At 44.6% G+C, this 143072-nt stretch overlaps 4 protein-coding genes across 6 annotated transcripts in view; 2 read left to right on the forward strand and 2 right to left on the reverse strand.

Moving 5' to 3' along the window:
• The first annotated feature begins 18484 nt into the window (after window positions 1-18484).
• Window positions 18485-52367, forward strand: HVCN1 (hydrogen voltage gated channel 1). The gene is made up of 8 exons (XM_021698697.2): window positions 18485-18509; window positions 18906-18985; window positions 23850-23889; window positions 42555-42833; window positions 47246-47350; window positions 48843-49074; window positions 51033-51145; window positions 51490-52367. Exons 3-8 carry the CDS (start codon window positions 23869-23871, stop codon window positions 51553-51555), a joined length of 816 nt encoding a protein of 271 aa, XP_021554372.1. The 5' UTR covers window positions 18485-18509; window positions 18906-18985; window positions 23850-23868; the 3' UTR covers window positions 51556-52367.
• TCTN1 (tectonic family member 1) lies at window positions 51865-81160 on the reverse strand. 2 transcript variants are annotated; one of them, XM_021698696.2, is made up of 15 exons: window positions 80864-81160; window positions 76567-76687; window positions 70580-70710; window positions 68901-69052; window positions 66499-66586; window positions 64854-64963; window positions 63332-63358; window positions 58832-58966; window positions 58182-58307; window positions 57474-57559; window positions 56802-56942; window positions 55432-55594; window positions 53366-53491; window positions 52803-52947; window positions 51865-51945 (listed from the first exon to the last, which is right to left on the reverse strand). In XM_021698696.2, exons 1-14 carry the CDS (start codon window positions 81081-81083, stop codon window positions 52804-52806), a joined length of 1770 nt encoding a protein of 589 aa, XP_021554371.1. In that variant the 5' UTR covers window positions 81084-81160; the 3' UTR covers window positions 51865-51945; window position 52803. The 2 variants fall into 2 exon arrangements, with proteins under 2 accessions (XP_021554371.1, XP_021554368.1); XM_021698693.2 differs by lacking the exons at window positions 70580-70710; window positions 80864-81160 and having other exon boundaries at window positions 76567-76619.
• A 23600-nt stretch (window positions 81161-104760) lies between these two features.
• Window positions 104761-143072, forward strand: part of PPTC7 (protein phosphatase targeting COQ7) — a 42649-nt gene continuing 4337 nt past the window's right edge. For both annotated transcript variants that reach the window (XM_021698487.1, XR_006541211.1), the window contains exons 1-5: window positions 104761-105243; window positions 131317-131496; window positions 136987-137185; window positions 140322-140445; window positions 142056-142185. In XM_021698487.1, coding sequence (XP_021554162.1) covers window positions 105021-105243; window positions 131317-131496; window positions 136987-137185; window positions 140322-140445; window positions 142056-142185 — 856 coding nt within the window. In that variant the 5' untranslated portion in view covers window positions 104761-105020. The remainder of the gene's footprint in view (window positions 105244-131316; window positions 131497-136986; window positions 137186-140321; window positions 140446-142055; window positions 142186-143072) is intronic.
• On the reverse strand, window positions 123265-123702 carry LOC110588206 (small ubiquitin-related modifier 2-like). Its single transcript, XM_021698489.2, has 2 exons — window positions 123549-123702; window positions 123265-123491 (listed from the first exon to the last, which is right to left on the reverse strand). The coding sequence occupies exons 1-2, from the start codon at window positions 123700-123702 to the stop codon at window positions 123415-123417; spliced, it is 231 nt and encodes a 76-aa protein (XP_021554164.1). The 3' UTR covers window positions 123265-123414.

The following is a 143072-nucleotide window of genomic DNA, read 5'->3' on the forward strand; positions in this document are numbered from 1 at the left end:
CGCTTAACCAACTGAGCCACCCAGGCGCCCCTCTTTTTTTATTTTTTTAAAATTTTTTTTAATTTTATTTTTCAGAGAACGAGCGAGAGAGAAACAGTATGAGAGGGGAGAGGGTCAGAGGGAGAAGCAGGCTCCCCGCTGAGCCGGGAGCCCGATGTGGGACTTGATCCCAGGATCCTGGGATCATGACCTGAGCCGAAGGCAGACGCTTAACCATCTGAGCCACCCAGGTGCCCTAAAATCTTTTTTTAAACATACTTTTTATATTTGATTTAACATTTTAGTTGTTTTAATCAGAAGGGTCTGTCTCTCAGGATCTTTCTCCATACTTTGGAGAGATAGTTGATCTAATTAAGCTGAATCCTTGGCATTGTTTTTACTGCTGTTTTACGAATTCAAACATACCACCACTTAAATCCAGAGATTTTAGAATCCAGATGCCTGTCAGATTTCTTTTTAATAGTTTCATCCTTTGATCCTGGATCTTACTTTAAATGGGAATTATTTTTTACTTTATACTTAAATTGTTTGAAGTTACCACCTGCAAATCCTTTTAAGGTCAGAGTGTGATATAGAAAATAGTTTACTGGGTTGGTGTATTGCTACAGTTATTTTAAAAACTCCTGTTGATTTGTTGTGCAGTTTTCCTCCTGTAAGAATTTATTCAACCACTTGGCTTCCACACCAGGAAGTGAAGCTGCTGTCATGGAGAGATTAATTATCAGGACTGATGGAGGCCAGACAGCAGGCCAGACACCGAAGCTCCTCACCCCGCAGTTCCACAGTTCAGCTCTGGGGTTACTGACATGGGTCCGTGAGCTCCCTGAAATTGTATGCAGTGTATTACCTATGAGTGCATGTGTGAATCTTTCTAAGGAAAGGATTTATAGTTTCATCGAGTTTGCATAATTAGAGAGTGTAAGTGGTGGTTTAAAATGAGTGAGTGGGGGGCGCCTGGGTGGCTCAGTTGGTTAAGCGACTGCCTTCGGCTCAGGTCATGATCCTGGAGTCCCGGGATCCCTGCTCAGTAGGGGGTCTGCTTCTCCCTCTGACCCTCCCCTCTCTCATGCTCTCTCTCTCTCATTCTCTCTCTCAAATAAATAAATAAATAAAATCTTTTTTAAAATAAATAAATAAATAAAATGAGTGAGTGGGTTTGGGTCCTACCTCAAACTTCATTTGACTTGAAAGTGGCTAATTCTCATAATTACCATAATTCTAGAGACTTTCTAAAATACAAAGATAAATTCTTAGGCCTAGAATTTAATTCTCTCTCTCTCCCCTCCACTCTCTGGTCTCATGTTTTAAAATGATATTTATGCACTCTTCCCAGTAATTACCTCACTCATGGTTCCTTTGCCAAGAGTAACAGAGATCGGAATTTTCTGAGTTGTTAAATTTCTCAACAATATAGATGGGTGAGATTCAGTTTTAGCTTTCTATTCCTTTAAGAATCATTTGTTAGAAGAGGAACGCAAATTCAGTATTATAAGGTTTTCTGCAAAGTATGCTGCTCCAGCTAGTTCCTACATAAACAGAGAGGTACCCATTTTTGTAATGAGTTTGTGGATCCGTATGGCCTGGGGCTGGTTACACTAGCTCCCAAGTCTACAGAGGCCCACCTGGGTAGCAGTTCCTCCTTCCGAGAGCCATGCTGGGCAGTGGTTAGAGCCCAGCTCTGCAGCCTTGGGCCAGGGTGGGGATCGTCACTGCCTCTTCTGGTTGTGTGGCCTTGGGTGAGTCATTTAGCCCCTCAGTGCTTCCTTTGGATAAAACGGATGATAACATCTACATCAGTGAATGCTGTGAGATTAAACTTAAAAGCTAATACATGGAAAGAACTGAGACCCAGACCCATTATAGCTATGCAATGAATATGAGGCATTATTATTATTATTGTGACTATTTCCTGCTGCCAAATCTAGGTAGCATTAAATTAATGGTGTAAAACAGTTAAAGTAAAAACAAAAAAACCAGGGGCGCCTGGGTGGTTCAGTCAGTTAAGCATCCAACGCTTGATTTCAGCTCAGGTCATGATCTTGGGGTCGTGGGATCAAGCCCCGCATTGGGCTCTGCACTCAGCACAGAGTCTGCTTGTCCCTCTCCCTCTCTCCTCCCCCTGCTCTTGGGTACATACCCTTTCTCTCTCTCTCTCTCTCTAAAATAAATAAAACAAATCTTTAAGAAAAAGGCTTTAGATAGATTAAAAAAAGAGAGATATACCTAAGCTGCTTTCATACTTGAAGGGGAATTTAAAAATCATGAAAATAAAAACTAAAAAAACTTCATTCCCTCACCATCAAGTACTTGGTAACCAAAAGCAGAATTTGTCTGTGAAAAGCACTGTTACAAAATTCTACTCTACGAAGATCCACAGGCTTTCTGTAAGGAACACCAAGCTAACTAGGAAACTGAAAGAAAAGTCATTTTATACAGTCTCAACAAATGAGTTATAAATTAGTATCTTTAGCATTTTTAATCTTCTAAATTTATTGTGGGGGGTAAAATATATGTAAATAATTTTCCAAAGCCGCAGATACCGTGTTAAAGTAAATCTTCCCTTCACCGCAGCCCCCCAGATGACTCTGTTCCCCCACATGACTCTCCCCAGATAAATCTGTTCCTGTTTTTTGTGCACCTTTCAGAGATAGGCCATGCATGCACCAGCATGTATGAGTACACACCCTACTGCATCTTTTTTTTAACATAAAAGGTACTGAAACATTGTTTTCATTACTTAACTACATATTGTAGACATCCCATATTAGCATATTATAGAACTAATTCTTTCATCTCCACCCCTGATTCTAATTTTTCAAAAAGCTTATTTAAAAAACCTTCCTTTGTTGAAAGTAGAGAATTGTGAAGTCAGGAGTACAATAGAAAAATGGGGGGGTGGTGCTTATGATCCAACACGGGGACCCATTTTATGCCACCAGAACTGTCAGTATTTACCCAGAAATATTTGTTCTTGTAACAAGCCAGGTTCCCAGCTCTGGTTCCTCAAGTGTCGGTTGAAGAGTACCTACTGAATTGTTGCCAAAAGAGGGAAATGAGCTCAATGGGCGCCCATACAGCTTTGTGATTGTGCCACAAGGAAGCGGCAGGGGCCACACCCCTGATGCAAAAAGCGAGGGCTGGACCTCAATGGGCCTGGCGGGCCTGCCAGGGGAAGCTGCTGGCTCAGGGTAGCTTTTCTACTCCAGTGTTCATGGAACCTGGGTGCTCGGGCTACGGTGGGTGTTTTTCACTGTCTCTTTGTAGTAGCTAGTGGTCATGCATGTGATTAAAAAGTTGTTTTCAAGGGTAGGAAAGGAAAGGATAGGCACTGGGGGGTCTCCTGAGCCTTAGTTTTCTTCCCCAGAGACAAGGAATCCCTAATTCTGTACGCTTATAAGGATAAGTTGATCTTTTTTTCCTTACACACTGATTTTTTGCACACTTCTACTTCTTGCTTTACGTAAGTCTACTAACCTATACTCAGTAGTAAATCTTGGAGATCCTCCTATATTGTGTGTACATACTGCTGCCTTATTCTTTTTAGAAACTGCCCAGTATTCCTTTACATAGCTTCACTGTTATTAGCTGCGTATGGATGGACTTTTAGGTTATTGGCTATTATAAATCATGCTGGAATAAAGATTGTTGCCCATACTGAGGTGTACACATGTTCAATTCAGGTGCTAGGTGTTGAATAATTTCCATGAAGTCAAATTGTGAATCAAAAGGGAGGTCGATTCTTTTTTTTTTTTAACTCTTCATTCTGGAAAAATGTCACATATCCACCCCAGCAGACAGAAGGGTACTGAAGCCCCTGCAGCTACCACTCAGCCCCAGCTCAGAGCCGAGCTTCTGTCCTCTCCTTCCCTCCCCAACACGATCGTTGTGGAAGATGCCCGAGCTATCACTGTACCTATAGATACTTCAGTCTGTTACCTCTAAAAGGTGATTTTTACCGTTAGCATACCTAATATCCAGTCAGCAAAATACTGAAATCCGTGAGTTCATAATGGCACAAAAATATTAGGGATTGCACAATGTCCATACTCTGATTCTCTCATGCCTTCTTCATTTGTTACCTAGAATACATCTCTGCAGAGAAACTTCCCTTCACCTGCTACTTGATTACCCTGAATTACATAATATTAGTAGTCATATTGTTAACTAATACTCATATTATTGGGGTGCCTGGGTGGTTCAGTCAGTTGAGTGTTCATCTCTTGATTTTAGCTCAGGTCATAATCTCAGGGTCCCAGGATCAAGCTCCATGTGCCCGAGTGTCTGGCTCTGTGCTTCGCAGGGAATCTGCTTCCCCTCTCCCTCTCCCTCTGCCCCTCCCCTGCTCTCACACTCTCTCTCTCTCAAATAAATAAATAAATTTCTAAAAACCACAAAATAGTGGCTCCTGGGTGGCCCAGTCAGTTAGGCATCTGCCTTTGGCTCAGGTCATGGTCCTGGGGTCCTGGGATTGAGCCCTGCATCGGGCTCCCTGCTCAGTGGGGAGCCTGCTTCTCCCTCTCCCTCTGCTGCTCCCCCTGCTTGTGCTCTCTCTGTCAAATAAATAAAATCTTAAAAAAAGAAATAAAAATCTTAATTAAAAACCACAAAATAATATTCATATCATTATTCTGAAACCATTATACATACTATAGGATGAAGGAAATTATTAAGTTACTATTGCTAGGAACTAAGATTTTCACTAAGAGAAGAGATAAAACAATGTAATATCAAAGAAGTAAAAATTGTATAGTCCTAGGAAATAGCATAATTTATTAAAGACTTATTTATAATTTTAGAGAGAGAGGGGAGGGGCTAAGGGAGAGGGGAAGCAGACTCCCTGCTGAGCGCAGAGCCAGCACACACAGGGCTTCATCCCAGGACCCTGAGATCATGACCTGAGCTGAAATCAAGAGTTGGACACTCAACCGACTAAGGCATCCAGTCATCCCAATGATATATTATTAACAATAATATATTATTAACTATATTATTAACAATATGACTACTAATTTTTTTTTTTTTTACAGTTCTTTTTGTCCTTAGATTTCATTTCTAGTCCTTCTGGGATGCACCAATTACTGTTTTCAAGTCACCTGAGATGATTCTTTTTAAGTTATGTTTATTTAATTTTGCTTTTGTACTTAAGGATAAAATAATTACGTGGCCCCAAAGTCAAGTACACAAAGCAAGGTATGTTCCAAGAAGTCTAGCTTCTACCCCTGTCCACCCTGTCCTTACCTCACCCTCACCCTGTTTATCCCCCTAAGTGTGCATGCATGTGTGTGTGCATATGTGCATGTTTAATAAAAGTAAAGACATCTGTGTATTCCTAGGCCCCCTGTTTCTTGAAAAATGGGAGGCCATCACACACTTGATTGCACCTTGCATTTTTCTTTAACAGTTTCTCTTGGAGCCCATTCAGTGGCAGTATTTGAGTTCCTCTTGCCCTTTTCCAGCTCTATGATCCTCCAGGGTGGGATGTATTACTTTATTCAACCAGTTAGTTCTCTGCCAGTGGACACTGGGGCAGTTCCCAGCCCGTGCTTTCATGGTAGTGTGGTCGTAAGCAACTGGCACATTCATCTTTCCAAGTTGCTGGCCCAGTGTCTTTGGATAGGTCCACAGAAGAGGTATTGCTGGCTCCAAGGGTAAATCTGTATGCTTTCTGTTAAGTTTGATATATTAATTTGCCAGCCTACCTTCCAACAACAGTGTTTGAGAGTAGACTGGTTCACTCAAAATGCACATTTGCAAGACTCGTACCCAATTTGGTGTCCCTGTGTGTTACCAGTGTCCTGGCTTGACCCTTGAAGCCCTCCCTGGTTAGTAGCTGGTCACAGGAGCCCGGGCTCACTGACCAGGCACAGACATGGAAGGGATGGGACTATGCTGAGTTAGAACCAGGAACCGGGGCCATTTTGATGCCAAGTGTCCCTTGGTCTTTCATTTCTTCTGTATTCTTCTAGGTCATTTCTTTGCATTTATGAGGACATATCTGTATTTGTGAATGTGTACATGTCTAGACGTGTCCGACATCAAGTTTCAATAACCCATCAGTAAGTGCCTTTTGATTACAGGTCAACACACCCTCAGTTCCTTCCTTCAAAGACAGATATTTATTGAAAGGCTGATAAGTCCTAAGTGGACATTAGAGGTGTCAGAACAATCTCTTCACCCTTCCTGGGCTACAGGGTTATTTCCACGAGGGTGAAACTGGAAATGATTAGAAAACAACAGAGCCTCCCCACAGGTGATGCAGATGGGAATTTCAGGCTGAGGAAGGGATGCATCCCTGGGCTCAAGTATCCCTTTTTCTCTCAGATCTACTTTGGGAGACTGTTGCTCACAGTTAAATATTCCCCAACTTTTCTTTCTTTTTAAAGATTTATTTATTTGACACAGAGAGACAGCTAGAGAGGGAACACAAGCAGGGGGAGTGGGAGAGGGAGAAGCAGGCTTCCCGCTGAGCAGGGAGCCCGATGCAGGGCTCGATCCCAGGACCCTGGGTTCATGACCTGAGCCAAAGTCAGACGCTTAACGACTGAGCCACCCAGGCGCCCCCCCAACTTTTCAAAAAGATGTTATTTATTTACTTATTGGAGGGGAGGGGCAGACGGAGAGAATCTCAAGTAGACTGAACATTGAGCGTGGAACTCAACGCAGGGCTCCATCTCACAACCCTGAGATCATGACCTGAGCCAAAATCAAGAGTTGGACACTTGGGCACCTGGGTGGCTCAGTTGGTTAAGCGACTGCCTTCGGCTCGGGTCATGATCCTGGAGTCCCTGGATCGAATCCTTCATCGGGCTCCCTGCTCGGCAGGGAGTCTGCTTCGTCCTCTGACCCTATCCCCTCTCATGTGCTCTCTGTCTCTCTCATTCTCTCTGTCTCAAATAAATAAATAAAATCTTTAAAAAAAAAAAAAAAAGAGTTGGACACTTAACTGACTGAGGCACCCAGGTACCCCAATAGTCCCCAACTGTTTAGACAGTATGGTTGCCTCTCTAACTTGCTCCCCATTCTCTCCTGGTATATGGAGGGGAAAGTTGAGTGGAATTAACCCACTACTCCTTGGCAGAGACATTGGTTTAGCACTGGTCAGCCCAGCCCGAGCCACCTAGCACCCAGTGTTCCCCTGGTCAGAGTGTGTTCAGAGATGGAAAGACAATCCAGATTGACCTAATCAAAACAGAAGGAAGCCCAGGACCATCCTTTGACTGGGGAGTGGGGGCAGCACCAAGAAGGCCCCACTCCTCTAGAAGTGAGGGTATGCCAATGTTAAGCCTACAACTGCTACATTTTGCAACAAGGGATGAAAACTAGCCTGGGGAGAAAACCAACCCAAGGGAACTAGCAGGGCCAAGAGAATAGCAAACAGCCAAAGTCTTGATCAGACTGTACCTGAAACCTATCCTACTACTGGACTAGTTCAGTAAAGAGACAAATTTCCTTTATTATATAGGTCAGTTTGAATGAGTTTTCTGTTACTTGTAGCCAAAATGGGCTTCTTATGTTTTCCATCAACTTAGTGATAGGAAAAAAAGCAGCTTCTCAATAAAATGGTTTAAAATTACTATCAAATATCAACAGTTGTATCACTCAAGTACCTATATCTTTGTGTTTCCCAGGAAAAATCTTCACAGATCACCTTTGTGATCCAGCCCAGCCCACACCTTCTGGTGGCAGATGGGGTGGAATTGTATGGGAGGTCATTTTAATATGCTCCTTTCCCCGCTGCTTCCTTCTCCGAGAGCAGAGGAGTGAATTCCCCCACGCTGACAGGCACTGAGCACCTTCCAGTGCTTTTGTAAACAACCTACAACCCAAGAAGGGTGTAGAGGAGCATGGGCCAGATAGACAGGGCCTCCTGTGTTTTAATCCCAAGAGCAAGGGTCCTGAGCTTTGTGATTTAAGAAATAAGCACTTTATTCCTTAACCTGGTGGTAAAGACACGTTTGTATAGTATTCTGCATAATTATTTGAACGTCTGTGATATTTCCTAACAGAGATGAGATTGTGTCAAAATTGCTGTCAGTACAGTGTGGGGAGCAGGTCTGAGGAAGACAAGAGTGCAAGAGTGGACTTGGAGAGACTGTTACAAGCAAGAGACAGTGGTGACATGGCCCAGGGTAGTCGTGGTGAAGATAAGAGAGGGTGTACCCCCACGACATTGGGAGGCAGAATTGTAGGGCTTCACGTGAGTCATCAGGTGGGGGGTAGGGAATAATCAAGATCCTTTTTTTTTTTTAAGATTTTATTTATTTATTTGACAGAGAGAGAGCACGCGAGCACAAGCAGGGGGTGTGGCAGAGAGAGAGGGAGAAGCAGACTCCCCACTGAGTGGGGAGCCCAACGTGGGGCTCGATCCCAGGACCCAGGGATCACGACCTGAGCTGAAGGCAGACGCTGAACTGCTTACCCGACAGAGCCACCCAGGGGCCCCTCAAGATCCTTTTCTAAAATGAAAAGCCATGTGCCTAACAAGAAGTTCTATTTCCACTGGAAAGACAGCAGGCATTAAAGCACAGTGCTGACTAGTGGGGACTCTGGGACAGACAGAACTGGCTTCAGATTCACCAGCAGTGACGTGAGGCAAGTCAGTCAGCCTCTCTGAGCCTCCGTTTCTCTCCTTAAACATGTCCAGCGGTTGCGAGGATTGCATAAGGGCGTGTGCACAGAAGGCATTTCCTCGCACAGTGCCAGGCGCCCGTGAAACAACCAGTCAGTGGAAGGGCTCCGTCTGGTTGTTACTGAAAATCTAGATTTCTTAACACCCAAGTTGGCGTTAGGATCTTGGTTGGATCCCAGGTCACCTGGTTCAGCCACTGGTTCTCAGACTGGGTGCCATGGGACTCCCCTGCAGTGCTTGACAGAAATACAGCGTTCCGGCCTCGCCTCCAGAGATTCTGATTTGGAAGTTGGGGCCCAGGAATGTGTGGTTTCATCGAGTTCAGTCCCAGAGTGATGCAGACACTGGGGTCCTCGGACCACACTTGTAGAGACCCTGCTCCAGGCCCTATTATAATAAAACACACCGATACTCCCCCAGCACCCCAGCACCACCACCACTGCCCAGGTGGTGGTAAAAAGAGGCCTGACATCCCTGCCTCTGTTAGTTACTCTTCTGGGGGCAGTGACAGGAACACCAATCAAACTGGCTGCAGCAGAAAGGGAATTTATTGGCCTGTGCAACTCACATGTGCAGGCTAGCTCTGCTCCTGTCTGCATTGGCCTGACCCCCAGGCAAGCCTTCTCCACATGCTGCCCCCCAGGCCCAGGCTCACCCATCCTGGCAAATGGCAGTCCCAGCGGAGGAATTGTCAGCAAAGGGGCCCAGCCAGAGCCTCCCATGGAGCCCCACTGGCCTGGTTGGGTCAGCTACTCTCGAACCGCTTGGGTTGAAATTAGGGGACAGCTGACGTCACCAGAAGAAGGGGGACAGGTGCTGAGCAGGAAGAAACTGAAGATGGCCACCACACTCCAAAGGGGAGCTCCGATGATAAATATCCCTACAAACAGCTCTCGCAGGCGTGAGCGCCCAATGGCCAGGGATGGTCAGGCTGTGGCCAGAGAGCACTTTGTAAGGTGCTGCCCCGAGAAAGGAAGCTTTCTTCCAAACAGTTCTCAAGCCTCCCGACCTCGGCTCCCAGAATGTCCTTCTTCCTCCTTTTCCTAACCCAGGACACGCAGCTTCACGATCGCTGTCCCTGAGAAGCCTCCTCCCTCAGCTGCCCTGTGGCTTTGCCCTCTGCGTGCCTGTAACCGTAGCTCCCGGAGGCAGGGTGGGCTCAAGTCCTGCCCTGCCCCTTCCTAGCTGGGTGTCCTTGGACAAGGGACTTCCTTCTCTGAGCTCTGTTTCTCTCATCTGTCTGGTACCTGGCCATTTCCTGAAGCGCTCTCTGCACTTCCTCAACCATCAGAGACTTTTTCTGCGGGGCACACGATGCCCTAAATAAAAGGTACGTTTCTCATGGTCCCTGGCAGCGGGGTGTCCCAGGACTAAGGGCTCCCCATGGGGTGGGAGCCGCAGTGTCAGAGGCTGTCTGAAGGGATGGCTGGCATGCATCTGTCGTCTCTTGCTGGCGCACACCCTCAGTCCTGCTGCCTGAGATGCACGCACTGCCGCCTTTGACCCGGAGGGAAGGCCCTGGGAGTGGCAGAGCGGTGACCCGAAGCCACTCAATAGAACAGAGCCACCGTACCTGCCCCACAAGTCAGGCCTCCAGCCTTTGGCATGAGAAGTAACTTCTGGTTTGTTTGAGCCATGATAATTTGGGGCGCTCTCTTACAGCAGAACGTCACCCGAACTCAGAGTCCCTGCCTCCCAGGGGTTGTTGTGGAGATTAAATGAGAGGATGTGGTTAAGAGGCCCGGCACGGGGCCTGATGCACAGTAGGCACTCCCTCGAGCGGGTGGCTGTTCTGTCCTCCCAGTTACTCTAACCGTCCACTTCGTTGTGCTCACGTACATGAGCGGGTTGTTGGCCGTCTGCCTCCCGCCTTGGGGCGGGCACCTTCACGCCAGGGGCTTTGTCTTCTCTCTCTCTCTCCCTCAGCTCTGGCCTGGTTCCTTGGATGCCAACAACAGAAACCAGCTCCGGCTGATTATTGGCAGACCGCGAGGCTCCCACAGGCTGGCAGGGGAGGCCGAGACCCAGGCTTGGCACAGACAGGCACCCCCGGCCACAGAGCGGCTGCACTGCAGATCCCACCCTGATGGGAGCAGATGCCAACTGTTTGAGGTCTCCCCGCGTCTCTCCCCCTAGGCCCCCTTTGGGCCACATGCCCACCTCTCAAAAGAGGGGACACCTTGGTGAACACTTCCACCGGACCGGACCCAACAGGACTAAGTTCAGTCCCCAAACGGAAAGTGAAATGGCCACTGAGCAGTAAACGTCCCAAGTATGGACGGGGTCTGGATGCTCCTGGAAGTGAGGAACAAAGACCCTGACCCAAACACGAGTAAATTGTATCGCCTCTCAAAAACGGACGTCTAGGGCGCCTGGGTGGCTCAGTTGGTTAAGCGACTGCCTTCGGCTCAGGTCATGATCCTGGAGTCCCGGGATCGAGTCCCGCATCGGGCTCCCTGCTCGGCGGGGAGTCTGCTTCTCCCTCTCCCACTCCCCGTTTGTGTTCCCTCTCTCGCTGTGTCTTTCTCTGTCAAATGAATAAATAAAATCTTTAAAAAAAAAAAAAAAAAAAACGGACGTCTGCACGTGGCTGCTCAGGGTGAGTGGATGGGTGGATGGTCAGCCGCAGCATCCCTGGGGCCCAGGTACTTTCCAGCCCGGGCTCCGCCCTCCGGCTGCGAGCAGGAGCTCCAGACCTGAGGAGGAGGAAGAGAGGAAGGTCCCTCCTGGAAAGAGGACAATTCCCAGAGGCCCCAGCACACATTCCCCCAGGTCTCACTGGCCAGAGCACTGCGTCACACGCCCTTTCTGGAAACATAATGGCAAGGACAGATGGAATCACCAAAATGGGTTTGGACTAACCTCCTGAGTGGAAAGAAGTTGGGGGTCAATCCCAGGTCTCCCTCTGTGCCGATGTGGGACCCATCTGGTCGAACCTGCTCCAGCTGGCCAGGAAGGCTGAACCACATTGTTGAGTATTTTCCATGAGTAACCAGCAGGTGGGACAAGGCAGTGCTGCTCAATCCTTTAGTTTGAGGTTCTGCTCACCAGCGTGAGCGTCAGAATATACTTCCAGGGTCCTGTGCCTTCGTCTTTCCAACGTTAAGCCTCACCCTTGTCAACAGGCAGGGAAGATTCCAGAAGCCTGGAGAACTTGGCTCACAAACATTAGCACCCCTGCTCCTGGGCAGGCAGGTAAGGAGTCCATCGAGAGCCCCGCCATGGAGCAGGCTTCCTGATCCAGCTCGGCTGCTCACCAGCTGCATGGCCTTGTACTTAACCTTCAGAGACTCTGTCTTCTCCATGGAGTGGGGACAAGATGCTCAGCACACCTTAGCCCGACATTCTTCTATTCTAGGGACCATCTAGGCTAGGGGCTCTGTGTGGGCCCTGCCAGACCTCCCACTGTTGTCCCCTCTCTCGGCTCCCTTTCGTGAGCAGCCACTGTTCCCGGTGGTTCCTGTGTCTCTTCTCCATGTCCCTCCTTCTCTGCACTGTCCCTCCCTGTCGGCCCACTCTCCTCAGCTTCTGACACGCTCACACTTCTGTCTGCCTGGACCACTGGCCTCCTGGCCTCCAGGACCCACACGCCTTTGGCTTTTCCTTCTTCATCCAGTTACCCTTTGTGGTCCCTCTGCAGGCTCCTCCTCACCTGCTCAACCTCTAGCTCAGCATTGGGCCCTTTGTCCACACCCCGGGGTCAGCCTGGCTCTGGGTTTTCAGCACCAGCTCTGTGCTGATGACCACCTCAAAGAAAAACCCCATGTGTTTCTCCACGTTCCATACTTTTGTTTCAACAAACGTGTGGGTTTTCCACACCCAGGAGTTCCAACACTAACTGCCTGGAGTTAGTGCAGACCCCACAGGTTAAGTGCTGTCCCACAAGATCCTGCAACCCCACCCCCCCACCACTTCAGACACCATTTGAAAGTCCAGGTTTTCACCTGGGCCTCTTATAAATCAGAGGTTCCCATGACCCCTCCTCGGGTTTGATAACTTGCTAGGATGGCTCACAGAACTCAGGAAAACGGTTTACTTGTAATTAAGGATTTATTCTAGGACCCAACACACAGACAGATGGAAGTGATGCACAGGGCAAGGTATTAGGGGGTGGTGTGCAGAGCTTCCAGGCCCTCTCCAAGCATATCATCTTCCCAGCACCTCCACCTGTTCACCTGTCAGGAAACTCAACTCTTCCGCTTAGAGTTTTGACTGGAGACTCCACTGTGCACGCAGAGTTGATTCAATCCCTGGCCACTGGTGACTCATGCAGCCTCCAGCCCCTCTCCCCTCCCCCAGAGGCTGGGCGGGGGTGGGAGGAAGGCGGGGTAGAGATGGGACTGAAAGTTCCAGCCCCTGGCAGCCAGCCCCCCATTCCTGGGGGGCTTTCCAAAAGTCGCCTCATTCACATACACTCAGGTGTGTTGGAAAGGGGCTTGTTATGAATAACAACAGATGCTCCTTTCATCTTTATCACTCTGGAGGCTTTTCAGGAGCTGGGGACAAAAAACAACTATAAGTTGCTCCTAGTACTCTTACCACTTAGGAAATTACAAGGGTTTTAGGCGCTCTGGTCAGGAGCCATGGACGAAGACCAAAATATCTATTTCTTCTATCACAACATCACACCCCAAACCCCTCTGCCAAGTTCCAGACTCAAATCCTACTGTCCACATGACCCCTCCACTTCGACAGTTCAAAAATGATCACAAACAGCTGGGATGTCCCCTCCCAGACTTTTCCGTCCCAGCGAACACTCGGGCGTTGCACACTCAGGCGCCTCCCCCTCCACGTCCAGTCCACGCGTGGTCCGGGTCAGTCCCATATCCGGTATCTGTTTTACCTCCCGAATCTGTGCCCATTTTTCCGTTCCTCCTCCCAGCACACTAGTCCCAGCCATTATCTGGCCTGCACTCCCACTTCTGCCTTCCCCGAGATCTACTCCCGAGCCAGCCACCAGAACTACCTCAGGAAAAGCGAACTGTATCAATGGATGAAAGAATAAGCGAACTATGGCACCACCACACAACGGAATATTCAGCCATAACAGGAATGAAGTACTGATCCATGCCACAACATGAAGGAACCTCAAAAACATGCTGAGTGAAAGAAGCCAGTCGCAAAAGGCCACATACTGTATGACTCTGTATATAGAAATGTCCAGAACAGACAAATCCATAGAGACAGAAAGCAGGTCAGTGGGACCTTTGGGCTGGAGGGGAGTGGGGATGGAGACCAACTCTTTAATGGGCACCAGGTGTCCTTCTGAGATGACAGAAAAGTTCTGGAACTGAGTAAGTGGTGAGTGCTGTCCAACATTGTGAATGTACCGAATGCCACTGACTGTGTACTTTATAATGGTTATATTATGTGTATTTTACCACAATAATTTAAAAATCAAACTGTGTCCCTCCCCTGCTTAAAATTCCCATGGCTTCTTGCACTTCACCTGAACTCCAGTGCTTCCTGTTGGCCCCTGCTCTCCTCTCTGACCTACTTCTCACCACTCTCTGCCCCTCCTACCATGTTGGGATAATTCTGGCCTCCTTTTGGTTTCTCACCAAGCCAGGCTCTTTCCCACCTCGGGCCCTTTGCACAGACTGTTCCCACTGCTTAGAAGGCTTTCCCCTCCCTTCATGATTGGCTCTACCTCAGTTTTGAGTGTTAATTTAAATGCCACAGAGAGGCCTTCCCCAACCATCCTAGCTCAGTGGGACCTCCTCTCTCCCCACCACTGTTAATTCTCTGCCATAACCCCCTGGTTATTTCTTTCATAATACCACCACTGGGTCTTTGTGTGCCTCCCTACAGAGAGTAAGTTCCATGAGAGGAGGTGGGCTCTGTCTGTCTCATTCACCTCTGTGTTCTCAGTGCCCAGCACATAGTTGGCACTCAGACGCTATTTGCTCAATTAATGAAAGATCACCCAGCTAGCAAGGGAAGGGATGGAGGCAGGATTTAAACCCAGGTCTCTTTGGTGCCAACTCTTCTGTTCTTTCTACTCCTCCATGTGATTCTGAACTATGTATGAAGCAGAAACTTGAACCAAGTATCAGAGAAGGGGGTCAGAGTTAGCCATGACCTCTAATGTAGCTACATGATCACATACAGGTATGCCAGCCTTGTGTGGCTGTCACCTCCTCTAGATTAATCACATCTGCTGGCGAAGCAGCCTCTGGACCCAGACGGCATCCAAAGAGGGCCCCAGCTGAAATCTCATGGACTTCTCCTTTCTGTTTCCTCGCATTCTCCTCAAGCCAGGACCTCACATCGCCCTAGAAAGGGAAGCAGTCAACTGTAGCAGCTGAAAACACTGGCTTGGAGGAACCAAGACCAGCAGAGGCAGCCCCCTCTCTTCCACTGGGTCAAGCCAGAATGAGCCCATGCCCTGGCCCAGTGCCCGCTCTCCTGGGGCACAAGCAGACCAGATCCAAGGGCTGTGCTCTGGCCTTCCTCAGAATGCTCCATGAACATCAAAAGGCGGACACCAAAAAGCTCCTGGGACAGTGACAGACTCGTCCCTGACCAAGCTGGGCTTACTGCTTGATAAGAAAGGTGCAGTGGGGGCAGGAAATCCCTTGTGCAAGAGGACTGTGTTGGCATTTCTCAAACCAGAGAACAAGTCCTTCCTCTAAAGCAGGAGTTTCTACTCCTTTTTTGTAACATGGGTCCCTCTTCTCCGGGGGAATGTTTTTAAATGTATAATATAGAATGCCTTGCATTACAAAAGACCCATTATCTTGAAATGCCGTTGTTGAATTATTTTTTAAATTGTCATAAATATATGAGAACTAACAGCTGGTTTAGTAACTACAGTAATTTTGAAGCAGGGGTGAGTATAAGCTATATTTTAAGGTATCTGCAATAACTGTCTTGTGATTTGAAGACATCTGTGATCTCGACTGATGACAAAGCCGTGGGTCCTGCTAATATGGGCTGTTACCTGCATTCATCATGGAAGGAAATGCTCAGTTTCAGTTAATGAAAATAAAGTAATTTTTCCCATCCTAAATGACCAGCCTTAGACTCTCTGGACCATAGAGAAACATGCCCGAGCCTTGCCTCCCCAACTCACAGGGGAGCTCTCTAAGGACGGAGCTGCTCCTTCATCTTCTATTAAGTGTCTGGAAAGGGCCTGCCTACCACATGGCAGGCATCCAACATGACCCTTTGAGTCTCTTGGATCTTCTAGGCAGATAATCACATAGATCGCAGATGAGAGATTTTCTCTTTTCAGTCTTGGTCCTTCTCGCTTCCTTTCTTGTCTCACCGAATTAGCTGGGCTCTTCTGTACACTGTTGAATAGAAGCAGTGACGGTGGGCACCCTTATCTTATTACGCTCCATATTGACTTACTAATTTATTCAGTAGAGATATAAAGCACCTACTATGTGCCAGATGTGACAAAATTGAGATCTTTTCCTGTCCAACTGAGAAGACTGAGCAGTAGAGGCATTCTGTGGACAGAAATACTGAGAACATCACTAAATTCTCCCTACTTGCTAACCTGCTCTCTTAGGATCCTGATTCCTCAAAAGTATGGAAATAGGTCCCTGCTGGTGGTCCCAGTCTCCAGGGCACCGGTAAGGTTGGCAGGTGTGGGCTGTCCCAGGACCACGGCAGGGCAGGGCAAGGAGGCAGCACATGGGAAGGATGATGACAGATGCCTCCAGCAGGGGTCTGCCAGAAGATCAGGCCAGGGACGTGGTTTGAGCCTTGCCCTCTTAGGGCCTGTTGAGGCTACCACCTGTCTGCACTAAGCTGGTAACTACAGGCAGGAGCAATTGTTAAAGCCAACGGAAAGAGGGTTGCAGCTTTGGGGTGGGCAATTAGGGGAGGAGATACCTGATACCTGTTCTCTCCACCTCTTCCCACTCCTGAGGGAGTGGATGCAGAGACCAGACCAGTGCACACATCCTCTCCACTCTGTCCAGCTGACACTGGTAGGGGAGGGACATTTTTAATCAAATATAAGATTGACATTTAAAATGGACCAGACTAGGGGTGCCTGGGTGGCGAAGTCGGATAAGGGTCCAACTCTTAGTTTTGGCTCGGGTCATGATCTCAGGGTTGTGAGACTGAGAGTCTGCTTGAGATTCTCTTGCCCTCTGCTCTCCCCCCCCCCACCCTCAAATAAATAAATATTTTTTAAAAAATAAAATGGATCAGACTATGGCTTAAGGACTGGAATAAGAATGTTGCAATAACAAAATGTGACCGAGAAGTCAGATGAGACTGAGATGTTATTTTTTTTTTTTTAAAGAGAGGGAGACTGAGCGTGGGGGTTGGGGAGAGGGAGAGAGAGAATCCTCAAGCAGACTCCCTGCTGAGCGCAGAGCCAGACACACACGGGGCTTGATCCCAGAACCGTGAGATCGTGACCTGAGCCAAAATCAAAAGTCCAATGCACAACCAACTGAGCCACCCAGGCTTCCCCAGACTGAGATGTTTTTAAGAAAGCCTACTGCCCTACAGGAGGTGTGTGGGGGGGCAGGATTGGGAAAAGCAGACTTGGTGGAAGCCAATGGAAACGTTACCGCTGTGATAGGCAGACAATAGGCCCCAGAGATGTCCCCATCCTACCCCCCAGGACCTGTGAATATGCTACCATACCTGGCGAAAGGGACTTTGCAGGTGTGATGAAGTCAAGGCTGTAGAGAGGGGGAGAGGAGCCTCGGTTATCCAGGTGGGCCCAGGGTCATCGCAAGGGTCTTTTCAGGAGGGAGGGAGAAGAGTCAGTTCTAGAGGAGATGAAAGCAGAGGTGAGAGGGAAGCCACCAGCAGCTGAGGAACGCAGGCCGCCTCTGGCAGCTCCAAAAGGCAAGGATCCCCCTGGAGCCTCCAGAAGGAACAAAGCCCTGTCAACACCTCGATTTTAGCCCTATTAAGACCATTTAGACTATTGACCTCCAGAGCCCTAAGATAACAAATTTGTGTTTTAAGCCACTGGGTTTTCGGTAACCTGTTAGAGCAGCAATAGGGAACTAAGACAGCCCCCAGGATGGAGACTCCTCCCGCCCCCCAACTAAACCAGAAGCAGGGAGATGTGTAGGAGAGGGCCTCCACCCTGAGGTTTGGGACAAACGGTCTTTTTAGGAAGACAGAGGCTAACGGAAACGGATTCCCGGACAGTGCCAGAAATGAAGCGTGAGCAGAGTGCTGGGGAAGCCCCCGGAGGAGAGGGACGGTGAAGCTGGGCCTGGAAGGTAAGGAGGAGTCAGCCCGAGCAAGGGGGCTCAGCCTCCAGGCGGGAAGGCTTGTTCCTCTAGCGCAGAGACCTCCTCCCCGCATTCCGGGGTGGCCTGCGGGCTTCAAGGTTGGCCATCCCTTTACGACATTCTGCCCGCTCTCCAACCTCTGCCGGGCAGATACAGTGCAGGGGACAAGCAAAGCCACTCAGAGCCACCCCTAAGTGAACAGGACGGGGTGCCGCCGGACATCAGGCCCAGCTTCCCGGAGCGTGTGTGTGGTGGGGAGGGGAGTGGATCCGCCCCCACTCCGTCCCGCAGGAGGAAGGAAGTGGTTCCCTCCTCCCACCCCTTCCCTCAGGCTAGCCCGGGACAGGATTCTCGTGATTCGCGATTGGCTCCCACGGGCGGGACCTTTGTCCATCTGCGGGAGCGCAGGAGGCCCAGGCCAGGCCCCGGGTCTGCGGAGCGGGAGGGGGCGGGGGAGGCGGCCAGCCAGAGACCAACAGGGACACAGACAGGCCAGGGCAAGGGCGCTGAGACAGGCAAGAGCCCGGGACCGCGGCGCGGGCAGGGTTAGAGGGCGGCCCGGGGGGCGGGGCGGGGGGAGGGGCGGGCGGGGAGGAAGGAGCGGGCGGGGCGGGCGCCGAGCTCGCAGTTGCTGCGGTGGCCGCCGGCGGGAGGGGCGCAGGGTAAGTGCTCCCCGGCTGTTAGCGCGCCGCCCCTATCCCGACCCCTCCGGGGAACGGACCCTCACCCCCGCCTCGGACCTTCCCCCGCCGCCCCCCGTTGCCCTCTGTTCCAGCGTCTAACAGCGCCGGCCAGCGCGGGCAGACGGGGCCCCCCCCCCCCCCCGGGGACCCCCTGCCCTGTCCAGGGCGTACTAGAGTCAGGTGGAGGGGCAGGACAGGAGACGCCGTGCCACAGGTCTTGGAGGGAAGCCCCTCTTGGCCTCAGTTACCTCCCCTTGAAAACGGGAGCGTTGAGAAGCATTTGTATGGCGGGCTTAACCTGGAGACAGGTGCCTTCATCACCCGCTGAGCGCAGCAACAGGTGAGGTAAATACCATCTTTGTCTCCCTCTTACAGGTGAAGAAACCAAATCTCGGGCCAAGCCACTTGCCTTGGGTCACCTAGCCAAAGGAGGCAGAGCCAGAACTTACACCCAGGTCTGTGTGAACCCCTAAAACCTTTTATTCATCATCCCTCCCCCCCCCCCCCCCCCCCCCCCCGGGAGACTGCAGGGGGAGAAGTGAGGATAAAGGTAGTACTGGGTATCCCAGGAGGAGGCTGAAATGAGCCATCCTCAAGGGCAGCAAATCCTTCACCTGGGGGGCCACGTCTGCCTTTGGCTCCGGTTATGGTCCTGGGCTCCTGGGATCGAGCCCTGTGTCCAGCTCCCTGCTCAGCGGAAGCCTGCTTCTCCCTCTCCTACTCCCCCTGCTTGTTTTCCCTCTCTCGCTGTGTCTCTGTCAAATAAATAAATAAAATCTTAAGAAAAAAAAAATCCTTCACCTGGGAATACTTTTAAACACTCAGGTCTTGGGGCGCCTAGGTGGCTCAGTCATTAAGCATCTGCCTTCAGCTCGGGTCATGATCCCAGGGTCCTGGGATGGAGCCCCGCATCGGGCTCCCTGCTCAGCGGGAAGCCTGCTTCTCCCTCTCCCACTCCCCCTGCTTGGGTTCCCTCTCTTGCTGTGTCTCTCTCTGTCAAATAGATAAATAAAATCTTAAAAAAAAAATAAAAATAAAAAAATAAACGTATCTTGGGGCAAGGTGTGCTGAGGAATGAGAATGGTGGGTTGGGGACAGGTGAAACTCCAGCACACACAGGTACAGCCAGCGCATGGGAACTTCCAGATCTCTAGGCAGCACCTCTGCTGGGTGCAGGGGCTTTTGCAGGCTTAGCCATAGGACTTCACCTCTCCATACCTCCGTTCCCTTAACTGTCCCATGGGGTTAAGCATGGTACTTATCTCACAGCATTGCTGAGATGAAGTGAGATGCTTGGTATAAAGGCTTAGCTCAGCTCCTGGCTCAAGGTTACTACGGAGCTCTGCCCCACCCACACCCCAGCTCCTTCCAGCCCCTCTGAAAGCACTCCTCTGTCCCAAACACCTTTAACCTCAGGTCAGTCAGGGCTATCTGAGATCTGCAGTATTTCCGGACAGCCCCACCAGCAGCTGGAAGCTTCTTGAGTAAGACCAAGCGTAGCAGCAGCAACTTCTCACACTCTTGAGTCCCTGGGGGAAAGACTAGTAGGAGCAGCGCTTTGAAAATCTTTGAGCTGAGGCTTGCACAATTCCAGAACCACTCTGCAGTCCCCAAGCCCTCCGTGATCACTGGTTTAAGCAAGAAGGAGGAAGCCCACACTCTTACAGCCCCAAAACCTGCTCCTCCTCTCATCCCCCACATCTAAGCCCACAGCAGCTTCTACTCCTCTGCATGTTCTGAATCTGGCCATTCCTCTGCATCGCCACCATCTTTTGCCTCCTCTTGGCCTCCCTGCCACCACCCTTGACCCCCAGATCTTCAGCATTGCCTCCCAAGCCCTCTGTGAGATCAGACTCTTGTCTCCTGCCACCATTCTCCCACTGCATGTTCCCTGTAGACACACTGACCTCCTCTTTCTTCCTTGGACTTGCTGAGGTTTGGTGGAGGGGAGTTGCCCTCCTAGGGCCTGTGTACGTGGTCTTCCTTCTCCAGAGAATGCTCTTCTTGGCCATCTTCTTGTGACTTACCTCTTTGCAATTCAGGGACCACTGTCCAAGTTGCCTTCTGGAGTCTTCCCTGACCACTACACCCACAGGACCCACACTCGCCTGCTCTCTTACTGCATTACTCTTCTCTTTCTTCCCATGCTTAGGCTCAGGGGATGTTACCTTACTTACGTTCCTTGTTTGTCTACCCAGCTAAAGTATCCATCTAGCAGGGTTCTGACCTTTTTCTTCGTTACTTCGGGTTCCCCCAGAACCCAGCACAGTGCCTGGCACGTAGTAAATGTTCCAATTATGTTTTACAGTTGCCAGTGGTGTGCACAACCATCAGGGTTCTACTTGTCATTGCTTAACAGCCTTCTTTCTGTATAGAAAAGATATATATATATATATATACACACACACACATAGACCTCAGAATTGTCATTCCTTCTAACAGCCCACTGCCTTCCTCAGCTGTTCTCTAAAGTGGGGCTTATGGGGTCTTTCCAGGTTCTAGCCATCATATCCAAATTAGCTTGTCCACATTGTACCTGTAATTTGCTACGAAATGATTTGAGATAATAGTTCCCAAACTGATGTGTTCAAGTCAAGAGTATGATTATTTTGAAGGCACTTGCCACCTAGCACCCGAAGGCTGTTGAAGAAAAACAATGCCTGGCGGTATGTGCAAGTTTCCCTACAGCCTCACAAGCACTGAGTTTTAACACTTTTGTCTAGTTTAATGGAAAGGTCATGTATGTATCTTTAAATTTTCTGTTGCTTGAATTAGTGAAGCTGGGTGTTTTTCTATAAATGTGCTTGTTCTATTTCCTGTCTTGTGGAAAGAAATCTCCAGGGCACCTTAATTGTTCCCTTCACCTTTGCTTGTGCTAAAGGTTCCACTTGAGACTGTCTCATGAGAGCAGGGTGAGGGCCCCCAGGGGCTAGAACAGGAACACACTGAGCTGAACTCTGCTGGTTGCAGAAGCTGTTCTGCCAGTCAACCATCAAGAAACCCTTTGAGAGTCCCTTGTGCCCGCAGCATGGTACTGAGGAGAGAAAGAACTTTTTTTTTAAGTCTTTGTGAATAATTTTCTCAAAATGATAATTTTTTCTTAAATTATAAAAGCACACAGTGTGTAGGGTTACTCATTGGAACATTGGGGCAGCAAAAGTTTGGGAAATAATCTAAATTCTGATCACTAGCGAGACTACACACATTCCTACAGGGAAACCTTGTGGAGTCATTCCAAGGAGTGCACCTGATCTAGCACGTACTGATCCAGAACAATTGGAAATACTGTATTAGTCTCTGATGGCTGCTATAACAAATTACCACAAATTGGATGGCTTAAATCAACATATATTTGTTACCTTACAGTGCTGGGGATCAGACATCCAAAATCCATCTCGGTGGGCCAACATCGAGGTGTTGGCAGGGCTGCATTCCTTTTGGAGGCTCTAGGGGAGAACCTGTTTCCTTTCCAACTTTTAGAGGCTGTCCACGTTCCTTGGATTGTAATCCCTTCCCTCCAACTTCCGCTTCTGTACTCACATATCCTTCTGTCTCTGATTCTCCTGCTCTACTCATAAAGACCCTTCTGATTACATTGGGCCCACCTGGATAATCCCCATCTTGGGATCCTTCATTGAATCTCATCTGCAAAGTCCCTTTTGCCATGTAAAGTGACATATTCACGGGTTCTGGGATTAGGACAGGTGCACCTTTAGAGGGAGGGGGGGTCATTATGGAGCCCACCACACCCTAAAGGGAAGTAAGCAAGGTTCAGAGCAGAGTGCGTGGACTCACGTTTGTTGAAGTTTAAACGAGAGAAAAGGAGTAAATATGGATGTGCTTGCGAAGGCATAGGATACCCCTGAAGGCCAAATAGGAAACTGCTAAGAGTGGCTGCTTCTGGGAAGAATGGGTAGAAAGGAGGCTTACTAGTCATAGTATATCTTTTTGAATTGTTTCAGTTTTTTAGTACATGCCTATGTCACCTACATTAAAAATAAATTTTAAGAAGTAACACTCGTTGTAAAAGGTCAGACCTTACAGAAGTGAAGGAAAATACCTACAAAAATCAGTCCCCCAGATCACTCCCTTTTTGTCCAGCAATAATCACTGTAAAGAGTTTGGCTATATCCTTACAGACTTATTTTTAAAAATGCATATGTAGGGGCACCTGGGTGGCTCAGTCGTTAAACATCTGCCTTCGGCTCAGGTCATGATCCCAGGGTCCTGGGATCGAGCCCCACATCCGGCTCCCTACTCCGCGGGAAGCCTGCTTCTCCCTCTCCTGCTCCCCCTGCTTGTGTTCCTGCTCTCACTGTCTCTCTCTCTCTGTCAAATAAATTAAAAAAAAAAAAAAATCTTTAAAAAAAATAAAAGTGCATATGTAATTTTTCACGTAGATGGGGGTCATACTGTGTATATTATGCTGCAGTGTGAATTTTTCTTTGTTTTACTGTATCGTTCACCTCCTTCCTCATCCACATACGAAGAAGATTTAACAACACTAGAGTTTCTCACTGCTCAGATATACCTAAACTGACTTAACCAGACCCTCATTGGTGGACATATAGATACTTTGCTGCTTTCCAGAGCATTCCCGATACTGTAATGTATGTCTATGTGTCTTTTTTTTTTTTAAGTTTAAACTGGAGTGAAATTCACATAACATGAAATTAACCATTTTACAACTCCATGAACATTTAGTGAATGTGGCATTTAGTGCATTCCTGATGTCACGTAACCACCACTTCTATCCAGTTCCAGAACATTTACATCAAACCAAAAAGAAACCCTGCGTCCATTAAGCAGTCACTCCCTACCCCTCAACTCCCAGTCCCTGGCAACCACCAATCGCTTTCTGTCTCTGTGGATCTGCATATTCTGGGTATTACATATCAGTGGAATCATGTAATATGTGAAGTTTTCATGTGGCTTCTTTGATTTAGTGTCATGTTTTAGGGGTTCATTCATGCTCTAGCACGGATCAGGACTTCGTTTCTTTTTATGGCTGGATGACATTCCCATTGTATGGATAGAACGGCTTTTATTTATCCATTCATCCCCTAACAGACACTTGAGCTATTTCCACCTTTTGGCTATGAGTATTTGTGTATATGTATTTGAGGGCCTGTTTCCAATTCTTTTGGATATATACCAAGGGTGTGCATCCTTCTGCATACACTTTGAGCTTTATGCTATTTTCAGACACTGTTAACATAAGCAAGTTAAAAATAATTGGTAACAAAGTGTTGCAAAGCACATACTAAGATAAATGATAGCAGGATGTCAGATTTAGACAAATGTTTTCTTATTTTTCAGATCCAGAGAGGACAGGAAAATGGCCACCTGGGATGAAAAGGTAAATTAATTCTGGTGGACCAGCAGCGTTAAAGGACCTCCCCAGGCTTGAAGACAATTCTGTTTGGTGTTTCAAACAGGATAAAGGGAAAACACATGTTTGGGCTGTTTCTGCCATACCGAAGCATTTAGTCACAAAGGTGAAAACTATAGCAGGAATTCAGAGACCTCAAGATAGCCTAATAATCTGAATCAGATCCTTCAAATCCCACCTCTGCATTTTAATAACCATGTGTCACGAGGCCCTGACCTTCACCTCGCTGAGACCTCCGTCTGCTTATCTGGAAAAGGGAGAGAAAATTATCCTTGTTCCTGAAGCCTTGTCAGGAAGAGTTGAGGAGACCGTGATCTCAAACTGCTAGGCTGATAGTCCCTAAGTGGCTTTTCCCTGCTGCCCATTTTACAGATAAAGACACTTGCTCAAGATCACACAGGTAGAAAGTGGCAGAAATAGGATCTCACCCCGGCCTGACTCCAGAGCAAATGCTTTGCCTTTTGTATCATGTGATCATCCCAAGCAACTATTAAACTCCGTCCTTGATATCTGCGGTGCAGGTTTGTTGGGCTTGGGGGGACATCTGTTGTGAAGGGTGAGGACAAGATGGAAAGGAAATGCTGGCTTCCATTTCTGCTGTTCCCTGGGAGGTTCCGGGGGCCTGGCAGGTAGAGCCGGAGGCTCAGGGTAGCAGCAGGGTGATCAGGGCAGGTCCAAGAAGCAGGGTCATGGGATGATAATGATGCCCCCTTTCTTTGTAAGAGTCACTTGGATTTTAGGGCTTTTTTTTTGTTTACAGTGTGGCGGGGAAAAATGGTCCATTCTAGATGCTACCAGTTCTGACTTCAGAAATGTTGAATCTGGGGAGAATGTTCATCTTTGAATTAAATAAAATATGGTGGCTGAGCAGTACCAATAATAACATGAACAACATCTATTGAGCGCCCACTCTGCGCCAGGCATGTGCTCAGGGCTTTCTGTGTATTTGGTTTTTTAGTCCTCACAACAACCCTGTGCATTAAAAGTACTATTATTTCTTTCCCCCTCTTACAGCTTGGGAAATTGAAGCACAGCAAGGTTTAGCAATTTGCCCAAGGTCACACAGCTGGTGAGAGGTTTGGACCCATGCTGCCTGGCTTCCATGCCCTAATTACTCACTACATGGTTGAGTAATTAGGATGATTGTATGCTTCTCAAACACAGTCTAAGCATGATTGTACGCTTCTCAAACACAGTGTATCCCAAAGACAGGGTAGGTCTCCAGGGGGAAGAGCTCACCCCTGGCAGGGAGGGAGCAGGGAATGGGGATCACAGGGGCAACAAGGACTCGTGGGGAGGATTCCTTCCCTCGGTCATTCATGCACCTAACAAATGTTTATCAGCACCAGTTGTGTCCTGGCACGGACCACAGCTGTCAGGCTGTAGCAGGAAAGCACGGGTCCCTGCCTGCCTGTGGCTTCCTCTGGCCGAGCGACAGACCCCTGTCAAGTCCCAAAACGGAATGTGTGAAGGTGCACATGGGCAGAGCCGTAAAGGAGAGGCCATGGTTCATGTGGGCCCCTCACTGGGGCCATTGAGATCAGAAGGGCCTCCAGACCCAACACCTGGAGGGCCGGAGCAGGGAACCAGGTACGGGGGAAGACGGAGAGGATGTCTTGGCAGAGGAAGCGGCCTATGCAGAGGCCAGAAGGCAGGTAGAAGTGAGGCCTGAAGGAGGCCAGGGTGGAGCAACGTGATGGGGGGCCAGGAGGTGCTAAGTCTGGAGAGACAAGGCCAGGCAGAGCCCAGGGGACACGGAAGGTTCTGGGGGTGGTGCTAAGAACAGTGGGCAGGCAGGGCAGTGACCGATCAGGCCTGAACTTGGAAAAGTTTCTCTGGTATCCTGTGGAAGTGGGTAGAAATACCAGCAAGGACATTGAGGGCTAGCGAGGAGGGGAGGCAGCAGGGGCTTGGCACTGGCACTGGTGGGGGTGGGGAGGGATTTGTGAGTGAGGTGCCCAGAATCTGGGGCGGCAATGGCAGTGGTGTGTATGTAGAATGTGGGACTGATGTTCAGAGGAGGAAGTCTCCTTTCCTTTGGAGGGTCATGGAAGGTTCTGCAGAAGAGGCAGCCTTTGAGCTGGGCCTTGGGATTTGAACTCATGGGGTCCAAGGAAAGGGCATTTCTAGAGGCGGGAACAGCATGGACAAAGGCCAGGAAGCAGGCTTATGTAGAGCTCCATAGAGCAGAGGGGAGGTGGGTGGGGGCGGTGATGGAGGAGGACCCCACTCTGCCCCACCCCGCCCCACCCCACCGTGGCCAGCTGAGGAGCCTGCACTTTCATCCGGGAGAAGCCTAGTGCTGGAGCGGGACTTCCTGCCAATCTGGGAAATGCTAGCCCACCACCTGCTCCGGCGGCTGAGCCGTGAGCCACGGTGAAAGCAGCTCAGGGCCAGCATTCAAATCCTGCCTCCGCCCCTTGTGGGCTGTGTGACCTCAGACCAGTTTCCGAACCTCCCTGAGCCTCTGTGTCCGCGGCCATGAGTGGGGTCGACAGTCCTCACCATGGACTTGTGACCCTTCCTGGTAAGGCATTGGACGCACAGGGCCTGCCACCCGAGAGGGAGCAACTCAGGAGTTCAGCGATTGTTATTAGTCAAAGGCAAATGGAAACAATTCCTACTTTCCTTCATTTGTAGTTCCCTATGAAAAGGGGAAAAAAGCCAAAATGTTCAATGCTGGTTATTCCGTGGTGAAGCCAGCTCATACCTAGTGAGCGGCTGGATCAACCCATACAGTTGTTCTGGACAAAAATTCAACAGTGTGTGTCCAGAACCATGAAAATGTTCATAATCAAACCTGGTCATCTCACTTAAAAGGAAATAACCCGTCAGAAGGAAACGAATTGCGAGCACCATATTTCGTAGCCCATCAGTCCCCACTCATAGTAGATGCGCCATTATTTTGTCCCACGGAGAAAATAATGCTGCCGTTTATTGTGATGTAATTTGACCGAACGCTGAAACCGGTCATTCGTGAGACATTCAGATTTCAGGAATGTTAAGCTCTGGGAAAATGTGGTCTTCGAATTGGTGGTAAAAGGTGCTAAAAATGAGGAGTAATCAATCAGTAGATGCAATAGTGAGAGCATTAACTTCTTGGTGAAGTTTCTTGGCCATGAAGAAGGCATAAATCTGATGCACGTAACTAGTGGGAAAAATAAGATACAAAATTGTCTGCCGTCTTTGATTAGAGAGAAAGAGACCTCAGGCGGAGGAGAAGTCTGGTGTGTTGGGATTATCGTGAATTTCTTTTCTTTTGCTCGGTTTTCGCAATGCTAAAAGAAATAGATCGAGGGTAAAGGTCTGCTCATTAGGGTGAATGACAGCAGGTAAAGCTGGAGACGGGGGTGGGGGTGGGTGGTTGTGCTGCGTATGGGTCTGAATGGAGCCAGGGAACTGGTGGGGTGGGGGGGAGGGGTTAAAGGCACAGAAACAGCAGAAGCACAGAATTGGGATGCGGAACAGAGGACACACTTTGGGGGGAGGGCACTGACAATTGGTGGGGGGCCACAGGAACCTTTTTGTCGTGACGCGGAGGCCAGTACAAGTTGCTGGCAAGCACTGGGGAATATTGGGTCAGGACCACCTGTAGCAACTGAGCCTCTATTGATTCGAAGGACCAGTTCCTTTTAGTAATTTACCCTTGTGGAGTTAATTGTGTTTTTAAAAAGTTGTTTTAATTGAATTGCTTTTAGGAGCTTTTGAATTATCCGGCTGCCCTGGTGTTTGAGGGGCAAATGATGGTGTTGTAGGAGAAACTGGCAGAGTTTTTCAGACCTGTCTTACCCACAGCCAGCTCTGCGGAGAGCCCTTCCCACCGCCCTGTGCCTCAGAGTTCCTCTTCTGTGAAATGGGAACAATGATACTCCCTCTCGGGTTGTGAGGCGGGGCCAGGCTACAGCAAAGACAGCCTGCTCGCTGGGTCATGAGGCCGAGCTGGGTTCTTAGCCGTTAGCTGACCTCTTCCCCCTCTCAGATGATCGTGTGTCACCAGCCGCATCTGGGGAACCTGGGAGCCAGCGGGCTTAGAGGTCGCAGTAGCCCTTCGCATATTTCTCCTGAGGCGTCTGGAGGCTTCAGGTTTATTTACAGTGCTGGTACTCCACTTTGGCTGCACATGGGCAATCCCAACACCCAGGCCACCCCCAGACCAACTGAATCATCATCTTGGGGCCTGGGACCCAGGCCTTGGGTATTTTAAAAGCTTGCAGGTGGTTCCAAAGTGCAGCCAGGGCTGAGAGGCACTGGTTAGACGGTGGCTGGGTAGGGTTGCTCTCTCCGTGGGCGAGAGGGGTGTCCTTACTTCTGTTCGCCCCATCTTCTCCCCCCACCCGGCCAAAGCATTGCTAAGACACTGGGGCTGGGAGTTGCCTGGATGACTCAGTCACACTGGTGATAGGTCTTCGTTTCTGGCTGAATAACTGGGTTTTTTTTCTTGCTATGTTTTTGTTTTCTTTATGCTTTCATAATAAAATAACGTGACTTATGCTTCCCAGTTAACATGGCTGATGTCACATACTTTGGACAGGGCTGTCTCCTCTCTGGCAGTCATCTCCCGACCCCAGGGAAATAGACTGGGTGCATCCTCCCCATACCTGTGTCTTTCAAACTCAACTCATTGGTGACTCCTGAAATCCATTAATGGGCTGCTATCGGTCGCTTCAGCAATGAAATAGAATAAAAATGGAAGCCACAAGAGGGCTCGCACTTAGAAACTTTGGTTGTAGAACACACGTATGTCAGTGTGTATGAAAAGGCAGGATTAAAGTGTGTTTTTCTCATGGAGTAACACTGGGCTGAGCTCCCTGCACAGCGCTGAGCTCCTCACAGCTGGGAGCCCGGTCCATCCAGGGTGGTGGTCAAAGGGGTCCTTGCAAGAGGAGGGGGCTCTGGGCCAGGCAGCCTGCCTCCGAATCAGAGCTCTGCTTCTCACTGGCCGTGAGCCCTGGGGCAGATTGTTTGGCCTCTCCTGTAAATGGGAATGTCTCAATCCCCTTCTCCTGAGGCCAAACAATGTGTTGCAACGTGTCACCTGAGGGCTTTGTAAGGAGCTCAGAAATGGCAGGTGCTGGGGCGGGGGTGGGGGGGGGGCGGGGGGGGGGCTAGTTAACACTACGGCTCCTGCTATGGGATGTTCTTTCCCCTCATCATCTCCAGCCAGCCTCGCCATCCTCTTGCCTCCCCGGGTTGGCAGACGACTCTCATGAAGACAGGAGGGATCCCGACCCTGCGGGAAAAGGAGAGAAATGTTGCCGCATCTCTGGGGCGAGCCTGGGCCCCCGGTCGGGCTCCTCAGCCCGTAAGCAGCAGTCCCGCACCAGCGATGGTTGTTTTTGTCAACCTCAGACTTCCTCCCCGCCCTAGAGAAGGAAAAGCTGTCACGCTTATTTAAAGACTTCCCTGATTTTAAAAATAGGCATTCCTCAGAACACACATCCCCGGGGGGGGTTGGGGGGGGAGGCGGCACTGGGGTAGGTCACCTTGCTGCTGGAAGTCGCCCTGTCTACCCCCCAGAGGAGAGGTTTGCTGGGTGTGGGTGTGTGTGTGGGGGGGTCATTCCACCATCCAGGCTGTGTTCAGCAGGCAATGGCAGGCTGCCGGGCAGGAAGGGCCCTGATGGTGGGTGACAGTCTCAAACACAGGACTCACTCAGTTCCTCCAGGAGCGAGTGGTGACCGTGTGGGTCCATGTCCACCGCGAAACCTGGGAGAGACGCCGTGCCTGCGGCTTCGGCCGGGGGCTGGTCACAGGGGCCCCTTCTGTCCAGCACTTGCAGAATTCCAGACTCCCCGAAGGAAAGCAAGTATTCAACATCAGCCCCATCCTGTACACAGTCTAGGCGCCGTGAGCTGTTCATATCAGGGAGTGGTGGAACTTTCCAGATGCCAACCAAGGGCCAAGCAGGCCTTTCAAAGGAGAGCAGCCTCAAGCCTGTTCCGCACAGGGAGTGACAGGATTAGGTTTTGGGAGGTGGAGGTGAGGCTGGGGCGGTGGCAGAGGAGAGGAGAAGTAGGTGGTACGGGGCTTCATGATGAGTAGGTCGTGGGCGGAGGGGGAGGGAAAGTGGGCGCTAGGGGACAGCTTCTCCGAGGAGGTTTTAAGTGCCCCGGCCTGGAAGACGAGAGACCCAGGCACAGGTCCGGGAGTGTCTGCTGATTGGAGGCATTTGCCTTGTTATAGGGCCTCAGTTTCCCCATCTGCCAAGGGAGGGCAGATTGCACCTCAGAACCTTGATTCTACCTCTCACAAAATCCTCTGCTGTTGCTTCGAAACATCAGCTTTTCTGCCATATTTTCCCCTCATTAGCGGACCATTATAGAAAGAACAAAGCTGGGAGACTTGAGTTCATATGCTGACTCTACCCCTTACGTATCTTTGTTTTTAGGTATTTGTTCTGTTCCATTGTTTGGTTTTCTGATCCAGGGATTCCAGTAATGTATATTGGCTCATTCTCCTTCCTGCCTGACCCCCAAATACTTCATTCACCATTCAATTCTCTGTAGGCAGGATCTCCCTCCAAAAATGGCTATTTCTTATGGTTAAATCTAATAGAATAAAATTTGAAAGTTTCTCCTCACGCTCCAACCCAACCCCACTCCCTTCCAGAGGGAACCATTTGGTTTGGGTTATTGATTTTGTCTGCTTTTTTTAAGATTTTATTTATTTTAGAGAACAGGGGGAGGGGCAGAGGGAGAGGGAGAGAGAACAAGACTCTCCAGCAGACTCCATGCCAAGCGCAGAGCCCGACATGGAGCTCGATCCCAGGACCCCGAGATCATGACCTGAGCTGAAACCAAGAGTCGGATGCCTAACTGACTGAGCCACCCAGGCACCGCGATTTTGTCTGTTGTTAACAAAGATGGCATTCTATGATGCAATCTGGTCCATGACATGCTGGTTTTCACTTAGAGTTCATATAGATCAAGGACACCCTTCTGTGCCCATGCCTACAGGTACACCGGCTGACTGCCTTCTGAATAGCTGCCTAGTGTTCTCTAGTGTGGGTCTGCACAGTGTATTTAATGATGGACTTTGAGGTCATTTCCAGGTTTGGGTTGTTGTAGCAGGGCTCTAGGGAGCATCCATGTGCTTATGTGTGAGTCCCTTGTCAGGCCAAATGATAGGGACACTTTAAATTTTGATAGAAACTGGTTAAGGCTGACCCCCTTCTTTGCTCCCATGCCTGGCACATTGGAGAGACTCAAACATTTTTTTCTTTTTTCTTTTTTTTTAAGATTTTATTGATTTATTTGACAGCGTGCGCACAAGCAGGGGGAGCGGCAGGCAGAGGGAGAAGCAGGCTCCCCGAGGAGCAGGGAGCCCCATGTGAGGCTTGATCCTAGGACCCCATGAGCATGACCTGAGCCGAATGCAGACACTTAACCAACTGAGCCACCCAGGCAGCCCCATACATTTTTTCAAAAGATGAAAGAAACTGTCCCATTGCTCTCCTAAGAAGAATATACCCATTTACAAGCCCCCTTCCTTAGCCTCTGTCATCCTGCCACACTATGTGACTTTGGTCAGTTGGTCTCTCCTCCCTGCACCTCAGTTTCCCTTCTGTGGAGTGGAGAGCCTGCCCTGCCTACCTCTCAGGACTGTTACAAGCATCAAGCGAGAGCAGAAGTGGGTGGAGGTGGCCTGTAAGCTGTGAGCAAAAGGAAGCAGTTTTTGCCAGGATTGGTGGCAGAAACAGGCTTTTCCCGGGGCGCCTGGGTGGCTCAGTTGGTTAAGCGTCTGCCTTCAGCTCAGGTCATGATCCCCGGGCCCTGGGATCGAGTCCTCCATTGGGCTCCCTGCTCAGCGGGAAGCCTGCTTTCTCCCTCTCCCACGCCCCCTGCTTGTGTTCCCTCTCTCACTGTGTCTCTCTCTGTCAAATAAATAAACAAAAATCTTAAAAAAAGAAAAGAAAAGAAATGGGCTTTTCCCAATGGTTTTGTGACCTCTGAAGGAGCCTGCTTTCTCCTCAGAGTACAGGATGGATGTGTGGCCCACAAAGAAAAGGAGGGAGCAGGCCACCCGTGGCCACCCGTCATAGGCTGACTTGGGCGCATACTCTCTGCCTTAGCTTCCTGGAGCTGCTTTAATGAATAACCACGAACCAGGTGGCTTAAAACAACAGAAATGTATTCTGTCAGTTCTGAAGGCTTGAAGTCTAAAATCAAGGTTTTGGCAGGGTTGGATCCTTCTGGAAGCTTTGAGGGAGCATCTGTTCTGTCCCTTTCTCCCAGCTTCTGGTGGTTGCTGGCAATCTTTGGCATCCTTGGCTTGTAGATGCACTCCAGTCTCTGCCTCCATCCGCACATGGTCCCCTCCTTATAAGGACATCAGTCATTGGATTTAGGGCCCACCCTAAATTCGGATGATCTCATCTCAAGACCTTTTAACTAGTTAACACCTGCAAAGACCCATATTCCAAGCAAGGTCATATTCTGAGGTTCCACGTGGACATGAATTTGGGGGCAGCCACAGTGCAACCCACGAAACTGCCCTAGAAGGCAGATCTCCAGCCCCTGGCTGCGTGGCTTTCTCTCAGCCATGTGCTCTGAAACATGGGCTCCAGGTCAAAGCAGCCCGGGAGCAGACCCTGGCACTGCCATTTTCCAAGTGCGTGACTTGGGACAAGCCACCTGCCTCACCAAGCGCCAAAATGATGGCCTCAACCTTAGGGGGTTGTTAGGAATAAAATTATTTCGTGCATTTAAGGAACTTTAGTGGTATGTTAATATAATAAAACAAATAACGAAATAAACAATCAGTAATAAGAGATGTCACTGCTCTTGTGTCTTCTTGGAGTTTGAGGCAGATGTTGAATGATAAGCAAATCAGGTCCCCAGAAGTAGGCTCTGGGAGGGAGCAGGCAAATGGGGACTTAAGGGACATCAGGAGTCTGCCAAATTTCTTTAGAAGTACCTTTTTCTGTGATTGTTGGATGACCACAAAATAGGGACTTTCCCCCTCCTACAGATGGCAGCTTCTGACCAAGCCTGTAAAAAGAGATGTTCACAAGAACATTTTTTCTCTCTCTCCGAGGTCTGTTTTTCCCATTTCTGCCCCCCTGTCTCCCAGGCAGTAATCCTTCTGGTATGATACCTGTCATGTGTAAAAGAGAAGCAGGCGATGCATTTACCTTTGAGGGGTAGCTCTTGCGCTTCACTGTTCACTCACTTATTAAATAGTTACCGACCCCCTCCGTGTGACTGAGGGAGGAGTCAGCACCTGCCCTCCCAGGATTCACAGACCAGAGCAGGAGACAGACGGTACCAAGATGCCCCAGCACTCCTTAGGAAGTGGCAAGACAGGGAAATAGGGGAAGGAGGCTCCCCCAGCAGGTGGCGGCTAAGGAAGGCCTCCCGGGGAGGTAGAATCTAGATGTCTGTAAGATCTGAAAGAGCAATAGCGTGCAAAAGGCAAAAGATCTACCAGCCAGTGGGTGCAGGTGTGCGGAGTCCTCGAGCAAGAGGGAGTGAGGTTTATTCTAGAACCATGAGGCACTGGGTGTGGCTGGGGTGTGGCAGAGGCAGGGGGCCTGGGGAGGAGACCAGGGCCTAGGGAGACCAAGAGAGCTTTGCCTTTGTCCTGAAGGCGGTGGTTGGCAGGGGCCGGGGTGGGAGGCTAAAGATCCTGGGGGAGGGGGCAGGTGAGAGCTGGGACACAGCCCCGTGGTCACTGCAGAAAGGGGACCCTGGCCCCTGCCGTGTGGAGAAAGGACCAGGCAGGAGGCCAGGCGAGGAAGGAGGCCAGCGCAGGCATCCAGGCAAGAGGTGCTGGCAGCAGGAGAGAGTAAGAGGGAGAAGAGAAGAGAAGGGGCAGCGGGAACAGCCATGTTTAGGAGGTTAGATTGACAAGCCTTGAGGGAGAGAGAGGAGCCCAAGATGACCTTTGGCTCTTGGCTTGGGCAGCAGGGTTGATGTGATGCTAAGGAAACGGAAGGAAGAGTGGATATGGGGAGGGGCGCCTGGGTGGCTCGGTCTGTTAAGCATCTGCCTTCGGCTCGGGTCATGATCCCAGGGTCCTGGGATCGAGCCCCACACCAGGCTCCTTGCTCAGCGGGGAGCCTGCTTCTCCCTCTGACATATAAATAAATAAAATCTTTAAAAAAAAAAAAAAAAAAGAGTGGATCTGGGGGAAAGATAAGAAATTGAGTTTGGGTCCTAGCCAAACTAATGACCTGGCAGGATAGCAGACTTCAGGCTAGAGACTGATTTGCACATGAGACTGATTTGCACATGTTCTCAGTGTTGAGAACACAGGTGTGCTGAGACCACCAAAGGGGGGAGAATTGCCCTGCATGAGCACAGGGTCAGGATTGGGGTGTAGGGGACTTCCAGTGGCGTGGGGGCAGGGACATGGAGGCTGAGGAGTGTGGCTGGAGATGGGAGAGAAATCAAGAGGCGAGATGGTCCAACGGAACCAAGTCAACAGTGAGTGGAAGCAGGACAGTCAGGGTGGGAACCCCATTGTGGGCTTTGAGACTGAAAGGTGATCCTGACAAGAGAGGGGTCAGGATGTAGTGGGACAGCGAAGGTTAATGCGGGGGACATGGAGATGGGGAGTGTCCAGCACCAGGGACTCTACTGGTCTCGATTCTGGGGGTTGCAAGTGACAGGAACAACTCCTCAATCTAGCTTAAGCCCCAGAGGGACCCTATCGGTTGATGGGACTGAAGAGTCAGGGGGCTGCAGAGGCAGGCAGCAGGCCGGTAAGCAGAGGAGTGGAAATGAGAGTTTGTGTTGCTGAAGAAGAACAGTGGGCACTTATGGGGGGGGGGCTGCTCCAGGCCAGGCACTGAGCGTGGTGCTCTGTGTAGCTACTGAGTCAGTCCTGCCACCCGCCCAGGCAGGGGGTGGAACCCGAGAGCCCAAAGTGGGTGGTGAGATTGCCGAGGCCCACAACATTTTCATGATCAACTATATCTTTGACCTTTTCTGAAACTTCTCTGCTCTTGGTATGTCCTATTCTTGACTTAAAACCAGAGTTGTTTTCTGCTCCGCTGGGTGCCGTAAATATTTTCATCCCAGATTACTGAAAGTTGCTTTTTACTGGTCGATAGTTTCAGAAAGAAAAATTTCCTCTCCTGCAAAATATAAATGTGGTTTTTGCAAAGCACCTGAAGGCTCCCACCATGCTGAAAACTAGCACTGGAAGTTTCCATCTGCCAGGTAAAGTGTTTTAGGGGGGAAAATTATGGCCAGGAGCTGCTCAGAGGGCTTCAGCATAGCTGCGGACCTGGCCCTTGGTCAACCCTGGGGGCCTAGCAGGGGAGGGGCCAGCCCGAGATAAGCTGCCGCCCAGCATGGGAGACAGGGAACCACTGCCTCAGCCAGCGGATGCTTGATGGGCTTTTGCTCTAGGTCAGTGTCCCATGAGACTCTGGGGACACAGGCCTTGCTTTCATGGAGTTTAACTGCTAGTGTGGAGAGAGGAGTAATAAATAAATGGCCACACACACAAAAAAATTCTGCTTAGAAACTGTAAAAAATAGGTTATAAAATTGAGAAGGGGTCTGATTTAGATTTTAGGGGTCAAGGAGGGCCTCTCTGAGTAAGGGTCAAGCCTGAGTAAAAGTGAGCCAAGCTCAGAGTTGGAAGAAGAGTAGTCCAGGTTGAGGGAAGAGCCTGTGTGAATCCTGGGCCCGGGGAGAATGCAGAGCTTGGAGGGACAGAAGGGCAAGCAGCGTGGCTGGAGTGTGGTGAGCGGGTCATGGGGAAGGAGAAAAGGCCAGATCCCACAGGGCCATGTACATCATAGGAAGGATCTTGGATTTTTATCCAAAAATCAGGGGGCAGTGGTATGATCAGGTGCTAAGATCAGGCATGAGGGCTTGTTAGGCCTGCTTGGGCTACTGGTTAGAGAATGCATGTAAGAACCGGGTCCAGGGAGAGAAATCCACAAGGAGGCTGTTGCAGTCTTTTTTTTAAATAAAGATTGTATTTATTTATTTGACGGGGGCCAAGGGGAGAGCGCACAAGCAGGGGGAGTGGGAGAGGGAGAAGCAGGCTTCCCGCGGAGCAGGGAGCCCGATGCGGGGCTCGATCCCAGGACCCTGGGATCATGACCTGAGCTGAAGGCAGATGCTTAACCGACTGAGCCACCCAGGCCCCCCGAGGCCGTTGCAGTCTTTGGAGTGATAGGATGAAGGCTTGTACTGGGGTGGTAGAAGAGGAAGAAATGAATAGCTTCTGTGGGGAGAGGAAAGCCAGACAGGCTCCAGGATCATGGATGCGGACAGAACCAGAAGGTTCACTCTCAGGAGGTTATGCAGTGGTCATAAGCTCTCCTTGGACCTCTTAGTATCTGAGGAAGTCTCAAATCGGGAGCTCCTAAGGCACTCGAACCATATGGAAGACGCGGTAGAGGAGGCCATCTGGAATCCAAACTATGGGATTCTTGGACGGAGCATTTGGAGCACCACCCTCTCCACACTCATCACCTCCAACCTCACCCTGCAGTCTTTGGAGTGGGGACTTTCCCAGGGCACTTATCAAAATGTTGGGGTTCAGGGAGGCTTCTGAGAGAGGTGGTATACTTTGTCCAAATTGGGAGGTTGGACATGTACAAGGCTTCATAGATGAAAGGACAGTGGACTGAGGGCAAAAGAGTTTGAGTTCTCTACTTCCAAGTGCACTGAGACATTGAGCAAGCCCTGGCTGCCCATCTCCTAAGTGCTCCCATCTCCGAAATAGTAGGGAGAACAGACCAGGTAATCTCTTTGGACTCTATAACCTTTCCTGAGCTTGTGAAACCTATTATGAAAAAGATCTGAGTATGCATCAAAGGTGTATTGTTGGAGAGAGATCATTTTATTTTACTTTGAAAAGTGTAAAAATATAAAAGAATACAAATACTGGGGCACCTGGGTGGCTCAGTCAGTTAAGTGCCTGACTCTTGATTTTGGCTCAGGTCATGATCTCAGGGTCCTGGGATCGAGCCCCATGTCGGGTTCTCTGCTCAATGGGGGGTCTGCTTCTCCCTCTCCTCTCTCTCCCTCTGCCCCCCTCCTCGTGCTCTCTAATAAATAAAATCTTAAAAAAAAAAAGAATGCAAATATTACCAAGTACTTATATAATCATCCTAAATTGACAGCTATTAACATTTTGTCCTATTTTCCTCAAATCTTTGTGTGATTTAAAAAGATGTTTTTCAGATAGCATTCAAGTGCTTTTTGACTCCTTCTGTTTTTAGCCCTTACTCCTCCCTAAGGGCAACCACCATCATGAATTTGGTGTCTCTCTTTCTGAGTCCATTCGTTTTTATGTTTGTCCTCCCTGGTGTTCATTGAGCTTCTTGGATCTACATGTTTATATTTTTCCATTAAATTGTAAAAGTTTTTAAGCCCATTATTTCTCTAAATTTTTCTGCCCCAATCTCTCTCTCATCGTTAGGTATCCTAGGTACATGTACATTAGACCACTTGATATTGTCCCTAAGGCTCTGGGTTTTTTCCCCTGCCTTTTTTCTCACCATGTTTCCACTTGATGAGTGCTCTGTCTTTAAGTTCACTGATCTTTTGTACTGCAGTATCTAATCAGCGTTGAGCCCATTTGGATTTTTTTTTTTTTTTTTTTTACAGTTTCCATTTCTCTATTAAGATTCTCTATTTGTTCTCTCATTAAGCTCATATTTTCTTTGAAATCCTTGAACATATTTATAAAAGCTATTTACAAGTCTTTGTTGGCCAATTCTATTATCTCTGTCCATTTTGGTAAGCTAGTGTTTCTACTGGTTATGGGCCAAGTTTTTCTGCTTTATCTGTCTAGTTATTTTTTATTGTATGCTATACTTTTATAAATGCTACACTGTTGAGTGTATTTTGTTGTCCTCCCTAGTAGAATTTGAGTTTTGTTCCAACAGGCAGTCAATTTACCTGGGGATCTGCTTGATCTTTTCAAGGTTGCTTCTTCTTTTTTTTTTAACATTTCTTTTTTTATTTTATTATGTTATGTTAATCACCATACATTACATCATTAGTTTTTGATGTAGTGTTCCATGATTCATTGTTTGTATATAACTCCCAGTGCTCCATTCAGTACATGCCCTCCTTAATACCCATCACCAGGCTAACCCATCCCCCCACCCCCCTCCCAAGTGTATTTGGGACAGGTCTAAGGTAGTTTTTTTTTTTTTTTTAAAGATTTTATTTATTTATTTGACAGAGAGAGACACAGTGAGAGAGGGAACACAAGCAGGGGAAGTGGGAGAGGGAGAAGCAGGCTTCCCGCTGAGCAGGGAGCCCGATGGGGGCTCGATCCCAGGACCCTGGGATCATGACCTGATCCAAAGGCAGACGCTTAACGACTGAGCCACCCAGGCGCCCCAGGTCTAAGGTAGTTCTTACTATAGGGCTAGATTATGCCTACTAATAAGGCATGACCTTTCTGGAATTTCGACTGAATGCTCAGGGTGTTCAACAAGACATCTCTACTCTGGATGTTTGGAACTCACACATCTCCTAACCCAGCCTTGTGTCATCTCCGGCTGTTTAGAATTCAGCCAAAGTTGGATTTTTGGAGTTCCTTCTCTGCAGAGCTTCCTTTTCTCAGGTACTTTGCCATGCAAATTCTGGAGGGAGAGAGGCTCAATAGCCTTGTTACCATAGTCCAGAAAGCACCTCTAGGCAGAAAGCCAGGGTGAGTGTGGGGGCTCACCTCGTCTGTTTCTCTTCTCTCAGGGACCACTGTAAATTTCATGCACTTTATCCAGTTCTATAGTTTTTTGTTTTGTTTTATGGCAAGAGGCCTAATCTGCTACCAGTTACTCTGTCATGACCAGAAGCAGAAATCCCCTTCTTTTGTATGTTTACACTTCCATTTTACACATTCCCAAAACAGCATGTAGTAATATTTTTGCATGTATTTTTAAATTTTTACTTAAGTGGTATTATATTCATATTCTTCTATATCTTCCTTTTAAACTCAACATATATATTTTTTTGAGAGAGAGAGAGAGGGTGGGGGGAGGGGAGAGGGAGAGAGAGAATATTAAGCAGGCTCTATGCCCAGCACAGACACCGAGGTGGGGCTCAATCTCACAACCCTAAGATCATGACCTGAGCCAAGATCAAGAGTCGGACACTTAACCAACTGAGCCACCCAGGTGCCCCTAAACTCAACATATTTAATTTTTCTAAAAGATTTATTTATTTATTTGAGAGAGAACGTGTGTGCATGTGCACAGGGAGGGGCAGAGGGATAGAATCTTTAAGTAGACTCCCCACTGAGTGCAAAGCCCAATGTGGGGCTCGATCTCATGACCCATCAGGTGCTCCCAACGTATTTGTAAAGACCTATCCACATTTATGTATTCATTTAGTCACTTAGATATTTGGGTGTTTTTGAGTGTGTATTAAGTACAAGACACTGGGTAGGCAATTTGCACAGGATGGAAAAAGTTCCACTCTCATGGAGCTTAGAGTCTGGGGGCGGGGATGTAGGCAGATAATAAACAGATAAACAATTCATATATAATGTCACCAATAAGTGCAATAAAGAAGAATGAGGGGCACTTGACTGACTCAGTCAGTAGAGCATGAGACTCTTGATCTCAGGGTTGTGAGTTCAAGCCCCATACTGGGTCTAGAGATTACTTTAAAATCTTAAAAGAAAAGAAAAATGAAGCAGAGTAAGTGGATGCAGTGTGACTGGGGAAGGGCGACCAGACCAGGTCTCAGCGGAGGTGATATTTGAGCAGAAGCCTGACCCAAGTGAAGGTGTGAACCATGCAGATGTCTGGGGGAAGCCATTTCCAGGAAGAAGGCATGAGGATGCTGAAAAAAAAAATAACATGTGAAAGTTTTTTTGTTTTTTTTGTTTTGTTTTGTTTTGTTTTAAAGATTTTATTTATTTGACAGAGAGGGACACAGAGAGGGAACACAAGCAGGGGGAGCAGGAGAGGGAGATGCAGGCTCTCCACGGAGCAGGGAGCCCGATGTGGGACTCGATCCCAGGACCCTGGGACCATGACCTGAGCCGAAGGCAGACGCTTAACGACTGAGCCACCCAGGCGCCCAACATGTGAAAGTTTTAAGGAAGGGCATGACGTGATCTCATTTATATTTGAGAAAGTTCTTTCGAAGTTCTTTCGGCTGGATGAAGAATGGATATTGGGAGGAGGTAGGGAGGCTGCTGTAGTAATCCAGGCAAGAGATAGCAGGAAATGATGGGGAGAAGTGGTCTTACTTGGAAAGTAGTTTACAGGCAGGGCCAACGAAATTTACTGCTAGGTCAGTATTGAATGAGGAGAAAGACATTTAAAGAATGATGCCAAAGTTATTGGCCTAAGGAACTAGACAAATGAAATGCCCTAAACTGAGATGGGGACATTTGGGGCGGCAAATGAATAATTCTGCTTTGAACATGCTACTAGGTATAAGATAACTTTGAGGTAACTATGGGTGGGATGTCCTTAGTTGAGATTGGGATTGGAGATAATGTTTCTGTATAATCCATGTACAGATGGCTTTTAAAGCTATGCTGCTGAGTGAGAACCCCTAGGAACTGAGTATGGAGAAGAGACACCTGAGCCCTGGGCATGTCAATACTTAAATGTAGGGTCTTCCTCTTATGGAATCCAGCAAGAGACTGGTAAGAAGTAACCATCAAGGGTCTTCCTCTTATGGAATCCAGCAAGAGACTGGTAAGAAGTAACCATCAAAAACCAACCAGGAGAGTATGGAATCCCAGAAGCCAGTGAAGGCAGCAGTGACCTACTGTGTGTTCAGTGCTGCCAAGTGGGTACCTGTGGAGGTCATCAGTGACATATAGTAATGCAGTTCATTTTAACTGCTGTCTAGCATTCCATCACATGAAGAGAGAAGGCTCCTTCCTCTATCTCCCATCATTTAGGTGAACATTTGCAGTGATCATTCCTGAACAAGCTACTGATTTGAGCACATGTAGCGGTGTTTCTCTTTGGAGCCTTTCTAGGGATGGAATCACTAGATTATTAAGAAAGATATGCACAGCTTCAACTTGACAAAACAGTGCCAGATTGTTTCCCAAAATGATGGTGCCATCGTCAATTCCTATGTTCAGTGTTCAAGAGCCCCCACTGCTTCACATCTTTGCCAACATTTGCTATTGCAGACTTTAGAATTCTTGCCATTCACATTTTCCTGAGTCCTAGTGAGGTTGTGTCTCTGCCATTTGGGTTTCCTTTTAGGCGACCCACCTGTTAATATCCATTGCCCAGTTTTCAAGGGAGTTGTCTTTTTTTTTTTTTTAGTTTGTATGATTTCTTTGTATATTCTGGACACTAAACAATGTCTTTTTTTTTTTTTAAGATTTTTTTTTTGAGAGAGAGAGAATGAGAGAGAGCACGTGAGAGGGGGGAGGGGCAGAGGGAGAAGCAGACTCCCTGCCGAGCAGGGAGCCCGATGCGGGACTCGATCCCGGGACTCCAGGATCATGACCTGAGCCGAAGGCAGTTGCTTAACCAACTGAGCCACCCAGGCGCCCTAAACAATGTCTTTTAAGTACATTGCAAATATGTGTGTCACACCCAGTCTGTGGTGTGTCTTTCTAGGGTTGTGTGGGGTGTGTGTGTGTGTGTGTGTGTGTGTGAGAGAGAGAGAGAGAGAGAGAGAGAAATATAAAAGCTTTTAGTTTTGATGAATCAAGTCTATCCATTTGTTTTGTGTCTTATTTAAGCAACCTTTCCCTACTTGAAGGTCATGAAGATACTTGCTTATCTTCTGTTCTAAGACTTTTAAAGTTTTGTTTTTTTTAGTTTATATATGTTACAGTTAATGCATCTGAAATTTATTCTCTGTAGGGTATGAGGTAGGGATCTTTTATGTTTTTTGTTTGTTTGTTTCCTATCATGAAGGCCAGGTGTCCTGACCTCTCCAGCCTTTTCCCATTGATCTGTACGGCCACCACCATCACATCCACTTCGCTACTGGGGTCTGGGTCTGATTGGGCTCTTTTTTCCTGTTCCACTGATCATATTGCCCATTCTTGGACCCATACCCTGAAGTTTTCATTATTGAACTTTATAGGAAATTTGATATCTGGTAGGGTCAGTTGGGCAAAAGGAGGATTATTTGCTTTTTGAAGTCACTTGTCTTTAAACAACTGTCCATCGTGTACTTAAAATAGCACTGGCTGCACTTAGGAAAATCTATTTGCCACTCACATTTCAAGAACCGATCTGTGGCATGAAGGGGGCGGCCCTCACCTTTCTGTGAAACTCTGGGTACTTTTACTTTTGGCTTTCCACACCCCTGCCCCGCCAACTCTCACCTCCGGTTTTTCAGGTTATGATGTCTCTGAACCATGGGGCCGCTCTTCCGGTATTTACACGTGGTGGGTATTTTGTGACTGGGCTGTGGTACCGATTTCATTGGTTATTGCCAACCAGACCATAGTGACAGGCCTGATGGGTTCTGGGGTTTCCTGTTGCCTCACCAGCACTGAGACCCTGGATTCCAAAAATAGAAGCACAAGAAACCACCGTGACCTCACGGTCCCTGCTTGCATGGTGCTCTGAGGGCCAGGGCTGTTTTCGCCCCCACGGCCTGGCCCAGCCTGGGCCCTGCTCCCCGCCAGAGCAGCGTGCGGTCCGAGTGGTCTGGACGGGCTCTGAGGGCCTCCCTGGCTGAGCGCTGGCTCTCTCTCCCCCTTCTGCAGGCCAGCTCCCGCAGGGCCAAAGTGGCTCCAGCCAAGAGGATGAGCAAGTTCTTGAAGCACTTCACTGTCGTTGGGGACGATTACCATGCCTGGAACATCAACTACAAGAAATGGGAGAACGAGGAAGACGATGAGGAGGAGGAGCAGACGTCACCAGCACCTGCATCCAGCGAGGAGGGCAGAGCCCCCGACCCAACGGCGGCCCCCAGCCCCGTGCCCCGGCCCCCCCTCGACTTCAGGGCCACACTGAGGAAGCTCTTCAGCTCCCACAGGTTTCAGGTAGGTGGGCAGAGGCCCAAGATGCCCGGGGTGGGGCAGAGCCGTCAGCCAAGAGTCACGAGGCCGGGGTGGGGGCCTAGCTCTGCCACCACCCCGTTCGTTCGACGTCTGTCACCTGAGTACTAACCCTGTGGCAGGCGCCCCGTACAGCGCTGGGCAGATCCCGTGCCACCGGGGATAAAGTAAGTCACTGTCCAAAGTCAGTGCAAGTCTGTCACCTGATGAGTGACTGAACAAAACGTAGGCTGTCCACACTCGGCCGGGAAGAGGAATGAAGCAGTGGCCCCTGCTATGAGTGGATGAACGCTGACAAGGTGACGCTCAGTGAGAGAAGCCAGACACAAAAGACCGCATGTTGTCTGAGTCCGTTGATGCGACATGTCCAGCAGAGGCAAATCCAGAGAGACAGACAGCAGACTGGTGCTTCCAAGTTGGAGGGAGGGCAGAATGGCAAGGGGCTGCTTAATGGGTACAGGTTTCCATGTGGGGTCATCAAGACGTTCCAGAACTATTCAGAGCGGTGATGCTTGCACCACCTTGTGAAGGTGCTTGATGCCCCTGAACTATACGCCAGCTTCAAAATGGTTCCAGTTTTGTTATGGTAGATTTTATGTTTTGCAGATTTTACTATACCTACACAAAAAGTAAACAAAGGGTAAACACTGGAGGCAGAGAAAACGTTCCTGCATTCATTCGGCAAACATTGAGTGCCTGCCCTGAGCTGAACAAGGCCAAGAGGGTCCTGTGCCTCCCAGAAGTATCACCCTGGGGGCTTCAGTCTCCTATTTTGTGGAGCAATCTGCCTGGTGTAGTCCACAGCTGACCTCCGGGTGCGCTTACGGGAGAACACGAGGGGGACACGCAGACTTCAAAGAACAGCGAAGGGTTCTTTGTCGGCATCTTCCGACTTTGAAGGACAAAAATGCAGGTTGAGTGTGGCGGGGCCCTATCTCAGCCCCCAGCCCTGGGTGTCTGGAAACCTGTTCTGAGGGCCCCCGGAGAATGCAGGAGGCCCAGGACACTGGGGAAGCATGCAGGCCCTTGTCAGCCCAGGTCCCGTGGAGCCATTCCAGGGACCCTGTAGCAGGTGTCCTCCTAAGCCGAAATAAACCAGTGCCTCCCTAGAGCTGACTTCCCTTCTGGAAGCAGGAACAGCCCTTGCCTCTCCCACCACGGACTTTGTTCCAGGGTAAAATAGAAAAAAAAAAAATTATTTTGGTCTTTTTCTTGCTTTCATGTAGCTTAGAGAAACGAAACAGGCCAAACATCCCCAGCAGGCCTCGCAGCTCCGTGTGTTCCTCTGTGGCTGTGACAGGAAAGGAAACGTGGGGTTGAAATCCCAAACCCTCAATTTCAGAAGCAGAAGGAAGGAGCCAGTTTCCTTCCAGCTGCAAGGGGAACCCTGGGCCTCCTGCTCTGGGAGGTCCTTCATCTCCTGACTGGGCCACAGGGCTGCCCGCTGAGCCAGGACCTCTAAGGACAGTCCTCCTGGAGAAGCAGCTTGACCACTGAAACATAAGCAGAGATGCTTAGTCATTCACTGGACAATGATTTCTTGAGCAGTTACTTCTGTGTGCGGGGGACAGAGCAGCAAGCACGGCAGGTACACCCCTGTCCTTACTCTCGGAGGACCGATGGTCTGTGGAGAGTCAGGCACTCCAGGAACCATCATCACCCAGACTGATGCTGGTTGCAAGTGAAGAGAAGCCCTCTGTAGGGAGACAGAAGGGGGCTCTGAGAGATCCTGGCAGTAGGGAGACACCTGACCTAGGATTGGGTGTCAGAGGACGTGTGGTGGAGGAGGCGACATTTCATCTGACACCTGAAGGTTGGGCAGGGGTGAGCTCTGTAAATGTGGAAGGGAGGAAGTTTCCAGGCAGAGAGACTGTGTTTGCAAAGGGCCCAAGATAGGAAAGGATCTGCCGCATTCCTAGAATTGAGAAGGGTCCATATGGCTTACGTGTAGCAAGTAGAGGGAGACCTTGGCAAGAGAGGAGGTACTAGAAGGTCATCTGTGGGCAGTGGGCGGCCACGGAAAATCTACATGTATGCGTGGGAGGCAGTGACAGGACTAGATTTGTAGAGGGGCTCAGGGGGACCACCATGGAGCGGGGATACCAGTTCAGGGGTTTGATCTCAGCCAGTAGAATCAGCGTGCAAGAGGATTCTGGAATCCCTTTCTCGGATGCATTCTCTCTACCTGTTCCCATGGTTTGAAGCAGCCTAGGTGACCTGATACATAGTTAATTGCCATCACTTCTCACACAGGATGGTACAAGCAAGGGAGAGAATACAGAGTGTGTTGGGCCTCTGTGGAATCTATGGGTGGACAGGGTGGCTGAGCCAGGGGAGGATAGTCATGAAGGTCAAGGAGCTTCACTTCATTACCTGCTCACTATGGCGGAGTCCTGGAATAAGTACCCTTCACGTGTTACCTCATGTCATGCTCCCGCTGTCAATCTAGGGTGGAAAATGTGGTCAACCCCATTTTCTCCAAGAGGATGTTGAAGCTTAGCGTTAACACCGGAGGCTCATGGGTCTTGAGAGATGTGCCCAGGGTCGAGGCTAATTCGGGAGCTGGCACAGGGCTGGCAGCCCCGTAGCCGGCGCCCCCCACCACTGCATTCTCCGGCTGGGCCCGGCCCTCTTTGCCCCATCGGGACGTGGAGTCAACCAGCTTCCCTGAATTCTCGGCGTTTCTCTTTGTGACGTGACTCCTCTCAGAAATAGCACTGCCTTGTGAAGCGGCAAATTCAGGTTCTGGGGATTAGTTGACAGAGGCCAGGACTGGGACGCAAGCATTGTAGTTTTGTGACCTGGGGTCGGTCTGTCTTGCTCTTCTTAATTGAGGAGGAATTCACATAAAGTTGGTCATTGTAAAGTGAATAATTCAGTGGTGTTTATGTGGCACTTTCACATGCTGTTCAGCCACCACCACTGTCTCGTTCCAGAATGCTCCCATCAGCCCAAAAGGAGATCCGGTACCCAGCGAACAATGGGCCCCCAGGCCCTGAGAACCGCTGATGAGCTCTCTGTGTGTACGGATCTGCCTGCTCTGGCCTCTTCACAGAAGGGGATCCGACGCCGCGCGGGCTCTGTGTCCGGCTGCTTTTCTCAGCGTCCTGGCTTCTCCGGGCATTCCTGCTGTGGCGCGTGTCAGGGCTGTTTCCTTTTTCTGGCTGAATATTCACTCTGTTTTTAATGTCTCTGTGCCTTGGTTTTAGACCAGATGAGCTCTCACATCCCGTTAGCTCTAAAATAAAACCAAGGATGAAGAAAGAAAGAAAAAGGAAAAACCACCCGCCGGAGGCTTGAATCTTTATCGAGCTGCTGAATTTGGATATGTGTGAAAACGTCATTACTTTGCCATGCAATTTTCACAGTAAAGCACGTCCTCAAACGCTTGAGTTACTGAAGTGACTAGCTACGGGCTGAAATGGTCGGAAGGTTTCCTAGTCCATTTTTACCGCGGCCTGGTCGGTTTCAACCTGAGAGTGCAGGCGCCGCCGGAAAACGGCAGATTAACTTGCAGAATCTACCTGAGCGCGTCTGACGTAGGAAGCAGGGCCCCAGGGAGGCAATGGGGGGCCAGAATTCCCAAGGGAAGAGAGGGGTCACAGGGTGGCCGTTGGGGTTCCTCGCATTGCTGCCGTTTCCACCACCGAACACCATCACCCCCACCCTGCCATGAGAGCCCCCAGCAGCGTCTCCACCACCTCTGTCCCCGTGGGCTCCCCACCATCGGTGAGAGCACACACGCCTGGCACCCTGGTCCCCACCGGCCTCCGCCACCGGCAGGTCGCAGAGCCCCCGAGATGGTCTTTCTCACACCTCTCCTCGGTCCCCAGGAAAGCTCGGACTCCATCCGCCCTGCACCCCGACGAGCCCGCGCGAGCCGGGGCCGGGACTGACGGTTCCAGACAGAAGCTGTGCCGTCTGCACGGTGGATATCACTTAATCCAACTGCCTCAAGGCAGGCAGTCCCTGGAGGGACTTCCATGACTCAGATCTCTGAGGCGGATCTTTTTAATTATCTATTGAGCATCTGTTCTGGGTGTACCCTGGCAAGAAAATCTCCAGAAATAGGAAAATTAAAACTTAAAAAAAGTTTTTTTTTTTTTTTTTTTGCCATCTAGGAATTAGCAGTTTGGCTTGAGAGATGCTGAGAGACAGTGAATGAATACGAAAGACCGGTGGTGACTGTCACTCAGTGAGCCAGGCAGAACAGCTCTAGGAGGACAGGCACTGCCCAGGGGGCCGACAGGCCTGGAAGGTGCGCGGCCGTGGGCAGCGGCCTCCCATCCTTGGCATCTTCACCCAGTGGTTTCCCCTAGATGCTTCTGCCCCTTAAAGATGGAAGGAGGGTTATGTTTTAGGTCTCACGGTTTCTCACTCCTTCCCTTGGTCTGCAGGTTATCATCATTTGCCTGGTCATTCTGGATGCCCTCCTGGTGCTCGCCGAGCTCATTCTGGACCTGAAGATCATCGAGCTTGACAAGAATGACTATGCCGCCAAGGTAGGGTGCTGGCAGCCCTTGAATACCATTCCCTGCACCTTTCCTGAGGTGGGCAGAGAGGGGCAGATAGCACCCTCCTGGGAGTAGCAAGTCCTTAACAGACTAAGTCGACTGGGTCCTTTTAACCAAAGAGCAGGGAAAACGTCTTCTTTCCAAATTATAGACAAGCATTTGCTATAAGCAGGAAACCTCATTTCACTTGATGGCTTGAAGCTCGAGTGGTGCTAGACCACTGAGCTGAGGTGTGTCACTGCTTCTAGAGGGAGGATCTAACCAAGACAGTGACACTGTCCCATTTTCAGCGGCAGACAGGCTATTTCTCGGCCTGTCAACATTCTGACGTGGTCCCTGTGCTGGAGGTCTGCCCACTGTTTATTCTTCAATTCACAGCTGCTGCCTGAGCCCATCCCAGACATTTGTCCAGGCTTCCCAAGGCAGCTGCTAGTTTTTCTTCTGTGGCCAGCCCGAGTCCTTCCACAGATGGATGAATATTTTTCCTCTCCCTCTGCTTTTAACACCATCAGTGACATACCTGCTGTACTGTCTTTTTCTTTTAAGATTTTTTTTTATTAGAGAGAGAGAGCATGTGCACAAGCAGGGGGAGGGGCAGAGGCAGAAGGAGAAGCAGGCTCCCCACTGAGTAGGGAGCCCAACTCCGGGTGTGATCCCAGGATTCCGGGATCACGACCTGAGCCGAAGGCAGATGCTTAACCGACTGAGCCACCCAGGTGCCCCTGTCTTGTGCCTTTTTCCTCAACTTTTTTTTTCCCTTCAGCTTTTTATTATGAAAATGGCAAATATACTTTTCACTACATTTGCTTTATCTCTCTATATATCCAAAAACACACCCATGTATTTCTGACTATTTGAAAGTAAGTTAGACATCAGGACACAAATACTTCAATATGCCTAAGGATAAGGTCTTTCTCCTACCGAACCGTAATCACATTATCACACCTAAAAATTATCAATAATTCCATAATAACCAGTTTATACTCAAATTTCCTCATTTGTCCCAAGAGTATCTGTTATAATGCTTTTTTCTTTTTTTCAAACTAGAATCTAGACTTCTGATACAATACTTGGTTATATCTCCTCAGGCTCTTTTAATCTAGAAGAGTCCTTCCATCTTTTTTTCCCCCCAAGTCCAGCCAGTCATCTCGTAGGATGTCCCATGCCTTTGTGTTGGTGTGAGCATAGCTGTGGGATGAAATCCTGGCATTGGAATTATGGGGCCAAAGTGCACGGGGGAGGTTTTCAACCTGCCGTTGTCCCACTGCCCTTCCCAGGGTGGAGCAGAGCCCGTCTGTGGTGTCCCAGTCGTGGCCCCAGGCGGAGAACAGTGCCGCTGGAGTCTGGGATGGGTCAGATGAATGTATTCACTCTCTGTGCCCAGGCAGGTGGCTCTCCAGGCCAGCTCGTGGGCATGCCCTGCCCCAGCCTGTGGCCAGCCCTGGATCTGTTCTCACTGTGCCCCCTCTGTTTTCTCCAGGTGTTCCACTACATGAGCTTTGCCATCCTGACCTTTTTTATGATGGAGATCTTTTTTAAATTATTTGTCTTCCGCATGGAGTTCTTTCACCACAAGTTTGAAATCCTGGATGCCATTGTGGTGGTGGTTTCCTTCATCCTCGACTTCGTCCTCCTGTTCCAGAAGCACCAGTTTGAGGCTCTCGGCCTGCTGATTCTGCTCCGGCTGTGGCGGGTGGCCCGGATCATCAATGGTATGTCCCCCGTACCCCCAGGCTGCAGAGGGACAGCCGGCTGGGCAGAGCCCGGGAGGGGACCCAGGCGTCATGGCTCCTCCTCCTCCTCCTGGCTAGTGTTTTCTAGAGAAAAATGAAGTGGTCTGATTCGGCGTCCCACCACCGCCTCTGTGGCTGCAAACTGACACCAAGTTACACATGCTCTAAGAGGAACCACCTTTCTCCATTAGGCCTTGTTTTCATGATTATTATTATAAGGTATTTACAGAAAGGGTCAGATGAATCTTTGATTAAGCCCCTCCAGCTTGGTTCCCAGAGCACCTTTGTTTTTAATTTGGTGTTTCCTGAAGAATGTTCTACCAAACCCCATCCCCCTGGGAGGGGCACCACTTGTTGGCATGAGGAAGCCTGAGAACTCTTGAGTTCCCCAAATTGACCAAGTGGACACTTCTGGGGAAATAACACCTGTTAACATGTTGTAGACTTTGGCTCTAGAGAACACACTTGGGGAAATAATGCTCTACTATACTTCAGGTAAAGATCCCATTCCTCACACACACCCTAGTGGTGCAGGGAGGCTCTGTTTCTGAGAAGCCACGTTTCTGCTGTTAACTGCTCAGCTCTCAGTGAACTCTAGTCAGAGGTGCTCAAATGCGTCTGTGAACCCACCGCATCAGAATCACCTCCAGTGCTTCTGGAAGTCTGGCGTAGACCCTCACAGGGTGTCTATTTTTGAAGCACTACCAGGTGATTTGGGTGTTCAGTCAGGTTTGGGAATCCCTAGACGAGGGCCCAGCACGACAGACTCTCGCACTGCCAGGAGAATGAGTGAGGCGGGCCTGTCCTCTGACACAGAGCTCCTTCGCTTGGCAGCACAGTGAGTCCTATCCCAGTCTCCCCTGCTGGCAGGGCTGTGTGAGGGGCTCTGCCTGTGGGCACCGTGGGCTTCCCCTGGCTTGAGGAGCCAGTTTAGATCTTCTGATGAAAGCCCATTAAGAGTATTCATTTGGGCTCTGTCAAAAGAAATAAAGGAAGCTTTTCACTTACTACTGAATATGCTTATGCTAACTGATTATTCATCAAACAGAAAAATACTCTGTGCAAAGATTATGTACCACGGAGGTAGATAAACCATGTCCATGAACAACTCATGAATGCAGTTACTACCCTTTACTCTCGTTATCACACCATGGTGAGATCTGCTTTGCAGATAAAACCAAACATCTGAGATTTGTGCATTTTCTTTGTCTGAATGGTAGCAGGCCATATAGCCTGCCTAATGCCCATTGTTGCACTGCTATCAAATTTCGTGGCAGGACATGAGAGGTCTGAAAAAGCAACAGAAGCTTCAACTGGACTCAGACAACCAAGAATGCGGGTCACAAGGGGCTGGTGCTCCTGGGCTTCGCGACCACTGAGTCCAGACGTGGTCACTCGGACGGCGCAGAGCATCCCCAGTTGCGGCATAGTCTTGTGCGGCCACGTCCGCACCGTGGTGTCGGCTCTGGGGAGCCATCAGATAAGGCTGACGACCCCTCTGTCGGCCAAGACTTAGTTGATCGCCCGACAGCTGAACTGGCCATAGCTGTGGAGGCAGAAAACTAGGAAAGTGACAATCCCAAGGCTAAGCTTGAGCATTTCCAGCCTTGCACTTCCGTGGCTTTTATGGACGTGCTGCTAAGTGCTAAGCCTCTGTCGTGAACAAGCTCTGTATGAAGGAGCTTAACACTCATCTGTTAAAGTGACTATAAAGGATTTCTTAGCCCACGCGAGCTGAAGGGAAATATTTCACAACTGGTTAATGAGCAGCTCAGAAATTAAAAATCTGACCTTCCTGGTTCTGATGCCTTTAAGCAATGGACTGTTTTGTCTGCCACCATTCTTCCCAACTGTATACACTTAGAAGGAAGACAGAGGTTTTTTTCAAGTGGTTCAATTAGAAACCTGTATCACTGAGACCTTCAATTATTTTACAGGAATAATTATCTCAGTTAAGACACGTTCAGAACGGCAACTGCTGAGGCTAAAACAGATGAATATACAGTTGGCCGCCAAGATCCAACACCTTGAATTCAGCTGCTCTGAGAAGGTAAGAAGACACTTTTGGGCAAATGCCATCTGTTTGCCTTCAGTACGGTGCTTCTCCCTACAAGGCCCTTGCTCGGCTGCTGCCCTTGGCTCAGTCTTCCTTGTTCTTGCAGATTAGCATCACCTCCTTCCCCAGAGCTGTTCCAGGTACCCCTCCACTGAGGACCTCTTGTCACTCCAGCACCCACTAGACCCCCGCTGACCGTAGCGGGCTCTGCTGGCAGACTCCATGGGGAGTATAGCGTTCATTCAGCTTTGTGCCCTTGGGGCCCACTGAATGATTCCCACATCCCTGGTGAGGCGCAGAAGGTAAACTGAGTTATCTGTCTGCTTTTGTAATGACAGGAACGAGAAATTGAAAGGCTGAACAAGCTATTGAGACAGCATGGACTTCTTGCTGAGGTCAACTAGACACGTGCCTGCTCCATCCCGAAGAGAAGACCCTTGCCTCTCGGGCTTGTGCCGCTGACGAGAAAGACAGCTGCCCCTCTTGGGGCCGTTTCGGGGAGAGGTTTGGTTTGATGCCTTTGCCTCGCCCCCACCCAGCTCAGATTCTGGGGGGCTGAGGAGGAAAGTCTGTGGGAAAGCTCGCTCTTTCTTGGCATGACCAAGAGCTTCCCATCCCATTCTCACCCCCTTTCACAATGTATCACAAACTATATTTTCTCATGTTAAACAATTGACTCTTGTTTAAAATGAAGGACAAAGCTGGACAACTTGTATATAAAATTTAATCTCCTCAAATGTACTTTTCACATTTCGCATGTATGAGGAACCAGTGCATCATTTCATATGAGCATTCTGAAAGACAAAAGAAAAAAAGGAAGCTACCTTAGCTACTAGCCCATTCTAGAAAAGTCTTATCTTCTTAAGCTGGTCTCAACAGCTCCTCTTCGAGCAGATTCCCCCAGAGAGGTTGTTCTCAGGTACCCAGCCCCCTCCTCTGCAGCCTCCAGCTTCTAACTGGCTCTACCTTGTTCTGCCACCTGACAATGTTTTTCTCAATTACTGTACAATTAACGTATAAGAGAAACTCCTCCCCTCGGGCCCTCCTACTCTATTCTTTCCAGCATCAACTGCTTGGAACCACTCTGTAGCATCCCATACAAACCACGAGATGGAAAGCTCCAGTGCCTGCCACAGAAACAGCAATTAGACCCAAGACTCCATGTAATGAAGATGACACTGGGGGAAGATCCCCTCATGAGGCCGAGTACTCTACTCGCACGCATGATTTCACATACAATACTTTGCTATTTTTGTATTCATTTCCATGGGGCCTGAAGAGGAAAGAAAACCTGAACTACAATGAGTATTTTAAAAAGAACTCACATTGAAGAAGAGGATGCATAAACTGGATAAACCCTCAACACCTGAGCTACTTCTGGGTCTGTCCCCTTTACAATCTTCCCAAAGGTGCAATTTGGTTTCTGCACATGACCTACATGGCTGACAGTACTGGAAATCACCAAGACCAGATGGTGCCCCATTCTAAGGTCAAACCAAGGGGAATAAAATTTCCAAAAGGAGGGGAGTGAGTGAAGAGGGGAAGTGTGTGGTCTGAGGGTAACCCCACGGGTCAGAGGTAGAATACCAGGATGTGTCCAAGGGAGCCCAGGCCCCAGAGCACTCAATTCTAGAGGTGATTAACAACTTACGTCAAACAAACGGAAAGAAGAAATTAAACGGCAGCCTGGCATTGATGGTTGGCCGAGCTCTGAAGCCTGCCTCCGCAGGGGCAGATGCATCCACAAAAGCAACCGCAGTGGAAAGGAGAACCGTCCTCTCATTTCCTGAGTTGGTCTGTAATAAAAAGAGTGTTGCAAGCCCTGCCTTCCAGTGTGCGCTCCTGTGCTCGGGATAACAAAGCTGGGACAGGCCGCATTCTGGAACCTTCCTCACGTGACCGCGGTCAGTGCATCTCGTAGGCATGTGGAGGCGGCCTCAGCCACTCACTTGGGTGAGAGAGTTTTTACCTAGGTTGTCCTAACCCACCAACGTCAGCCACAACTCCATTTTCAAAGAATTTTAAAGATCAAATCTAAACAAGAATGCTAGTGTCAATTCAACTGTTGTCAGTGGGTTTTCGCTAATGCTGAACTGTTTTAAGAATTCAGATTAAATTTCAATAATTTTTTCACAAAATAAATTTCACTATCACACTTGAGTTTTGTCTGGACTTATGTCTTAACCTACACCTTGAAACCCAAGTTAGACCTACCTCAGGAAAGGAGGATGAGAGGAGACTTGCAGTCACGTTTACTATTTTAGCCTGTGGATTCAGTAAGGACCCGTATTTAGTCCACTTCACTTCTATCACCAAAGCCATCGGGAGCTGGCAAGAATCCTGCACAACAAAATGCCATTAATCAATCTGAACATTACACAACCTCATGTCAAACTTAATCTGCAGTTCAGAGTTTTAATTATAAAATGTTTCACATAATACAAAATGTTCTGAACAAGACAGTGAAGAGACTCTAGAAGTTCAGATAAAAACAGCTGAGAGCACGTATTTTAAAGTACTCGATGCTCCAGAAATATTTTAACACCGAAAGCAGCATTTTTCCAACCTCTCCTGTTTCTAGAGGCCAGCATTACTTGGAAGTTGTGGCGATCCCAACACCAAACCATGGAACCTTGGGCTCCAACTTCATCCAGCTCAGAGATTCTTGAGGGGAGAAGCTGGCATGGGGCGGGGGGGGGGGGGGGGGATGGCAGGAGTCATAGAAATTAAACCTAATTGCATATCACGTTAAAATGCACCCAGAGGAAATGTAAATGCTTTCTCTGATCTCATCACTTGGCGATTAAGCTGTTACACAGCGGTATACAGCCGAGTCTGTAAGATACTAACTCTCCGTGTGTGAGCCGAGAGCAGCTGGAGACCTGGGAGCGGGCCTGAGGCCTCTGCCCCAGGGAAGAGTGGCCGAGGGGACCTTCCCAACCCTTTCCCTGCCTTTACTTCGCGTTTGTTGGCAAATGCGAGGACCGCTGAAGCAGCACAACAGGTAGAAGGAATTCCACTGTAATACTCTACTGTGTCTGTTTGAAATTTCCCCACAATAACAAGCTTTTTAAAATATGCCTCTTCAGGGCATGAAAAGCTAGCAAGCAAGCCTGCTAAATTTGGTGCCTGCCAAAAAGGCACTGGTGGAACTCCTTAGCTGGGAACTGCCTCTTAGGAAGGCTGCAGGCTGGAGAAGAGGCAACACGCAGCCCAGGGAAGCTGGGCCTGGCACCTGCGCGCTGGTCTGCTGCCACCGGAGTTTCCCGCAAGGTAGGTACAAAACCCGCCCCGGGCCCTCTGAGCTCCCTGCACAGCACAGACCCCGAAAATGCAAATGTCTGCACTGCCTCTCCTCCCAACCTGTCTTCCCTTCTGAGGGGGTAGTAACAATGTCTTAACCTATCTCTGAGAAGCCAAAAGCAATGTGCCTGGTTCACTGAGGCGGCAGCGTTGAGCCAAGACTGAGCAGCTGAACAGCAGGGACCGAGTAATCCTGGGTCTCTGCTGGGGACTCCGGAGGAGGGCCGGATCAGAGCTGGAGAGTGGGTGCTCATCCCCATTGTCCCCCTGCTATAAATATGCTAAGCAGATGAGAGGCCTGAGAAGCTGCGACACAAAAGCTGGGCAATTAAAGGATAAGATGGAGAGCACGCCTCCAGTGATGGGGACCAGCCCACATTCTGATGGCTGAGACAAAAGAAAAAGGTGGGCAGAGGAATCACGTGTGATCAGGAACCTCTTTGTAGGATGTCAACTTCCATTAAACTCTTTGGGGAACTTTGGAATTGAAAGCTCTCACATGCGGGCTGCCTTTATAGACCAGGGAACAATGGCTGGGGCAGTGATGTGGACTGGAGGAGTGTCACTTCCTGCCACAGTCCTCACACTCTGTCCTATCATAATGCCTCATGTCACACCAACAATGATCGTGGGAATAGTCAGGATGGTGGTGAGTCCCCATGTTTGGAGCAACCACTAGGCCCCACAAATGTTACCTCGTTTAACTCAACAACCCCACGAGGCTGATACTATATAGCTCTCACTTCCTATTTCACAGATGAGGAAACAGGCTCAAACTCTCAAAGGCAAGAGGGCTAACAAAGCACAAAATCAGTTTTCAAGACCCAGGCCCATCTGATAACAAAGCCCGGTTCCTACCCAGAGCCATCTGCCTCCTCAACAGGTGGCTCCCCCAGCTGCCTCTACCTCCCCACAGGGCGGAGGAGCAGTGGGAGGAGGAGAGACCACTGGCACATGGCCTTCAGCTTCCCCCTTACCTTCATGTGGGATGCCTGGGAGATGAAGCGGACCGGTACCCAGTCCAGCACATCCTGGGCCTGGGAATTTCCAAAAGGGGCCACATAATCTGGGAAGCCTTGGCCCTTCAGGAGGCTTTTCACTTTCTGCACTGCGAGCTGGCACGTGATGGCTTTGGGCAGTCTTTTGGGAAGGAAAAAGAGGTCGATGGAATGGGGCTGTTGTTCATTCCAACAGTTCTCCAGACCTCAACAACAGGCATGCCCTCTCCGGTTGCTTTATTTTCTCTCTCTCCGAATGGATTATTTGACAGAAGCCAAAGTGTCTCTAACTCTTGAGAAATCCTGGTTGGCCAGGGAGAAACAAAACAATGTTTCCCAAACTGTGTTCCACTGAGAGGCTCTGTACAAGAAGAGTTCTGTGGCCAAAAGTTTGGAAAATATTGCATGCCCATGTCCCTCCCGCAGCACACTGGCATATAAGGGCTCTGAGAAGTCCTTACGGTAAGGAATTGTGTTTTTAACTTTAATTTGGTGTTCCTCAAACATATTAATTGGACCACAGACATAGCCCTACTGACTCTTCAGAAATGTAATCCAAGGAACACTCTCTGAGAAATTCTGGTCTAAAGGGATCAGAACCAATAATATAAATAGTATCTGTTGGTCTAACCAAAACAATGATGTAATTACCCTGGGGACAAGTAGGGATGGGAAGTGACTGGATGGCAGGGGTAGGGGAAGAAAGGCGAAAGAGCCAAATCCGTGCCTTCCATAGTGGGAACTCAACAATTCATAAAACCAAAGTGTGAGGAAATAGTATTACATATAGGTTATTGACAGATTTGGGAGTAAATTTCCAAAAACTCAGCTACAGGAGGTGCAAGTGATCACCTGCCGAGTGGGGGAAATGAAGGTAAGAGCTGGTGTCTTTATAATAAGCCATGCAGGGCTGTTTGATACCTTACACTCTGTATACGCTAAAAAGATAAAAAACAGATCACATTCAGGCTTCTTCTCACTGGGTTTGTTGCACTACGTATATTAAAATTCAGAAATACAGGAAGGACTTCCAAGCAAAGTATTTTTACTGTAAACTCAAGTGCTGTGCAACCTTAAGACCTACAAAAGCCTTGGGATTTTTACCCTGCCATGTCTGATAAGAAAAATGATTGCAACAGTTTTCCTTTGAATCATGACAAATGGTTTATGGTTGTGAAAATTAAAATTAGAAAACAGAAGTACTGTCACTGGTGCTAACAGGTCACACTGTGGCTTTCACAGGCGCTCGCTGGCTGATGCAGAGGTTTGATTGAAACGGGGAAGAGTAGGAATGCTTTGTTTTCTGATCAACACAGACAAGTTCCAAAAGCAGCAAGTTCCTCTCTTACCTTAGTTTACAGCCAGACTGCATATCATAACCAAATAATACTGGGGTCCGGATCCCCTCGACTGCTAAGCAGTCTTGCTCGGCTGTGCTACGAAGAATAGTAAGTTGTCCAAATCTGTTCATGGTCTGAATAATCCCAGATATTCACAGAAAGTTAAGGGACAATCACCCAGTACTAAGGCAGTCCGATTCTCAGGACACGGTGACAAATGTGTGACATGAGACAGGAGTGAAACCCAAATAACCTTCTCCGGGCCTCTGCGATCTTGACAGTCATTTCCCAGGACAGAGCAGAAAATAGTTCTATTTTCCTTGAGCAGTAGATTCTCAGAAGAAAAATCCTCAGAAACTGTTCCTCCAAAATCATTCCAAATTTTCCGAAATTACTAAATTTAAGAGTTTCTGCTTGAGTATGTAATTAAATATATCTAAAAGTCTGTCAACTTTTCTGTCCTAAGATTTTCATTATAAACCACATTTTCCTGGGCCCTGCTGTTCCACTCCCAACCACCAGTGTCCACACGGCCCCATCTGCTGTGCAACAGACCCACCACCCACCAGAGCCACCCAGAGAAGTCCTGGCCCAAACGAACCTCCAGCCGACAGGACCCTCAGCAATAAACACACACGTGGACAGGGAAATCAGCCTTCTCCACAGAACCAAAAAGGATATCCCTTCTGAGGCTGAAATCCAGCAGCTAATGGGAGCCCCACAACATAACCAGGGTTTCCACTGAGAGGAATTGGCTTTGTATTTTGCTGAAAGACAATGCAGAAATGCCCCCCCAATAATTCTCATTTTAATAAGGAAATAGGGTGAAAATAAAACACTTTTCACAGTAAAATCTGGGATTTCCAACAAATGAATTTCTCCCCCTACTGAAAACTATAAATATATCTGCTGAGTGTAGGAGTACATCATTCTATAAAAGAATGAGCTCGCATGGAAGAGACTCTTATTCCCGGAAAGGAAAAAGATACAAGGACTCTGCCTGATTTTGTTACAAACACATGCTACATTAAGCCCTTTGTTTAGTAAAAGTGGATAGATGGTTAAGACTTCTAAACAGATTTTTTTTCACTAAGAAGTTATAACTTTTTTACTTGCAATTAAATACATGTACAGGGTGCCTGGGTGGCTCAGTTGGTTAAGCGACTGCCTTCGGCTCAGGTCATGATCCTGGAGTCCGGGGATCGAGTCCCGCATCGGGCTCCCTGCTCAGCGGGGGGTCTGCTTCTCCCTCTGACCCTCTTCCCTCTCTTGCTATCTGTCTCTCATTCTCTCTCTCTCAAATAAATAAAAGATTCTTTAAAAAATACATATTATCATCCTATAAAAAAATAAATAAATAAATACGTGTACAAAAGTGATCAAACTTACCTGAATGAAATGAATTTCAAACTTCTGCTCGAGTGGAACCACTGGCCCGCTCACTGTCCCCAGAAGGAGAGCAAGGCCAGCCTGCGCTATCTCCCCTGCCTCTGTATATGTGAGGCTGTACTTGACCTGAAAACACAATGGCACTCCACACACACCTGTGCCCGCTACATCAGTAACTCCAAATACACAGAGGAGGCAAATCCTCTCCCAGTTCTCCACTCACAGAAGCTTTTCTCTCCTGTCCCATCAGATTTCAGGAGGTAACGCCTCAGCACCACCCCCAGCTGACAGGGTCATTTGAGCCTCTCTGTACCTAGTTATATGAATTCCAAATCAGCAGGTTTGAACAGAGTGTGATCAATCTCTGCAGAGGAAATGTGTTAAAAGCAACAAAAAACAAATTCTGACATATTCGTGAAAGTCTCTAGGTTTGTGGAGAAAAATCACACGCAATTATTTCAGAGACCTTACTTAAGGAAGCATCCTCTAATGACACGGTGTACCGGCAAGCAGGAGGGCAAGCCAAGAACACCAATACCTCAGGACAGGCCAGAACCCCCTTTGGAGGGCATCCAATTACCCCCTCAGGACCACGCAGCTTGAGTCTGCCACACACAGACTCAGCTTTCCAAGCCAAATCGGGTACCTACCTCAAGAACGACATTAGTGCAGATTTTAACATCCCCAGCCTCAACAAGAGTCTGGTTCAATACGACCGAGTCCTCCAGTCGGGTTAGTGTTTTATTCAGAGACTGAATGAGGATGGACTGAACAGTGATAGGGATCTGCAAAGCAAAGGAGAGCAGGCTCACTAAGGACACTGTCCAACAGAGATGAATGAGTCACAGTGACGAGAACCTGAAGACAAACCTCTGCAAATACACTGCCAAGCAGGGAAAAACACGCAAAAGAACAATATGCACACTCTAATTGTATACTCGCAAAAATACAGATATTTATACGTACATGCCTTTACATAGGAAATACCAGAGAATATAACCACAACTTTAAAAGTGGTTCTCTCTGAAAACCTACGTTCACACAAAAACTTGTACACAAATGTTCACAGCAGCATTCATAACAGCCAGAAACTGAAAACAATGCAAATGTCCATCAACTGATAAGTGGAAAAATAAAATATAGTATATCCATATAAAAGAATATTATTCATCCATAAAATGGAATAAAGCGCGGATTCATTCCACCACATAGATGAATCTTGAAAACATGCTAAGTGAAAGAAGCCAGACGCAAAAGGTCACATATTACATGATCCCATTTATAGGAAATGTCTAGAACAGGCAAATCCACAGAGACAGAAAGTAGATTAGTGGTTGCCCAGAGGCTGAGAGGTTTGGAGAAGAATGAGGAGTGCCTGCTAATGAGCACAGGCGTTCCTTCTGGGGTGATGAAAATGTTCTGGAATTAGGTAGTGGTGATGGTTGCACAACCCTGTGAACACACTACAAACCACTGAATTGTACACTTAAAAATGGTGAGTTTTATGGTATGTGAAATATATCTCAAACATTCACACACACTCACAACTCCATCGTATCACCCAACGTGTATACGCTCCCCTCCACAGCACAGCTCCTACCGATCATGCACTCGCTCTGTACACACGTGTGTCCGTGCTCCACAGTCCCAGGACACGCCCCCCATTGACCTGAAAACATAGGCTTGACCCAATTCATGAACAACTTCTACACACACCCTTACACATACACACTAGGTGGTGGGATCATGGGAAGAGAAAACAAGAGACAAGTCTTTCAAGCAGAAGCAGGAAGTCCTGAATAACCCAATGCTATTAAAGGACATCTTTCATTTATGGCCACTGGCAGCAGAGTGACAAGCAGCAGGCAATCCTTTAAATGGCTCAACCCTCTAGGGAATTGGCCTCTTCATACTGTGCAACAAATCTGACATTTGCACTAAATGTCAGCACTTAGAAACCACTGTTTAGGAAGGAATCTACCTTGTATCTAGTTGTTTATATTGAACTTTGCCCTCAATTGTGTACCATGCTCCCATGACCAAGAACACCTGTGACTGTCCGTGTAAGTCAAACCTCTAAGAACGTGCCATGGTTCGGAGGCAAAGACAAGCCGTCATGTGACAAGAGTGGCAGGAGGGCAACACCAATCGCCACAACACCCTCCGCGTAACAAGCCCTATGGGTCGGTGTAAGAGCTACAGAGGGAGCCCCTTGCTATGAGCTCATGAGCTCTTCAGTTTACATCCTCAAAAGACAACCCTGGATTCCTTTATCTGAACCTACTGATCCCTGGTTCAGCAATAATGCAGGGTTCCAAGAAAATGCACACCCTTCCAGACCAGCCTCTGACAGAGCCGTTCCGGTGGTGTGGGGGTGTGCTTGGCAGAAACCAAAGGGTCCAGGTTAGACAAGCTTTGGAAAGACGGATGGATGAGAGTAGGTGGAAAGAGCTGCTCTGGTCTATCAACAGCCACTGGAATGGTCACAGAATGAAAATGGTAGGGCTACTCTGGTTTCCTGAATGTCCTATTCAGCCATATCCCATTTCCACACTACCCTGTGGCAAAGAACTAAAGGATACTTAACAATGAAATTATAGAGCCATAACTTCTTTCACGGACGGTTCACTAGGTATGAACTGATTCCAGGCAATCCTAACAGGCTGGGGAATGAGGAACCTGGATCCATTTTTTTTTTTTTTTAAGATTTTATTTATTAGAGAGAGAGAAACAGCAGGAGAGGGGAGAGGGTCAGAGGGAGAAGCAGGCTCCCCACTGAGCCAGGAGCCCGATGCGGGGCTCGATCCCAGGACTCCGGGATCATGACCTGAGCCGAAGGCAGTCGCTTAACCAACTGAGCCACCCAGGCGCCCTGGATCCAATTTTTATATTCATCATCTAACAAATCTTGGAAATTACTTTTTAAAAATACTTTAAGCAAATCTCTGATATGAGCTGACATGTTGTCTGTTAGAGCACAAGCTCTGGTATCACACAGATCTGAGTTATAAGCCCCAGTCCGTCACTTCCGGACTGCATGGCCACAGGGTGCGAAGAAAAACGGTGTGTGAAGCTTGGAACTCGGGGTCTGGCACACAGTACAGCTCGTCCAGTGTCATGGTTAAGAGTAAGGTCTTTGGGGATTCCTGTCCCAGCTCTGCCACTGCCTCTCTGGGTGGCCTTGAGCAAGCTAATTCACTGCTCTGTAACTCATGTGCCAGGGAGTGACAACAACAGTACCTACCTCCTAGGCTTGCTGAGACAACGGACCTCGAACATGCACGGGACTTAGAACAGTGACGGCACACCGTACGTGCCTTTCCATAACATCCCATCATCCTCACAACAGGTCTTCCCTGCTTGACTGCACCAATCTCCTAGGCATTCACTCAATTAACACGTAACCCACTGAGTGCCCAGCACTTACGAGGCCCTACCCTAGCGCTGCAGATCTAGCCTGCACAAGGCAGAGAGGGTTGCCGCCCCCACAGACAGTTCAAGTTTGAATGGTAGAATCAAAGCACTTTTTAGAGGCTGGAGGTATTTGAGAGCTAGTCTATTATATGGTTTTCAAACTGGGTTCCTGGGAGCCATAGGATTCCTCAGAAGAACCAAAAAGGAGAGAGACGGGAAGGCCGGGCAGGTGGAGGGCTCTGGGCCCCACCCCTGCTTCAACCACGGGCTTTGGATTCAATCCAAGTTACACATTAGGGAGAGTTCTGCTTGAGATCACATTTGAAAAAACTCTGCAACTAAAACAAGTTTGAAAACACCTTCACAGATGAGGAAATCCAGACCCACACACGGAAGTGTGAAGCCCAAATTCACATGACTATTTCCTTACAAGTATCTACCTCAAATACGTGTTTGTGTCTCGAGACTTAATGAAATCAGGTACAGTAGGTAGCATGAGCACTGTCCCCAGTGCTGCCGGGGCGCCAGATGCTGCACGGAGCACGTCATGTGCATCCTCCCACTGGAACTTCACGTCGGCCTCTGGGGCGGACACTCACCATCTGCTGGACAACTGGGGGAGTGAGGCACATGTCACAGGAGAAAATAATGGCAAAGCTGAATTTTGAACCAAAGCCAGCCAATCCCATGAGCTCTGGGAGACTGTGACAAGGTCAATGCCTTGGGCCTCCTTGGAGACTGTATTCACAGACCCAAAAATAAGGGGTAGTAGATCCATGTTCCTTTGCTCTGACATATCCACAGAAAGACCTTGGCCACCTGCTCACAGCCTGACAGAACCTCTGAGCCGGGGCCAACAGAACCTACACCCATACCTCAACCCCTGAAGCTACACTGGAGTGTCCCGCCCCTACACAGGTGGGGACATTCACGGGGCAAGATGTTTCTATCTGCTACCCGGGACAGATAGCGCCTTGGGAGCTAGCCAGCTCTCTGGACAAGAGACCAGGAAGATCTCAAGGGATGCTGGGGAAAGCACAGAAGCCAATCACACCCATTGTCTCTCAACACAGCTATGCCATTTAAATATGAAAAAAAGTGCTAACTTCGAAAACAGGGAATTTGAAAATCTGCCCCCCCCCTTTTTTTTATTATGTTATGTTATTCACCATACATCATTAGTTTTTGATGTGGTGATCCACAATCCATTGTTGTCATATAACACCCAGTGCTCCATGCAGTGTGCCCTCCTTAATACCCATCACCTGGCTAACCCATCCCCCCACCCCCTCTCCCCTCTAAAAACCTGTTTGTTTCTCGGAGTCCATAGTCTCTCATGGTTCATCTCTCCCTCTGATTTCCCCCCCTTCATTTTTCCCTTCTCCTAATGTCCTCCATGCTATTCCTTATGTTCCAGAAATAAGTGAAACCATATGATAATTGACTTTCTCTGCCTGACTTATTTCACTCAGCATAATCTCCTCCAGTCCCACGTTGATGTAAAAGTTGGGTATTCATCCTTTCTGACGGCTGAGTCATATTCCATTGTCTATGGTAATTACAAAAGGGTCGGCTGCTACTATGAGCTTCCCTATTTCACTGGTGCTTGCCTTTTGGCAAATGTTGTGACTGGCAGTAAGGTATCCTTGTAATCCTAAGTGTATTCATCTCAAAAGGTTTAGAAATAAGACCGCGCATTATAAACTATTTTACTTTCCATCAAGAAATACTCTTACCTCTGCCTTTGTTCTTAAACCAGGCACCTAAACAAAAAGAAACAACAAATTTTGTTAAGTACAATGAAAAGCATTTGTATTGCTTTTTCAGACCATGGGTTAAAGGGCATAACTATCTTATTAAAGACTTCATAAAGAGGAAAACAGAATTTCCTTAAGACTTGCCGCCTACATATTTTCGTATCTATGTCATAATTATTTCCTTTCCTATATTCATTTCCTTCAGACTGGAAGCTTAATAGAATAGAGCAGCCCCATGGAGCTGGTCTCAGGAAGTCTCCCTGCTTCAGTGTAATCGTTCAGTACTTTCCACATGGTCACCAGTGACACAGCGCTGTGGGGAAGACGTGGCTCCTAGCCTTCCGGTCACCCTCCTGCGCCTGTCCACACTGGAAGGCCACCATCGCTGGCCCGGGCAATTTCCAATGCCTAACTGCTCTTCCTGCCTCTAGCCCAAACCCCTCAATGGTGAGCTCCTGCCTCCCCAACACAGCCGAGCACTCCTTCCGAAGGCCTCGACTTCCCTTCACTTCCCATCCCCAACTCCCCCAGCCTTACTTCTCATCACAGGACACCCTACAGGGCCAAAGGGAGCTTCAGGGAGGGGGCTGAGTAGACATGCTTGGAGAGGCCAGTGCTGAGAGAGCTGTGGCTGCACGCCTGACAGGCTATTTCCAGGACCACCATGAGAAGTCAGCCAACTGGAAGAATTCACAGGCCTACGTGGCTGATTTATAAGAAGAGGGGAAGAGGGAATTGGAAGGGAGAGGAAAATCTTCAACCTGATTCTGAAGACTGCAGTCTGGATGAATAACGATGTCATGGACCACCCTACTCCTTTCCTGTTCCCCCCCAAAATAAGGAAATCAGGAGGTGAGGGTTCCCAGTAATCATATGGTTTTTTCATCATTGAAAAAAATCTTCACCTCTTGCAACCCTCCATGCCATCTCCCAAATGGGCCAGTGGCCTCTCTTATCTCTTCAGGCTTCAGTCACTACAATCAGAAAGAAGGGGCCTCTATACTGCCGTGACCTCCCGTGACCTCTTCTCCTTCACCAGCAATCCTATTTCCTGCCTGTTCCTTCCTGCTGACTTCATCTGCCAACCAGAAAGTGGATTTTCTATTCTTTTCTGGCCTGTCTCTCAAAGAGGTATCTTTTTGGTGCTAATGTGATCATTTCTGTCACAGACATTAAGATGTTTTTATAATTTCTAAAGTTTTCAGTTATTAAATCAAGTCTTTTTTTAATTCAGGAGAAAGACATGATTGGTTACCATCAAAATGAAAGCCAAAAAACAAAACAATGAATAAAAGCAAAATATGAACTATATAAAAATAATTATTTTAAGTGATTATTTCTCTATCTTTGGTATCAGTATACCAAAGAACTAGAGAAGAAAAATTTAAACTTGAGTTGTCAATCATGTACTGAAATTATTCTATACTTGTCATACTTCAAAAGGGTGCAAAGAACAGAAAACAAATCTGACGAAGAAGATTCACTTCAAAATAATTCTTACCCTCAAAATTTTAGGGCTGCTGTAATAAGCCATGCCCAGGGCTTCAATTTCTTCACACTGTTCCAAATTTATCCTTCTGGTGCACTTAACAGCTTGGTTCACCAGAAATGCTGGAAATCATAACATTCCCAAGGAAAAAAAAAAATGAGACAGAAGAAATTTTTTAACTGTCCAATGGTAACTAAAAAACTGTAGTCTAAGTAAAACCATAAAATAAATTATAACACAGATATACAACATGCTTAAAAAAGGACTTAAAATTATATTTTTAATACGTAATACACTCAATTCAAAATTCAAAAGGCACAAAAAGATACTGAGAGAGTGTTCTTCCAATGCTTGTCCGCCCTCACCCATCCCCAGACACCACCAGAGACAACTACTTGTCCCCAGAGACAACCAGCATCAAGTTTGTTGTGTATCTTTCTGAAATATTCTATGCAAATAAAAGCATGTGTGTACATATATTTTTAGTATTTCTTTCCCCTTTTAGAAACAAACACATGCTATATATTCTACCCTTCGCTTTTTTTACTAAACAATGTATCTTGGAGTTCAGGCTATCTTAGAACATGATGAGCTTCCTCCTCCTCCTTTTTTTTTTTTTAGGGATAATTAGTATTCTATCATGGATATGTCATAATTTATTCACCAAGTTCACATTAACAGACACTTAAGTTGTCTCTGGCTTTGCCATCACAAACAATGCTGCAATCTATTTTGCAAGCGGGCCAGATTCTGTAGGACCAACTCCTAGAAGCAGAAGAGTGGGTCAAAGGGCATATTCATTTGCAATTCTGACACATATTGCTAAACTGCTCTTCACAGAGGTTGTACCAATTTGTAGTCCCGCCAACAATGTAGATGAGGGCCTACTTCTCCAGAGCCTTCAAGTTCCTAAGCTTTGCCAATCCATTACATGGAAATGGTATCTCAGTTTGGTTTTAATTTACACTGTTCCTATTGTGAGCAGGGTTGAGTGTCTTTTCAACAGAATCCCCTTTCGTTCCTATATGAAATGATGTTTCATTAGGCCACATGCCACCATACACTCCTTAGCTAGTTTCTTCACAGTGGTGCCGCCTTAAGGATCGGAGAACCACGCCTGCTGCCTCCCACTGCCAAGACAGTTACTCCACAGACTCTGTGATGCTCCTGAAAGAAGCAGGTCCCGCGGGAGGTGGCTATGTAGGCTGCATCCCTGCTCCACCACTGCCTGAGTGAGCCTGAGCAAAAGACTGAATGTTTCTCAGTTTCCACATCTAAAAAATGAATAACCCGACCTTCAGGGATTATTGTGACAATCAAATGGAAAAACATATGCAAGCACACGGTAACTGCTTAATAAATATTAGTTATTGACACACGTTAGCTCCAGTGGAGAAAGAACTTCCCAAAAACTAGAAGGGTTAAACAACTGAGCAGGCTGGTTTCAGGTAGTGAATTCCCCATCACTACAAGTGTTCAAGCAGTGACTGCATATGGCAGAAAAGATGTGGTTGGGAATCTGACCTGCATAACCTTTGAGGCCTCTTCCAACTCTAAGACTGTTTCCAGTTATGAAGCCTGTTTAATTGTGACTACTATGAATTTAAACTAAGAGCAAACTGTTTATAGACAGAAAGAAAAATACCCACAGTCTTACCTGCAGGGTTATCATCAGTGCACAGAGATGACATAAGGGGAGAGGGAAATCTCAAAAATGAATCTGAAGTCTGCAGACGAGCCCCATACTGCAAAGAGACCAGCCAATAGCTATTATGGTGCTAAGAAAGCATTCATGCAACACATACCGGACACCTACCATGTGCTAGGCAGCATTACAAGCATCAGGAACACAGTGATGAGCAAAAAACAGATGCAGTCTTTGCCTGCATGGAGCGTACACCCAGCTGCCCCACCCCTTTCTTTCAAGGGTATGTGTTTCTGTGTATGTGCATGTCGTTTTATTTGCAGGCTTTTTAAAAGATTCGTTTAGAGCACGCGCACATGCGCGTGTGTGTGCAAGCATGTGCGTGCAAGCACATGCACGCAAGCAGGGAGAGGGGCAGAGGGAGACAGAATCTCAAGCAGACTCCCAGGCAGAGTACAGAACCCTACATAGGGCTTGATCTTATGACCTGAGCTGAAATCAAGAGTTGGATGCTTAACCGACTGGGCCACCCAGGCGCCCCTGCAGGCTTTATTACAGAATTCCTCTGGAAAGGTATATAAGAAGCTGACATAGTGTCTGCCTCTGCAGACAGGAACTGGGTGGCTGGGAACAGGGGTGAGAGAGGTAATTTTTTTTTTTTTTAAGATTTTTATTTATTTGACAGAGAGGGAGAGCACAAGCAGGGGGAACTGCAGAGGGAGAGGGAGAAGCACGCTCCCCACTGAGCAGGGAGCCTGACATGGGGCTCGATACCAGGACCCTAGGATCATGACCTGAGCAGAAGGCAGATGCCCAACTGACTGAGCCACCCAGGTACCCCAAGGTAATTATTTTTTACTAGCAATAATTATTTATTTTTTTTTAAAGATTTTATTTATTCATTTGAGACACAGAGATACAGAGAGACAGAGAGAGCATGAGTAGGGAGAGAGGCAGAGGGAGAGGGAGAAGCAGGCTCCCCGCTGAGCCAGGAACCCAATGTGGGGCTTGATCCCAGGACCCTGGGATCATGACCCAAGCCAAAGGCAGACGCTTAACCATCTGAGCCACCCAGGTGCCCCAGCAATAGTTATTTAAAATAACAGATATAGCACACGTTAAAATCATAACACTGATGGGCCTTCCTTCCCAAAATCAAACTACATGAAACCTTTCCCCAATATTCAAAACAAAATTTACACCCATTGTGCTTACAACCAATTTTCTTGAATTTAAAAGTATCCAAATGCTTTGGTGCCAACAAGGATATGGGGAAACAAACCCTCTCCTTCACTGGACCTGGGAGTTTAAACTCCTGTAATCTTTCTAGAGGGCAATCTGATACGGATATTTTAAATTTCCCTTCATTTTGACTAAGTTAATCCAGTTATAGGAAGGTATCTAAGAATTAAATCAAAGATATAAGTATCTATAAGAATGTTCATTGTGGATTATTTATAATAGAAAAACTGGACACAAATGTCTGTTAATAGTGGGGAATGGCTCAATAATAAAAGCCAATACATACATAGAAGGGATACTTTGTATCAGTAAAATGTAGCTCCAACAGTAGCTCTGACAAGTTACTTTCCTATACAGAAGCTTTTCTTATCAGTTAAATGAGGACAATGATGTATCCTTTTCAGGGTCCTATGAAGTAATGTCTGGAAAGCTCTGCAAGAAATGGTAACTTTTATATTGATATGGGAAGATGCCTAAGATTTATCACTGAGTAAAAAAGGAAGCTTACAGAACAATGTAGATAGCTATAAACCCTACTTCTGTATAATACTATATGTATATTTTTATAGATGCATTTAAAAATCAGGAATATAAACCAATCTGTTAACAGTGATTTGCAACGTGCATTTTAGTGGACACAGGGGCCTTTCCATCCTATGTACCTCTATACTTTTAACTTTTAGAATTAGCACATGGTGCTTTTTTACTTCTCTTCAAAGATGCTTCCAAAAAATCGGAAGCTTATTCAAAGTTAATGTATATCGCATTTAAAGGTTTACTAATGAATAGATATAAAATAGCACACATCTTCCTAAAGCCTGTAAAACTAAATGTAGATTTGAGAAGAGGACCAGGCACCCAACCAATCCACTCCGTGTCCCCAGCAGCATGACTCAAGCACTCTGCTGCGTCTTTTGAGGTAGAGAAGCACAAAGAATTCTGCAGAGACAAAAGCAGGCTTACTAATGAATAAACAACTTTCAACCCTATGTTACAACTCAACTACTCATTTTTAATTTTTGTGATCTTTGATTTCTAGGCATGAACATTAAGTTTTTCCCTCTATAATGTGAATTCGGTCTCCGGGAAGCCAGTTTTGATACTGAAAAATTAACTTACAAGGATGGGATATTTGCAACAAGATGGTGGACTTAATCAAGTTCTTGGCTCACCTTATATTTAGCAGTAGCTGGAATGTCCAACTGGGTTTCGAAAGAAATCTCTGATTCTGAACTCAAGGAAAAACCATCAGATGTTTTCATCAATTTATCAAAATTATTTTCATCAGGCACTTCTGGATTAATAAAGGATAACGCGGGTTTATCTGTTTTTTAGAAAAAGTATTTTAAATCAGCATAAATATGTACATTATTTATATAACATAATATTTGGAAACAGTTTTTAGTAGCATTAAGGCTGATGTGAAAAAAATAGTGTCTCTTTCCGTATTTACTTTACCCAAAATTTCTTGAGTCTTATTAAATAAACAGGATCCCCAGACTTGGCCTGCTGTTCTAACAGTGTGGAAGTAATGGTTTCTAAGCCTGCAGGCAAACAGCACAACAGAAGCCAATAATAACCAATCTTTTTCCAGCCCATGGACTGAGAAGCCTGCTGCATTAACCTCTAAGGCAAAGCTCTCTGAAGACGGCCACAGGGACAAATGATTTTTTTCTACCCTCACACAGCCACCTCCAAACCAAAGCCCAGGAGAATAATGTGGCTGTGTATAGAACATCTTGGGAGAAGGAGGAAATGGGCTGGTATGTTCACTTGCCTGGTGTTACGTCATAGAACTTGACAATGACTAACCAGTCCTTACTTTAGATTACAAATCCCAGAGCACTGGGTGGCTCTGGGTGGCTCAGTCGGTTAAGTGTCCCACTCTTGATTTCATCTCAGGTCATGATCTCAGGATTGTGAGACTGAGCTCCGTGTCCATCCTGGGTGTGGAACCTGCTTAAGATTCTCTCTCTCTCCTTCTGCCCCCCCCCCTTCCTTTCCCCCCCCCCCCCAAAAAATCAAAGAGCATTTGCCTAGTTTTCAACTGCAAGGGAACAAATTCAAAATATAAAGATGTTCTGAAAAGATGATGAAGCTTAATTGATAAAACCATAAATATATCTCTGATCTTAGATATCTTAACATTTTAAACTTACATGTACTTTGGATCTAGATACCTATTTGAGCTAAATGCTCAGATAAAAATAAAGATCTTGTTTTTATGCAAATATTCTTAGTAAAAATAAAAGAGAAAAAAGGAAATTGAAACCAAAGCTCAACCTGATTTTCAACCATTAAACCATGAGGAAATTTTTAAAAAATTATATACACACACACGTAACTTAAATAAACCTAGATTCCTATGTGTGTCTACATATTATAAACACCAGTGAAATAAAGTATGAGATTTCAAAAAACAACTACATAAGCACATTAGTTTTAAAGAAAATGCTCATGCCCACAGGTCTATAAAGTTACTTGCAGTGGCCTGTGAAACAGCCTCAGAAGATGCACCTTAGCCAAACCATAAAATTATTGCTTTAAATCTAACCGAATGAGACACTTTTCCATAAAAGAACTTTTTTTTATTTTTTAAAACATTTTATTTATTTGACAGAGAGATAGAGAGCACAAGTAGGCAGAGTGGCAGGCAGAGGGAGAGGGAGAAGCAGACTCCCCGCTGAGCAGAGAGCCTGATGCAGGACTTGATCCCAGGACACCAGGATTATGACCCGAGCCAAAGGCAGACACTTAACCGACTGGGCCACCCAGGTGCCCCTCTATAAAAGAACTTTTTAAAGAAAAACTTTCCAGTGCTTCTCAAAGCATATCACCATCAAATACTTACAGTTTGTAATATGAATGCAGAATATAGATGGATTAATCCGGTCGACAAGTTTAAATACCCTTTGAGGTGGATTTGCTGTAAAATTCAATGAATAGATGGCTGCTTTTTGACTACAAAAGTGACTATCGCCCCTGAAAATTAAAAAATAATAGTACAAAATTTTAAGGCATATGCACACAATCTTAGCTAGATTATTTTAAAACTGTCAGATGCCTGCACTGTACTATGTTAACAGCTACATGGAAGATATTTATGAAAGCGTGATGTTAGAACTGAATCCATTTTTATTTAGTTTATTCAGTGTTAAAATGTTTGGCATTTGAAACTTTTTCCTCTAACAGGGAAAATATTAAGACAAGCAGAATAACCTTTAAGGAAATCTTGTCAAGTATGGAATAAAGATCAGGGTATAATTTTGATGTAAATGAACCCTATAAACTCTGACACAATCAATCATATAAAATTTTGCAGAACTTCAGATTGTTTTTAAGTACCCAAAATGGATCCAAAATTCCTTGTCTTGAGAATAAAGAGGTCTAAAAGGACTGTGAGAATCAGAAAATGTGAAGTCATCTGGAAGTTTGGGGGCTTAAAAGTTAGGGTACAATTAAGACTTCAACCAATCCCAGACTGGACAAACTCTAATCAATTTGATACAGATATGGTGTGGAAACAGAGATGTATCAAAAAAGGGATCATAATCTACCTAATGCTTTAAAGCCTTTTCTCAATATGTATTGCCCCAATATTTCCCATGTCATCAACATGTTTTTGCAATATTATACGAAATGGCTTCATTGTATACCAACTCATTAAGATTCTCCAATTTTTTTTAGCCAATTCTCTGCTGTTGGTTTGGGCTATTTCTAGTTTTCCCCAATTACATATAATGCTATAACATCATCCTTGCACATACATCTTTATGAATGTCTCCAGCTATTTTCTTGGGCTATGTTCCCTGAAGTGGAATTGCTGGATCAAAGGTAGGTGTGTTGTTCAAGGCTTCTGAGACATACCGCCAGATCTCCCTCCAGAAAGGGAAGATGCATGCTCACCAACACCACAGTAAGAGTGCCTAGGTCCCTGTATTCCTGCCAAGGATACTATCCAGTTTCTACCCTTTGCCAATTTCATGGGCAAAAATCTGTTATCTCATTTTAATTTGAATTTTCTCATTTACTAGGGAGCTTAAACATTTTTCCATATGGTTATTGCTCATTGGTATCTCTTCTTCAGTAAGGTGCTTCTTCATATCTACCGACCATTTTTTATTAAAATGTTTGTCTTCTAAAAAAAAAAAAGAATAGGGCGCCTGGGTGGCTCAGTTGGTTAAGCGACTGCCTTCGGCTCAGGTCACGATCCTGGAGTCCCGGGATCGAGTCCCGCATCGGGCTCCCTGCTAGGCAGGGAGCCTGCTTCTCCCTCTGACCCTTCTCCCTCTCATGCTCTCTGTCTCTCATTCTCTCTCTCGCAAATAAATAAATAAAATCTTTAAAAAAAAAAAGAATATCTTCTCAATGGTTTGTGAGAATCCATATCTTTAAGAATCTCCTTGAGTATCACGAGTTGTAAATATTTTATTCCTGTTTGCAGCCTTTCAATTTTACGGTGTTTTTTGTCATACAGAATCATTTTGATGCATTATCCTTCTCCCACCTGACTGGAATTAAACTTATAAATTAAGTTTCTATAAGTTAGTTTACATGTTTACATAATGATTCTTTCTATCCCACCACATAAGTTTCTCCATTTATTCAAATGTTCTGTCTCTCACTATATTTCAAGTTTTCTTCACATAAATTCTAAGTATTTAAGTTCTTTTTTTTTTTTAAAGATTTTATTTATTTGACAGAGAGAGACAGTGAGAGAGGGAACACAAGCAGGGGGAGTGGGAGAGGGAGAACCAGGCTTCCCGCTGAGCAGAGAGCCCGATGCGGAGCTCGATCCCAGGACACTGGGACGATGACCCGAACCGAAGGCAGACGCTTAACGACTGAGCCCTCCAGGCACCCCAGTTTTTTTAAGATTTTATTTATTTGTCAGAAAGAGAACAAGCAGGGGGAGCGGCAGGCAGAGGGAGAAGCAGGCTCCCCGCTGAGCAATGAGGCCAATGTGGGACTCAATCCCAGGACCCCGGGATCATGACCAGGTCAGATCATGATCATGACCTGACCTAAAGGCAGAAGCTTAACCGACGGAGCCACCCAGGTGTCCCTTAAGTTTTTTCTAATGTGACATTTCTATTGGGTGTTATGAATAGGATCCATTTCCATTATATTTTTTGATGGTTATTGCTGAAGTATAAGGAAGCTGTTTATTTTATAAGTGGCCACTTTTCCAAAAACTCTGTAAAGTTCTAATGGCATATCAGTCATTACTGTGGCATAAAAAATATTTTTGAAAAAATATAAGTAGTATATATGAGAAAACATCTAGCTCTAAAAAATTTATGAGGCCTACTGGGTCTTAAAGGATATGTAGGAGTCAAAGAAGGAATGGCTAATCCAAGTGCAAGAATGGCATTGGCCAAGGATGGGTAATGTACTGGTGTGGTCTAGAAAACTCTGAGTACCAACGTTAGGCTGCATGGAGGATTCAAGATGCGGGTTAGTAGGAAATAGGATCTGAATTTGTCAGTTTGGGGATGGATCTGAATCCAGGCTAAGGAGTCTGTAGGTAATGAGAGCTTCTGAAGGCTTTTTTAAGCAAGTGAGTGACAAGATGAGGTGTGAGCTTATATAGAGGGAGTAGGAATCACAGACATAAGGGCTAGCATGAAGGAACACAGCAGAATGGGACACCTAACTCTTCCCCTTCCAGTCTGCCCACTCTCAAATCCTGCACGGTGGATCAGTATCAGTTCTGCATATTTCTCTAGTCATGACCTTCAGTGTGGGGGGGGGAGGGTGCCTATTCATCCGTATCTGCAACAGTTTCTTACTCAGCTCCCTGCCACCAGGCTTAGCCCCTGTGACCCATCATCCACGCTGCCAGAGAACTGCTTAAGATGGGAATCTAGGGGCGCCTGGGTGGCTCAGTTGGTTAAGCGACTGCCTTCGGCTCAGGTCATGATCCTGGAGTCCCGGGATCGAGTCCCGCATCAGGCTCCCTCTCAGCGGGGAGTCTGCTTCTGCCTCTGACCCTCCTCCCTCTCATGCTCTCTGTCTTTCATTCTCTCTCTCTCAAATAATAAATAAATAAAATCTTTAAAAAAAAAAGATGGGAATCTAATCCCCTCACTCCCTGGCACCCTGCAGAATTCAGGACAAAATCCAAACCCCTCAGCATACACACAAGGCCCCTCAAGATCAGACCCCTGTCATTGTGGCACACTCTTCTCAGCCCCCTTCTCCAGCCACACTGAGCTACAGCTCAGTGTTAAAGCAACAGCATACTCCTTCACCTCCAAGACTCTGCCATGCAGCTCCGTTGACCTAGAATGCCTTCCACTGATTCCATGCTGGCCAATTCCCACTTGTCCTTCAGAACCCAGCTCTGATTGTCTTGTCTAGAAAGCCTTCCCTAGCCCAGCTACAGCCCTAGCTACAGCTCAGTGTTAAAGCAACAGCATACTCCTTCACCTCCAAGACTCTGCCATGCAGCTCCCTTGACCTAGAATGCCTTCCACTGATTCCATGCTGGCCAATTCCCACTTGTCCTTCAGAACCCAGCTCTGTTTGTCTTTTCTAGAAAGCCTTCCCTAGCCCAACTGCCTAGGTTAGACGCTACTCCTCTGAGCTGTCTCAGTGCTGGGGCAGAACTGCCACCCACTCCTCTATCTCCCTTACTCAATGAGCTCCTGGAGGGCAGGGCCACATCCAGCTCACCTTACATCCCTGGTGCTCGTGAAAGATAAGGTGTGGTGTGAAAGAAGGCTAGATGTGAGAAGGCAAAGGAGAGGCAAGAGTCAGGGTAGCCTCCAGGTTCTGGCCTAGGTGTCTGCCTGAGAGAACAATGGTAGAGAAGTCAAGAGAATACTAGAGGGTTGGTTAGGGGTGGAGGGGAGAAATTCATTCACTGATTCAACTCACTTCTAATGAGGGCCAACTATGTGGCAGGAGTTGTGCTAAGCACTACTGCTGTAAGGGATATTATCCTTGCTCTCGTGAAGTTTACATCTAGTGAGGTAAACAGACATTAATCCAATAATCTTAACAATAAATTTACAAATCATTAGATGATAGGATTAGCTGTTGACAGTTTAGCAGATGTAAACAAACCTTTTATGAATTAGAACCTAATGAGAATAATCAATTAATTGGGATTATCAATTTTGATTTATTTCTACACTTCTTTTTTAGGAAAAAGTCATAAGCAAAACTAACTCAAAAAAATTCTGAGGTCCTTTCCTGAGGGCACTATGGATTCAGCTCTAACTTCTATACCAGGGGTCCACAAACCACACCTAATTTTGTGAATGAAGATTGACTGAAACATAGTCATGCCCATTCATTTACATGGCTGCTTTGGCTCATCAATGGTAGAGGTGAGGAAGTTGCAACAGAGACCACTGGCCTCTGAAGCTTAAAATATTTACTATATGGCCTTTTACAGAAAAAGCTTCCTGACCCACATTCTAAATAGTCTATATCTAAAATTCAGTGTTGACTAATAAGGGGCACCTGGGTGGCTCGGTCGTTAAGCGTCTGCCTTCAGCTCAGGTCATGATCCCAGGGCCCTGGGATCGAGCCCCGCATCGGGCTCCTTGCTCCTCGGAGAGCCTGCTTCTCCCTCGGCCTGCCGCTCTGCCTCCTTGTGCTCTCCCTTTCTGTCAACTAAAATAAAATCTTAAAAAAAATAAAATAAAATTCAGTGTTGACTAATAAAAGAAAAAATGACATTCTAAATTATGATCTTGAATAGAGCCAAAATCTCACTCTCAGGCTTTTGATACTTATTAAGGCAGAAAAGCAGAATGATTTCTAACAAAGACTGAACCATGTTGTAGTCCAGATACCCAGAAAAATATTCTGACTACAACATACCATTCTCCAAACATTTTTACAATATTAGAAGCAGATTCAATTTCCCATTGGTCAGTAATATAGTTTCTCATGAGAGGCACCTGGGTGGCTCAGTTGGTCAAGTGTCTGACGCTTGATTTCGGCTCAGGTGATGATCTCATGGGTTGTGAGATGAGCCCAACAGCTGGCATGGCGTCTGCTTGAGATTCTCTCTCTGCCTCTGCCCCTCCTCCCACCTTATGCTGTGTGTGCACTCACTCTCAAATTAAAATCTTAAAAAAGAAGAAAAGATTTTTTCGTGGGAAAAACACACTGTATTTCCAAAAAGCATTCAATCTGTCAAGTATCAATTGCTACAATTTGCTACAAGACTAAATTTAAGTTAGCTATCTCTGAATAATTGGTCCCGTCCTGAATAAATTAACCTCTTTTAAGTACTGTATTTTTCAAAGACCTTTGAAGTCTGAATTACGAGAAACCAATTATTCAGAAGAGACTGTTTCTTTACCTTGTAATCGACTGGGAATATCACTTTCCATTGTCCTCCTATACAATGTGAACTGTGAGAATTCCTGGTAGATTTACATATCGGAAAAGTATAAACAAAGCTTTCCTGTCTAACTTTTTGTTACAAGTACTATGTTCACAACAAAAGCTGTAAAATTCAACTGCACTTTCCACCCTAGGCTATATACATGAGACTAATTCACTTATACAAAAATGTGCACATTATCTGTTTACAAATCAGAGTGAAATGTAATTCAATCTCTGAATACAAAGATTTCCTTATACTCTTAACAAAGTACACTCTCTCGTCTTTTGCCTCCACTATTATCCGGCAGTATGCAAATAAGGGAGAGATACTCTTCTACATATTGGTTTGGAAGGCATGGCTTCTGAATTGACGCAAAATTCAAGAAACCCAGCTTTGGGTTTTTCAGCCTGGAAAATTTTTCACTTTCTGTCCCCAGATTTTATAATCTTGGTCCAATTTCATCAAAACTGCATGCATCACCAACTTACGTGACAATCGGAACTGAACAGGCAGAAAAAACGCTGAAATCCATGGAGCTGCAATCAGGATCACAACAGCAGTTGACGTCACACTGTGCTGGAGTCAGGTCACAGACACACAGAGCAGCAACTACAGAAACAAGAGGTAGGATGCAGAACTTCTCCATCAGCAAGGAGTGACTGCCCCCTGCCACTGCAAAGTACCAAAAGTCCATTTCATACAAAAGGCCTATTTTATTTTTCCTATTGCACTTTGAGGGCAATCTGTGAAGTGAAAATTAGTCAGTTTGAATGCTTCTCAATCTGAGGTTTCCCCAAAGTAGCTAATCATCTGACTCACTTGGAAAGTTCTGTTTGTGCTCTACCTACAAGGACTCTGATTTGGTAAGCTATGAAACCCAGGCATTTGTGTTTTTAAAAATCATCCAGGTGGGGCGCCTGGGTGGCTCAGTTGGTTGAGCGACTGCCTTCGGCTCAGGTCATGATCCTGGAGTCCCTGGATCGAGTCCCGCATCGGGCTCCCTGCTCGGCGGGGAGTCTGCTTCTCCCTCTGACCCTCCCCCCTCTCATGTGCTCTCTCTCATTCTCTCTGTCTCAAATAAATAAAATCTTTTAAAAAAACATCCAGGTGATGCTAATTAAAACAGGTTTAAGAACCAGCACGCTAAATCACTTCTCTGCCCATTAGAACCACCAGTTGGTAAGCTAGGAAACCCAGACATCTGTTTTTCAAAAACTTTCCAGGTGATGCTGATAATTTAACCAGCACGCTAAATCACTTGCCGGACCATAAGAACCACTGGTGTGATAGTACAGATTCCCAAGCTCCACCTCTGGAGACTCTGATTCAGAGGAATAGCCCAAGGAAGTCCACCAGGACTCAGGGCTCTCCAACTTGTTTCTCTCTTCAGGTGTCACCTGCGGCTTTGAAGCTGAGCCCACATGCACATTGACCAAGAATCAAACTGGCTCAGGTGCTTTGTACTTGGGGTTCTGGAAATATCTTTGGTAATTTATTTTTTTTTAAAGATTTTATTTATTTATTTGAGAGAGAGAGAGAGCACAAGCGAGGTGAAGGGCAGAAGGAGAAGGAGACTTCCTGTGAGGCTTGATCCTAGGACTCCGGGACCATGACCTGAGCCAAAGGCAGACACTTAACCGACTGAGCCATGCAGGCGCCCTATCTTTGTTAATTTAGACAATAAAGCATGACGGGAAGAGAAATCTCCCCACTTTGCAACATTTGATTTTTCTTTTTTTAGAAAGAGAGCACGTGAGGAGGGGCGGGGAGGAAGGGGCTGAGGGCTAGAGAGAATCTTAAGCAGACTCCATACTCAGCGAGGAGTCCCCTGAGGGGCTCAATCCCACAACCCTGAGATCATGACCTGAGCCCAAACCAAGAGTTGGAACCTTGACTGAACCACCCAGGTACCCCCACAACATTTAATTTTTAATCATGACGACTCTCTGGACTTTAAATTCCCTATTTTATTTGTCAACCAGGGGAGGAAAAAAAACCCTTTTAAAGATGGCAGAGCAGGGGCGCCTGGGTGGCTCAGTTGGTTAAGCGACTGCCTTCAGCTCAGGTCATGATCCTGGAGTTCCGGGATCGAGTCCCACATCAGGCTCCCTGCTCAGCAGGAAGTCTGCTTCTCCCTCTGACCCTTCCCCCTCTCGTGTGCTCTCTCTCTCTCTCCCTCTCATTCTCGCTCTCTCAAATAAAATCTTTAAAAAAATTAAAAATAAAGATGGCAGAGCGTAAGAACGATAAACACTGAATTCATGGCAGTAATTATTGCTGGGAAGGGGAAAATAAGATCACACTTGTCTTGCCTATAATGTTTCCTTTTTCAAAAAAAATCTCATGCAAAACAAACAAGGATCTAAAGCAAATGGTGGCAGAGATTCCATACAACATTCCGATTTGCATGTATGAACTAGTTCACAACAAAAATGAACTTTAGAAAAATATAGCTCAAAAAAAGGTAAAATAGCATACTCTGGAAAGAAGTGTATGAATAAGAGGAAGGTTTTGCCAATACACAATCCTTTCTTAATCTGAGACACGGGAGTCTTCTCCCGTAAGCTAACATACTTCCCTCTCACCAAGCACTCTTCCATGTGCTTAGTAAAATGAAAATGCAATTCGAACATGTTAATATAAAAAATAGTGTTTAGGCTCCCTGCCTTATGTGTTTAAAATCACAATCTTGATTTTTTTCAGAACTCAAAACCCTTATAAGTAGCTATAAGACTAGTAAGGACAAAGCAATAGTGTTTAATAACTCCACTGGGGTGGGGGGAGGTCTCTATCCAGGATGTGAGTGTACTTAATCAGCCAACAAGTATCTGCTGAGCACTCCCAAGGTCTGAGTAGCTCTCAGCTGTTCTTCTACACCTCTTAACATCAACATGCCTGGCTCTAGAGCAAGATGCTAAGGAACAGAGCTCAGATCAAGATGAAAGTTACTTCTCTCTTCCCACCTGTAACCCATCCTGCACATGGTGTCCAGTTCTCCACTCAAGAGTCAGCCCCTGCTCCAACACCTGCCAGGGGTGTGACCTAAAATCAGGCAAATAATTCACCTACCTGAAAAATGGGGATAACCCACATCATAGGGGATTAACTGAGATACATTACAGACAAAAAGCTTAGCACAGAGCCTGCTACACAGTAAGCAGTGAATAAATCCCAGCTGTCATCTTTTATCATTACTTTCACCGGCCTAAAGCAGGGCCCTTTAAAAAGATGAAGTGCAAATTCATCCCCCCATGCTGGAAAAACAGCCCTGAACACATGCCCTAATAATGATGGTCCAAGAATAGCTTCATTTGGGGGAGAAATCACATAAACAGATGGAATACTTAGATGGATAAAAGACAACCCAGTCCAAAAACCTTAGAGAATTTTAGGATATTGAATACTATGCTGTAGTCTGTCCCCATTTATCACTTATTTACCTCAACTAATTCATTAAATCAACAGTTTCGCTATAAAAGCTTTATTTTAAAAAAAAGCTTTATTGGGCGCCTGGGTGGCTCAGTTGGTTAAGCGACTGCCTTCGGCTCAGGTCATGATCCTGGAGTCCTGGGATCGAGTCCCACTCGGGCTCCCTGCTCAGCGGGGAGCCTGCTTCTCCCTCTGACCCTCCTCCCTCTCATGTTCTCTGTCTCTCATTCTCTCTCACAAATAAATAAAATCTTAAAAAAAAAAAATTTTTAAAAAAAGCTTTATTAAAAAAAAGCTTTATTATATACTGAAATAGAGAATGTATTTCTCTGTACTTTTCCTTACTCATTTATACTTTTACTTATGCATATTCCTTACTAATTTATAAAGGAGGCCCTTTGGAGAAATGATGATTCAGGAACTGAAGTCCTAGAGTACAAGATATCACCCAAGGATGAGTTTTCTATTTACTAATACTGAGCTTTACTCAAGGTCTTCTTCTCTTACGAAGGGAAAAAAAAAAAAAAACAAAAAACCAAAAAACTGCATACATATTGGGGTTACAGTCAGAGGACTTAAAGGGTTTTGTGTTTTGTGTTTTTTGGGTTTTTTTTGAGATCACAAACCCCTTGAGAAACTGCTAAGAACCCTCACCCAGAAAAATGCACATTCACAAAATTTTGCACTCAGGGCACAGCCATCTCAGGGTCACATCCATCCCTTTAACTCATCCATATCAAATCAGATTATAAAATATTCACTAATCTAACTCCAGAATTAGACCACTTTCTGAGAACTATGTTAATTATCCCTAATGATGAATCCTAAGAAGTGGACATAACCCCTCACCCCGTTGTTTCCCACCTCCAACACAGGAGGAATTCTGGGGTTTCATAATTCAAGTCCACAGACAAGGGCCTAGTCATATTTATGTAAACTAGACTTCTGGCGTTTCTTTTTGCTAAATGAAAAGTTCAACACATCCTATGCATTCAATTTCCACAACTGCCCAGAAACTTTGGATTTACATAATTTCATCGCTGGTGGCAAAGGTGCAGCGACTCGTTCATTATTACCTTTAGCGTTAATGTTGTCCAGGACCACTGCAAGTTATTTCAAAGACTTTATACTGTCCCACCTACGCTCTCTGAGCCTCGGTTTTCTCTTCTGTCTGAGAGGGACAAGGAGGTCTACCTTACCGGTTGCTGAGACAATCAACACCTATGAAATACTCAGCAATGCCTGCACACAGTAAGTGTTCAATAAACGTTTACTATCATGATGACAGCCTCACCCGGGCTACCCGCTCCAAGTTGGATCACTCTGGATCCCCAGGAACTGCTACTTGGTACCCACCGTCCGTGACCGGGGTGGGCCTGGGGCCAGTGGAGGGCACGGGGGCCTTGGGGGTTCCAGGGGGCCTAGGAGACAAGGCGGGTCGGAGAGTCGTCCCGGCTGCCTGCGTAGAGTTGAGGCCTTCCGTCGTCACAGGCGGAGTTGCCCTGGTCTGGGCGCTCACGGAGGCCCAGCAATCCAGGAGCATAAGCAGGAGCGGCGGGAGGCGCTGCGGCCCCATGGCCGAGCGGAACTCAACGCGACCGGCGGCAAGGATCGTGCGTTGCCTGGCAACCGCGGCGGCTCGGCGCGGGGCATTACGGGAAGAGTCCCGCGAGGCCGCACGAGACCGCGGGGGCGGAGGGCGGGGCCTGGGCAAGGCCGGCCACGGTGGGGGCGGTGACGGGGGCGGTGACGGGGGCGGTGACGGGGGCGGTGACGGGGGCGGGACGAGGGACGCTGACGCAGGGCTGTGTGAAGCTAGTGGGGGCGAAGGACTTCCGAATTCCCGCGGTGGTTTCCAAGCGGACGAAGGCGCTTGTTTAAAAAATGCATATTTCCAAGTTGTGACCCGGAATTCAGACTCAGTAAATCTAGGGCAGTGTCCAGGAATCAATATTTTTAACAAAGGTCCTGATGTAACCACTGAGGGGACGAAAATTTGGGATCCTCTCTCCCACAGCTAGTAGCACAGAGACCACTTCATCGTCCTTGAATTTTCTCTGTCACACACCCTGTCAACACCAGCTTTGTCTTTTTTGTTTTAGATAGCTGGATCTAAGGAGGTTGCCAGATAACTTCTAGTCATCCTGTTGTAATAAGGGGGACAAATGAACACTTCACTTTTTTACGAACAAAAAAAACTTGACAAAAATTAAGTAGAATGATGTGTAAGTTTTAAATGAAAAAGGAATCTGTATATAACTCTACAAAATGACATGGAGACCACAAGACCTACTTAGGAAAGCCCCTCCAGTCTAAACTGGCTTATTTATAAGGATACCCCAGACCAGCCCAGGGATGTTGGCTATATCGTTGACACTTAATTTCCTTACAATTCAGAAGTAAATGTCAAATTAAAATGTCATGGTATTTACTCAAGAAACACATTTACCAATTCAGGAAAAAATGCCAAAATAGTACATGTACCTAGTTTATTAAATTTATATAGCAAAGTTAAATCATCAAAGTGTCACCTTGAGCACCTTTCTCTGGCATACCAGAGAAAGTGTAGAAAAATATAATTGTATCAAAGGTGTACTACAGATATTTCCTTTTTTTTTTTTTTTTTTTTTTCCTGGGAAGGATTGCTTTAACATCTGACTGATATTCTGGACCATTTTTAACAACTAATGTAATGCTTCCCTTTAAAAAAACAAAACTGTATTTTCCTAACCTTTATTTCAGGACCTATTGTTTTTTTAAACCTTCTCTTTACTTCCAGGTACTACTTTCTTTTCTATTCCTTAATATCTGTGAATCACTTTGTCTTGTTTTCTATTTTGAAATTTTAGGCTGCTGGATTAAACTTTGATGAAGAGTCCTTTGGCTATAACATTTTCATTTTATGGTTTGGGAAATCATCTCACCACCCCTTTTTGTCCAATCTCAAATACTTGGTAGGTTGCCCAAAGGTAATTTTATGACATCTTGCAAAGTTGAAATGAGGGCTACCATCAACTCAGATCCATTTTGCAAATCTTGGGAACAATGAGACTTTTCCTTTCACAGGTGACCCATTTCTGCCAGGCTTTTTTCATCTTTCAACCTAGAGGATCCTTTCTCCCTTCCTTCTCCCCTGCCCTTGGCAGGTTCCCTCATTAGGATGGAAGGACACAAGGAAGGCCAAGATCAATTTCTGTATTTTATCCAAAACTGCATCATTTGGGTTGTGCATAAATGTTTGTGATTAAAAATGTCCATCTGTTTCTCTAGGATTATTGGTGTTCTCAATTCCTTATAGTCTGTGCCAACATTGGGAGGAATCAAGACTATTCAGCTCTTTGGAATTCTGCATTTGGAAGCTGCCTGATATGAGGAGCCTGAAAAACCAAAGACAGGAGTGGCTAGGTGGAAAAATAGCTAAGGCTGACTTTTTAAGGCAGCATTAACCACTCTGACTTGGTCTTTGGTATGGTTTGGGGTGAACTGGTTTCTCACCTGTCTAAAATTAGGTATCCAGTTTTTCCTATCTTTATTCAACTTAGCCAAATATTTTACAGATAGGGAGGCAGAACCATCAAGCTTTATAAAGGAATTGCTTAGCCCTACAAGGAGATCAAGGCTGTGTGAGGACAAAGGATTGACTCTACCACTTTGGTTGAAGTGAGCAGTCCAGTAACTGATTTCTAAATCAACACCCAGAAGAAAATAATCCTCAGTTTCTCTCCGCCTCCCATTCTTCATGTGCCCAGTCAACCACCAGGCATTATTCTTGTTCTGAAACACTATGGGGACAGGAGGACTATTTGAGCAGACTTCACATTCTTGGAAGTTCCCAAATTTACAAGTTTGACCTTTTCTGGAAATGAAGTAATAAATATGGTCACAGACATACACTCACAAGAATGAAATAAGAATTCCTTGTCTACCAAACAACTTTAAAACTGCATCCTATTAATGGACCATACTGCAGTTCGAATAAACTAGTTGGGTTTTTAAGAATCATTTTTGGCTTTATTATTTGCATACGGAAATGATGAAAGTTACAGAAAATACCACTGTACACTGTACTGTGACCAGATTTGACATTTTGCCATATTTACTCCATATTTCTTTTTAGTCAGTTTCATGAGGGATAATTTATATACAGTATAAATTTCTTTGTGTAGTTTTTGCTGTACAGGTTTTTCTCATGCATCGATGTACAGGGGTTTTTTGGTATAGTTTTATGAGTTTTAACAAACACATACAGCCATGTAACCACAATCACAATCAAGATATAGAACAATTTTACCATCCCCAAACCCTTCCCACTGGCCCAGCTCTTTAGGACGGTAATCTATATTCTGTCCCTAAGATTTTCCCTTCTCCAGAATGTCACATCAATGGAATCATTCAGTATGCAGCCATTTGAGACTGGCTCTTCACTTAGCCTAATGCCTTTGAGATTTTTTTACGTTGTTTGTGTCAATAATCCGTTCCTTTTATTATTATTAATAATAACAATAATATTGTTATTATTAATAATAATAACAATAATGTGTAAAAAACACATGACATTAAACTTACCATCATAATAATTTTTAAGTATACAGTTCAGTAGTGTTGAGTGTTTTCACATTGTTGTGCAATAGATCTCTAGAACTTTTTTGTCTTACAACACTGAAACTCTACCCACTAAATACTAATTTCCCTGCCCCTCCCCCCAGCCCTTCATGACCACCTCTCTATTTTCTGTTTTTGTGATTCTGACTACTTTAGATACTTCATATAAGTGGAACCATAGTGGTTATCCTTGAGGTTCATCCAGGTTACAGCATTTGGAAGCTGCCTGATATGAGGAGGCTGAAAAACCAATGGCCTTTTTTTTTAAAGGCTGCATAATATTTCATTGTGTGTATATATATATATATCACATTTCCTTTTTTATTTTTTTTAAGATTTTATTTATTTATTTGAGAGAGAGAGAATCAGAGAGAGAGAGAGAGAGAGAGAGAGCACATGAGAGGGGGAAGGGTCAGAGGGAGAAGCAGACTCCCCACTCAGCAGGGAGCCCAAAGCAGGACTCCACCCTGGGACTCCAGGATCATGACCTGAGCCGAAGGCAGTCACTTAACCAAGTGAGCCACCCAGACGCTCACACATTTCTTTTTTTTTTTAAAAATTTATCTGTGCAGTTGACACCTAATGTTACATTAGTTTCTGGTGTACAACGTAGTGTTTCGTTAAGTTTATATATGTTGCTACGCTCCCCACAAGTGTAGCTACCATCTGTCACCATATAACACTATTATAATATCATTGTGTAGCCTTGGCATCCTTGTTAAAAATCATTTGGCCATATATGCAAGTTTATTTCAGTCCACTCCTTTTTATTGCTGACAAGTATTCCATGATGGATATACCACTATTTTTTCATTCACCAGTTGAAGGTATTTGGGTGTTCCCAGTTTTGGGCAATTATAAGTAAAGTCACTATAAACATTCATAAACAGATTTTGTATGAACATACATTTTCATTTCTCTTGGGAGTATATACCTAGGAGTAAGATTTCTGTGTTTTACGGTGGGTGTCTGTTTAATTTTACAAGAAATTGCCCAACTTTTTTCCAAAGTGACTGTACATTTTGCATTCCCACCAACAAGATAAGAGATTTCTAGTTGCTTCACATGCTCATAAAAACTTGGTATGGTCAGTTTTGTTTTCATTTTCATTTTTAGCTATTCTAATAAGTGTGTGGTGGTATCTCATTGTGGCTTTATTAGTGGGTTTTTAATAAATTCGATCATCTTGTGATGGCACACTTACACCACATTTTAATCTTGGGGTGCCAAAAGCATTTGTTAAACATCCAATGAAGAAATGAATTCTTCGTTTTTCTGTAGACAAAGAGCCTCAAAAAAATGGAAGTGAGTTGGCCTCTCAGTGCCACTGAGGGGCACTGCTCTCCCCTCCCCCACTTCTATTTCTTTCTCTGTGGTAAACATGTTTTCATCATTGTCCTCAGGACCTGCAGGTAGTTCTGCTTTTATTCACGCCTTACTGGAAGCCTGTTAGTGAATTCTTCTTGAGGCCTGAACCTGCTTCATTTTGCCCTGTCATGGGGTCAGTCATTTCTATTACGGCTTGTTTCAAAGCATGTACCTTTTATTAACCTAAATTCGTTGGAAAGAATGTGGAGACCAAAGAAGAGTAAACACAAGATTGGGTAAGCCTATGTCAGAAGCCTCAACCTCACACTGTTGAAGAATGTTTTCCTTACCCAAAATCAGGACCCGTGATCTGACAAGTCTGCATGTCGTTATGAAGACAGTAAAAAAATTGGAATGTCCTGGAAACTTCAGAGTTATCGTGACCATGGTTATGAAAAATCTGGATGGAGGGGCGCCTGGGCGGCTCAGTCGGGCATCTGCCTTCCGTTCAGGTCATGATCCTGGGGTCCTGGGATCAAGCCCCGCATTGGGCATCTGCCTTCGGCTCAGGTCATGATCCCAGATCCCCAGGATCAAGCCCCACATAGGGCTCCCTATAGGGAGCCTGCTTCTCCCTCTCCCTCTGCCTCTCCCCTCCAATGGTGTGCTCTCTCACTCTTTAAAAAAAAAAAAATCTGGACGGAATCAAAACGAATTCCAAACTCCAGAATCCCCATCTCTATATTATTGTCAATTTATTAGGGGGGGCGGGGGGAATGGCCTGATGAGAAAAGATTTATTTTATCTAGGTCTGTTTGGACAAACACGCAAACTGATATCTTTTTTATCGAGATCGTTTGTGAATTCCTTAAAAGAATGAATGAATGTCCTTCCGATTTGAATCTAACTACAAATTCTTCCTCAAAGGCAGCTTCTTACTCTATGGGATAATAAAATATCAGTCATATTTTAACTTCTATCCCCTCCAACATGAATCATGAACAGGCCTAAAAGTTTCCTTTTAAAATGTTCTCTTCAAGACATAAGCTGGTAATTGTAACTGTTTCTGGGGAGAAGGAAGGAAGGCAAGTCAATTTCAATCTATTGTGCCTGTATTACTTTTCAGTTAAAATCAAATTGATTTTTCTTTTTTTTTTTTTTAAAGATTTTATTTATTTATTTGAGAGAGAGAGAGAATGAGAGACAAAGAGCATGAGAGGGAAGAGGGCAGAGGGAGAAGCAGACCCCCCGCTGAGCAGGGAGCCCGATGCGGGACTCGATCCCGGGACTCGAGGATCATGACCTGAGCTGAAGGCAGTCGCCCAACCAACTGAGCCACCCAGGCGCCCCTCAAATTGATTTTTCTTGAGGTGCCTGGTTGTCTCAGCCCATGGAGCATGTGACTTCTGATCTCAGGGTTGAGTTCAAGCCCCATGTTTGGGCATAGAGCTTACTTAAAAAATAAAATAAAATTGATTTTTAAATTAAATGAACACAAAAACAAAATAAAATTTTAAGACATATGTTCCTCATCTTTTTTTAAAAGATTTCATTTATTTATTTGAGAGATGGGGCTGGGGGAGGGGGGAAGGGAGAAGCAGACTCCCCACTCATCGGGGGCCCAACGTGGGGCTTGGTCCCAGGACCCCAGGATCATGACCTGAGCTGAAGGTAGATGCTTAACTGACTGAGCCACCCAGTCACCCCTATGTATCCCCTCTTAATCATCTTTCTTATATTCCATTAGGGAGAACAATTGGAAAATAGGACAAAAATCCTTCTTTCCTCCCAGCTTCGCCCAATGTCTACTGCTTAAACTAGACTTGAAAGCAAATTTTAAAAGTTGTGAACATTTTCAAGTCTAAAAAAAATTAGACTCAAACAAATACTGTAGGCTTCTATGATTGTACCATAAGAAGTGTTTGCTTTCAGGCATTATCAAAAATATGTGTCATTCTTAAAATTTTTTTTAAGAGATGGCACAGAGAGAGACCATTTTGCTGCCCAGGTAACTTCTGTTGGTCACTGGTCACCATGATTTGCAGGCTGGCTCTCCATTTTGACATTTCAGAAACAAAATCTTTCCAGATTAGCCCAGCATTACTGGATCATGATAAGCAGATCTTCCAGAGATCAGAAGAGATGTCCATTTATTGCTCCTACTTATCCTTCAGATTTCACCTCCTCCAGGAGGCCCCCCGGCCCTGACCCACCAAGGAGGCAGATTCTCATAAATTTCAGAGCAAGACCAGTCTGGGTTAATCTAGTTCCATCTCTTATTAACTGGGTACTTAAATTTTCTGATAAAATCTATCATACTGACAGTTCCAATTAAAACCAAGACAATGGGGCACCCGGCTGGCTCAATCAGTGGCGCCTGCGACTCTTGATCTCAGGGTTGTGAGTTCAAGCCCCATGTTCAGTGTAGAGATTACTTAAAATTAAAATCTTTTAAAAAACCACAAAAATAAAAATAAATAAAATCAAGACTAGAGGATTTTTTTTTTTAATTTTTTATTTATTTGAGACAGACGGAGAGAGAAAGCACAAACGGGGAGAAGGGTCAGAGGGAGAGGGAGAAGCAGACTCCCTGCCGAGCAGGGAGCCCAATGAAGGGCTCAATCCCCGGACCCTAAAATCATGACCCGAGCCCAAGGCAGAGGCTTAACTGATTGAGCCACCCAGGTGCCCCCAAACCCCCCAAGGGGTTTTATTTAAACATATTGATCTTGCATATGCATTTATTTTCTCCCACACCATAAAGATCAGTTCTCGATAACTCCAACATAATTTATTACTTGATTAATCCCAAAATACACACTTAGCACAGGGCTAAGTCTCAGAATAACAACACCAATACTATCACCAAACACATGGGTATTTAAAAAACAGGAGATTGGGGCACCTGGGTGGCTCAGATGATTAAGCGTCTGCCTTCAGCTCAGGTCATGATCCCAGCGTCCTGGGATCGAGCCCCGCATAGGGCTCCCTGCTCAGTGGGGAGTCTGCTTCTCCCTCTCCCTCTGCCTCTCTCCCTGCTCATGCTCTCTCTCTCTCTCTCTGTATCTCTGTGTCTCAAATGAATAAATAAAATCTTTAAAAAAATAAAATAAATAAAAATAAAAAAATAAAAAACAGGAGATTTCTTTTTAGCTGCGCGCTTTCATTTAATCCCTCTGTTTTTATCCCGTTGCCTCCATTCTTTTGTCTGAATGCTATCTCTGAACTTAGAGCTGTTCTGTTTGATGTTCTCCAAAGAATAAACACCCAATCTTCTGCAAGGATCAAGGCAAGGCATCACAGGAGGGGAATCTGAGGTTATGTTATTGGACTCCAAGGATATGTTACTGGTACAATTAATGGTCTGCTTTGATTCCCAACTCTCCCCCCACGTACCTGGGACCTTCGATCCCGGAGCCCTTCCGGGGCTCCACAGCTGCAACTGGCTTGCTCCTCCTTGGCAACTCCTTCTGTAAGACCTAGGGCTTCTCCACTCAGCCAAATCCTCCATCCACTTTCTGGCCTCCAAAAAGGATTTGACATCTCTCAGGAGCAGTCATCATCTCTCTCGTTCTGTGTGGGTTTAGACCTTTTTGGTCCCTCTTCCATCATGTTTGTGTGTTTCAGGGGAGCACAGAGATTAAGTGCACGGGTCCTCTCCACCATGTTTCTCTATGATTCATGTAAACATTTTCCATATCATGAGTACGGAGGTAGCAAAGTGAATGATGAAAAATACACCCACGGTGTTTGGGTCCAGATCCCTGGTTCTACTACTTTTGAGCTGTGTAATCTTGGGCAGGCTTTCTGTGCTCACATTCCTCATTTATAAAATGGGGATAACAGTGGGACTGGTCGCAAAATTGTATGAGTGTGTGGCGTGGTACTGGACACTTATTAAGCACTCCGAAGGTTTAAAATGTTATTAAAGAAAGGGTACAGCATTCCTTAATTGGAAAGGATGAAATGAAGTGCATGGCAGACTCAGTCAGTAAAGCATGATGATGTGGGAAACAAAGGCAGAAGAATAATTACTAAATTCCCTTACTACCTAGAGCCCACTGACAAGTTCTTGATACAGAGTGACATTCCTCTAGGGACTCAGCTGCCTCCATACTGACACTTAGCTAAGGGCAAAAGACAATCCTAGCCTGACCCCCACACCCCAGGATCCTGTAAGTCTACTTTAACATATAAAAATTCCTTTAGAAATTTCCTTTATCTCTAAACTCCCAAGATATGTGTTGGCAATCATCCCCCAAGCATATGGCCCACCAATATACATCTGAAGGGTCTCATGACTAAGGTTTTATTAGACAGTAATAAATGACCTTTTCTCAACAACAGCTAGCCCCCTCAAGGTCCTGGAAACCTTGCTTCCAAAATTCCTTAGAGATTTACGCTATCCCTAACCCCTTCCCAACTTGAAAGTATATAGTGGGCCACTCACTCCTCATGACCCCAGTGCAGCTCTTTCTTCCCACAGGTCCTCTCCCCGTGCTTTAATAAAACCACCTTTTTGCACCAAAAAACGTCTCAAGAATTCTTTCTTGGCCGTCAGCTTTGAACCATAACGTTCTTTCCTACATCACATGTGACTCCTGATCTCTAGGTCATAAGTCTGAGCCCCACGTTCGGCGTAGAGCATACTTAAAAAAAAAAAAAAGGAAAGGACAAAGGGATATTGATTAATTCTGCCAAAAGCTAAAGGAGAACAGTTGATTCTCTGATCATCTTATCCTGAAGTTGACTGTATTCTCGAGGCTTTAGCAGCTTTGAATCTTGCAGTTTCACATTTGTCCTGCAGGTGGCAACCTTTGTCACCAAAACTGTTCCTCAGCCAGAGCTAACCCCGAGGGGAAAACATACCCTCTGTCTTTTTTTTTTTTTTTAAGATTTTATTTATCTATTTGACAGAGAGAGACACAGCGAGAGAGGGAACACAAGCAGGGGGAGTGGGAGAGGGAGAAGCAGGCTTCCCGCCGAGCAGAGAGCCCGATGTGGGGCTCAATCCCAGGACCCTGGGATCATGACCGGAGCCGAAAGCAGATGCCCAACGACTGAGCCACCCAGGTGCCCCCATACCCTCTGTCTTTATTCTTCCATTGGTTTAGTCACTTACTCAGTAAGTATTTACTGAGTACCTACTGTGTGCCAGGAACCATGGAAACAACAGTGGTCAAGTACACACCGCCGCTGCCTTCTCTGAACTTAACAGTTTGCAACAGCTCTGGAATTTAATTCAAAGAAGCTGAGAGGACCCTTCTTCCCCTACATTCCTCCGCCAAAAAACCTTCCACGTGACTGTGCAAGTATGAGGCACAAGCCCTAACTGGAGTCCTATTAAGAAACAGAATGCCCTCTTGAGCGAAAATGATGCTGTAAAGGACATTCCTTATCACCAATAATTCTTCAGGCCTATTGTACTTGATTTTCATAAGTTCCACCCTCCAAGGAAAGGGCTGGGAGGCTAAGGGGCATCGAGATAGTCACCAACGTAGAAAGGGGTGTTGGGGTGTTGGAATGGGTGGATGGGAGGATTTAGGAATTACAGGCCAGCGATAACAACTCTCAAATGTCCCCCCTCTTTTTTTTTTTTTTTTAAGATTTTATTTATTTATTTGACAGAGAGAGAGACAGGGAGAGAGGGAACACAAGCAGGGGGAGCGGAAGAGGAAGAAGCAGGCTTCCTGCCGAGCAGGGAGCCGGATGTGGGGCTCGATCCCAGGACCCTGGGATCATGACCTGAGCCAAAGGCAGACGCTTAACCAACTGAGCCACCCAGGGGCCCCTGTCCCCCCTATTCTTAAGCCATGCATCTCCTTTTGAAGAAAAATTATCCAGAATTTGGAAATAAGACCAAGAGAGGGCAGCATAGTTCTTTCAATGTTATCTAGGACATTGTTGAACAAGCCCACCCAAGGATGAATTCTCTAGGGGCGCCTGGGTGGCTCAGTCGTTAAGCATCTGCCTTCAGCTCAGGTCATAATCTCAGGGTCCTGGGATGGAGCCCCGTATTGGGCTCCCCGATACGCGGGAAGCCTGCTTCTCCCTCTCCCACTCCCCCTGCTTGTGTTCCCTCTCTCGCTGTGTCTCTGTCCAATAAATAAATAAAATCTTAAAAAAAAAAAAAAGGATGAATTCTCTAGCAGGGGTCTGGAAGCTTTTCCTGTAAAGGTCCATATAGTAAAATATTTCAGGCTTTCAGGCTCTATGCTTAACTATTCAACTCTGTTGTCTTAGCACTCTCTCTTATTGTGAAGCAAAGGAAGCCTTAGACAACATGTAAACAAATGGCTGTGACTGTGTTCCAATAAAACTTTATTACAAATGTAAGCAGCAGGGCCAGATTTGGCCCCTTGGTCTATATGTCAGCCAAGGAATGTACCTTTGTCTGCCTAGCTATTTACTATTGGTTAAAATCTCAGGTTTTTTTTGTCTGGGAGAGTTTCAGATCATTTCTATCCAGCACACACACACACACACAAACACACAGAACCCTGAAACATATAGTTTTTATTACCCTGTGGAGATTAATCCGTTTTGTATTTAAGTTTCCTACTTCTCAAAATGTCTCTGACCCAGCTGTTTCCTCTTTAACGAGTGGAATAAATTTTTCACTTGTGTTTATCCTCTGTTTGAATGAGTCATGTAACTTTTGACATTGTTGTTTGTTATACTTTTGTTGTTCCCCAGTAATTAGTAAAACCCATTACCTTAGAGCCCCATGTTATCATGGAGGGTAGCAAAGAAAGAATTTAGGAATTGCATTCCACTCTGTTGTCAAACTCAGAGGAGAGAAACCCCCTGTGGTAGGGACAGAGATTTTGTGCCTTTGGCAAGGAATTTTTTTTTAAGCCCATATCATTTCTCCCTGCCCCCCCCCCCATTCCCCTTGGCATGAAAAAGGTACAATTCTTTATATTTCCAAACAATAGATTATGGGAGGATTCATTCTATTTTACCTGGTTTCAGGTGCTCTCTAGGATCTCACTTCCATTTCAGTCCCGAAATCCTGGCCTCCTCAAATCCACTTTTTTAAAACAATCTCCTCACCAAGGTGTTATGACCTGAATGTTGATATCCCTCAAAATTCATATGTTGAAGCCCTAATCCCCAATGTGACTGTAATTGGAGACAGGGCTTTTAGGAGATAATTAAAGTTAAATGAGGTCATAAGGATGGGGATTATGGATGAGGTCATAGGCAAGCCAGAGAGGCCTCAGAAGAACCCAACCACACTGGTACCCTGATCTCAGACATCCAGAACTGTGAGAAAATAAATGTCTGTTGTTTAAGCCACCCAGTTTATGGTATTTTGTTATGACAGCCCAAGCTAAGACATGGCCAAACCTATTCCCACCCCAGGACATTTGCAGTGGCTGTTCCCTGTGCCTGGAATGCCCTTCTTCCAGAATTATGAATGGATGGCTGTTTTTTCTCAACTTTTCATTGAGGTTTCAGATCAAATGATACCTTTTAGAGTGGCCTTCTCTGCCCACCCTAATGGAGCCTCCCCACTGTAGTCATTTACCTGATCACTAGTAAGATCACCTATCTCTTCACATGTCTATTAGACAACTGGGTTTTCTCTTCAGAAATGCCCTTGGGGCGCCTGGGTGGCTCAGTCGTTGGGCATCTGCCTTCGGTTCAGGTCATGATCCCAGGGTCCTGGGATCGAGCCCCGCATTGGGCTCCCTGCTCAGCGGGAAGCCTGCTTCTCCCTCTCCCTCTGCCTGTTGCTTCCCCTGCTTGTACACTCTCTCTCTATTTTAAGATAAAATAAAATCTTAAAAAAAAAAAGAAATGCCCTTGTTAAAAGATAAACTGAGGCATATTAAAATTTTAGGAATTTCCTTGAGCACAAATCCATTTAAAGTAGTGCCAAACCAGAAGTGGTTAGGAGTACCAGCAGGAGCTAAGAGCAAGACTTCCAGAGAAGACCAGGAAACAAAGTAAGGAAATCACTTGATTGGCTGTACCTTAAGTGATTGCCTTATGTGAGAGAGCCCGGTTGGCTCTCTGTGACAGGTTGTCCTAAGGTTTGCATTTCTTAACCTTGAGACATTTACAGGCTTAGCTTTGGGTTTGCTTATGTAGGCTGTTAGGGCACTAAGCCACCACACTCAAATAGCCTCTATGTTTAATTAATTTAACAGCCTGCTGGTCATTTTTAATAATTTTCTACTTTTCTACTGAGTTCATTTTCTTTATTAATGTGAAGAAGTTCTTTTTTTTTTTTTAAAGATTTTATTTATTTATTCATGAGAGACAGAGAGAGAGAGAGAGGCAGAGGGAGAAGTAGGCTCCCAAGGAGCAGGGAGCCTGATGTGGGACTCGATCCCAGGACCCTGGGATCATGACCTGAGCCGAAGGCAGACGCTTAACCATCTGAGCCACCCAGGCGCCCGAAGAAGTTCTTTATGTACTCTGGATACTAATCCTTTTTTACTTTATGCATTACAAATATCTTCTCTCAGTCGGTGGCTTATCTTTTTAAAAAATATATTTTAATGATGCCTTTTGTTACGCAGAAGCTTTTAAAAATGTTATCTGAGATAAAATATGCATAACATAAAATTTAAGATGCGCTTTTTAAGTATAAGTTCAGTGGCATTAAGTACATTCACATTGTTCTGCAGCCATCACCACCGTCCATCTTTAGAACTCTTTTCATCTTGCAAAACTGAAACTCCATATACATGAAAAAATAACTCTCCATTCCCTCTACCCTTCAGTACACAGGAACCACCATTCTACTTTCTGTCTCTATAAATGTGACTATTCTACATATATCATATGAGTGGAATTCTATAGTATTTACCTTTTTGTGTCTGGCTTATTTCACTTAGCATAATGTCTTCAAAATTCTTCCATGGTCAAGCAGGTATCAGAATTTCCTTCCTTTCTAAGGCTGACTAATATTTCATTGTATGGATAGACCACATTTTGTGTATCCATCCGTTGCTGAGCACTTGGGTTGCTTCCTCCTTTTGGCTATTGTGAATAATACAGCTCTGAACATGAATGTACAAATAACCGTTCAAGTTCCAGCTTTCAGTTCTTTTGGGTATATGCCCAGAAGTGCAATTGCTGGATCAAATGGTAATTCTATGTTTAATTTTTGAGGAACCGTCATACTGATTTCCACAGCAATCACACCAGTTTACATTCCCACCAACAATGCACAAGGGTTCCAAATTCTCCAGATCCTTGGTAACATTTATTATTTTCTGATTTATTATTTTTTTTTTTTTTAAGATTTTATTTATTTTTTAGAGAGCGAGTGAGAGAGAAACAGCATGAGAGGGGAGAGGGTCAGAGGGAGAAGCAGGCTCCCCGCTGAGCCGGGAGCCCGATGTGGGACTCGATCCCAGGACCCTGGGATCATGACCTGAGCCGAAGGCAGACGCTTAACCATCTGAGCCACCCAGGCGCCCTTTTCTGATTTATTATTATTATTACTATAATAAAAATAATAATTATTATTTTATAGTAACCGTCCTAATGTGTGTGAGGTGCCGTCTCTGTGGTTTTGATTTCCATATCTCTAATGATTAGTGATGTTGAGCATCTTTGCCTGTGCTTATTGGCCATTTGTGTATCTTCTCCTTTGCCCATTTGTTTTCCTCTTTTTTTCCCTATTGTTGTTGAGGTGTGAGAGTTGTTTTTGGTTTTTTTTGGTTTTAAAGATTTTATTTATTTATTTGAGACAGAGAGAATGAGAGACAGAGAGCACGAGAGGGAGGAGGGTCAGAGGGAGAAGCAGACTCCCTGCCGAGCAGGGAGCCCAATGCGGGACTCGATCTGGGGACTCCAGGATCATGACCTGAGCCGAAGGCAGTCGCTTAACCAACTGAGCCACCCAGGCGCCCGAGAGTTTTTTTTTTTTTTATATATTCTGGATATTAACTCCTCATCCGATGTATCACTTGCATATATTTTCTCTCATTCCATGATTGCCTTTTCACTCCATTGATTACGATCTTTGATGAACAGAAGTTTTGAATTTTGATTTAGTCTGATTTATCTATTTTTTCTTCTCTTGCCTGTGCTTGCTTTTGGAGTCCTAACCAAAAATCATTGCCAAATCCAGTGTCATGAAGCTTCTCCTCTATATTTTCTTCTAAGGGTTTTATAGTTTTAGCTCTCGTGTATAGGCCTTTGATTAATTTTGGGGAAATTTTAACTGATCAAAATTTTTCTTAACAATGTGTACATTTTTATTATTATTGAAGCCATCACTTCTCATCCCAATATTCTATATTTCCTTCTAAAAGCTTTAAAGATTTTCTTTTGACCCCTGGAATTTACTCTTGTATATTGTGTGAGTTAGGGGCCGAGTTTAGTTTTTTGGTTTTTTTTTCCAGAGGGATAACCAATGTCCTCACACCATTTAAAAATAATTTTTTCCGGGCGCCTGGGTGGCTCAGTCGGTTAAGCGACTGCCTTCGGCTCAGGTCATGATCCCGGAGTCCCGGGTCGAGTCCCTCATCGGGCTCCCTGCTCGGCGGGGAGTCTGCTTCTCTCTCTGACCCTCCCCCCTCTCATGTGCGCTCTCTCTCTCTCTCTCATTAAAAAAAATAATAATAAAATAAAAAATAAATAAAAATAAAAATAATTTTTTCCCCAGGGTGCCTGGCTGGCTAGGTCCGTGGAGTGTACAACTCTTGATCTTGGGGTTGTGGGTTTGAGACCCATGTTGGGTGTAGAGATTACTTGAAAATAAAATCTTTAAAAATAATAATAATAGGGGCACCTGGATGTGTCAGTCGGTTGAGCATCTAACTCTTGATTTCAGCTCGGGTCGTGGTCGTGGGGTCGTTGGATGGAGCCTTGCATCGGGCTCCATGCTAAGGTTGGAGTCTTCTTGGGACTCTCTCCCTCTCTCTCTGTTCCTCTCCTGCTTGCACTCTCCCTCCCTCTTTTTCTCTGTCTAAAATGAATGAATAAATCTTTAAAAAATAATAAATAATAATATTTTTCCCATTAATCTGTAATACTACCTTGGCTTCCTCTCAAGTTTCTATAGATGCATGAGTCTCTTCTCCCTCTTAATATCTGCCTAGCTGAGCCTTCAAAAACTCATTTATTTCCCTTTCATATCTGTCTGGTCGGTCTACTAAGATCACGTTTCTAGCTTTAAAAAAAAGTCCCTGCCGTCCCCCATCCAGTTTAGTAAGCCAATCCCTTATTTGTCTTTCATTCTTCCACTGGCTCTGTTCTGTAGCATGACAGAAGTGTATTTAAGGGGCGCCTGGGTGGCTCAGTCGTTAAGCGTCTGCCTTTGGCTCAGGTCATGATCCCAGGGTCCTGGGATCGAGCCCCGCATCGGGCTCCCTGCTCTGCGGGAGGCCTGCTTCTCCCTCTCCCACTCCCCCTGCTTGTGTTCCCTCTCTCGCTGTCTCTCTCTGTCAAATAAATAAATAAAATCTTTAAAAAAAAAAAAAAGAAGTGTATTTAAAACAAAACAAAACAAAACAACCTCATCCCTCCCTGATTTCCTCAGCAAACCTGTTTCCCAGAGACAAAGGCTTCTGGGCATACACTTCATTAACTGCCTTCTTAGCTGCTAGGGTTTTGTTAGCTTTCTCTACCTCAACCCATAAAGAAACATTACCTCCGGTATAATAAGGGTCCTATTCTTTTTCTTTGTTTTCATTAATAAAATATACCCCCGTTCTATGGGTAAAGTCAGAGTCTGAGCTCCCGAAATCCAAAGCCATGATCAAGGTTTATGCAATTAACAAATCAAAGCCATCCTGGGATCACAGTGGTGAAATGAGCCTTACCAGCCTGTGACAAACCAAATGTTAAGAAATCAGCCCCTCCACGGGTCTGGCTCATGGCTCCAAAGGAAGCTCAGAATAACCTACAGAAGAATGGATTTGAGGTTAACTTTGTGGCATCCACCTACACCCTGTGTTCAGGCCGCAAGGAGGCTACAATCTCACAAAGAAGAGCTCTGCGGACCCTGTATAATTTAGCTGCCTTTGCTGTTTTAAAGTCTAGCCTGGGGCGCCTGGGTGGCTCAGTCGTTAAGTGTCTGCCTTAGGCTCAGGTCATGGCCCAAGGTTCCTGGGATGGAGTCCCACCTCGGCCTCCCTGCTCAGCGGGGAGCCTGCTTCTCCCTCTGCCCCTTACCCTGCTTGTGCTTTCTCTTTTTCTGACAAATAAATAAAATCTTAAAAAATAAAAATAAAGTCTAGCCTAGAGTTTTGCTGAAAGACATACTACAAGAAGCAAAAACCTGTCCACCAGAGCCTAAATGTGTGGAGGCTAACGTTCTGCCTTCCTTAAGGTAAGCCTTTCCTGGGACAAAAAAGATTTATTTCCGCAATGACTTAATCCCTGTCCCCACCACCTGCTGAGGTCAAAGCTGTGCTCACACGGGTTAGGTCAAGGCCTGCACAAGAGGCCGTTGTACTCAGGCCCCTGCCAGTTAAAATCCTGCCAAACAACTGTAGCTGTCACAAAATGCCCAGGTCAAAACCCACTTGACCCACAATTACCTTTGAGCCTAGAGACCTGACTGCACCAGAAACTTGATCTCCATGTTCTTTTTTAGCCCCCAAATATCAGTCCTCATGCCTGCCTCTCAAAGCTTTCTGAAGAGAAAATGAACATGTTGGGGGTAAATATATGGGGTGATCATTCATTACACCCTTCTCAGCCTTTCCAAATTCCAAACCCACTGAGAAGTAGATGCATGAATCAGGCAGCCGGGGCTCTGAAGAATCAGCTTTATTGATAAGGCTGATTGGAGATCATGGCTTCTGTGTGCACTCTGTTCCCCCTCTGGATTACCCTGATTCAACTGATTACAGGCTGGATTACTGCAAGCCTCCTCCATGGGGACAGGCTCCCCAAGTCAGAGGAGGAAACATGAGTACCCCAAGGTCAGGCCACAGCGAGAAAGAAAAAAGAGAAAGGGACTGGGCAACATGCTTAGCATCTTCTCTCAAACCCACTAATCAGACAAAGCACTCCTCATCCCATGGAGGTACAAAAGGAAGAGCTCACAAGTTTGCCTTCACTATCTTTTCTAATGAGGACTGGGAGCTCCTCCTCCTCTATGTGAATAAGCTGCCTTTGGTTTGGGGACTTATTCTTGGTTCAATAAATGTAACCATGGTACCTGGGTCACATGATGTATTTGTCAGGATTCACAGTATTGCAAGCCAAACTCAAACAGACTTAAGCAAAATAGGGAAATAATAGGAGTTCAGGGACTGTTCCTTTTTCAGGTAAAGCTGGTTTCAGGCGTGTACTCAGTGTCACCAAGTCTCTGTTTCTTACTATCTGTAGGCTCTGCTTCTCTTTGTATTGCCTTTATTCTTCAGGCCAGCTCTTCCCAAGTAGTGGCAAAATAGCCATCAGCTGCTCCAGGCTTGTACTCCACCAGCTTACAAACCCTGGTGAGAATTTCTCCTTCTTAATACTTCCAGCGAATTACATAGCGGAGTTTCATTGGCCTACCTTGGGTCTTATGCCTTCACTCTGGACCAATCACAGTGACCAAGAGAATGCAATGTTCTGATTGGTCAGACCTGGGCCACGTGTCCACCTCTTGCCCAGTTCCTCCCAATCTGCGTGAATCAAGGGGGTGTCCGATTATACCTCCAAAGAAAATCAAAATGCTATTATCAGAGAATGGGGGGAATGGATTCTAGGTGGGAAAAACATGACCAGCACAGACAATGCAAAGCAAGGTGAGTTCAACGAAAAGAACAGCCTATGGCTAGTTCCTTCAAACGGGCTTTGCAGGGCAGGGACCAAGAGTTTCCCGGACGCCTCTCCAGTTCAGCCCAGCTCCACCCATTAACTTCATATGGGATGAACATGTTACTTGCTCCCTTTCTTCAGCTGTGGAATAAGTTGCTTGTTCTATGGGATCTCTAAAGTTCTTTTATTAAACAACATCCACTTACTAGATTTATTTAGCACTTGTGGTTGCCCCCCACTGTTCTGGAGACTTGAGATAAAGTAGTGAATAAAATAGACAAAATCCCCTGCTCTCCTAGAACTTACATTTTAGTCAGGGAGGAGCCAAACAATTAACAAAATAAGTAAGTCCTACGTGCTATGAAGGAAACAGCAGGTGGGACTGTTGGGTAGTCACATGGTTAGGTAGTCAGAGCAGATGATACAGGTAAAGCACATGGCAGGTGCTCAATCTATGGTGTCTGTTGTTCTCACTCTCATTCTTCTTTTCATCACTATTGTTTATTATTTTATTACAATTATAATATTACTTATTACTTTATTATTGTCACTGGCATATTAAAAGCTTTTGCTTAGCATATAAGCATCAGCCTTCCGCTCAGGTCATGATCCCAGGGTCCTGGGATTGAGTCCCACATTGGGCTCCTTGCTCAGCAGGGAGCCTGCTTCTCCCTCTCCCTCTGCCTGCCACTCCCCCTGCTTGTGCGTGCTCTCTCTCTCAGTCTCTCTAACCAAAAAAAAAAAAAAAAGAACTACTGGGTGATAACAATACAATGCAAGTTAGCAAATACTTGATGGGCACTTGTGATGTCTCAGGCTGTGGGATAAGGCTGTGGGGTAAGCTTAGCATATAAGGCCCTCTGCAGTAGGTCCTAAACTATTTTTTAAATTGAGATGTAATTCACATACTATAACATTTGCCCTTTAAAGTGGTCTGTCCAATGTTTTTTGTATATTTATAAGGTTGTGCAACCATCACCGCTATCTAATTCCATAACGTTTTCATTACCCCAAAAAGAAACTCCACACCCATTAACAGTCACTTCCCATTCCCCCACACCCCAGCCTCCGGCAACCACTAATCTGCTTTCTGTCTCTATGGGTTTGCCTATTCCCGACATTTCATATAAATAGAAGCATACAACATGTGGTCTTTGGGGACTGGTTTCTTTAATTGAGCATATGTTTTCAAGGGTCATCATGCTGAGGCGCGTGTCACTGCTTCACTCCTTTTTATGGCCTGCCTAGACTACTTTCCTAGCCCCGTCCCTCATTATTCTTCATTCACATTCTAAGGTGGAGCTGCGCTGGACTCCTTGTTCCCCAGTCACACTCTGCCTTTGTTGAGTTTCTATTTCTTCCTCTCAGACTGGCCATCCCCTTGTCCCACCTCCTCCGACCTCTCTCTGTACATTCAGGCCTCTCACAAATGTCACCTCTACGTGAAGTGCCCTGCGTGTTTTCCCACCCCAGCAGGTCCCATTCCTCCTCCCCATGCTCCTTTTTTATTTCAACCGATGATGCTTCTTTCTTCTATATATTTACTTAACTTTAACCCTCCCGCTCCACTGTGATTGCCATGAAGGCACCAACGTTTTTTATCCTTATCCCACAGCCTGAGACATCACACGTGCCCATCAAGTATTTGCTAACTTGCATTGTATTGTTATCACGCAGTAGTTCGTTTTTTTTTTTTTTGGTTAGAGAGACTGAGAGAGAGAGCACGCACAAGCAGGGGGAGTGGCAGGCAGAGGGAGAGGGAGAAGCAGGCTCCCTGCAGAGCGGGGAGCCCGATGTGGGACTCAATCCCAGGACCCTGGGATCATGACCTGAGCGGAAGGCTGATGCTTAACCGGCTGAGCCACCCAGGCATCCCATCTACCCAGTAGTTCTAAACTGGGGGCAATTTTGTTCCCCAAGGGCTATTTAGCAATATCTGGAGACATTTTTGGGGTTGTCCTAACTGGGGGGTGAGGTAGAGGTAGTACCTACCTCTAGTAGGTAGAGGCCAGGGAAGCTGCTAAGCCCCCTCCAATGCACAGGACAGCCCTTCACGATAAAAAATTATCTGGCCTCAAAGGTCAGTAGTGCCAAGGTTGAGAAACATTTCCATAAACTATAATCAGTGCTCCTTTTGAATGGGTTAGCAAAAAGAAATTAGGAGAGATCAGTGTACCACTCTGGCAGAAAATCATATTAGGGAATTTTTTCTTTTTTCTTTTTTTAGGAGCTGGGGGTGACTCCAGTGCAAAGCTCTTTCCTAATGCCACAGAGGTGCCCTGGGAGCACAGATGGTATTTTCACCACTTGTTCGCCTTTGAGAGTGACAACTGACCTCCCAGGAATCTTTGAAGTGCTAGGAATGTAATTCTGCTAAGGAAGAAAACTCTTAGGGCTTTTTAAATCTATCAAAATGTCAAAAGGGAATTGTGCTTCTGGGGCAGGGCAGGGGAAGGTGTTTTTTTTTTTTTAAAGTACCCTCTTGTGACTTCCCCACGATGCTGAAACTTTTCAGATCTGTCTCTGGAATAAATGATTCAAAGGAACCTGAGGCCCTGTCTCCTCTCCTTTCCAAAAACTGCAAAGGAGCTTTAAGAAAGGATTCTGTTCCCATGGTGCTCTGGGTGAAAAACTCATTTGCAGGAAACTCAGGGCCCCGGTATCATTTAACTGAAAAGAGCAGCCCCATCGGAGCAGAGGTTACCAGCTTCAGAGTCACATCTTAGGTTCCTGCTCATCTCATCTGACCGGTTCTTGTGAGTGACACGGAAATTAGATAATATATGCCCTGAAAATGAACGGTAGGAGCTGTCTGAAGAAGTTTGACGAGGCAAGGAATAGGGGTTGACATGCTATTTTAAAAAGTTTGTCCTTGGGGTAGAATTACCTGACAGCCTGGCTGGGATTTAGTAGTGGTGTGTGTGCTTGAAAGAACAACCTTTAGCACAACGGCATAGACATAAATGCCAAGCAGAGGTTCCGCAAGGCTCCGCCCCCTCTTCTGGGCGCGCTCCAATTCTTCTGGGTCATAAAAAATAGCAAGGTGTGACTGCGATTCTGGAATCGCCATATCTTTTATCCAGTAAATGAGCTTTTTCTTAGTCTACGTATTTGACAAAATGCCACTCACTATGCAAAGTGATTTTTATGAGAACCCTTAAGGATAGAAACATATAGAGCACTTGGCACACTGTGAAACACAGAAGAGTTTAATGATGACAGTAATTAGGATAATGGAACAATGCACTTTGAGTGAATGTTTGGCAGGACTTTACATATAGTAAGAAAGGTATAAAAAAGAATCATTTAGGGACGCCTGGGTGGCTCAGTCGGTTAAGCGTCTGCCTTCGGCTCAGGTCATGATCCCAGGGTCCTGGGATCGAGTCCCGCATCGGGCTCCCTGCTCCGCGGGGAGCCTGCTTCTCCCTCTGCCTCTGTCTCTCTCTCTGTCTCTCATGAATAAATAAATAAAATCTTTAAAAAAAAAAAAAGAATCATTTAAAGAATGAAATGGGAATCCCCAGAGTAACTACCCTTCTGTTGAAAGTGAACTGGAGGGCGCCTGAGTGACTCAGTTGGTTAAGCAACTGCCTCTGGCTCAGGTCACGATCCTGGAGTCCCGGTATTGAGTCCCGTAGGGATTGAGTCCAGCATTGGGCTCCCTGCTCAGTGGGGAGTCTGCTTCTCCCTCTAACCCTCCCCTATCCCATGCTCTCAATCTCTCTCTCAAATAAATAAATAAAATCTTTATTAAAAAATAAAAAAACTGAACTGGAAAAGGACCAATATATCAGGGTTATAAATACTTGTCTTAATAAAACTAAAAATTATTCCAAATTGGATCACTTGCTTCAAATCTCAGTTTTATTTGTAACTACTCTTCATTCAATCGTTCTTTTATTCAACAAATATGATTTTTTATATTATTTATGATTCCTATTCAGTTATTCCTTCTTTTATTCAACATGCATTTACAATCTCCCTTACTATGTGCCAGGCAGTACATTAGATTCTAATAATACAATGGCAAATGATTCTTGCCCTTGGGGAGTTTAGGATCTAGTGAACTATTCATTAATTCTTTCATTCATTTACTGAATATTTACTGTGTGCCCATATGTTCTGGGGATACAGCAACAAAGAACATAGGACGCTGAGATAACAAAATTACATTCTAGTGAATAGAAGAAAGAGCAAGAGCATAGGCCCTGAAGCATCTGTGAGCATGGCTAGAGCCCAGTCAGTGAAGGGGACATGGCACCAAATGAGATGGAGAGGTATGCAGGGGCTAGATTATGTATAGCCCCACCAGGCATGGTATGTAATCTGTACATTTATACACACATACAAACATATTACACATATTTGGTGAGCTAATCTTTCCATTAGATTACAAGCTCCCTGTTAAATTTAGGTATTTAACTTAAACAATTTCAGAGAAAGTGTGTTAATAATAATAATCAAAATCTGGAGCTACTGTGATGTCTTTGTTAAGGATGGGCTGAGAGCTTAACAAAAAAAGTAGAGGAACTGCCTTTCTTGCCAGGAGCTGTCCTTCTGAAGAGAAGAGGTGTCAGCCGTGGAAGGAGAGAGCAAGGGGCCTCATCTTTGCAAGTCTTTGGCACGGCATGGCCTGTCTGGGCACCCAAGCCAGAGGTCAGAAAACCTGCTTAGACAGGTGGACCCCCAAGAAATTTAAAATTTGGGACAAAGAAATTTGGGGCCTGGAATTGTTTATCCCCAAATTGGCAGAACCATTTGCAAAGTGTGAAACACTTCTATATGGTATATCTATAGTGGCCATTTCTGTGTCTCCATCACGATCACCCTGTTCACACCCCAGTCTAATAGGGACAGTAATATTTCCTCGAATTTTCTTAATATTATGTAAAACGGCTCTTCTTTCCAGATTGCCGCCTCTAAACCCTTCCAGTATATAAATTCTGGAGATGTCACTAGAGTTGTGTACTTCAGTTTCCTAATGTATGTACTACAGAGTCATACTACATGACCTGACCCTAGTTTCTTTTGGGTTTTTCTTTGAAGGGATGGTGGTGTTATTTAAAACAATAGCCTTTAAAATATATGGTTAAGGGCGCCTGGGTGGCTCAGTCGGTTAAGCAGCTGCCTTCAGCTCAGGTCATGATCCCAAGGTCCTGGGATCGGGGCCTGTATCGGACTCCCTGCTCCGCGGGAAGCCTGCTTCTCCCTCTCCCACTCCCCCTGCTTGTGTTCCTGCTCTTGCTATCCCTCTCTCTGTCAAATAAATAAATAAAATCTTTAAAAATAAATAAATAAAATAAAATATATGGTTAAAACAAGGAGGAAACTTTCAAACAGCCCATCTGTAATTTTCAATAACTTAATTTAGGTCCCGCGTGGGGAAATCCTCCTAGGTTTTGGATGCTAAGCCGTGAAGCAGAGACTACAACTCCCAGGAGACATTGCGTCCACACCCTCTGCGCACGCTCGACCTCAGAGACCGCAGAAGGCACCGAGCCCGAGGGGGCGTGACTTGGGCCTGAGAGCGAACCGTGGGCGGGGCTAAGGCGTGGCCATAGAGGGGGCGGTGCTGCCGGCGCGGCCCGGAACACGCTAGTGGAGCGGAAGATGGCGGCGGCAGCGGTGGCTGCAGCTGGGACCCCACTTGGTCTGAAGTGGAGGAGCCGCCGGCTCTGACCTCGCTCTGGCTCCGGTGCGCGCAGCGGAGCGTGTGCGAGGCCCCGCGCGTAGGGCAGGGGCGGCGGCGGCGACTGTGCGCCGCCCTGAGGAGCGCCCCGGCGGCGGCGCTGCTGCGGCTGAGGAGAGAGCCGGCTCTGGGCCTCCGCGTCCTCCTGCTCCCCGGGCCCCCCGCCTCCTCGGGGGGGCGGCGGCGGCGATGTTCTCGGTCCTCTCGTACGGGCGGCTGGTGGCCCGCGCCGTGCTTGGCGGCCTCTCGCAGACCGACCCCAGGGCCGGTGGCGGCGGCAGCGGTGACTACGGGCTGGTGACGGCCGGCTGCGGCTTCGGCAAAGACTTCCGTAAGGGCCTTCTCAAGAAGGGCGCGTGCTACGGGGACGACGCGTGCTTCGTGGCGCGGCACCGCTCGGCAGACGTGCTCGGTGAGTACCCGGCCCGGGTCCTCCGCCGCAGCCCCGGATCCGCCTCCTGGGGACTCCCCTGCTCGGGGCTTCCCCAGTTCTTCCCCAGTTCCTCCAAGCGGTGAGAGGAGCCCGAGAGCCAGTAGTAGCTGTAGGGAGGGAGCGCTTACTATGTGCCAGGCGCCGTGCCAAGCGCCCGTGGTGCGTTCTCCGTTGGAACAACCCCCATTTTAGAGATGAGGAAACTGAGCCGCAGAGCGGTCGCGTTCTGTGCTCAAGGTCACACAGCCTGACGATGTGACCAGTTTGTCTGAGTCCAGAACCGCACTGTTAGTCACTTGGCTGTGCCTGTCCCGACGACCTCGTCCCTTCCCCCGGAGACACCTGCAGACTCCTAACCTCGCTCTTGTTCCCTCCCCGCCTCCTCCCTCTGCTTGCCCCGGAGATCTCTAATTCTTCGCGTGCTCCTGACGCACAGCCTGGCCACAGGCTGCGGGATCCAGAGCAGACTGACTGTCCTGAGCCCCAGACAGCCCAGCCGCATTCTTTCGCCGCCTCGATGGTGACCAGATCTCCATCCTTTTCGGAGTCTCGCAGGCGGTGGCGCTGGCCTGGTGAAAAAACACTCGCAGTGCATTCTCCCAAACTGCTCTTGCCCACTTCAGGTCATTTGGGGTGGAAGAGAGTCTCCTTGACCCAAAATAGAATGGTCGAACCTTCTTCAAACTGCAGCGAAGAAAGCCTTGAGAATTGGTTAAAGCATTTTCAGGCCACAGGTGCTTCCAAAGGCCTATTCCAGTTATACCTTTGGCTGGGAGACTAGCGTATGAGCTTATAGAAAGGGCTAAATATAATTAACAAGCAATCAGAAAGTTTATCATAATATACATCTTTGGAGACAATGTGTATGCCATAGAATCATACTGCCATTAAATCTCCTTTAATAAGTAAAGCACTTCCTTTGATATTGAAGGACATGCTGTCATTGAACTTGGGTTCAAATGTCACTTTGGTTTCACTTCTTAGGTGAGGTTGAGTTTTTGACTACTTTAAATTTCATATGCTGAGGCACAGTTTGGCATTGGAACAAATGGTCCTGTAACTCTTTATGACAATAATTATTTTTTAATTTGATCTCAGAATAACTGCCTATTATCTGTTTCTACTACATGTAGTGTTTGTGAACAGGGTTACTGGAAAGGTTGTTCTCAGTTTAATTTATGAATGACCCCATTACCTGTGTTGAAAAAATCATTTAGTGTTTAGACAACACTCTTGATGTTAACTTTAAGAGGGTGAGGGAGGATTCAGTAGGTGAAGGAGCTTGTAGATAGAAATCATATAAATTCACTTTGAAGTCAGCTTGACCCTGACTCAGTATCTTTTTTTTTTAAAGATTTTATTTATTTATTCATGAGAGACAGAGGCAGAGGGAGAAGTAGGCTCCCCGTGGAGCAGGGAGCCTGATGCGGGGCTCGATCCCAGGACTCTGGGATCATGACCTGAGCCGAAGGCAGCCGCTTAACCGACTGAGCCACACAGGCATCCCTGACTCAGTATCTTTTTTAAAGGGCTGTCAATAGCTGTCTTTTCCCATTACATTTAGAAGCTTCGTTTAATGAGTTTGTGACCTGTGCTGCTTTTTCAAATCGGAGTCAGTGCAACAGGATAGGTGATAATGAGCCACTAACGTTCCCCCTTACAAATCTGTGTGCTGGCTTTTGTGAAAGATTTGCAATTTGATTAATGATTTGGGGACATTTTAATGAGCTAAATCCCTATGCTTAAGCTTGATTTTAAAATTTGTGAAGGCTACTTTCTTAATGAAGTGGGGTATTTAGAAGGATATGGGGAATTTTGGTCAAACCCATTTTGAAAAAAGTATAAACCTACCATCTTGGCAGAAACCCTGCCAAATTTTGTGCTCAACTTTGCCAGCCTGGCTCTGATACGTGGTTTTGGGCAAGAGCCTCTCAGCTCATTTTCCTCATCTAGACTAGAGGAGGAAGGGAGTGGACTACCTGATGCTTAGGGACTTCTGACCATCGGATCATATTTTCTTTTTGTTTTGAAAAAACCTCACGCTTTGTTATTTTGCACCTGAAATAACAGACATTATTTCCTATCGTATTCACATGGGTACCTTCAGTATAGTTCTCCTGTTTTATATTTGGCGCTAAACCAGTGGTTCTTAACTTTCCTTGGTTCATGGCCTCAGGACTTTTGACTGCCCAAGGGCTCTCTACCCACAAAAATGTGCATGGAGACAAAATTTTGCATAGGCATTCAGTGACTTCACTGACCCCACGAAGTCCATCTGCATACCACTTAGAGGTCCATCCACAGGGACCAGATTAGGAACCACAGCTCTGTAACCCCTCCAAAAGGAATGCTGCCAGGCATAACCAGACAGGTGTGACCTAGGGGTGGTCTTTGGCCATATTTGACAAGAGCCATTTTGAGAGAGAGAATAAGTGTGTGTGTGTGTGTGTGTGTGTGTGTGTGTATGTGTGTTTGGTGTACAAATCAGGGGAGACAGGTTCTCTAGGACTGTCCTGTTTTGGAAGAGCTCTTCCAGAAAGCCATCTTGGGGGGCCACCTGAAACAACTTCTGAGTAGGCCTCATTTGATCTTTGGCTTCTACAAACCAGTTTGTGTGATGGTGACTTCTGTTTTATTGACACTATCCCATCAGGCAGGTCTGATTATTGCTTGCTATGAAAGAGGTGAGGCATCTCAGCAAGTCCTTAGTAATGCTTTTTCTCTGGAAGTCGGAGTTGTAAACTGAAAAGCATTAAAGGACCATGTTGAATAATGTTATGTTGAACCTCAGTGCTTTGAACCTTCTAGTTCTACAGATAATTCATTTTCTTTGGGTTAACACTGTATTTGTTGCTAAATATATGTACAACTCACTGTGCTCATCTACAACTCCTTGACTGGAATAAAAGCTGTTTATTTCTTTTTGTATTAGAAAGAGAAAGCTGTTTTATTTCTTTAATTTAGAATTGATCTGTTCTATTAGTATGCAGTGACTAAAAGTACTTGGTGCTTTACAGAATTTTTGTAGAGTCCCCACTGGATTTCTTTTAGGAAAAACCAACTATGGTGGGTGTGGTGAGACATAGGAACCACTCCTATCCCCTGGAAAATTGGCAAAGGTGCTTTCTCTTTATTAGGTTCAACAGGAGTAAACCAATACCAGCAGGAGCTATGTGCACTTTTCCTTTTTCTTCTTCGTTGTGGCTAATCCTGAGTTCTCTCATTACTCTATATGGCATGGATGCCTAAGTACACAAAAATATGAGAGCTGTCCAGTGTGTAATTGCTAGGCCTCCTACAGCTCTAAGCTGCTTAACAATAGAATCAAAGACTGGTGAGAGTTGTAAGACTTAGAAACCTTGGAGTCCAGTGAGAAAATGGAGGCCTACAGAGGGTCAAATGATTTTGCTAAGGTTATTCCACTAGTTAATGGCAGAACTAGGACTAGCACCAAGACTGCCCATTACAGTCCACTTTCCGTTGCTTCACTAGGTAAGTTTTCTTGATAACATGGGTGAATTCAAAACCAGTCTCTTCAGGTACAGTTGATCCTTCTAATGTTTTTCCTGCTTAAGGGTATATGTGTGTGTGTGTTTACAACTTCTCTATCCACAGTATGACTCATAATTAAAATGCAACAAAAGCTCCTCTGCATACTAAACCACAGTTTACTGAAACCACTTCTTTGAGAAATGGCAGCATGGTCTATGCCATGTAAAATCTGACCTCTGAATAGAGTTGTAAAGTAATTCTTATAAAACTGCCAGATGTTTATTGAAGCTTGATTTAACTTGAAACCTTAAAGAGAAATGAAAACAATTTCATATTCTAGCCTTTGGATATGATTTTGATTGTGGCCAGGATTTTTGAAGTGTTTTTGTGAGTCAGTCGTTAAGCGTCTGCCTTCGGCTCATGTCATGATCCCAGGGTCCTGGGATCAAGTCCTGCATCAGGCTCCCCGCTCTGCGGGAAGCCTGCTTCTCCCTCTCCCACTCTCCCTGCTTGTGTTCCCTCTCTCGCTGTCTCTCTCCCTGTTAAAAAATAAATGAAATCTTAAAAAAAAAAAAAGTAATGTCAATTTTTTTTTTTAAGATTTTATTTATTTATTTGAGAGAGAGAGAACGAGAGAGCACATGAAAGGGGGGAGGGTCAGAGGGAGAAGCAGACTCCCTGCCGAGCAGGGAACCCGATGCGGGATTGGATCCAGACACTCCAGGATCATGACCTGAGCCAAAGGCAGTCGCTTAACCAACTGAGCCACCCAGGCGCCCAAAGTAATGTCAATCTTAAAAGTAGTTGTCTTAAGCTATAAGGATTACGTGAACAATATAAGGATCAAAAGTTTATTTAGGAAGTGAATAGATTAGGTAGAATTTTATGTTTTCCAACAGTCATGATAATTTTAATATATTTGGTAGAAGCTCGGTATCTGAAAGTGAGTTATCCTTTTAATAACAAAGTAGTCACATTGGGAGAGTGTGCATGTGTGCTAATTTAAGCCTTTGAAGAAGTCATCTTTGGAATTTCCCTCAGTTAGATTTTAAGCTGTGTCAGGAAACTAGTCTTATTATTATATAGTCATAATTTTCTGAAAGTCAAATTTTAGCCTGATCTACCTCTTGACAGCAGACATGACCCTGGTTGAGTTTTTAAAAATTGAAATATAGAATTCATCTGTCATAACGTTTACCTTTTAAAGTAAAAAAAAAAAAAAAAGGTGGCATTTAGTACATCCACAGGGTTGTGCAACCACCACCACTGACTAGTTCCAGAGCACATTCATCACCACAAAAGAAACCCCTGTGCATTAGCAGTCACTCCCCAGTCTCCCCTCCCTCAACCCCTGGCAACAGAAAGTATAGGCTGACTATAGATTGGCCTCTTTTGGACATTTCATATAAATGGAATCTCACAAAATGTGGTCTTTTGTATCTGGCTTTTTTCACTTTTTAAAATATACTTTCACAAAGTATATTTTAAGGTCCACCCACATTGTAGTTTGTATCAGTGCTTTGTTCCTTTTTATGGCTGAATAATATTCCATTGTATGGATATACCACATTTTGTTTATCCATTAATTTATAAATGGACATTGGGTTGTTTCCACTTTTTAGCTGTTGTGAATAGTGCTGCTGTGACACATCCATGTACAGGCTTTTGTGTGAACATATATTTTTCATTCTCTTGGGTATATATCTAAAAATGGAATTGTTGGGTCTTACCATAGCTATGACTTTATGAGGAATATAGTTGGTTTTTATATAATTATTTTTATATACTTATTATTTTATCCAAGGGAAATATTTTTTAAAAGGCAACAATCAAATATAAGTTCTAAGGTTAATCAGTACTTTTTTAATTTTTAAAGATTTTATTTATTTGTGAGGGAAAGAGAGAGCGCTAGCGAGCAAGGCGTCAGGCAGAGGCAGAAGCAGTCTCCCTGCTGAGCAAGGAGCCCGATGCTTGACTCTATACCAGGACCCTGGGATCAAGCCCCGCATCGGGCTGCCTGCTCCACGGGAAGCCTGCTTCTCCCTCTCCCACTCCCCTGCTTGTGTTCCCTCTCTCACTGTGTCTCTCTCTGTCAAATAAATAAATAAAATCTTAAAAAAAAAAAAGCCACTTCTTTTGTTTATCCATTCATTTCAAAGAAATTCATTTCTTTCAAAAGAAAGAAGAAAAAAAAAAGCCACACATTTGACTAGTTGCTGTCTGACTTTTCTGAGTATTCTGTCTTTGTGTAATAAGATTACAGGGTTGATGGATAGAGGAATTTTGCTGTTTGTTTGGGTTTTTTTTAAAGATTTTTATTTATTTATTTGACAGAGAGAGACACAGAGAGAGAAGGAACACAAGCAGGGTGGGAGAGGGAGAAGCAGGCTTCCCGCAGAGCGGGGAGCCTGATGCGGGACTCGATCCCAGGACCGTGGGATCATGTCCTGAGCCGAAGGCAAACGCTTAACGACTGAGCCACCCAGGCGCCCCTGCAGTTTGTTTTTTAAACTCTTGCTCCCTGATATTTTCCTCACTTTGCTATACACATATATTGTACTTTAAAGAGGTTCTTAAAAGGCACATTATTTTTCAAGTCATTTCCTCATTTGTTATACTGTCAAAACTACTTTTTCTTTGTTCAGTCTTTAGAGATTCTCAAGCTTAGTTTTAAATTTTCCTAACTTTCAGGTTCTCTCAATGTGTTAATCTTTTTAAAGGATTTTGGATGAATCTTTTTTATGGAGCAAGTAATTGAATTTGAAAGCATGACTGTTTATACTTTTTCGAAAATACATTTTTGTTAAAAGGTTTTAAATTGTAGCACCTGGGTGGCTCAGTCGTTAAGCGTCTGCCTTTGGCTCGGGTCGTGATCCCAGGGTCCTGGGATCGAGCCCCGCATTGGGCTCCCTGCTCGGCAGGAAGCCTGCTTCTCTCTCTCCCACTCCCCCTGCTTGTGTTCCTGCTCTCGCTATCTCTCTCTGTGTCAAATAAATAAATAAAATCTTAAAAAAAAAAATTGCAGCAGAAGGTAAGATGCATGTATTGGTTGTGGTGGGGTTTTTTTTTTTTTTTTTTTTTTAATTTTTTTTTTAAGATTTTATTTATTTATTTGAGAGAGAGAATGAGACAGAGAGAGAGAGCATGAGAGGGAGGAGGGTCAGAGGGAGAAGCAGACTCCCCGCAGAGCAGGGAGCCCGATGTGGGACTCGATCCAGGGACTCCAGGATCATGACCTGAGCCGAAGGCAGTCGCTTAACCAACTGAGCCACCCAGGCGCCCTGTGGTGGGGTTTTTTGCAGGGAGAAGGGGCTGGATTGGAGGAGGCTGTTCCCTGAACTTCAGCACTGCTTTATGAAACTGGGCAGTACATAACTTGAATAGCTCCAACAGTATCCAAATGGAGTTTGTACTCAGGTGACTCAAGAAGCACTATACCCAGGCCACAATATTTGACTTACAGCCATGTCCTTTGAGTAAACGCTTATGTCAAGTTCAAGCTAAATGTCAAATGCATTTTATGTAGGTCCCTGTGCCTTTTAGAGAGGCCTTACTTGGGACTTCAGGTTCAGAATTTTCAGGAAAATGCTTTAGAAAAGTAACATTAGTATTTCCTTCCTGAAATTTGACTTTTCAAATGAGAAGTTCTAGTTAGTTTAAAACAGTGTGCCTTGTGGATTTGCCTTTCAAAATTAGTGTTAACTTTTGGTCTCATTTTAAGAAGTGGTGCCCTGGATCCTAATTTTTGTCATTAGTAATAAAATTTAGTCATCTCTCTTGTTTGGGAGTTGTCAAATATTTTAAAAATACAGTAGTTTTCTATTTCCTTGAGAGCTAAAAGCATTTGTTTCCTATTAAACAATACACACAATTTATAAAATTGCATCATAAATCAAGACTTTTTGCAAAAACTGACTCACTGCAGAGGGCATTGGACTGATAACACTTAATCAGTTAAACTTGATTTGGCAAGTGGCATAGCTCTTTCAATTTATTTTATTTTTATTTTTTTTAAAGATTTTTTTTAAATTTTTTTTTATTTATTTATTTGACAGAGAGAGACATAGCGAGAGTAGGAACACAAGCAGGGGGAGTGGGAGAGGGAGAAGCAGGCTTCCCGCGGAGCAAGGAGCCCGACGCGGGGTTCGATCCCAAGACCCTGGGATCATGACCTGAGCCGAAGGCAGGCGCTTAACGACTGAGCCACCCAGGTGCCCTCTTTCAATTTATTTTAAAATTTTGAGGAAAAAAAGATGCTCAGTTCTTTTGAATAAGATCGCAAATAGGATTTTGGGTGGATTGAGAGGTGGGGGTACAAAGCTTTTCCTTAAAGAGTGAAAGTACTTCACTCTATTTTTCCTAAGCATTATTTAGTATCTTGACACAAAATATGATTCATCTTATCAGAGCTTTATATATAGTGATTTAGATTTAACAGCATGTTTTTGTGTTTTACATTATTTAATGTTTTAACTATAAATAGCTGCTCTTATCTCCACTTAATCTGCATCTGTTTCCTTATCTATAAAGTTTTTCTTTTTTTTTAGAATTTATTTATTTATTTGATAGAGAGAAACACAGCCTGAGAGGGAACAAAAGCAAGGGGAGTGGGAGAGGGAGAAGCAGGCTTCCCGTGGAGCAAGAAGCCTGATGAGGGACTCGATCCCAGAACCCTGGGATCATGACCTGAGCCGAAGGCAGACGCTTAACGACTGAGCCACCCAGGCGCCCTCCTTATCTATAAATTTGACTCATCAATAAGGTCGATACAGCTAGTATCATAGCTAGGACTTGGACCTAAGTTTCCTGCTTGTGTGTCTAGTGCTTTTAAGTAAATGCTTTTGTTTTGTGCTTATAAAAATAACACATGTTCAGAAAAGCACAGTATAAGACTCCTGTAACTCATAACTAAACTATAGTCAGTGGTTTCCTCCAGCTTTTGTATATACACAATTGTATGTATACGTACTATTAAATAAAATTGAGCTAATATATATATATAGTCTGCTTTGTAATGTTATTTTTATGTAATGTAAACTGAGCATATTTCCATGCGTCACTGCATCGTATTTTTTCTGCACGTATAGCCCATAATTTGTTTAATAACCAGTTCTCTATTTTTAGTTATTTAGATTATTTCCAGTTTTGTTTTTTTTTAAGATTTTATTTTTTTTAAGTCTTACTTATTTAAGTAATCTCTACACCAGCGTGGAGCTCGAACTCCCAACCCCAAGATCAGTTGCATGCTTTACCAACTGAGCCAGCCAGGTGCCCCAATTTCCAGTTTTCTGTTTTGAGTAAGATTAGAGTGAATGAGTATCTCAGCATCTGAATATTTTCTTAGGATAAATTCCTTGAAGAGTTCTTGAGTCAAAGGCTATGAACATTTGCAAGCCCTCTGATATAAATATTAGCATGGGTCCCTCCAGAAAGGTTACGCTAATTTATACGTTTCCAGTTGTTATGAAATTGCTCTCATCAATAAGCTTATTGTTGATCTTGAGTCTGTCACATTTAACAGTTTATAAATTTACCAGGTTCTTAAATAGTTGTTTTTGTGGTGAGTAAGTTTGGTGAATAGTTCTAGAATTGATTGGATTGTTGGTATGAATCCCACGGACTACAAAATGACTGCAAAAACTTTGCCAGAGACTACAAAAGTGACTTACTACAAAGAGTGCTTTCTGTTGAAAGACCCAGTATTATTTTGATTCAGGCCAATTCCAACACATTTTTGTACCGATTTTTCTTTTACTCATTAACAGACTATTTTGAAAAGGAAGGGAATTTCTTTGTGTGTATGTGTGTACTGCTTTGACTGTATATTCTGATTTTTCAAGGATCCTATTATCCAGGTTTTTTGACTTATCAGAATTAGTCTATGCTGTCATTTGATGTAGATGAAAAAGAATAGCTGTGCTGAATGAAACAAAAAGTGCTTCTGTTTTCACATCAACGTTTGGATAGCAGTTTTGGATAAGAAAATAGATGTGAGTTATTTGCATAAGAGCTAGAAAACTGTTCATGGCCTCTAAGTTAACCACTAATTGGTAATATGGTCATCAATGTTTCTATGAAATGAAGTCTAAACAAGGATGTTTTATGCATGCATTTTTTAAAAGATTTTATTTATTTATTAGAGAGAGAGAGACCACAAGCGGGAGCGGCAGGCAGAGGGAGAAGCAGGCTCCCCACTGAGCAAGGAGCCTGATGGGCTCGATCCCAGGACCCTGGGATCATGACCTGAGCTGAAGGCAGGTGCTTAACCGATTGAGCCACCCAGGCATCCCTGCACACATTATTTTTAAGAATTCACTTCTTTTGGTTCTTGAGCAGCAACTTTGATCTTATCATTGCTTTTCTTGTTCGTGTACGCTAAATTCACCAGTCAGTGGTCTTTGGATAACAAAGTTAGGGTGTTTTGTGGATACATTCCACATACACATATTTATTTACAGATCATCTGAATTCAGTGAAGTAAATTAATACTAATCCATAACCATCTTTTATTCTTTTATCAGAATTTCAAATTGAAAAATGGTTGGCTGGACTTTTTGTTAGTTAGGCTTAGTTTAATTAGACTTTAGCTTAAAGAAGAAGCATATTCTCCCAACATTTTAGGTGGTTAAAACCAAAGTAAAAGGACATGGGGCAGTATTTTTACTCTCTGAATCATTATTGAAACTTCTCTGAAAACATGTATGTGTTGGTGTAATAAGGAGAAAGGAAAATTTGGGAAGGCTGAGATGGAGCCTTTGCTTCAAAACTAGTTCATGTAATAAATGTAATGTTGTATGTGAAAAATAAAGCATAGCTGTATGTTAACCTTTATTTTATAGTTTCTAAAACAGTTTCCCTTTTCTTGCAGTATGACTTAGAATCCCAGAATCTTCGATCTTAGAAAAAGGAATTCTTGAGAGAATTTGCCCCCCTGCCCCTTATTTCACAGATGAGAAAACTAAAGCTTAGAGAAGTGATTTGGCCAGTATCCTACAACCAGTTAGTGGCAAAGTAAGCTGGCTGTGGTATCATCCCCTGACTCCTTTTCTGGGTTCTTTCCATCAAACTTTCTTATAACGGTCTGTGAGAGGAGCATCTTGTAGCTAGCTCCAACCCAGGGCACAACATCTTGTGCAACTCTAAGATGAACTCTTTGGAGTTCTCAGATGAAAGTTTGTACACCAGCGTGTTGGTATTCTAACTTTTCAGTACAGTCAACTGAATTTATTGTTTACTGGTTGTTTCCTGTAAGTCCCTGACAGGTGCTGTGAAGAAGACCAAGAACAAGAGAGACTTCAGCTCTGAAGTCTGGCAGGGAAGGCCACAGGAACAGTATAACAAATACACACACATTAGGTGTTGTGGAAGCATGGAGTCAGGTCTCGATAGATGGGTTTTTCAGTAATTGAGGCAAGTGAGAAGAATGGTAAAGCTCTCCAGATTGAGGGATCAGCAGACACAGAAGATTGTCTTCAAACTACGGCTGTTTTGTGGCTAGAGAGTAGTTTGGGCTGGCTGAGTGGGTTTGGAAGGGCAGTTGAGAATTGTTAGAAAATAGGTTGAGACCAAACTGTTGAAGGTCACAATTGCCATATTAAATAACTGGGTTCCATTTGGGGGGGGGCGGTTAGGAAGCTATAGAAGATGTTGTTGCCTTTGTTTTGCATTTGGTTTGGTGGTTTTTGAAGAGGCAACACGTTCAAATGGTACAAAATTCAAAAGGTATTCTAAATTCAAAGCGTACAAAGTGAAAAGTTTCTCTCTTCTAGCTGCAAAGTTCCTTTCCCAGAAGGAACTAATGTTATCAGTTTCTGGTGTATCCTTCCAGAGAATTGTTTTAAAAAAGATTTTATTTATTTATTTGAGAGAGCACAAGCAGGGGGAGCAGCAAGCAGAGGGAGAGAAAGAGAAGCAGGCTTCCCCACTGAGCAGAGCCCGATGTGGGGCTTGATCCCAGGACCCCAGGATCATGACCTGAGCTGAAGGCAGACGCTTAACCAACTGAGCAGCCACGCAGGCGCCCCCCCCCAAGAATGTTTTTACATATACAAGTAGGAAAGTGTATATACGTGGAAGGTATTTGAAGAGCAACATGGACATAGCAATCTTATAAAAAGCAAAAAAGAAAGAAAGAAGAAAATGATACAGAGTGTAATGGGAGAATAGGAAAGCAAAAGACCAGTTAGGGAGCTACTGAAATAGTCTGAACTAGAAAAGGCTTTAACTAGGACAGTTCAAAGTAGTCTGGCTTCAGAAACATTGCAGACATATCAATAGGACTTAGTGATAATTGGACGAAGAGGGTGAAAGAGAAAAGAGGACTTGAAGTTGATTTTGAGGTTTTGCATCTGGAAGCCTCCTTAAGTTTCTAGCCTACAAGTGTGGGTGGGTTGGGCTGCCATTAACCAGGTTAGGATATGCAAGAGAAGGATTGAATTTGGGGATGGAAAACAGGATTGCTTGGTGGGAGAGGCATTTCAGAGGTGGAATCATCTGGCTCATGGAATGCTTAAGTCCAGCTGGCCTTTACTGAGTTCTAAGTGTTCCAGCAATGATTCTCATTAGAATTACCTGTGCAGTTTGGTTTTCGTACTTTGCTAGGAGGCCCAGGCCCATCCTAGACAAACTGACTCAGGAGGTGGGGCTTGGGTAATCTCAGTGTGCAGCAAGAACTGAGAACTTTTGTGCCAGGTACTAGGCCAACACCCAGAGATGAAAAAGATGGTTGGTTAGCAATGGAAAGAGACTCAGCCCTGAAGGGGAGTTACAATATAGAGAGGGAGAAAGGAGACAGGAAAGCTGTGATAGAGGTGCTGCAATTATTGTTATTACCTAAGGAAATGGTTTAGACCAATTTATCACTAGTTGTTATAAGATTTTTCCATTTAAGGAATATCTTGGGGCACCTGGGTGGCTCAGTCATTAAGTGTCTGCCTTGGGCTCAAGTCATGATCCCAGAGTCCTGGAAACAAGCCCCGCATCGGGCTCCCTGCTCCAAGGGAAGCCTACTTCTCCCTCTCCCACTCCCTCTGCTTGTGTTCCCTCTCTCGCTGTCTCTCTCTCTCTCAAATAAATAAATAAAATCTTTTTAAAAAAATAAATAAAATAAGGAATATCTAAGTCTGAACCCTGGCACATAGTAGGCAGCAGGCACTTAAGAGATATTTGTTAAATAAGGTTATTTCAGAGCCACTTCTGGAAAAAGAAAACTAATTTCTTCAAAGTGCAGGTGGATCTGTTTCTCCTTTTTTAGAGACATAAGTTTGTTTCTTAGTTACTGTTAAATGTTTAATGAGATATTGAATGGTGGTGGATGTGTGATGGGAAAAGCTGAATGGACCACTCATCTTTTATACATTATCTGTGAGTGGGAATTGTCTTTTGGTTGTGACCACAGATACAAACACTAATCAAAGATTGTTTTTTCTGATTGCTACAGGCTAGGCTATTCTATATGCTGTTATTTAGTCTTTCTGAAAGAGAGGCATAACTCTCTTATTTAATGTTGACTGGGAGCTGAGCATTGTGGCAGGTACTCTTTAATACATTATCCCTGTTCGTCACATCAGTCCTGTCATATCCGTTATTATACCCATTTACAGATGAAGATACTAAGGCTCAGAGAGCTACCCAAGGACACCCTTGGTACACTTAACTCTAGTCCTGGAGCTGCAGTTTGAACCCAGATCTGACTCCAAAGCCTGTGCCCTTACCTAGTGTGTATACACTGCTTTTCAAGTCAAATGATCATTTAAAACTTTGTTTTACTGAAGTGATCTTTATTGAGTCTGAATAGTACTTTGATATGAGCTATTCCTAGGCTAACAGTTGAGCAAAGCCCCCTTCATTAAAGCAAATAAAGGCCTCAGTTGAACTAGTTCAGTGGGCCACAGGAACTTGGGTGACTTCAGGCCAGCCCTTTACTTCTGGGGACCTCCTTTATGCCTGAACTCCTGCAGTGTGTTTGGGCTGATTGCTGGTCAGAGGTTCCTGGCAGGAATGTAATAGGCATTCACCTGGAGGTCAGGTTTCTCTGCTCTTAGAGCTTAACCTCACCTTTATTACTGCACTTTATCCATATTAGTCAGAATCTTAGGGAACTGCCCAAATTAATTCTGTCCTCAACCTCCTCCCTCATGACTCGTGTTTTCATCATTCAAGGCTCATATGAGGCACTTATTTTCTCCATGAATACTTTTCCTGATTCCTTTAGCTACATGTAATCTGATCTTGCTTTAGTTTTTATTGGTGCATATTTATTTTGTTACAGCCATTTATCATAAACTTCTCCAAACCCCTCTCCCCTGCCATAGTCACTACCACTTGATTTTAAGCTTCGTGGGCAGGAAATCTTTTATTACATGTAAATCCCTTTAGCTGCTTTTCGCTACAGTGTCATGTATATAGAAGAGGTTCAATAAACTGTGTTGAATAACTTTAATATTTAGTGTAAGTGTAAAACGTAGCTCTAACTGGATTTATATAGTTTTTGTAATCCCTCCGAGAAAGGTAATATACATACTCATTATTGGAAAATGTGGAAAGTAAAAAGAAGAAAAAACAATTACTGGTCCTACCACTCAAAGATCATTACTTAATTAAACAGCATGTAGGAAAAAAATATAATTAGTGTTTAGAAATTAAGGGACAGCTCTCCACTTGGCAGGCTTACTCAGAGGAAATTATGTTCTCATTTTTTTAAAAAAGAGTGTTTGTGCCAGGGCTACATGTGACTCTTGACCTCTCCCAGAGGGTGGTATTTCAGTAAAGGCCAGCTCTTATTTTTATAGAGGGGTGAGAAAACCAGGGAGGTAAATAGTAACCTCTTTGAGGTTAGGTCAAAGATATATAGCTTAGGGGCGCCTGGGTGGCTCAGTTGGTTAAGCAACTGCCTTCAGCTCAGGTCATGATCCTGGAGGCCTGGGATCGAGTCCTGCATCGGGCTCCCTGCTCAGCAGGGAGTCTACTTCTCCCTCTGACCCTCCCCCCTCTCATGCTCTCTCTCTATCTCATTCTCTCTCAAATAAATAAATAAAATCTTTTTAAAAAAAGGATATATAGCTTAATTGTCATAAATATTAGGTTAACCTTTAAGACCAGAATTCTAGATCTAATCTTATAAATTATAAACAGAAGGAAAAATTCTCTCTTAGCCTAAAGGGCTAGTATAAGTAGGCACACATCAGATAGCTAGACTTTAATTGCTGTTATTTTCTTATTTAAATGTTCAATTATTAGGTGTTATATAACATTTTCTCATATCTAGAAACTAACAGGAGTCTCAGCTTTAACAGAAGCCTTTAATTCTTTTTTTTTTTTTTAAGATTTTATTTATTTGAGAGAGAGAGTGAGAGAGAGAAAGAGCACAAGAGGGGGAAGTGGGAGAGGGAGAAGCAGACTCCCTGCTGAGCAGGTAGCCTGATGCGGAACTCGATCCCGGGACTCCAGGATCATGACCTGAGCCGAAGGCAGTGGCTTCACCAGCTGAGCCACCCAGGCGCCCCAGAAGCCTTTAATTCTATAACGCACTAAGGGCCCTGCCCATACTGTCCATAGTTCACAGTAAGTGTGAGCCCGTGATCTGCCTGTTGCTTTCTTCTGTTCAGAAAGCATTGCTAACAGCATTTAGCATTTGGGGAAGATACTGTTGCAGCTCAAAAGGAGTGAAATGACCTTTTCTGTGACTTCACCTTCAACTCTTCAGTTTGTGTGGTGAGAAGGTAATTCCTACCCAAGTCTATAAGATACCCAAGGTCCCCAGGCCACATTGAGCCACATGTTCCACATTAAGTGTTTGGTATTTAAACAGATGAGCTAAAGTTAGAGGAAGAATATTTTATTTTAAAAAGGTTGGCTTTGGGGGCACCTGGGTGGCTTAGTCAGTTAAGCGTCTGACTCTTGGTTTGGGCTCAGGTCACCTTGGGGTCGTGAGATCAAGCCCCGCATTGGGCTCTGTGCTTAGTGTGGAGTCTGCTTGGGATTCTTTCCTCCTCCCCTCTCTACTCCTGCTCACTCTTGCTCACTCTATCTCTCTAAAATAAAATAAATAAAATCTTTAAAAAAAAAGAAAAAGGTTGACTGAGTTTCTTTGCCTTCACACTGTCATTTCCTTAACCTCTTTTCAGCATTTTTCACTGCTTTTTTAAGGCAAAGCAACTGCCCAGAATAGTCTGGAATTTACCATCTCTAGATAATGAAGTATTCTGGGCAGTAGGTATGAGGGTGTGTATGTGTGTACATTTTAATTTGATTAATTATGAAGTAATTTTGTGTTTACTAAACTAGAAAGGAATAGCTATTTTGTTTGGAATTCTAAAACATAAAATGGACCATTTATTCCTGCATTGGAGTCCTTATTTGAGTTTTGTTAACTCCCTCAGACAGTTCCATTTCTTTAGCAGAATTTGAGTTTTGCTTATAGGTTCCACTTTCGCACATTTTATTACGAGGTTGAACCTTTCTTCCTTTCCATTCTTTCAGCTTTGTTGCCTCAGCTTTTGAATTAGCTGTTCAGCCTAGAGATCTTGAGTTCTTAATGTAGAGTTGGTCTCTGGAGATTCAGAAGAAGCAGGTTTCATTGTGATTAATGCAGAGTGGTTGCTTTGGGGAAACTTTTTGCAAAGGGAATATATCACTTGCTTGTTAAAGCAGGAAGAACATCACAATCTATATTATTTCACCTCTAGAGAAGTGAAAGGACTGTTAGTCAAAGCAAATTGTACTTTTCTGAATAACTCAGCTGTTGAATTTTTTTTCCAGTAATTCTGCTTTTTGTTCTCTTTGGGATAATTATTTGCAGATACAACATTTCACAGTCCTGAATCACAAGGGAGTGTTCTTTTTTTTTTTTTTTAAAGATTTCATTTATTTATTTGACAGAGAGAGATAGCGAGAGCAGTAACACAAGCAGGGGGAATGGGAGAGGGAGAAGCAGGCTTCCTGCCGAGCAGGGAGCCCGATGTGGGACTCGATCCCAGGACCCTGGGATCATGACCTGAGCCGAAGGCAGACGCTTAACGACTGAGCCACCCAGGCGCCCACAAGGGAGTGTTCTTAATGCCCAAATTGTTGAGGCTTCAGCAATGTTGATACAAATATGATCTGTTCTATTTGATAGATATTGAGTTTATACTGTGATCTCATTTTTCTTTAGTTATAATGCTTCATGTTGTGATATCTCTAGACAAATAAGGTTGGCTTTGTGAACACTAGATTATAGTATTTGAAGAAGAACCTCTTCATCTGAAAAGAAGTTGGCTGTAGCACTGCAATAAATACCGCATAGCCAGTGCCTCGTTAGATGAATACTTGCTGCAGAAAGTGTAAAACCAGATATCTTTATCCCTTCTTATTCAACTGTTGTGATCCAGCCAGATCCTTACTCAGTTTCTCTTCTGGAATTTCACTTCACTATCAAGTACCCATCTTAGTAGATAGGAGACGTTTCACTGACGAAAAAACAATCCCTGTAGAACTGTCTTGCTTCATTAGAGTGTGAGGCTCAATGTAAAATGCCTTGAGATCATCAAAGATGCAAGAAATAAAGCTATTACCTTTGGGTACTATTTAATATTAGAAATTCTGCCAGTCTAGTTTTGGATAAAATAAAATTGCCAATTTTTTTTCACTGATACTTACATTAAAATTGAAATTTAGTATTCTCTAGGCATCACTATCTTCTGGAAAATGTTTGCTTTGTAACTAATTGCATGTCAATCTGAAGATGATTGTAGTAGAAGGGCTTAAGAATGGCAACCTCATGCTCGTGGCTGATAATAGGAGGACAGTGCTAGAGAGACACAGGCTTAGTTCAAAGTCTTTTTCAGGGTGAGCCTTTTGCAGCAACACGGTTAGGTGACCATAAGAAATTGGAAAGATGGGATTTTTAAGCTTCCACAGTTTCAGCTTACCAGATCTTTTTTCCTTTGCCTTTTTTTTTTTAAACAAGAAGTTTATTTAAACAACAAGACGCTTGACTTGAAGGGAAAACTATCTAGGTTTCATTTCTTTTAGAGTCATTTATCCCTACTTAAAGACAGATTGCCCTACATGTAACAGCTAAGCCTTTTTTTTTTTTTAAACAAGATGTTTATTTAAACAAGACGCTTGACTTGAAGGGAAAACTATCTAGGATTCATTACCTTTAGAGTAATTTATCCCTACTTAAAGACAGATTGCCCTACATGTAACAGCTATGTACAAAAAAGTTATAAAATTGTCCTTGGTTTTACAATGCTAAATGAAAAACATTAAAATTCTCCAATCGAATGAGGTATGCAAGGATTTTAGTGGTGTTCTTTTTTTGTTAAACAGAGCAAAATAACTTACTAGAATATAAAGATAAGAGCTGACTGAGCATGCCACTAATGGAGAGAGGGGGTATTTTCACAGAAGCAGTATTTTCCCCCATCCCATCTCCATTTGATGTCGATCAAAACATACCATTGGCTATCTAGTTAAAAAAAAATGCAGTATGCTTGTGCACATACACAGTTCCTTTATGTACAATAAAGGAATGGGGAAGGGGAAAATGAAAGAATAGAGAAAACTATACTGTAGTAGTCAGGATGTGGTGGAACCAAATTGTGGCTTTCTAATTGAGAATGTCTTCTTGGTCTGGAGGAACAGAGTTCTGGAGTAAAGTAGCAGGTTCCCTTTTTAGTAGACACCTCCTGTCTGCTGCTGGAACACATCAATTGTTTCTTCATCCTCCATTTCCAACTGTGCAGGTGTGTCTGTTTCATTGATGGGCTGCCCATCAAATCGGAATCTGATCTGCCTCATTGACAAACCCTGTCGTTCACAATAGGCTTTCATTAGTTTACTAAGTGATGTATGCCTCTTAATCTTAAACTGCACCACAGAACCATCCTGTCCCGCCACCTTCAAAATAATATGATCGTTGTTCTCAGTCTTGACTCCTTCCTTGGGCTTTTTGTCGGCCATGCCTAGTGCCAGAGTCTCCTCAGCTGCCGCTTCGCAAAAGAGGTACCAGGTCCGCACCGAACAAGCACACAAGCAGCGCGAGGAGCGGCAGAAGGAGGAGGCGGCAGCGGTGGAGGAGGGAGAGTTTCCTTCACCTTTTGGCATAGAACAAAGCTATTAAGTAAAATTCTGAGTTTAATAAAAAGCTAAATGATTTTTAAAGTACAGCAAAATTTTGTTTTTAGATGACTATACTAAGGCAAAAACAAAAATGTGTTAATTAGAAAAATGAAAATTGGCTGTTACTTTAAGAATTTTCTTTTTATAAAAAGATAGACTTAAATAATGGGAAACACAACAGAATTTTCTTTGTCCTTTTCTCTTAACTCTTCACTTTAGAAAAACAGTCTGTGGGAAACTTAACCAAAATATTATGTGAAAAATTGTAATTATCATATATATTTTCTGGTTGATTATCTCCCACTTCACAAAACTGGTATTTCCATGCAAGTAGTACACCTAAAGGAATTATCTGCACTCTATAGTCTCCTCTCAGCCTTCTGCTTGGCTATTTCAGATATGTAACCATTATCTTAGTCTAATAATGGTTTTAATTGGATTTTTGGGTCAAAGGAAACACTTAAGCTAGACTTATGCTGACAGAACGTTATTAATGGAGACATAAGATGATTACAGTGAATTAAAGGAAATAACTTCGGGCGCCTGGGTGGCTCAGTTGGTTAAGCGACTGCCTTCGGCTCAGGTCATGATCCTGGAGTCCCGGGATCGAGTCCCGCATCGGGCTCCCTGCTCGGCAGGGAGCCTGCTTCTCCCTCTGACCCTTCCCCCTCTCATGTGCTCTCTGTCTCTCTCATTCTCTCTGTCTCAAATAAATAAATAAAATCTTTAAAAATAAATAAATAAATAAAGGAAATAACTTCTATATTCAGTGTAAACTCTCTCTTGTCATTCAAAGCCTTCCCAGTTATTAACTCAGCCTACCTTTTCAGCTTCACCTCTTTTCACCTCCAAAGAAATTATATCATTCTGCCAAACTGGATACTTCCTTAATCAGCTATCATATCTGTGATTGTAATTTGATGCCTAGAGTAAGATGCAATTAACAAATGAGCTATTTGGCAAGGAATTCTCATTCCTAAGATCCCCACTTGAATTTATTACTCTCTGTGCTCTCTGAGCATGTCATCTACCCCTAATGGTGTCAATTCCCGATCTTTGTCAAAGATCTGGCTCTGATTGCCTTCCCAGCTGCCGACTCATAGTTTCTGACTTTATATAGAACATTTCCCTAAAAATGTCCTCCTGGCGCCTAAAACTCCGCATACCCTGAGACAGAATTCAGTATCTTCTAAAGGCATTTCCACCCCTTTCCCAACTGGGGAATCATCTAATCAATACTCATTCCTGGAATCCAGAAACCTGTTGATATAAAATACATTGATATCAAGTCCAGGTGTCTTTCTGTATTCATTCCTTTGTATTTCCAGTGATGATTCTATTTTTCTCGTTACCTCTAACCTAAAATCTTGCAGCTGATGCCTGACCTCTAACCTCTTCCCAACCCATTCTCTCCATCACTATCAGGATTATTTTTCTTTTTTTTTTTTAAAGATTTTTTTATTTACTTATTTGACAGAGAGAGAGAAGGAACACAAGCAGGGGGAGTGGGAGAGGGAGAAGCAGGCTTCCCACAGAGCAGGGAGCCCGATGCGGGGCTCGATCCCAGGACCCTGGGATCATGACCCGAGCTGAAGGCAGACGCTTAACGGCTGAGCCACCCAGGCGCCCCTCAGGATTATTTTTCTAAAGTATAGATTGGAGGGGCGCCTGAGTGGCTCAGTCGGTTGAGCGTCGGACTCTTGGTTTCTGCTCAGGTCATGATCTCATGACGTGGGGCTCTGCTAGGTGGGGAGTCTGCTTAGGGATTCTCTCCCTCTGCCCCTCACCCCACACGCATGCGTGCTGTCTCTGTCTCCCTCTAAAATAAATAAATAAATCTTTTAAAAAATTAAGATCTAGATTGGGGGCGCCTGGATGGCTCAGTTGGTTGGGTATCTGCCTTCCGCTCGGGTCATGGTCCCAAGGCTCTGGGATCGAGCCCTGCGGCAGGCTCCCTGCTCAGCGGAGAGCCTGCTTCTCCCTCTCCCTCTGCCTGCCGCTCTGCCTAACTGTGCTCTCTCTCTCTCTGTCAAATAAATAAATAAAATCTTTAAAAATATAGATAGATAGATTGGATTATATCACTTCCACCCAGAAACCTTGATGACTTTTTGTTGTCTATAGCAGTGTTGTCCAGTAGAAATATACTGGAAACTACATATGTAATCTTAAATTTTCTAGTAGCCACATTTAAAAGAGTAAAATGAAACAGATACAGTTAATTTCAATTAATATATGTATTTAACCCACTATAAAATATTTCAATCTAGTCAGTATAAAACTATCACTAAAATATTTTACCATTTTTTTTTGTACTACATTTTTGGAATCCAATGCGTTATTTTACATTTTTACATATCTACATACTTTACATAATTACATACAGTCCATCTCAATCCAAACTAGCCACATTTCAAACTCAATAGCCACATGTGTCTATTGGCTCCCATATCAGACAGCACAAGCTTATAGCATAAAGTATAAAGTTCTTGGGTCACGGGGAGCCTGGGTGGCTCAGTCAGTTAAGCGCCTGACTCTTGATTTTGGCTCAGGTCATGATCTCAGTGTCCTGGGATTGAGCCCCAGAGTTGGGTTCATGCTCAGCAGGGAGTCTGCTTGAGGATTTCCCTTTCCCTCGGCCCCTCCCCCCATTCATGCTCTCTCTCTCTCTTTCTCTAAAGTAAATCTTTTTTAAAAATTTAAGTTCTTGGATAACAATTCTTGGCCCTCCACAGGAGCCCTTCAGCTCCTGTCCTGCATTTTTCGACTTCTCAGCACTTACCCAAACCCCAGCCACACCTAATTGCTCTCCATTCTTTTCCTGGTACTACTCTCCCTTGCCTGTGGAAATCTGACTTACCTTCCAGGGCCTAATGTGAATGCTATTTCTTTTTTTTTTTTTTTTAAAGATTTTATTTATTTGACAGAGAGACACAGCGAGAGAGGGAACACAAGCAGGGGAGTGGGAGAGGGAGAAGCAGGCTTCCCGCTGAGCAGGGAGCCCAATGTGGGGCTCGATCCCAGGACCCTGGGATCATGACCTGAGCCGAAGGCAGACGCTTAACGACTGAGCCACCCAGGCGCCCCTGAATGCTATTTCTTAAGCAGTCTTGCTCCATTCCCACAGTGCCCCATGAGCATTAACCATTTGCTCTTAACCCCCCCCATAGCAGCATTTATGGGAGCTGTTTGTCTAGTTCCTGTGTGAGTGAGTAGTCACTGCCCACTAGAAGGTGAGCTTCTCATAGGCAGGATGTGTCTCCCTCAGTTCTCTATTTCCTAGTATTTACTATGGCCTCCATTTGCTCTTAGAGGTGTTCTTTTTCTTTGCTGTTTCATATCTTTTGTATCTTAAGCATTCTCTCCTTTAACAATTGTTTTCTTTTCCTTTGAAATGTATTCTGAGTAAAATTTCTCTTTATATCTGGATTAATTCCACTGTTTAAAAAGTGTTCTCCCTTTGTGGATGAAAGCTTTTGCTTGTGCATGAGAGGAAATACTCATTTCCTTGTAGAAATAACTACCTAATATGAATTAAACTAGGTTTCAAATATACCTGTGGTAGGTTATTCTGGTTTTAGCTTGATTCTAATCCCAAATATGACTTCCTTTTATATAACTTGTTCTTTTTTTTTTTTTTTTAAGATTTTATTTATTTGAGAGAGAGAATAAGACAGAGAGAGAGAGCACGAGATGGGGGAGGGTCAGAGGGAGAAGCAGGCTCCCCGCCGAGCAGGGAGCCCGATGTGGGACTCGATCCTGGGACTCCAGGATCATGACCTGAGCCGAAGGCAGTCGCTTAACCAACTGAGCCACCCAGGCGCCCTATAACTTGTTCTTTATAAGTAAATTACTTATGTATACTAAGGCCTTTTTTTCCCACAGCTTTATTGAACAGCTTATATGCTTTTTTTTTTTTTTAAAGATTTTATTTTTTGAGAGAGAGAGAGAGGGAACACAAGCAGGGGGAGTGGGAGAGGGAGAAGCAGGCTTCCCAGGGAGCAGGCAGTCCAATGCGGGGCTCGATCCCAGGACCCTGGGATCATGACCTGAGCTGAAGGCAGACGCTTAACGACTAAGCCACCTAGGCGCCCCCAGCTTATATATTTTTTGAATCTCTTTTTTCCCCTAAAGAGATTTCAGCAGTGAAGCTTTGCGTGGTATCTTTTTCCCATAGAAAAGCAAACAGGTGCTTGAAAGGTTACACTCTATTCTGGGAGAAATCTGATTAATGTTGAAGGGCTGTGTCAGGTCAGACTCTATAACCTGCTGACAGATTATTTAGTGAGTGCCAGCATCAACTCTCAACGTTATCTCAGATTTTAATGGTTTTCTTGTGAAGGGCATTTGTAGATGAAACCACTTTGTAATTTAAAATTAATTGTGGCTCTTAGATCAGAGACTGGTTAAAGAGAAATTCTTTTCTCAAGCAGGCAGTAATTTGGAAAGAATGAATGATTCATCAGATGGAATTGCAAGGATTATAATTGCATTCTGTATTTTAACACAAATTGTTGCATTTAAAATAATGGTGAGGGCAAGTTGCTTGGCTGGCTCAGTTGGTGGAGCCTGCAGCTCTTGGTTGTGAGTTCAAGCCCCACGTTGGGTACAGAAATTACTTAAAAATTAAATCTTTAAAAAATAAAATAAATTGGGGCACCTGGGTGGCTCAGTCGTTAAGCGTCTGCCTTCGGCTCAGGTCATGATCCCGGGGTCCTGGGATCGAGCCCCACACCAGGCTCCCTGCTTAGCGGGAAGCCTGCTTCTCCCTCTCCTACTCCCCCTGCTTGTGTTCCCTCTCTCGCTGTCTCTCTCAGTTGAAATAAATAAAATCTTTTAAAAAATAAAATAAAATAAATAAAATGATGGTGAAATCTTACCCCTAATAAAATTTCTCAAAAGAAGTTCCTATTAAACTATCTTAAATTCTCTTAAGAATTTCCAGATATCCTCAAAATGCTTGAAAAACAGAAAAAAAGTAATACTTCTTCCTGGTAGGGTAGACCTCAGTCATCCTTTATTCTTCTCTCTCCCCACCACTGCTACACCCCTATCCAGTATACCAGTAAGTCCTTCTGTTTCATTGGATCTCAAACCCCTGCATTCTGAATGCGCTGCCACCATTTCACAACCAAGCTACTAAGATAGACTCCTGACTCATCCCCTTTTTCTGCTCTTGCTCTCCACATAGCAGAAGAATCTTTTTTCTTTCTTATTATCATTAGTTCTATTTAAACTTTGTGTAATGGAAAATTTCAAATATGTATTAGAGAGATGAGCGTACTTCTCATTCCACTTCAGTTATCCATTCATAGCCAATCTTGTTTCATCCATTCCTCCATCAGTCCTCCCCCCTATTTTGCAATAAATCCCAGATATCATATCATTTTTTAAAAAGATTTATTTAGAGCAAGAGTGCAAGTGCACGGTGTTGGGGGGGTTGTTGCAGAGGGAGAGGGAGAAAAAGCAGACTCCGCTCTGAGCACAGAGCCCCACTCAGGGCTCAGTTTCACTACCGTCAGATCACAACCTGTGCTGAAACCAAGAGTGGGGTGCTTAATCAACTGTGCCACCCAGGTGCCCCCAGACATCATATCATTTAATCAACTGATTTGGAACTGCCCCATAGTGAAATTTTGCTTACTGGTTGGTCACAAAAGGTAGGGAAAGTTGCTGCCCCAATGGTGATGTTGTCTGTCACCTTCTTTATACTCTCTTCCAGTTATGTTTCCTCTCATGTTTTTCAGAATATATTCCATTTCTGTTGAGAAATGCCATCACCAGAAAACAGTTTCATGTGTTCATTTCATGTTAAGCCAGTTTTTTTCTGGGATGATTTATATAGGCACTTTCCTACTTTTGTACCAAATAGGTTCTTTAAAATGTGTGTGAAAAAAAAAATTAAAAAAATTAAATGTGTGAAAGTTGAACGTACAAAAAAATGTAAATATGTATGTGGGCAGGATGTTTAATGCTCAGCAAGCCTTAAAAATGATAAAATTCCTAAATAATATTTTTATTATGAAATCAATACATGATCATTATAAAATTGATTTCAAACAATACAGGACAGTATGAGGTAAAAAGCTAAAATCTCCCCATTTGTTCACTGATCACTTGCAGTCTCTTATTTCCAAAACTACTCTTAATACTTCTTATAGATCCTTCCAAAAAGGTTCATATACAGTCACTTAAATCCTTAATAGTGTATATATCTGATCTTCTAGTTCCCTCAGTTTGTTTGAATTTAGTAGACAGAAGTTGATTTTAATGTTGAACAGTTAGCTTAGTGTTTTGCAAGGGGTTGAATAGGAGATAGTATGATGTTGACTTTGATATCTTATTGACTTTCTTGTACACTAGTTTCCTCTTGATAAAGGAGTCTTGTGCAGATTCTGAACTCATCAACAGCTCTAGGGACCCGTGAAAATCTCTATACCATTGCTGTCCAATAGAAATATAATGTGAACCACACATGTCATTTTAAATTTCCTAGTATTTGCATTAGTTAAAAATAGAAACAGGTGAAATTAATTTTAATCTTAAGCACATTGTATCCAAAATATTTTTTTGAGACCTTTTTTTTTTTTAAGATTTTATTGATTTATTTGAGAGAGAGTGAGCAAGAGAGAGAGCACACATGCAGGGAGATGAGCAGAGGGAGAGGGAGAAGCAGACTCCCCGCAGAGCAGGGAGCCCGACGTGGGGCTCGATCCCAGGATCCTGAGATCATGACCTGAGCCGAAGGCAGACAATTAACCGACTGAGCCACCCAGGCGCCCCTATATCCAAAATATTTTTTACTGAGTTTTCAAAATGTGTATTTTATACTTTGAGGACTTCTTAATTTGAATCTGCACCATTTCAAAGGCTCAGTAGTCACGTTTGGTAGTGGCTGTTGTATTAGATAGTGCAGGCCTGTACAGAAAGGCTAGTGGTTGTCTCTGAGGGAGGAGGAAAGAGGATGAGGTATGTTCTTAATTTGCTTTCTTTATTTCACAGTTACTGACCAAAATTTGAAGTTAAAGTTTGCTGTGTTTGATATTCTGAATGATTGCCAGCTCTGGCTCAGTTGTATTATCACTAGTTTCAGCACATTTTAAAAAAAATCAGTTTTCATTCTTATAGAACAAAGATGAATAACATAAATATTTCCATACAAAGATGATAATCCTGCTGCAATTGAACTCTTGGCTAGTAAGCAATGCCACCCTGTGGTAGCTCACATATTTATTCATCAATATAAGAAAGATCAGATTCTAAGTAGAAAATGTGGATTAAGAGTATTAGTGTATGATACATTAAATTTGAACACTTTTCATTCTGAATCTCAGGGTAAATGTATGTACTAGTGTGTAGTAAAATTAACTGTTAAGAGGAGACAGGGCTAAGAAAGAATTTCAGAAGTCGGTAAGAACATCCTTTCAATGTAATTTTGTTCTGTTTTGTTTTTAGGAGTTGCAGATGGTGTAGGAGGATGGAGAGACTATGGAGTTGATCCATCCCAGTTCTCAGGGACTTTAATGCGGACATGTGAACGGTTAGTAAAAGAAGGACGGTTCGTCCCAAGTAACCCCATTGGAATCCTCACCACAAGCTACTGTGAGTTGCTGCAAAATAAAGTACCTTTGCTTGGTAAGTAGATATACTGTGTTTTCCTCTGTAAAGAAGCTCAGAAGATGGTTAACAACAAAACCAAGAAAATCACTTAGTACTAGCCCAGCTTTTTTTTTCTGAAGCTCTTTATTAAGCAGAGTTTGATAGAGAAGATATGAGCTCACCAGAATACATACTACTGCTTCGAGGGAATGTAAATAGGTATGGCCACTTTGGAAAACAATTTGGAATTATGGAATAAAGTTAAATGTAAACAGATAGTATGCCTTAGCAATTCCACTTCTGGGTCTATACCTTAGACTAGAGAAACTCTTACACATTTGTGTATTAAGAGATAGGTACAAGAATGTTCATAGTAACATTGCTTATAACAGCAGAAAACTGGGAACAACCTAAAAAGTCCATTTATTGTAGAAAAACGCATTTGAAAAGGAACAACTTGGGGTGCCTGGTGGCTCAGTCAGTTAAGCATCTGTCTTCTGCTCAGGTCATGATCTCAGGGTCCTAGGACTGAGCCCCGCTCTCTGCTCAGCGGGGAGTCTGCTTCTCTCTCTCCCTCTGCTCCTCCCCCCAGCTCATGCTCTCTCTCTGTCAGATAAATACAGAAAGAAAAGGAACAACTTAAAGCTGCATGCAATACTCAGGAGCATGTTGTTGAGGGAAGATAGAACATTGCAGAATACCACCTAACAGTCTGATTCCATATTTCAAATTCAAAAACATAAAAAAGTAAAACCATATTGTTCAGGGACTCCAAAATAGGATAAAAGAAGAAAGAAAAGTAAGTGGTTGTATAATTCAGGATAGCGGTTCTCTCCAGGGGAGGAAGAAAGGGAATGGGATCTGGTATGTAAAATTAAGTTGGAGAGTTCAAGTTGCAGATAGGCACCCCAGACTGTAGCAGGTAGCTGATTAGTCTGTGAAATAGCATGGCACAAAATAGATCCCCATTAATCTTGTATTAGAAAACTTCCAAATTCCTAGTGTGTGTTTATCTGGTATGCTAATGGAGCATCTTTTGGCCAAGCTTCTACATTTGTTTGTTAAATGGTTTCCTGGGAACTTACCCAACAACTTACCCAGCCTTCTGAGCAAGCTCTCAGAAGGGTGTTACTAAATTTCTGCTAGTTGCCAGCATCTTTCTGGTTACTAGAAGTAGCCTCCCCCCCAATCACCGTCCATATTAAAAATCAACCTCTGTTCAGTGTTAATGGAGTTCTCCACGCTGTAAAATTTTGCCTTCAATTTAAATCTTTTATAAGAAGGGGTTCTTTTTATCACGCTGCCGTCTTCTGTCTTTGTGCTGTGACTAATCAGCTTGTTTTCCTTCTAACTGAAGAGAAACCTTGTCTTGAGGTTTCAATATACCGCTTTGTCTTAATCCGCTATTTTGGACATGCAATCTGGAGCTTGCCTGGCACAGTGAAACATCCTAGATTCTATTTCTAGTACTTCTCTGTCAACTTGCCCTACGACTTTGGGCAAACTACTTAACCTCTGACCTCCTTGCTTCATTTGTTAAATGGAGAGATCTTTTTTTGTGTGAAAAGGAATGACTCAAAGCTTCATGCAATACTCAGAAACATGTTGAGGGAAAGAGGACATTGCAGAATACTATCTAATAGTCTGACACCTAACAAAGAGCCTATAGATACAGATTCCAGGTCCCAACTCCTGCATATTCCCATGAGTCCTCTGCCGACACCCCCCTACCTATTTACGGTGACTTGGAATAAGCAGCTGAAAACACCTGTCCTGATCTTGCACTTTGAAAGCTTTGGTTTCTTCGCTGTGTTTCTTCTTTATCCCTCCTTCCTTTCCTATTTACCCTCATGTAGTTCGGAGATCTTAAAATAAATTTAAGGACATATTAGAAGTTTTTTTACACTGAATATTATAATCACTTTTTTCTCCTAAAGTACATGTTGAAATAATCCTTCATTACTATGACACATAGACGCTTCTGTCACCTAATCTACACACATACCTCTAAGTTGTTTGTAACTAAATTCAAGCATTTTTTGGCAAAGACAGCCTACTGAATTTTACTGAACCTCAGATATAATTGCAAATAATGATAACTTTACAAGATTAAGTAATTCCTTTTTTTTTTTTTTTAAGATTTTATTTATTTTTGACAGAGAGACAGCGAGAGAGGGAACACAAGCAGGGGGAGTGGGAGAGGGAGAAGCAGGCTTCCCGCTGAGCAGGGAGCCCAGTGTGGGGCTTGATCCCAGGACCCTGGAATCATGACCAGAGATGAAGGCAGATGCTTAAAGACTGAGCCATCCAGGCACCCCGATCCTTTTTTTTTTAATCCAGCAATTGCTAAAAAGCCTATAACACAATTCCAGTATAAAGGTCAACCACATGTTTCTTGAGAATTTCTAGCTGCTTTTAGATCTGGGTTGGCATCACAGGCTAATTGTTAATATATATTTCCTCAGAAACTCTTAAGTGGAGTTAAGTCTTATGGAGTTAACATATCTTAAGAATTTGAGGGGTCATTCCTAATAAGGTTCTTTCTTTCTTTGCTGCACAAAAGATTTCATGGTAGTTTACAAAATTAGGGGCCAGTGATAAAAATATTTCCATTTTAGTATGAGTGGTTTGCTTGGGTGCCTGTCTGGATTTGTCAGTGGTCTGAACATCTGATGCTGTTGTTCTTAGCACTTCTTTTCTTCTTTTCCTGCTTGTTCCTCTCCAAATACATAAGAATAATGAGCTCTTCTCCCAGTATTAGGCTCTCAGGGCCTGAGCCATGGGCACATGATCATCAGTTATATGAAGAGGGAGAGGAGGAGTATACACTCAAGCCTACATGATTCTGTAAGGCTGGGCTTGCCTTCATTGGTGCTGCTTTGCATATTAAAGCTCTGTCATTCACGAGGACCGTTTTGACTCTAACTCAGCGGGTGAGGGAAACAGCCACCGGGGTAGCAAAATGATAGCCTGGGTTTGTCCGTGAGTAATAATGAGTCAACATGAATTCTTCCTGCCCCAGGATTTTCAAGGCTCTGCTACTCATCTGTCATTTTTCCTCCTCAGATTAATCCCAGCAGCTTTCAGAAGATCTTTTGTTTGGTGATTCTGTTAATGAAAAATGATTGGAGTTTTTGTGCATTGAGTTAAGAAGGAAGGGTAATTGGTGATCTTAACTCTAACATAAGCTATGCAGTAGGTTATCTGGCAGCACTGCCATTTAGTTACAGTACTTTGTTTTTTCTCTGATGTTTGATGGGTAGAGACTAGATAGCTTAGCATTAGGGTGTGAGGTTAGATAATAAGGAAATGGAATTTCTGAACATTATGATGAGATAAATGCTTAAATTTAAGTTTTTTTTTATATTAAGTTATACATTTTCATCATACATCCTTCATCAAGGAAAAATAACAGAAATTAAATTATCCATAATCCCACCAAGAAAACTATTAATATTTTAGTGATGATGCTCCCTGATTTTTCTTCTGTATATGTTTGTGCATAGAATAATGGTAATAGGTGGGGCGCCTGGGTGGCTCAGTCGTTAAGCTTCTGCCTTCGGCTCAGGTCATGATCCCAGGGTCCTGGGATCGAGCCCCACATCGGGCTCCCGGCTCCATGGGAAGCCTGCTTCTCCCTCTCCCACTCCCCCTGCTTGTGTTCTCTCTCTCACTGTCTCTCTGTCAAATAAATAAATAAAATCTTAAAAAAAAAAAAAAAAAAAAAAAAAAAGAATAATGGTAATAGGAATTGTGAATATACTGTGTGCTTACAGTAGCCCCATGAGGTAGGTTCTTTTGCTCTTATTTCCTGTTTTGTTAGGAAAAAACTGTGGCCTAGAGAGAATAAGTGACTTGCCCACAGTCACACAGCTAGAAAACAGTGGAGCCCTGGGATTTAACACAGCTGGTTCCACAGCCTGTTTCTTTTGTTTTGCTTTTAACGGTCATCTTAACAGTTTAGCTTTTACCTACTATTGGTTTATTTTTTTTAATTACATTAAATTTTACTTTTTTTGATGTACAATTTAAGTTTGATAACACTTTTTATTTAAGGGAACTTTAATACTAGCTTGAAATCTACTTATTTCACTTATCTTTCATTTTCAAATCTATTTCTCTAACAATTTTAGTGGCTACCAAATAGCTAACACTTACGTGTTGTAAGTGTTTGATATGATTTAACTAATTTTATCCTCCTAACACTAAGAGATCGTTATGGTCTCCCTATTTTGTAAATGAGGAAACAGGTGCAAAGAGGCCCCAGGTCACACAGCTAGTTAAGTAACAGAGCCAGCATTCAGATGCAGGCAGGCTGACTCCAGAGTCTGTACTCCTAAGTATTATATGACAGCATGTAGCTTTCTATTGTATGGATGTACTGTAATTTATTTAACCAATCCCTTAATTTTAGATGTTGAGGTTGTTTCCAGTTCTTCTTGATCTCAAACAATGTTTTTGTACTTATTTTGTTTACATTTCTAGTTGTTTCTTAGAATTGGTAAGTCAAAGGATATGCACATTTTTCAAGGTTATGCTGCCCTTTAGAAAGGTCGTGTGGTTTTACTATCTTGCCACCGTGGAGTAAGAGTGACCGTGTTCCCTGCACTCTTGCCAGTACAATGCAGTATCTTTTTTTTTTTTTACTCTTGTTAAACGAATAGGCAAAATGGCTACTAGTGTGATGATGATTTTTTCATATATTTACAGACCATTAAATTTACTTCTTGGTAAACTGTTTATTTTTCTATTTTGACATTTTTTTTCTGTAGGTATAGGTTTAAATTTTAGAACTTGAAAGCAGTCTTACTGGTTGTACATCAGCTTTTCAGTCTGGGGAAGGTCATGTGAGCTGTGGGCTGCAAAGGTACAACAGAAGCTTTTTGCTCTCTGCTTGGAATGTGGTTTCTTCCCTCTGAACATTAGTAGTCTCTGTAAAGTGAACAGGATGATTCCACAGGCTACCTGGGAAAATTGGTCTTGTCCGTTCATAGTGAGTCAGTCTCCAGTGAAGGTTCTTCATGACCTCAACAGATGAAAATCTGGTTAAAAATTGTAGATATGTGCCCTGTCTTAAATTTTAGTGAATTTCATGGAGAAGGCTTCCTGCCAATGACTAATGAGAAATGTCAGGAAAACATAACATTCTTTCTTATTCTGGCATTTAAGTGTTAAAACTTAATACCTCAGCAACATGCTTTCGAGCATTTGGCATAGATTATAGTACTACTGAAATGAAATAGTGCAATTAAATACCAGCCATTTTTATTGTTTCCTATGTCTGCAAGTGGAAGAATTCAGATTTCAGGGGCTTGCTTACTATATATAATATAAATCCCTTTTTCCTTCCCCATCATGTTGACCCTGATCAGGTTACTATTGCTATTTGTTAGAGGCAGGAGCATGACTAAGATAGTCAAAGGAGGTTCCAATATGGCATGTTGCTTTTTGGGGTGATGGGATAAAAATGTGGATCCAAAGATAATCTAGAAAGAGAAAATAAATGGAGATCATTTTTGTTTCTAGGTAGCAGTACTGCCTGCATCGTGGTGCTGGACAGAACTAGCCACCGCTTACACACAGCAAACCTGGGTGATTCAGGCTTTCTGGTTGTCAGGGGTGGTGAAGTTGTGCACCGATCAGATGAGCAGCAGCATTACTTCAACACTCCATTCCAGCTCTCAATTGCACCACCTGAAGCCGAAGGAGTCGTCCTGAGTGACAGGTAATCTCCCCTCTTAGCCATTAAGAGTAAGCAGAGCATGGCTGTTCCTCCTCCTATCCCCCTTAACTACAGTGGAAATAGGCATTTTCAGTTGTCATGTGTGATAAGAAGGTACAACGAGAATATTCTCATCAAAAGGACCTTTTAGTTTGACTTCAAAAGATATTTTGCTGGCTATTGCAGCCAAGTTGAATTCAGATAAAAACCCAGTAATTTGACAAGACTGAAAATACTCTTCAAGCTTACAGAGTATCAGTTTTTCATACCAAGACCAACATGGTACATATGTACATATTTGTTAAGTTGTGCTGGAGAAATGAGTCATCATCCATGCATGCCACTGCCTGTACAAGATTTTGCATATGTTGTTAGGGAAGAGTTCGAACAGACATCTGCTTTATTTATCAGAATAACTTCCTGATTCTCAGGGCCTTCTATTATATGCATCAGATAGAACTTTTAAATTGTCAAGACCTTTACAAGACAATAACTACTTTTTTGAATCAACTTTTACAGTTTATCTTTTCTCAAATGTGAATGCAGAGTGAGACTAAGTCTCAGATTCCTCTGCCTCAAACAACTTTATAGGACCTGGCACAAACATTGCTGGTGATTCATAAATGTTGTTAAATGGGTAATGAACGTTTTGTAAAAATAGAAGTAGTCTTGCAAGTGTCTATTGTCTCTACTTAATAGTTCTTATTAAGCCAGATCTTGAGTACAAACTAAGATAAAATGATTATTACTGCCATTTTTTAAACTGAAATAAGTATATTATATAATTAGGTGTTCAGGATTGTCCATCTCAAGTCTATTGCTGACTCTTAGAGGGAAGCATATTTTACTGTCAGATTAAGGTATGTTACCCTAATTGGAATAATATTTCATTATAGGCCCTTCTTCAGTTGGCTGTAATGTATATATTCATATTAGCCATATTGGAGTGAGGAGAAAGCAGAACCCCAAGGGCTTGGTAGATACCAAGCTCAGCTAACAGTTACAGAGAGCAGTGTTTTAATTTCCCTTTATTTGATTCTTGTTTTGGCTTCTCAGTGCTAGAGCTACCCTGCCATATCTCACACCCTATCTTTGGGACTGTGTGGTTAGGGCAGCACTCTGCCTGGCCTGCCAGCGAGGTGGAGGTTGCTTCCCCTGGAGCCCACAGACAGCTTGCTAGCATGTGACTTCAGCTCGTGTTTCAGTGCAGTCAAAAGTTTCCAGCGGCACAGTATGTTCAATCAAAATGGGCAGAACTGCAGCTGGCGGAACACCAAGCTCATGGGTGGGGGTGCCGGGAGAAGAGGACAAACCGTCCAATGGTAGCGAGTCTCGCACAGGCAGGATAGCAGAGGACACTCCTGGGGAAGAAAACCTCAGCATAAAATGGAGCTTTGCTGCCAACCTGGTCGTTAATCTAAACTTCTAGAACCTGATTTGTTTCCAAAGTCTGAGCAACTGTGCAGTGTCTTGTATTGTTTTTTTTTTTTATTCCACGGAGGGAATCGACCTGGTTTCCACCAGTTTTAGTCTTTTTTCCCCTGCTGCATGAAAGCATTTACTTCCTTTTTCACTTCATTCCTCTTATTTATAAAATATAATTTTAACCCTTAATTTACAGGTTTTCCTTTAGTAGCCGTTTTTACAAAGTGTTTGTGGTATAAATGTGTAAGTGAAAGTTCTTTGCCAAACCCCATCACAGAACTTTTAAACGTGCCCCTTCTTTCCTCAGTCAAGAGAGGGTGAACCTGGAATTTTCTCAGTGTACTTTGTGTAAATCCCCAGCAGACATTGGTGGGTTGTTTTTATATTTTCTCTTCACATATTTTACATAATTTATAACATGTCAGTTACACAAGCTTTGGGGTCTTTCTGTCAAGCTGAGGGTGTTTTAGTTCTGGCTCCTCCTTTCTGGGTCAGTGTGTAAATTTTTTCTTTGCACTTGTTCCCTAATTACAGGTTAAGGCAGACTATTAGATATTTCACCTTTCCCTCACCTTAGAGGCTTGGATTCAGTGAAGCTGGCCTCTGGAAATGGCTGAGAACCAGCCTTTGAGAGGGCCATTAACTCTTTGAATATATGATCTTTTCTCCCCACCAGGTGTCCTTCCCCTACCCCCAATTCTTGTATGTTTTCATCAGGTGTTATCAGAGGAAAAAACCTGCCTTCTATCTTTTTTAAAGTTTTATACAAAAAGATGTAGTGAAAAATCTACGTCCTATCCCATCCCCACCAACACATTTTCTCTCCTCAGAGGCAGCCACTATTATCTATTTCTTTGCATCCTTCCAGATTTATTCTCTGCATATAGAAGCATCTGTATCTATGAATCTTCCCCCTGCCACACAAACATACACACACACGCTGTCTGTACATTCCTCTCTTCATTAACAATATATTAAGGAGTCCCCCCCGCCCCAGTTTGGAGGGTTAGTTACTTAGTTTCTTCATTTATTAGATATTTCTTGAAGACCTAGTATGTGCCAGGCACACTAATAATTAAATATTTATCTGTGGTGAGCACTCTTTAAGCCCTGAGAGACACACAGTCCTTACTCTGCCTTACTAGTCCTTACTAGTAATAATATACTAGTGATAATACTAGTAATTACTAGTACTATAGTAAGAAATACCATTGTAGGTATTTCATGTGAATTAATTCTTACGGGATTTGCATGTTCTTTTCCATAGTGCTCTGTTGTTCCACTATACTGCAGCCTCCTGAGAGCCAGAGTTAAGCCTGCAGAGAAACTGATGAGTAGAAAATGAGTAAGAGAGGATGGAATTTGGCTGTGAAGAATTAGGAAATAAAGACTCATTTCTACTAGGATTTTAGAGGCATGTTAGTTCTGACTCAGAAAAGAACCCTTCTTCCTTTTAAGGCATATGTGACTAATCATCAGACTCAGTTTTATTTGGTAGTTTCAGTTAAGCTTTTGAACTATTTATATCAGATTTTTCAATTAATTTTTTCAAGGTTAGGAATTTCACAATGACTGGTTTTTATTATTGATTCTGTTATTATAAATTAGTTTTTCTTAAAGCCTCATTACATTGTAACATAGTGCCTCTTGGAAACTTTGAAACTTCTCTCTGAAGGCCTCTCGTAACTTTGCCTCTACCCTGTCCTTGTCACAGCCCAGATGCTGCTGATAGCACATCTTTTGATGTCCAGTTAGGAGACATTATCCTGACGGCAACAGATGGACTTTTTGACAACATGCCTGATTATATGATCCTTCAGGAGCTAAAAAAATTAAAGGTAATTAACTCAAAGGTTGGTTGATGGAAACAATGGCCCTCGCTGGGCAGCTAAGTCTTATTGGTCCAATTGTATTATCTCTTTTTGTAGTTTTGGAAAAGACTGTTTTGTGAATTTAGGAAAATAATGGTCCCGGTCTTTTAAGCAATTGTAAATGGAAATATTCACAATTGGAGAACTTGAGAGAAAAGGGGGTTTCTCACCTTTAGTACCTTTAGTAAAGTGGTAAAGGTAGGAAAGCCCAGAAGAGAAATTTCTTGTATTTTTAATGGTGTTAGCTCCCGATTGTCTTTTTATCCTCTTATTCTTTTAACAAACCCAGCAGGTGTTGAGGTTGGGAGAGATAGGAAATCGCCGTACCAGAGCCAGCCAAGGGCAGGAGGCAGCTAGGGGCCTTGATGTGATCTGAGCTGTCACCAGTAATGAACAGTTCAGACTTGGCCCATACAGAAAGTGGAAGGAAGTAAAAACCAGTTTTTCCATATTTTCCTGACTTTGTAAAAGTACTAACTCTGGGGGGAAATTAGTCTTTTCCTATGTTCTTAACACTAAGCAGTATGACTGTGAGTAAGTTTCTAAACTTTTTAAGCAATATTTTCCTCACCTTTAAAGTGGGGGGTACCAAAGGTCCTATTTTATAGAGTTGTGGTGAGGATTAACTAAGAGCATGTGTACAAAGCCCATAGGGCCATGCCCCGTCTGTGGGATGCAGTAAAGGTCAGGTGCTTCCATGGAGCTGGCACTGTGCTCTGTGTGGTGACGGGGTGGTAAGCAGAAACTTCACATTCCCTCCCCATATGGAGCTTATATTTCTAGTGGAGGAAGACAGATAATACAGAGAAAAAAATACATGATAAATGTTGGTGGTGAATAAGAAGAACAATAAAGCAGGGTAAAGGAATAGAGAATAAAGAGGGCTGCTGTTTTGGAAAGATTGTTCAGAGAAGGCCTCTTTGAGGAGGTGACATTGAAGCAGAGGCCTTTTATTATTTATACTGAAACTATTCCGAATCTTAGAGTGGTAGAGCTAAAATGGACCTTGTTTCCCATCCCCATTTTACAGATGAGGAAGTTGAAGCAGCAAGGATAAGGGTATGACTCAAGATTACACAGCTAAACAAGAATCTTTCATCATGATATAAAATTCTAAAGGTATTTTCAGTAGGACAACTGGCAGCTCTTACTTGGAGAGCAAACTGTGGTTGGCCAGGGTTGCATTCCTAAGCAAGGAAACTTTTGAGGTCATCCCTAAAGTGCTATCAAAATCTGCCTTTTCAGTCCCATCCAATTTTAGCAAGAATACCTTAAGAATTCCAAATGGGAAAAAAAGCAAAAATGAAAATCCAGACTTTAGGGCCCAAGGCCACCCTAGCAAAGGGTGACATCTGATTGACATCTTGTGCAGGCGGCACTCACTGGTGGTCTTGTTCATTTTACTGAAGATGTAATGTTGTAATGTCTTCTCTAACTGTAATAAAACTTAAATGGTGGAAACTGTGGTTAGATAAATGTTACTGTCTCAAAAAGTGATATTTGCAAGAAGTATACTTACATGCAGAAATCATGTGAGGCATTGTGGTAAAATTAACTCCCTCATCCTTTCATCTTAGAATTCAAATTATGAAAGTATACAACAGACGGCAAGAAGCATTGCTGAGCAAGCCCATGAGCTGGCCTATGACCCAAATTATATGTCACCTTTTGCACAGTTTGCATGTGACAACGGATTGAATGTGAGAGGTAAGCATTCTTTAGGAAGGTCATAGGGACTAATTGGGGACATAGTGGTATGGGAGCATTCTTGGCTGTAGAGTGAGGTAAACTAGAGCACTCGGGTGAGACTGGTAAGATGTCCTCTTCCAGCTGTGAGCCCCTGGCTTGGAGCAAGGTCAGTAGGCCCTAACACTGGAGGTCAAGAGCAAGTGCATGTCCTCATGTCTTCACCACCAAGGATGCCCTCCAGAACTGAATTCCATTGGCTGTAGAGACAGGAAGAACCTGAAGCCCTTTATTGCCACCACTGCACGGCTTGGGCCTGAGCCCAAAAGGCTTCCAAGTCCGCCTAGAGGCCCTGGACATTCCTAACAGTTTAACATTCGGCCCTTCACAGGCCTGACATTTCACTTCTCCCTTCCCTCTGGCTTTGTGGGACTCGTTGACAATATTTGCCTGCCAAATTACCACAGCAGATTTTGAAGAGGGAAGCAATGTTAAACTGTCCTTGCCTAAAGAGTCCTTCTATCTACTGAACGATATATAACTTTGGGAACAGGCCAGTAGCTCAGTCTTAGAGCTGGGGTGACATGTTGGTGCTATCATTATCAGAACTCATGGAGTTGGTCAGTTTCTTGCTGATACAATATTATGACATGTGAAGCATTTCTTAGCCCTCCAGGAAGTATTAAAATAGAAAAAAGCACATGCCATAGCTGTTTGGCAGATTAGAATACAAGACTGTTCCTAGTTTCAAAACATTAGATATGTTTGTCCAAATTAGGATTGTGAGTAGAAGCATGTAACTTTCTCGTCAGGCAGAATTTATCTGAACCAGATTTTGTCTTTACTGTGATTGCTATAAACAGAGGATGTGGCAACCATTTTAATAGAGTGCCTGTTGTAAAGAAGCA

This window comes from Neomonachus schauinslandi, chromosome 14 (assembly GCF_002201575.2).
Source record: "Neomonachus schauinslandi chromosome 14, ASM220157v2, whole genome shotgun sequence".
NCBI classification, from domain to species: domain Eukaryota; kingdom Metazoa; phylum Chordata; class Mammalia; order Carnivora; family Phocidae; genus Neomonachus; species Neomonachus schauinslandi.

Coding starts and splice junctions, on each gene's coding strand:
- HVCN1 (XM_021698697.2), top strand. CDS start 23,869: ATGGCCACCTGGGATGAAAAG. Junction 23,890..42,554: donor TGGCCACCTGGGATGAAAAG/GTAAATTAATTC, acceptor CCCCTTCTGCAG/GCCAGCTCCCGCAGGGCCAA. Junction 51,146..51,489: donor AATTCAGCTGCTCTGAGAAG/GTAAGAAGACAC, acceptor TTGTAATGACAG/GAACGAGAAATTGAAAGGCT.
- TCTN1 (XM_021698696.2), bottom strand. CDS start 81,083: ATGGGGCCGCAGCGCCTCCCGCCGCTCCTGCTTATGCTCCTGGATTGC. Junction 76,688..80,863: donor GCCCACCCCGGTCACGGACG/GTGGGTACCAAG, acceptor TTGTTTCTGTAG/TTGCTGCTCTGTGTGTCTGT. Junction 55,595..56,801: donor CAGTCTGGCTGTAAACTAAG/GTAAGAGAGGAA, acceptor CCTTCCCAAAAG/ACTGCCCAAAGCCATCACGT.
- LOC110588206 (XM_021698489.2), bottom strand. CDS start 123,702: ATGGCCGACAAAAAGCCCAAGGAAGGAGTCAAGACTGAGAACAACGAT. Junction 123,492..123,548: donor AGCCTATTGTGAACGACAGG/GTTTGTCAATGA, acceptor TCAATGAAACAG/ACACACCTGCACAGTTGGAA.